The 144,179-nt window shown below is 41.4% G+C and overlaps 1 protein-coding gene across 1 annotated transcript; it reads left to right on the forward strand.

The window, feature by feature from the left end:
• The first annotated feature begins 125,022 nt into the window (after positions 1–125,022).
• SMIM36 (small integral membrane protein 36) lies at positions 125,023–125,304 on the forward strand. The gene has a single exon (XM_073232957.1). It carries the CDS (start codon positions 125,023–125,025, stop codon positions 125,302–125,304), a length of 282 nt encoding a protein of 93 aa, XP_073089058.1.
• The last annotated feature ends 18,875 nt before the right edge of the window (positions 125,305–144,179 follow it).

Below are 144,179 nucleotides of genomic sequence, written 5' to 3' on the forward strand. Positions count from 1 at the left end.
TGCTAATGAAAACATTTCTCATTCTAGCATTACCCCTTTTCTTGTTTCTCACAGCAGTAAGAGACTCCCAAGGATAAGCTGCCAATATAATCATCCTTGAATCCTATTTCAACACGATCACACATAGTGGCCCCCGTTACTGCTTACATCACCTGGCAAAAGAGCATGTCCATTGGGCATTGAAATTATTATTAATTTCAGTGATTTTTAATACTATTAAGAAAAATATTTTTTTACTAGGATCAGGACTTTCTTCAAACTGGTCTCTGCTCCATTTCAAACCTCTGTTTCATTATATGAAGTTTATTCCACAATATTTTGAAAGAAATAATTGTAGCCAATTTTTGTACATGGATAAACTCTCCCAGAATGTGTCTTAAGTCTGATTTTGTAGATAACCAGCCAGCTTGAAACAAAAAACATCTGAGTGTTTCTTTTATAATGTTCTGAGTAGCTTCAAAAGCTTACTACTTAATATTACCATGATAAATATTTTTATAAACAATTTTTAGCTCTCCTTTTCTGATCCAGGACAAGTTAATAAGGTATGGTCAAAACAAAGTATACTTTGGACTTGACCTAATTGTCCATCTTTCTCATTTCTCTCTCTTCTGGGTAATAGGGCTGTTTTCCAACAATGTTTTATTTGTTGGCTCAAAAGTAAACAACATTAAGCTTCTTACCATTTTAATCTGTTCCAGATATTAGACCCTATTTGAAATGAAGAAACAAATTTTCTTCAACCAAATTAAGGTTTGGTTCATTCTGTCGTGAGTTTAGGGGGAAAAAAAAGTGTGCACTCTCTTATTCCCAATATTCAGTGAAATATACATACCCATTGCTTAATTTGTAAATTCTTAACTGGAGCATAAACTATTCTAGAACAAAAGTCCAATAGGTTTCAGGAGAACTTTCAGCTGATTTAGGACAACAGAACTGGGCTTCCCATAACCAGCCCATGCTATACCTTATATTAAATAGTTAATACAATCGAGAACCTGCTCCTCAGCTACAGAGACAACCTAGGCTAGCACAGCACAAAAGTATCAGAGGTAAAATTTCTGGATCTACAGTTTAAAGCTATTTCTCAGTGAACCAGAAATTGAAACACCCACAAAACCGTAATCTAAACAATCCACACGCTTGGTCAAGCTTCAGAATAATTAGACCTGTTGTGGCTGCACAGAAGTCTGCTGTTAAATGTCAATCTTTCCATCACCAACAGGAAAGTCTATTTCCATGGTGTTTACAAGTTCAGCTTTGGAAAATCTGGTCCTAATCCCAGACTAACTTCCTCTGTGATAATTGCTAACGTAACAGTACAACACAGTGACCTTATTAATGGAACCCTTATTTCAGAAATCCATCGTATACCCAGCTGCCTCCCTGAGACAGTCTTCTATTTTTGCTTCTTGGGACTCCCAGTCAGACAATGTGGCTTCCCTTCCCAGATGAAGTGGTAAATTATGCTTTGGGCCCCAATTTCTTGTTCCCCATTCTATATTATACCTGGAAATTGTTAAAATAATTTTGTTCTGAATAAACCACTGTAGGAAAACTGAACTCTAGAGTTAGAGAATTTATGATGGAGTAACTAAAGAAGGTTAAGCAAGTCAGCCAGAGGGACCCTTGACTCTCTATCTTGGAAGCAAGAGTTTACAGTAAACATAACGAGGGAATGAATTCTGATAGAGAAATTATCTTTGAGAATGTGTTTCCTTAACATACTGCAAACCTTTTTCAGAGCATTAACTGGAGAAAAAGTGGGGAGGGATTTTCCTTGTCTACTCTTCTCATTAAACTCTAAGTTTTTTGACATAAGAACAGTTACAATTCCCCAATTGCTAACACAATTCCTAGCCAATAGTAAGTGCCCAATACATATTTACCTAAAGAAGTAATGGCTCTTAAAGTACAGGCGTTTGCTGAAATTCTGGACACTTCCAAGAAACCAAGTAAATTTTCAAATTTAGTATCATTTGGGAATAAAATTGCTGGTTTCAGTATAATTTTGCTACAACCTACATACAGTTCATTAGTGAGTTGTTGGTATCAGAAATTATGTATTTCTGATTTTATGATGAAAGGGTAATAAAAATGCATCTTCTTATTTCAGGAATGCTCTTTTAGGTTCAAATGCTTCCCAGTGGATTGTGGCCTGTTTGAGGAAGCACAAGATTGACTGTGGTGGTTAATTTTGTGTGTCAAGTTGGAGGGTGTTTTTTGGAATGAAATTAGCATTTAATTTGGTGGACTTTGAATAAAGCAGATTACTCTCCTTCTGGAGATTGGATGGGTGGGCCTCGTCCAATCAACTGAAGGCCTTCATATAATGAAGACTGATCCCAAAGCAAGAAGGAATTCTGTAGCAGAGGGCTCTGAACTGTAACACTGCTTCTTCTTCGGATCTCTAGGCTGCTGGCCCATCCTGAGATTCTGGATTTGCTAGACTCCATAACAGCATAAGCCAATTCCTTGAAATAAATACTTCTATGCACACACATCCTATTGATTCTGGTTCTTTGGAGATCCCTGATGAAGACACTGACCAACAGGCATACTAGACAATCTATCATCCAATAACTCTGTGGTCCGTGCTCTCCTACGGTATAATTCAGGAAGATTCACCACACTGCTCATTTGCACAATGATCTCACTTCTTTTTTGGGTGCAGAGTAAGATTTAAATAAAGGGTGTCCTCATGGCCATGCCACCTACATCAAGCACTGGACTAGGTGTCAGGAGCCTTTGGTGCCAACTACACCTCTGTCTCATGCTGTGATGTGTGCCTACCTGGGCCCCAGTTTCCTCTCTGTACAATTAAGGGTGAGAGAAGGAAAGAGACTGGGCAGGATCAGATGTTCTTAACTCGGAGCTCATGGTTGGGCTTTGGGACATCTGTGAACCTCCTGTAGTTATAGGCAAACACATATATGCTTATTTTTCAAAAGTTTCTTCAGGAGTAGCTTTCAATAGTTTCAACCAGGTCAGTAACCTGCAGAAAGTTAGAGACTTCTGGACTTGTAATGGACATGCTCTTTCCCGCTTTAAGCTATCATAATTCTCTTCTATCAACTGCAGGTGGAATGCAGTTTTCCCTGAGACATGTCTGACTTCTATTCAGTGCCCTGTGATGTCATGAAGACCCCGAGCATTTATAAGGCAAAAAGTTTTTGTTTTTCTAACCTATGAGTATGAAGGAAGGGGGAAAGAAGTAGACATTTATTTGAGAGAGATCTGTTATTACAAATTTTGGGAGCAAGCCATGAGAGAGGTGCTCAAAGTTGTGGATTCTGAGAAAGGGAAACTTGGGGTCTGAGGAAAGATAAGATACTTTCAGTTATATGCTCATTTCCTGTTGTTTACATTTTTGACTATGTACATTTATTACTTTAACTCTTCATCTTTTTACTCTTAAGAACTAGTTCATTAAAAAAAATAGAAAAATTGGAGACATTTGTATATTAATAAAGAAAAATAGGTATGGTATATCAAATAAAAAAGAGTTAAAGACTAACAGTATGTAGAGTGTGTGATAACATTTGAATAAAGACATTACACACGTCCAGATATATATTAGTGTATGCCATGCTACTGGCACCTCTTACTGCAAAACTGGAGGGTGGGAATATTAATTTGGCTTTAGACCCTTTTATATTTTTTGAATTGTTACAACATGTACATCTTACTTTTATGAAACAAATAACTAAAAATGCAAAAAGTAGATGCTCCTCATTTGACCTTTACACAATGCAGGGGTTAGGGGCACCAATCCCTGTGCCATTGAAAATCTGCATATAACTTTTGACTCCCCCTGAAAGTTAACTTTTAATAGCCTACTGTTTCCCAAAAGCCTTACCAATCACATAGTCGATTAATACATATTTTGTTTGTTATATGTATTATATACTATATTCTTACAATAAAAAGAGAAAATATTTTTTCAAGTTGTCACAAATCTCCAAATATTTTTCAACATACTTATTGACTTATAAGTGAACCCATGCAGTTCAAACTCATGTTGTTCAAGGGTCCCATGTATGTGGCTATGTCTATTTTAATTTAACTGGAATTAGGTTTTATATATACTCATGTTGGTATTGCATAACAAATGGAAATACAAACTCTGACATTCAAATAGGCTGGTGATGTATGGTGGGTACAATAATTGTGAATATCTGGAGATACTGTGAGCAAAAATTTATAAATGTCTCTGATGAAAGGTATAATAGCTGAAAGAAAAAACAGCTTGGAGGTATATTTTTAGACTTTCTCCCTTAGGAGACATGCCTAGAAAGGAACTCTGGGTTGGGGTATTTTGTGGGGAGCATAACCCAGAGAGTCTGCCAAGTCAAGAATGATTACATCTGGGGGGGAACTGTCTTGCATGCACATGGCATTATGAAGTTGAGGTACATCTGGAAAGACTCCTGTTTGTCTGTGACAGTTGGGGGTCAGGGGAGAGACCTCTAGCTTACGAAGAGAGAAGGTTATGAGAGAGGGTGACAGACAGAGTGAAAGAGGAAGTTGAAATGGAGATGATGGTGCAACTATTGCTGTGGCAACTGGAGCTGAGGTGAGCAATAAGCCCAGGCATGTCATTACTCACGAGGGTAGTTATAGCCTGATATTTCCACACACCACAGTAAAGAGGCAATCTGGCCATCTGGTCTAGGACATGCTGGGGAGGAGTCACTCAGGAGCAGGGCAATGTTCCCAGAAGCATCATCTTTGAAGAATAAACCCTAAATGGGCTGGGGCAGTAATGGCAGGAAGTTACTCAAAGAGCAGTGAAAGTGATCAAAGATTGTGACTTTAGGGGAACTCCTCACATCCCAAGTGTTCCCAGCATTGGTTTCCTAATAATTGATATTCCTGAACACATTAGTGCCCAAGGAGATTATCTACAGTCACTTCACTTTCTGTTTTATGCTAGAAATTACGCACCTTTGAATCACTCAGTGGAGTTCACAGAAGACCCAGACTAGAACATCTTTGTCTAACATCCTTCCACATCCCTGAGGTTCAAAGAAAGGCAAATAAACACATGCCAGAAAGTTGCAGTTTTGATGGTCCAAAATGGGTCCAAAGCACCCAATCACCAGAAGTCACCTGGCCTTGCTTTCCACCTGTGGAAGGAAGGGAGGGCTCACTGACACCCCAAGGGCTGGGGAGCCGTCACTTGTTACAAAGCATTCTCAAGAGGAATGGCAAGATGATCGCGTTCTATCCCAAACATTTCCAGGTATAATGACAAAGAGAAAGGCCATCTCGGTTAATCTTGTGTAACAACTTATGAAGAGTATCATTTATAAAGGGCTACATGGTATGAATGTCAGAGGTGTCTATTGCTAATGTTGCTAATGCTCTCCCCGGATCGTCAGCCAAAGAATTTGGAAGTGAAGAACTTTAGAAAGAAGAGGCCAGGCTGTCTCATTTTACCACTGAGTATCAGGAGTGGCATCTGTTTTCTATCCTCTTTCACACCTTCAAAACCTTCTTCACTGAAACAATGCATTTTCTAGTACAAGTCATTTGCCCTAACTTTTTATTCTATTTTCCCTAAAAAGGAATCACCTCTGAGTCACACCCCTTTCCCCGCAGCTCTTAGCAGCCCCTCGCGTAGAAGCCCAGCAAAGGCCAAGGCTGTAACGGACACCCTCACGGAGCTCTGGCTCTGGCCAGATCTGGGAACAATCTGTAGTGAACAGGGACCTAAACCAAGTCTAATGGCAAGGAAACAAATTAATCAACCAGTGATTCTTTCTTCCAAATGAATTCCTGAGTTCGGTTTTCCATTCTCAGAGGCTTAACTGGCCAAAGAACAGAGAGGCTGATGTTCTTCATTTATGGCCTGTGAGGAGGTGGTCAGGACGGGAGCTGTGGTCTGGGGGGAGCAGAGGAGGCGGTGCGTCTTCTTCACAGAACGAAGACTATCTTTGATCTGCCCCCATGGCTGCTCCCTGACTAGATGACTCCACTTTTAGTCATATTCCCATCACACAGGGACTATCAGAACTCTTGTTCACTGGAACTTTATTTCTGTAAAAACTGGAGTTTTCCAAGAGTCTGAAGACCTCATTAGATCCTGAAATTCTGCCCTCAAAACAACCTAGGTCATGAGTTTAGCTTATCTGAGTGTGGTTCCCAAATATTCAGAAGACTGTACTTAGAACTGCTAGGGGTGGTTTTTTTTTTTTTCTTGTTTTCCAGCAAACCTTCAGTTTTTACCTTCCTAATCTTCTCCCAAGTTTTTAAAAATGAAGTTTTTTTTTTTTTTTCCCGAAACACACACTGGAGAAAAAGGAGCTCAGCGTTTCCTGGAGCCAGTGAGTGGTGTCAGTGAGAAATAAGCTACCGGGAGCCAGAGACCGTGGGTGGCAGGGAAGAGGTCAGGGTGGGACCAGCCATCCCTAGTCCCAGGGTCAGATCTGAATAGGAATTGCTGCCCTTGCTCTGCCTGGAAATGTTTCTACTTGCATCATGAAACCTGTAGTTTCATGGCAATACCATAACAAAGGGGACCCAAAATTAAAAAATTATAAAAGCCCTTTGAGTCCAACATCTTCATTTTTGTGGACAGAAATCTGAGGAACAGAGAGGGGAGGTACCCTGCCCGAGGACCCCTAACGGGGAGGGAGGATTTAACCACAGGCCCACTGACTCTCCTGGGCTGCCCGCCTCCGCTTCCTCAAGCCCACTCCAGTGACCCCTCGCAGGTCTCCCCAGCGGTTTCTGCCCCGCGTCGCCCTCTGGAAATCCGCCCAGCTTCTCTGCGGGGAGATGCGTTGCTAGCAGGGCTGCCGAAGGTTCCGTCTCAGGGGTCCCCTAGCTCATGAAGCCTGGAGGAAGGCACCCTTTCCTCTCGGTCCTGACAGACCATCGAACCCTGCCCAAGTTGGAGGCAAGAGTCTAGATTAAATTTTCTATGTCAACCTCTGCTGAAGTTCAGCTCTAAGAGGCTCCACAGCAAGAGCTGGGGGAAGGAGAAAGAGGAAAGGAGGAAGGAAGGAACAGACAGGAAGGAGAGCAGGTAGAATGGTGAGAGGAGGTGAGAAAATGGAGCATAGAAGAGAAAAAATAAAACAAGGCCAAAATGGAAGGCGGATTACTAAAAGGGAAATAATATCGAGTGTAACACTGTTACTGGTTCAGGAACTCCAGAGCTGAGCATTGCATAAACTCGGCTGTGTACTGCAAGGAGCGAAAACAGACTGGGTTTATTGCAGCCAGGGATCCCATTTGCATTCTAAGTGGTCAGGAGGCTCAAGACTTTGCCAACTGAATGCTGAGAAGAGGGTGGCCTCATTTCCTGACCATCAACAGACCCCTTTCTGTACACTCCATAAATTGTATTAAGGGTGCTTCTCAGTCCTGATCCAAATCCAAACGGGATGGGCTTGGAGAAAATGTTGCAGGCATTGGTTGTCTTTAGTGACTTCCAGCCAGAAACTCAACCAAGAAGTCTCTTAGCCTCTTAAACAGATGTGTATGTTAGTGTCCTTTGTACAGCCAGAAGCTGCCTGCAGCTTTGTTTTGCTGAAGTCTGTGGATGCCTTTGAACTCCAAATGGCTTCCAGATTTTGTGTGAGTGCTGTGAGCGGCAGCATTCAACTAGAAATGCCGGGGGCTACATGAACAAAAATAACTCCCTAGGCTAAGAAGCTGCTACTCTCTCTGATTCTTGCCACAGTTTACCCTGTGGCTCTTGAATACAGTGCTAGTGGGCAGCGAAGCCAGTTTGAGACTCTGACCACTTCTGAGTTCTGGTACGTCTGTGAATGTTGCACAGACTCCTGGATGGGGCCCTCCGTGGAGCCATTTGCTTGAGGGCCTGAGCAAACCCCTGGGAAAGGACAGAGGGAGACAGATGATGGACTTTACCAGAGACCAAGTCCCAGCGTCTGGAGGGGCCTGGGGTTATGAGGACAGCTCCATGTCTGTGATTTGGATACTTTCCCTGAGAGGGGGGTTTTTATGGGTAGTAAAACAAAACAAAACTGAAAGAACTGTTGATACTAAAAGTTGCTTTGGTAAACCTCTAACAAACTGTAAAGTGCAAGGGGAGGGAGGCATTTTTCCCTCAGTGAGAACACAGATGGGCTTGGCTCCTAATATTAAGGTCCTAAATAATGGACCTAGAATTAAAGTCCAGTCTAATGTCCTTTCTTGACATCTGGTGAAACTGGGAGCAGTTGCTTCCTGTGTCTTGGGTCTGTTTTTGATTTATTTACTTGGGTAATTGTAAAGTCCCTGGTAGTTCCAAGGAGGTCTGAAGTGACACTATATATATATCATTAACTAGATATTTCATCTGATTAGTCATAAAAAATAGTATTTGTCCTCAGAAATAAAATTTCTGTCAGGGATAGGAGATTTCGAACACAAAAATTAATGAAAATGACTAAAAATAATATTTAACGAGCCCTTAGATAATATTTATAACCACCAGAGGCAGGATAAAGGTTCATTTCAGAAGAACCAGCCACTAGTAAACTTCCAGATGAAACCTACCCACCTAAAAAATAAAACATAGTTCAGCGTTCAAGTAATGGTCATTCTTTTTAATGCAATGAGTCTAAACCCAATTATCCTTAAAAAAGTCTTAAAATTTAGTAAGCTGAATTAAAAATAATTTGATTATTTTAAAAGTAGAATGATTTATAAAAACAAAATCATAAAAATTAAAAATTAAATGAAACCATTTTTGTTGAAGGAACTAATTGACCATAAGAAATGGATAACTTAGTAGGCAAATAAACAAGAAAAAATAAAACTGACCAAAAAACATGAAAAAAAAGGGATGTGAATTTAAACAACGAAGCACCATTTTTCCACAAGCAAATTAGCAAAGTTTATGTGGGAGACTATGACATTTGGAAATAAAAATTCAGAGATGAACAAATTCTAGATGATGACTAGGACTCACAGGGTGTGGCCATGAGAACTAGTGGTTATACTGAAGCACTCAAGGAAATAAGAATCTAGGGCAGGATTGACAAGTGCCCCAGTGCCTTCCTAATCCCTGAGGATGGGTAAGGATAAAGGGCAAGGATATTTATTTGCTTAGGTAAAACAGTTGAAAACTTGGGCTCCTTTTGACATATTCTTTCAATTCCATGTCTTGGAATGCATTCTTGATCATCTTTAGAAATCTGGTAAATCACGTCTCTTTCTTGATGCATGCACGAGGCTGCCATGTCAGCTGGCAGTGGAAATCCCTCTTCAAGAGGGCAACAGGGTGAGGCGCAGAGGATAAGAGGCCACTTAGATCCAGGTTACTAAGGCAAAAATACTCGCACAGCTTAGAACATCTAAAATTATGTATACATAAAAGCAATGTAAAATCCTTACTGTGCAAGATAAGAAAGAGATACAAGACATCACCATTTTACATAGAAATAATATAAGACATCACAAGACTCTTTTTGCTGAAAACCTTGAATCTTTCAGTATTTTCATTACACATATTTGTGTCATGTTCAACAATCGATGAGTTAATTGCAAAATAATTGGCATGTGTTGGACTTAGGAATACTCTGGGGATCCTGAGATGAACTGGGAGAGTAAACCAGAAACAGTCATTGACCAGCAGGGAGAAGCACCAAAGGTAGGAGAATCTGGAATCTCCCTGGGAAGGGGCCTCCCTAATCCTTCTGCATTAGGAGGAATGTCCTATTGACATCAGGGTCTGAGCAGAATCAGAGGCCACAGCTGGGAGAGGTGATGGGGGAAGAACTGATGTTTATTGAGTATCATCTTTGTCCCAGGCACTTCTACATACGTTCAGCTTCGATTTTCATAACACGTGACTGGTTATGAACTACTATTACCTCTATTTTTACAGGTGGAGATGTGGGCACAGAAAGGTAAAGACTCTTATCTAAGATTACACAGTTGGTAAGTGGCGTAAGTGGGACTCAAACACCTCAATCCCTCCTCCTTTACTTGCTCAAATTTTCTCTCCCTTCAGGGAAACATGGGACCCACCCAGCCTGTGAGTGTATCTCGGAGTGGAAGCTACCTTGTGTGTGTACGTGTGTGTGGGAAGGAGGGAGTCTTTATTTGAAGCCACAGGTAACACTGCTGTCAAGAAGACAGAAAGGAGGAAGAGTAAAGGTGGACACAAAGGTCTCCAAACCTGAGAGGGGCCACAAGCAGAGACAGAAGCCAGAGTAAACATAGGAGTTAGAGAACAAGCCAAGAAGGTACAGGGGCTCATGGGCCAAGGGTGGGAGCAGCAGAGTGTTCTGAGGTGAATATTCTGGAGGTTCCTTTAGCCACATTGGCTAAATAAGCCCCGGCCCCCTACAACCATTCCTCAGCATGATATGAGACCAAGTCAGCCTTGTTTCAAGCCCCAGAGGTGGGTTTCCTTTGATCATTCACTCATTTCTTTAAGTTGCTCCCTCGTTCAGGATCATGCAAAGATTTACATTCTCAGGAGTGTGATTCCAAGGGACTTTATCGCTCAGCTAGCAGCTTGGCTAACAGTATGCAGAGTCAGATACCAAGCAGTAACTATTCAGCTACAGATACCAGCTTCCTGTGTTCAGAAAAGTAAGGAAATTGTTCATTCATTCTACAAATACTTCTGGAGGGTGCAAAAATGGAAAAGGGCAATCACAAAAGTTCAGAGAAAATGCTGGGGAAATGCAGTGGAGGAAACTGGCATTTGAATGGGGACTAAAAGCCACCTAGCACCTGTGTGTGTGTGTGCATAGGTGTGTGTTTTCAATTCTTTATAGGACCGACATTTGTACTGATCACACTGTATTAAATAATCCAGTTCCTTGACTGCTTCCCTCAACTGAACTAGAAGTTCCTAAAGAGCAAGGACTGAATTTTGTGTATCATTGATCGTCCATGGCAAGTAATAGGACACATTTAATAAAAATTCATTTAATTGTAATTGATCTTAAATTAATCATCAGATGCAGAGTTTGGGAATCATGATTCCTATTAGAAAACCCAGCCCTACAATTTGTAATCTACAGTTTAAGATTCTGTATGTAAAAGGACAGTTTGTGAAAGGGGTTATATTACATTCTTCTGAGTAGAGTTTATACCATAGCTTTCTTGAACTTATCATAGAACTGAAAACACACATGGGAAGAGTTAAAAAGTATTTGCTAAGAACAATCAAATGATTAACTTAGAGCAAAACAAAAACATGACTTCAGGAAGGATTCTCATACTCTTGTCATTTTTTTCATCATATTCTCTAATCCCTAACAAAGAAAACAGGATAAGCAGACTGTGTCTACACAAGGCTTCACATTAGCTTTATTTGACAAAGATGTAAATAATGCACGGGCCATCGGTACATGAGGCCATCTCATTTGCATTTGGATTTTTCCAGTAGAAATGAGCCCTGAAGGCTTGAGAAATGCATTGACATAGACTTAAATGTTGAGATAAATCACTTGCCAGACATCAAATGCAAAGGTCAGCATGTCCACTTGAAGGGATATAAATGAAAATAGAGAAGAGTTAGGCAACTAAGGCTAGGACTAGAATGCTCTGGAGAATATGGAAGCTATAAGGAGTCAGATATCAGAAGAAGAGATATGCATTCAATTTCAATTAATATTGCTTGAGATCATTTCATGTACCAGTTCTTGGAAAAGCAAATTCTGTACTCATTATCGCATTTAATTTTCATAAGCATCCATACGAGGAAACTAATGAAACCCCATTCTTCAGATAAGGAAATGGAAGCTCTAAGAGGCTAAGCTGACTTGCCCATTCACCCACAGCTAACAAACTGCTGCCTCAGGATTCAAGCCCAGGCCTCGGGGCTCCCTGACCCGTGCCCTAAAGTAGACGGGGCAGGAAGGGGCAGGCATTTTCTCTGCTGTCAGTGGGAGACTCTAGAGTCAGAGTCAACCTAACTGACAAGAAGCACCAAGTGGAGCTTGCTAAAGGGCCCACTGAAGAGAGTAGTCTAGGACTCGCAGTCACTAAGTGTGCAAGGACTTTAAGTAAACCCCAAACCTGAACACTACCAGGGCAGGGATGCCACAGTTCTGGGAAAGTATTGACATGGGTTTTCCTTATGGAGTTCCTTTTGGTCCAGTGCAGATGGTGAGCCCACAGAGGATTTGATTTGAGAGTGAAGAAGATGGAGCCGACATCCAAGGAAAACTCAGATGCGTTGTTCTATTCTGCTGTGTTTGCAGATTGAGAAGGAGCATAGCTCTGCTAGCTCAGAGCAGTGTGTGCCACTTTGAGCAGAGAGAGTTAATCCTTTGGGAATGCTATGGGAAGCTGAGTTGGTTAGGCTGTGAAAAAAACAGCATCTAGCTCACTGAGATGGAGAAGGAGCCTGTGGGTCTGTTGTTCAGCACAAGGACTAGGAAATGGTTTATTGTACAACATTCAATAAGCATTTTCTTTGAAGGAAGTGTGCTGTAAATGTGTTAAATGACAGGTAGTGGCTGGTCTCTGGGGAGAGATGTGTTGTGCTTATATTGTTACTTGAAAATGGAGGAATTGAAGGCAAGCTTCTACTTTGAATCATATGGACCTAGGGCAGTCCTGATTCCACTCCACGAGGGACCTACCAAGAAGAGTATTTCCTTGTTTTTCTGTGATTCTTTATATGTCTTCAAAGTACATTCATACTCATTCTTATTCTTGATCATTCTTGTTACTTACAAAGGCAACGTATTTTATTATTCTCATTCCCCCTGTTTTAAATAAAAGAACAGAACAGTGGTTTTTATAGGTAAAGGAATAAAGAGGACAGTGACTTACCAACAGAGTTAAGTGGCTGCTCATCACCTCTTATGGATCACTTCACACTTAGTGCCAAGCGTTTTGCTAAACACTTGATCAATATTATCTCATGTAATTGTCATCTCAGGTCTATGGGATAGGTACTTTTACGGTGTCCATTTGGAAAAGAAAAACTGAGGCCTACAGAGCTGAAGTATCAACGCCCCAAGAGCAGCAAATGACAGAGCTGGGATTTGAAACCCCACAGATCCACCCTCCGCATCACTGTGCTCTGTACTCCTGCTCTCCCTTTGTCCCTAGGAGGTAGGTGCTGTGATCCTCCCTATTTCAACCAGAAGAAAACTGAAGCACAGAAAGATCAATAATTTGGCCACGGTTACACAGTGAGTAAATGGTGGCGCCTGGCACTCAGAGTCTCTGCTTTGGAGGAATGTTCTGGAGGTACAGCTAAAACACCAAGAAGGATTAGTAATCACGGCAATAAAATGTACACATTGTACCCAGGCTGGAGGTACCACTTAGAAGTGGCTGAGGAAAGACAGGATAACAGCAGGCAGGCAATCAGGGATGAATGAGTCCCTTTATACAGGCCATCATAAACCTTTCTGTGGCTGGAGAGGAGGGAGTGACAAACCAATGAACAGTAGCTGAAAGAAACATGACTCATCAGAGGTGTGTCATGACTTGAGAGAATTTCAAGGGAAAGGATGAGAGACTGCAGCTGTAGCATGGCTGGAACACAAATTCAAAACCCTCTTAGAACTACCCAGAGCAGGCCAATCCAGTGATGGCTGTTGTTTCCAGGAAACCCATTCCCTAACCCTCAAAGGTACGTATATGATGTTCTCTTTTAAACTTGAGTGGCACAAGAAAGCAGCTGACAGTCTTTCCCCAGAACCTGTCCTATCCCTTCCAGCTACACCATCTACCCAGCAGAGATGCAATGCTCCAGAGTAGAGGCCCCTAGTCCAGGTTGCAAGGTAACCGTTACAGAGTACAAAAATATGTATTTGTTGGCAATGTACTGAGCTCATGCTGATAGACTTGCTTAATCTTCCTTTTCCTCCTCCAAGGCTTTATTTGTCCTGGGAGAATATGACATCTTTATTCTGACAAAATGTCCTGAGTGGGAAGTGAAGACAGAATACAGCTCTCTAGCTGCCGTCTTTTGGAAAATGACTGTCAGTATATTGGAACAAGTACAGTTCTTTTCCCCTTGAACCAATGAGGCAAAGGTTTTTGTAATTTGAACATTTTGTTTAATAGACAAAAAGGCTTATATCTCTCCTGATTTATGCCTGATGATCAAGATCATTTAAAGATATGTAGAAAAGAATATATCTTTATATGTGATCCAAGTTGGAACTCAGAGTAATAACAAAAAATGAAATGGTAGAGAAATGGCAATGATGCCATCATCTTTTGGCTAATGTGCTTCTATACTAATTGACCGAACTGAATATGGATTAAACAGAGTTCAGTCCAAAAGGAGATCTGGCCATCCTATCTGAGCTGTTAGCTGTGGGACCTTGGGCAAGTCACTTAACTTCTCTGTATCAGTTTCCTCATCTATAAAACTGAAGATGCCGAGTTTACAGTACTATTCTAATTACTACTTTTACAATGGAATCATATTCAAGGCATCTTATCTAAGCTTCTCTTGCTATCATAATTTTATTTTCATAATTATTAGTGTTATGATATGTCTCTTCTCCTATTTAGGCCAAAATAACTTAATTGTTTAATAGTTTACACGGGGATTCACACACATTAAATCAACTGATTCTCAGAGCAACCCTGGTAGACAGGTAGATAGGACAGGTAGGTATTATCCCATTTTAGAAACAAGGAAGTGAGGCCCAAGGAGATTTCAACAAACTCCCTAAGCTCACACAACTAGAATGTAGTAGAAGGGAATGCAAACCTGGTGCTTCTGATTCATTAACACCATGTTGCCAGATCAAACGCTAGTTAAATAGAAGGGCATAGACTTGTATATTAACTCAGGACTATCACATCACCCTTGAATCCACTTCCCTTTCCACTCTCCAGGGCTTAGCACCATCCTTTATGCATAGTAGGCTCTCCACACATATTTGCTGAACTCATTCACTCATTCATTCATTCATTCATTCATTCAATCATTCAATGTTTATATGCTAGGCACTCTGCTAGATGCTAAGATGTGATGAAAAGTACAGACTTGATGGTACCTATAAGGAATTTACAGTAGGGGAAGGAAGGAAGGAAGGAAGGAAGGAAGAACAGAAGGATGAGGAAGGGAAGGAAGCAAGGGAAAGCAAACTGGTCACACATAAATGTTCCTTATAATTTGATCTGGATAAAATACAAAGAATTAGGTCTAGCCCAGGTCATTCTCTATAATGGTGCCCAGAAAGTTCTTGGCCTCAGCCTCAGAGTAATATTTTTATCAATACTGTAAAAATTTCCTAAAGGTGACTTGTTGCAGGATTTCTGGATTGCTGGGGAGGAAATGTGAAGGTGTGTCTGACCCAGCTACAGAAGGTCACGTAATGGACGGCAGTGAAGTCATGGGAAGCTTTTGAGCTTCATTTTCTGTTACTTCTCTTCATCTAGATGAGAGAAGTGTTTATTTAGGAATGTTCTCCCCGTTCTTGGCTTAGAAACAAGCCATAAATTTTACAATTCTCATAGAAGCCTTCAGTTTTTGTGCCTTTTCTCTTTGGTATAAACGCATGGACACTTTCTCTGAAAATCAGCCCTGAGTTATGCATCAGTGTTTCCAATTACATCCCAGTTACATAAAGTTTAACAACAACTCTGAATAATAATTTTTTTTGGCATGGTGATTCTATCCAATAGCACGGAAAGGGAAATAACATTTTGAGTTCCTACCTTGCAGCAGGTTCTCTACCTTCCTCTGTTTTGTTCATTGCTTTACCCTCAGTCCAGGAGGACATAGCAACCCTTAGGAATAAATGCTGAATGTGTGAACAAATGACATTAGAGTAATACTGTGATTATTTATTTTACTTAAATACCTAGATTACCAAAGAGGAAATTTATTTCTTCCATTTCAGGAAAATATTTATACAAGAATAAAATTGAGAATCAAGCTTTCCTTTATGCAGTGTATGTTTAAAAACTAGAATTCTATTCTTTTAAAAAGTTTTCCTGCTTTTCAAGTCGGCATTGACGATAATTCATTTCTTCCAGGCATATTCACCATATCATACTTGTAAATATTATGTGCATAACCACTAGAAAAATTTCAAAGTAAATATCTAGGAATTTAGTGCTTGAGTATCATGAATAACTTAACACAAATCATGTTATAGATAAATAACTCATGCTGTTAATGTTTTCTACTGATGGTGTATAAACATAAAATAATGATCATAGGCAGGGAAAATTGCCAGGCCTGTCTTCTGCTATGTCGTATTTCTATTTTCTACTGCATCCTTCAGAAAAAATTACATTCATCACTACTGGAAATTACTCTTATTAATATAAATTGCATGATCAAATCCTTAAATAATTTTGATGAATAAAGGACATAATGGCAAACCAACACCAAAAGATTCATGGGCTATAATTCATTTTGTTTCTTAAATAGGTTTGTAAGAAAACATCTACAGAAGAGAAATTTTTGAACAGATCATTGAATTCCAGGAGCCTTCTGTCTTGACTTATTCTCTCAGTGGTTAATATTTTGAGGAATCAAAGACTCATTTTGAGTTAGAAACCCTCTCTTCAGAAGGATGCACATCAGATAGGAATTTGTATACAGTCTCACAGGATTAAATCTAGCATGAATCTCAGGTGTCCAAGTTCAAGCCTTTCTCTCAGTACAACTGAAACAACAAAACTGGCAGGACATTCAAATAAGAGAACATATGTGATAGTTAGAATAATGCTCTCCCCCAACCCAATATGTCCATGTCTTTATCACAAAACATACGTTATATGGCAAAGGAAAATTAAGAGTGCAGGTGGAATTAAGGTTGCTAATCAGTTGGCCTTCAGATGGGAGATCATTTAGAATTATCTGGGTGGACCCAGTATAGTCACAAAGTCCTTATAAGTGGAAGAGGGGTACACACGACTCAGTATCAGAATGATGTGATGTGAGACAGACAGGACCAAACATTACTGGCTTTGAAGACAGAAGGGGGCCACAAACCAAGGACAGCAGAAGCCTCTAGAAGATGGAAAAGGCAAGAAAACAGATTCTCCCCTAGAGCCTCTAAAAAGGAATGCATTTCTGCCAACATCTTCATTTTAACCCATTTTGGACTTCTGACCTCCAGAATTATAAGATAATAAATTTGTATTGTTTAAGCCACTAATTCTGTGATAATATGTTATGGTAGCAATTGGAAACTGTTAAAATATATATCCCCTTTCTATTTAAATATCACTCTTAACCTTCCTTGTTACATCAAACTTGGCAAACTCTTCCCCCTTAGACCATTGAATTCTGCAATCAGAAATCTGCCCTGACTGTCCTCTGAAGTGCACCACTCCCAAGGAGGTCAGCAGACCCAGGGACAGGCCTCTCTGTTGATAATCAGGTCCTGGTTTTCACATCTGGAACCATGGGCTCTGCCCTTAATCAAGTTTAGCCTTTGATGACTCCATCCTTGTCCTTCTCTTTGGTCCCTTTGTTGTCTCAGACAAGTTCTGGAAGGAACAAAGACTCTTAATTATCAGCAGATTATCTCTTGGCACAATTTTTATCCATTCTTTGTGAGAAGATCTTCACCCTTTCTCCTTGTCACCTCCTGGACACTCTGGCATGCGTCTGTAGGGCAGAGCCTTTGTCCTACTTAATCTCTTTCTTCCCTCATCACCTTGAACGTGTTAACAGATATGTTTCTCGCATTTGATTTTTCATATTTAGCCTCACAGTCCTTCACTTTCTTCCCTTTTCTTTTCTCCTGTTTATCATGCATATCTTTGTTCTACAAAAAATTCAGCTTTCTTTATACTTGCTTGAGAATTTTCTTTATACCACCAGAAAATTCTCACTTCTATCAAGAGACTATACTTTTGTGTTTTCCCTTTGGTATCCTATTCCCAAAAGAATTTTGTTGGATTTCATAGTCCTCCACAAAATGTGTTGGATTTCGAGAAATTAAATCATTGTGTAAACAGAGATTGTAATGGATTTCACTTTGTACATCACAACCTTATTTAACCACAAACAATGAAAATTCTACTGGCTGCTTTGTCAGCAAACAAATACAAATTAGTATTACGTAATTCCTTTTTATTATGAAGAAATTAAAAAAAGATTTCAGAGTATAAACCTTAACAGATATTTCACATCCAACTTTATTTTGACAGGCACTTGAAATTTACTCCATGCACCAATCTTCTTTCTGCTTACATTGAAGTTCTTTGGACCATTAAATCAATTTTTCATCTTTATATATTTATACATGTTTAATACATTTAATTTTATACATACTTAACCTTAATTTTTTTCCTTTCCATATATAACGCTTTAACAATACTTCCAAACAGCTTATATTCTAACCTGAGGATTTGTGTCCATATTCAAACAGTTCCTCAGTGTGAACCATAAAACTCTCCTCCACTTGACAAGTATTAGTCCCAGTGACTTCATAAGCAAAAACTTTCCTAAAAAATTCCTTTTTATTGTAATTACTTTCAGATTTTGAAGGACTAAAAAATACTTATAATCAAATAGACTACACTCATCAATACTGACTTCTTGATCACCTTCTCCGGGCCAAGCAAAGTGCTGGCGATAAAGGCAAACAGAGTCACTGTCCCCACAGAGCTTCTAATTTAATGATGCAAAACCCAAATTCATTTCTTTCAGCCTGTTTCCTCATCTGTAAAACAGGGATCAAGGAAAGCAAAAATAAAATGCTTAGCACATAATTCTTGGCACAAATTAGATGCTTAATTAATATTTACCATGATGACAATGATTATGAGCATTTTTACAAATGCGATGAAAAAAGTGGTCTTGGGCTTTAGACTCTATGACTATAGCGCCAGGGTACTTTGATTACTGGCTCCCTGATGTTTTATAGAATAGTTACAAAGGCTTGTAAGGGCTTTCCATGAAAGCTTACCTCCCAGAGTCAGATGGACATGGAGTCAAACCCTGACTAGCAGCATGACTATGCAAGTTACTCTTTTTCAAACCTTATTTTTTTCTCATCTACAAAACATGTATAATAAGACTTTCCATCCCATATGGTTTTGTGGAAGATTGTGCATGAAAATAACTACAATGCATTCAGCACAAAGCTTAGGGATCTATTCAATGCTTAATAAATGTTGGCTATAAATTACATAATTATATATATATAAATTCTGGATTAAATTCTGAAGTCTGAGTCTTCCAGAGTGGGAAACATCACACAGTGATCCATCAAAGAGGTGAATGCTTTTATTTGTCGTGTGAGTTGAAAGCAATTTCATCGCTAACAAGTATTTTAGTAGGTTAATTTAGAGACGACATTCAGAATTGACTAGAAGGAATGTACAAGGCAGGAGAACAGTAAGAAAACCATTGACATCAAGGAGATCTAAAGTTATAAAGGTCTGTGTTGATAGCTCAATATTCCTTTATTCAAATTTTTTTATTGCATTTAATATTTCAGGACATTCTTTGAATTTTTCTTGTCATGGCCTTCTTAATTCCATGCCTCATATAGCCAGCCAAAAGCTAATAAAAAAGGGCTAATGACTTCTGAATTCGGAATTTTTACTTTAATTTTTGTTTTAGTCTGTTTTTACTGTTATAACAAACTACAATCACGTTGGTGCTTATAACAACACACTTTTATTTCTCATAGTTCTAAAGGCTGGCAAGTCCAAGAGATAGCCCTGGTAGATTCAGTATCTGGTGAAAACCAGTTTCTTGGTTCATACAAGGCCACATTTTTCAGTGGTCATCTCCTCAAGAAAGAGGCTAGAAAGTTCTTTGGGGTCCCCTTTACAAGGGCACGAATACCATTCATAAGGGTCCTACCCTCATGACCTAATTACCAACTAAAGACACCACTTTCTAATTTCTTCGTTGTGGGGGTTAGGGCTTCATTATTTGAATCTGGGGGGGACACAGACTTTCAGTCTATAGTGCTTTTGCATCAATTGTCCTGCCCTTTCCACTCACTCTTCAAGTGCTTTGTCCTTTTGTAATTTGTGTGGTTTCTGTGCCTACTATTACCAAATTTATTAGATACAGACCCCAAATCAATCTCCAGGGTAAAAAATGAAATCAAAGTCAAGCAAAATACCAACCAAATCATCAATGTGAAAAGGCCAAGCAAACCAAGAGATTCTGGTTACTAGGTAACAGGATAAGAATCTGAGAAACCGGACATGCTTTCTCTGATGTATTATCCACTGAACTGATGAGACTAAGAACCTACACAGTTCCACAGACTGAAATAGGATCTGGGAGTACAATGATCTGTAACAGGTGTGGCCTTGTGGTGCTTACAGTCTGTGTGGAAGGCAGGCACCAACCGAAAACTGTAAGATTGCATCTATGGTAAGTTCTAGAGAGGGGCAGTCCCCAGAGCTATATGAGGACTTGACATGGTCAGGGAAGTCATGACACATTTCCGTAAAAAAGGGACAACTGAACCCAAACTTGAAGAGGGGTCCTTGACTTTGGCTGAAATAAAGAGCATGCAAGCAGCTCCTGGGGCAGTTTTCTAAGTCTCAGGTACTTCTTATAGGGCCTGGTTGAAGGTATGACTGAAGTTGTCTAGGGCCCTAAGATACTCAGCATCCTTAAATTTGAACCCTTTTGGCTTTCTCTGCTATTCTTCCCTTGGACTTCTTTCTGAGTACAGCAGGTCAAATCTTGTCCAGCGTCCCTTCCAAATCTTGTGGCTTTGAGTACCAGGACAAGAAACCAAGGCCCATGATCCCACCACAGCAATGACTGGATGCCCGGATATTCTCTGGACCTGGCTTAGCCTTCCCTGGGTGGGACTGTACACATCTTACCTTTGACTTTGCTCTTGTGTCTATTCCACTTACTTTATATTCTCCCCTATATGGTTCCCACTTTAAGACATGGCTTAGGTCTGTACTTCACTAATATCTCTTAGATATTGTCTCTTCTAATATTCCCTTTACTTTAAGCACACCCCATACTTTCTGGACCATGTATTCTAAACAGTGGTCAGCAAACAGAGACAGAGTCCATTTGAAACAAATGGTCATTGAGATGCATCATCACTGATGTGCTTTCTGGCAACTAGGCAGGAACAGCAAGCAACCACCAAATGAAAATAATTAGTTTTCCTTGTACTCAGGAATAAACAGAGCCTCTCTGTGTCCTTCAGTGCGCACATCTGCAGCTGTCAGCGGACATCCCTCAATGCCTTGCCGAACATGGGAGGAGGCGAGAGTCTCTGGGCTTTGCTTATTCTCAGAATTTTCCTCCTCCTGCTCTTAATGTTTCTCTATTAGATTCCAAGGGATCTGAGTTACCCCTTACCCCATCTCTATCCTTCTCCCTCTAAAGTTACAGCATCTATGGCTGCTCCCTCTCCAGCTGTCTTCTCACCTTCCCCACACACCTGTGCTGATAACCTCATTCATCCCAGGCAACAACCCTGGAAGGACTAACACGCATGAGGCGACAGGACCTACCCAAGACTTTCAGCGAGTGAGCGGCAGAGCTGGGATTAGAACTCTAGGCTCCTCACTAGCGACACCATGCTCTTTCCACTAAGTTATGTTTGTTTTTGTTTGAATGTTTTGTTTTAAAACAGGGTAGTTTAGCCAAGAAAAGTGTGCTGGATATCTCCCATTTTCCCGTCTGAGAAGATTCTCCACCCTCTGGGAGGCTACGGGCAGCCTCTACACTTGTCCTCGTCCTTAGACCTCTGCCAGTAGGGAGCCCTGGCTGCAGGCAAAGGGTGAGAAAACACTGAGATCAGAGTAGGGGCATTCCTGCTCCCTCACTGCTGGGCCAGGGGGTTGGGTCCTGTGCCTCCACCTAAGGCCTGGCTCTGTTCACTGTCTCTCCTACGGCCCTGTGAGCTCAGATGACCACTCTCCCCCCAGCTCCCAGCAGCTCTCGGGACCGTGCGGCTCCCAGCTGTCATGGGCTCTGCCGTGCTTCCCCAGCCCCTGCTGACTTCCCTTAACTGCCCCACTCTTCTGTACATAGTCATTTCATTAGATTTCTCTCAGTTGCCCGCTTGAGGGTGCCGGCTGTTTCCTGTGAGAACCAGTGTTAACGGAGAAGGCTCAGGGGTCTGTCTATTCCTTTCAGCCATAATGGACCTTCCCCTTGAACTCTTTGGCTCTCAGATTTGCCCGTGGACATACTCCACACCTTATGAAGGATGTTTGCTGTGTTTGCTTCCGGGAGACCAGCAGAACCCACAGATCCCACCCTCTCCCGCCTCGAGGCATCCCACGGAGGGGATTGCCACTAACCTGAAGGAGGAAACACCTTCCCCACACACACGTAAAGGATGGGCATTCACGGAAGGGTCCTCCTCCCTTCAGGGTGACAGAGCATGGGTGGGTTAGTAAAGGAAGCCCTCCCTGGACCTGTCTTGGGAAAGCTGCAGGTGGTCCCGTACCCACACAAGCCCTTCAAAGTCCCTTTAGCAGAAACGCCTCTTGGCACTGCTTGTTTTCTGTGGCTGCCTTGGTGCCCTCAACTATGGGGTCTCCTCTGGGGAGGTCCCTCTGGTATGAGAATCCCAGGGTCCATCCCACTGCCAGAGTGAACACCTTGGAGAGACCCTAAAGGAATATTTCCAGGGACCAACCAGCAGTCTCACGAAATCTGCAGGAGGCTCCCAGGCGTAGAGTTTCAACATCTCGTGCGCAGCCACGCGACGTCATATCGTGCTCCTCCCCACACTGTGTCTGAGCCACCGAGGAACTCTGTCAGTGAACATGTCTCTATGCAACCTAAGGCCCGTCAAAGCACAAAGCCTGGACAATGTCAGTCTGTCATGCTTATGACGTACTCCTTGGGAAAAAAAACTCTGCCACAAGACAATTACCTGGGTTAATCCAGATAACTCCAATGTTATTGTTATTCTCCGCAAAACTGTCTTAACTTCCCAGAGCTTTTCCAAGTCCTCTATTTCCTTAGATCCACCTTACACATCTATACTGTTGGCAGGACAACGACTATTATCCTGTTTTCACAGAGAGATGAGGAAACTGAGATCATGATTTAAGTTCTCAGAGCTCACTGCTGGCAAGACGGGGGTCAGAAATTAGGTCTTCTTATGCCCCCTGCCTTCCTGTTCCCTCATTTCCACTATATTAAGTCTCATCTCATGATGTTTCTACGTATGTAGTTTATCAGTGTTCTTTTTTTTAAATTAAGATATGATTGATATACATTCTTATGAAGGTTTCACATGAAAAAGCAATGTGGTTACTACATCTACCCATATTATCAAGTCCCCACCCATACCCCAGTGCAGTCACTGTCCATCAGTGCAGCAATTTGCCAGAGATCCACTATGTCTCTTCTCTGTGCTACACTGTTCTCCCCGTGACCCCCACACCATGTGGACTAAACATAATACCCCTCAGTCCCCTTCTCCCTCCTTCCCCACCCTCCCTCCCACACCCCTCCCCTTTGGTAACCACTAGTTCATTCTTGGAGTCTCTGAGTCTGCTGCCATTTTGTTCCTTCAGTTTCCCTTCATTGTTATACTCCACAAATGAGGTAAATCATTTGGTACTTGTCTTTCTCCACCTGGCTTATTTCACTGAGCATAATGTCCTCCAGCTCCATCCATGTTGTCACAAATGGTAGGATTTGTTTCTTTCTTATGGCTGAATAGCATTCCATTGTGTATATGTACCACATCTTTATCCATTCATCTACTAATGGATACTTAGGTTGCTTCCATATCTTGGCTATTGTAAAAAGTGCTGCGCTTATCAGTGTTCTTAATCAGAGTGCCCCTAACAATATTTAATGGTGTTTGTAGTCTTACTATTACAGGGAATTCCAAATCAATTGTGTATTCAAAAGGTTTATATTCTCTAAGTTAAAATTTTATTTATAAGGCATTTCACCATTGGAAGTGCAAAAAGATTGTGGCTGCACTTTCAAAGTGGCCCACAAACCCTGCCATAGAGGAAGCAGTGCCAGCGGGAGCACTGAGCCCTGCTCTATTTTCCTCACCTGGAGCAGGAACCCCTGCACCACCTGCAGCGAGCTCAGAGCTTCCTGGGGGTACTGCAGGGCCACTGAGGACTAAGTGCCTGCATGCCACCCTCCAGGAGAGGGACCTGACAGCACCCTCTCTGCAGAGGGATTTCCATTAAGTTGACTATCCTAAGTAGATAACCAGCTGTCCTAAGTCAGGCCCAAGCTTCTTCCTTTGAAACCCTCCCACCCACAAAGCTGTGCATGTCATGTGTCCTGCACTAAAGGAGCATGAAGGAAGCCTCATCACCATCGACGGTACCCTCCTGCCATGGAGCAAAGGGGATTAAATGTTGAGCAAGCCGGCCCCTCCTCTAGAGTTGCTTGCTGAATGTGAGATATGCATGCAGAGCTGTGAGAGGAAAGAAAAAAGTTGCTCCCACTTAGCGACCCTTAATTTTCCATTTCACAATGTTCATCACTAGACAGGTGACATCCACAGGGGCTCCATGTGGTCCCTGGCTTCCACACCCCACTTAGAATCCCAACTAACCCTCTGCCCACAACACCACCAAAATGAACAGCTCTGACCATCAGCAATGCACCCAGCACTGTCCCAGGCCCTGAAGTGTACATGAATAAGGTCAAATTCTGTCCTTGAGATGGGGAAGAGAAACCCTATTTTTTGGCCAAACCATCTTCCAAGCTTAATATTTGGAAACCCATTTCATTTTTCCCCTTTCTTCTGAGTCCTTTGATTGATATGCTTGAGCAAAGATGGACACAGATTTGAGTCAGGGAAAGGGAAGCAGCAGAACCAAACACAAGAAGGTGGAAATAAGTCACATATCAAGGCTAATCCCAGGGGGCAGAGGTAGGGAGCAGACAAGGGAGGCAGGGCAGAGCACAGCGCTCGTGAGGCTGGCTCTGTGACACACCATCGGGAGCTGCTACTAGAAGCCTCTCCAGCATGAAGAGCCTGAGGCTTCTAGAACTGGGGTGTCTAAAGTTCACTTTGAAATTGTTTACATTGCTGCAATGTAAATTCCCTCACAATTCCTTCCAGTAAAATCTACCCGGCACAAATTGACTCCTGTGAGTGGGGGTTTTTGTAAATACAGAGGAAAGGCCTGAATTTCCCGTCTGAGCTAAGGGGAGGTGGCACAGAACCCACACGTACTGTGGGCACACACGGGATGGTGACAGGCCACCAGTCAAGGCTGCTGTCTGTGAGCCCACTGGGACCATCATTTGCAAACACCCCGGGGGCAGGATGTGTGGTCTGGACTTCTACCAGGCATGGAATTGGAAATTCAAGAAGTTGTTTAAATTCTTAAGGGGAAAGTGACTTTTCTAAATATGTGCTGCTTTGAAAAAAAAATTAAGTTAAATGTTAAAAGAATTTTAGTAAAGGTTAGGAAATAATCTTATAGGATTGGACAAAGAAACTAAAGAGAAGGAACAGGGTTGAGAGGGCTTTATAGAGAAGGAAAAATTTAAGCAGGGTTTGAAAGAAGAGCATTTCAGCAGATTCAGAAGGAAGAGCGCTGTAGGTAGAGCTAATAGCTTATGCCAGGGTTTCCTTACAATTTGGACTGGATGTTTCCTTATTATAGGGAACAGTGCTGCATGCTGTCGCCTGTTTAGAATGTATTCCTGGCCTCTACTCCCCAAATACCAGTGGTACACCCCCCGTCCCCAGCTCCCACTGTGATAAACAAAAATGTCTTCAGATATTGCCAAATGTCCCCTTGGGAACAAGGCACATGGCATGTTTGAGGGAATGAAGTTCCATGAGGCTGAAGCCTAGTGACCACAGCCATCAGTGGAGAAGATGAGACGAAGATAAGGTTGGCCAATAATTTGTGGCAAGGAGGTGGAAGGGGGCTCAGTGTTCGCTATGGATTTGACATTGCTCTCCATGCCCTGGCAGTTCAGATGGGAACTTCAAGCATAAATGGCACAGTCCAATCTAAGTTTCAAAAAGATAACCAGAAGCAACATTGGTAACTTGGAGGCGCAAGTCCTGGGATCAGAGAATTCAATTAGACAGTTGATATGTCCAGGAAGAAAATGAATAATCTACCCTACTTCCTTGTTGCTTCTGTCTGCAGACTAGACCATGACTCTTAGCCTAAGGACTTTCACCTAAGCCCAGCCAAACATGCCAGGCCTTGACTCCGGGCTAGTAGCTTGCTCTTCTGAAGACTGAGAACACCTGCAGCTTTGCCTCCCCTTATTTTAGCAACAATTCTTGAAGCAGCCAGAAGCTTACACTCAAAAGCCCTTTAAACTGTTTGTTGTGTTGTTGCTAACGGAGCCTGAGGTCTAAAAGGGGTTCCCAGGGAGTGTTGACTAGTTATCAGCTACCCAGGGAGCCAGGGACACCGTGTGCGTGCACAGGGCTGCTCAGCTTAAAAGCCACAGTCAGACCCGGTGGTTATTTAAAGCCTTCAGCAGTAGTGTCAATGTCCCTTTGGCCTGTTTTTTTTAAAAGATGCTTTAAGGGGCCAGAGTAATGGCTAGCTGATTCTTCCACTTAGCCTTGCTAATTTAGGATTTGGGCTGCAATTATAAACAGCTGTTGTAACGTCAACAGATTCCTAGGCAAAAAAGGGGTGACTTAGGGAATCTGCTTTTGGCCTGTTTAGGATTTGGGGAGTTTTCTCCTTTGGGAATGAGACCCCATGGGAAGTAGTTTCAGGGTTTCTATCACATTTGGGACAAACAAAATGTCCTTGTTCACAAAGAACATACGTATTCAACAAACATGAACTGGATGTCGACTGTAGTCCAAGCCATGAAGAGAGCTGTGGGTAAAATTGTAATAATCCAGACTCTCTCGCCTGGCTTTAGTGCATATCCATATGAACAGGCATTCCTAAGGGGTGGAGAGAAGTAGGTCATCTCCATATCAATGGGTGATTACCTAGGCCACCCAGAGCTTATCTGAACCTGAGAGGTTGGGCTTACTTCCACCGGAGCTTGAAAGATACAGCCCTGGAATGAAGTCTGTAAGCAATAAACAGGCTTTAAACTTTATTTCTCCTTTTGACTGATTTTGGTTTCAGAGGTATTTTGTCCTGGGATTTCCTCTTTCCTGAGTCACATCTGCCAGTAGTCGACAGGACCTCTGAACCCGAAATCTGTCAAAATGGGTGCGACCTATCAGAGGGCTGTCCCTAGAGATGGTGGGGAGATGCCCGGAACCCACCCTGTGGATGGTGGGGAGGCCTCAATGGATGCAGCAGCGCAGGGTGCAGCTTCACCCTCTTTGGGAGCCCCTAGTGGGGAAATGGTCTAGGTAAGGTACCTCCTAGTGGGGTGGGGCCTTCCCCAGAACTGGGGAAGGGTGGAAACACCAGAAGCTGCAGAATTAGTCCTCTGTGAGTTGGAAGACTGCTTAGAGACCCTAGGTGGCCGTGTAGTGGCTGGCATTGTAGGGTCTCTTTTCATCGAGATAGTGGAGAATGTTATGGAGGAGAAAGAGGATTATTAAGAGGGTTAGCAAGGAAAAAGAGGGACTTAGGTGAGAGAGAGACACACTTCAGCATTGCTTGGAGGAGCTGGGTGATAACCTATGGGATTCCGTTAAGGAAGAGAGACAGTTATTGAAAAGACAGGTCACGCCCCTGGAAGATTCCTTAGCAGGGGTGAGGGGGGTAGGCAGCAGGAAAAGCTGCATTGTAGGAGGCCATGGGGGAGGGGGAGGAAAGAGAGTCTCCTTCAGCCCCAGAGATGGTGGAGGAGCTGGGGGAGAAGAGGAGGAGGCGGGGCCATGGGCCACTCTGCTGTTGAGGCCACCGCCAGAGGTACCAGCCTCTCCTGTATTAAAGGCCCACCCAGCTTTAATTAAAAAAATAAAAACAAAACAACCACGGGCTCCTCAGGGAGGAGAGGCCCCCTCCCCAGGTTGTGGTGCACTCCATGCTCCGCCCCTATATCCAGGATGAGCAGGTGGACATGAGCATCGGGTATAGGCAGAAGCCATCAGAACCTCTGCCTACATGGCGTTTACATCTCGGATATAGGGGTGGAAAACATTGCTGTGCTGGGCACTGAGATGAGTAGACTGGTTTCCCTGATGACTCACCCTTCCCTCCAGCAGCAGTTGCAAAGTGCCTGTCACTCCTCAGGACAGTTCTGGAATGGCTGACAGCTGCCTTCAGGGAAGTTTGGCCTGATGAGAGTGATTTACCATATTTACCCAATAGCTGGAAAACATATGCAGAGCTCCAACAGGTACTGAGGTAATTGGGTATGAAAAGTATCATCTATAATATGGACCCCCAGGACCCTGATGAGGAAGTGTTTACCATAGGAATGAGAAATCTGGTGCTGCATACAGCTCCCCTGTCTCTCTGTGGGTCCCTAGTGACTATTCTTGCCCCCAACATAAGGCAACTCATAAGTGAGGCCACTCTTACTTTAGCGGATCTGGGCGAGGTTGAAACAATAAGGGCCTTGAGGGAAGTACAGGCCACGACTGAAAGGAGAGGTGGAAAAGGCCCCATGAAGGTCTTGAGGACCCAGATGTGGGTTGATTTGATAAAGGCCAGGTTAGTGAAAGAAACACTCGATGGGCAGCCCAATAGGATCTTGTTAGAACTGTGGCACCAATTAAAGCCAGAGCAGCAGTTCCAGCCATTGAGGTCCAGGACACGGAAACCAGAGTCAAGGTCTCATGCCTGGCCTGTGTCCCGGCAAAACTTCCTGGAAGACAGTACTCAGGATTTGCCTGGGCCCTCACCCCCACAGGAGGATGATTGGGCGTCATGGTTTGACTGAGGGAGGGTCAAGGTCCCCATCTTGGGAGACATGGTGGGGACTGGAGGCCACATGTAGAATTAGCAATTTATTGGTCCCCTGTGAGTGTTCAATGTGTCCTGGAGCTGGTGGACACAGGAGCTGAGTGTTCTCTGATTTATGGCAACCCTGAGCATTTTCGTGGAACCCCTGCTGTGACAGATGGCTATGGGGGTAAGGAAATTAGAGTGAAGAGAGCCCAAATCCCACTGAGGATAGGGCGTTTACCCCCAAAGGAATATACTGTGTACATTTCTCCCATCCCTGAATATATTTTGGGGGTAGATATCCTGTAGGGCCTGTGGTTACAGACCACTGCAGGTGAGTTCAGACTGAGGGTACATGTGGTGAAGGCAGTTCTGAGGGGACATGCTAGGCACCCACCTGTAGCTCGCCTGTACCTTGGTGGGTCACAAATACTAAGCTGTATAAATTGCCTGGGGGTACAAGGAAATTAGAGAAACTCTACAGGAGTTGGAGAAGGTGGGCATTAGAAAGCCCACTCTTAGTCCTTTTAATTCCCCAGTGTGGCCAGTGAGAAAGCCAGACAGCTCCTGGGGTATGACTGTGGACTACAGGGGATTGAATAAAGTCACATCCCCTTTGCATGCCACTGTCCCCTCTATAGCAGACATTCTGGACACCCTCAGCCATGAACTGGGAACATATCATTATGTAGTAGACCTTGCTAATGCTTTCTTTTCTATTGACATAGCACAGGAAATTCAGGAACAGTTTGCCTGTATGTGGGAAGGCCGGCAGTGGACATTCACTGTCCTTCCACAGGGATACCTCCACAGTCCCACCATCTATCATGGACTTGTAGCCCAGGACTTGGCCACATGGAAGAAACAGTGCGGTTGTATCACTACATTGATGATATTATGCTCACGTCTGATTTTCTTTCAGATTTAGAAAGGGCAGTTCCTAGACTGCTTCAATATCTACAGGAGAAAGGATGGGCTGTGAATAGCACCAAGGTTCAGAGACCTGGTTTGTCTGTAAAATTCTTGGGGGTTGTCTGGTTGGGTAAAACTAAAGTTGTTCCTGAAGCAGTTATGGACAAGGTCCAGACATTCCCCACCCCTACCACTGTGGCAGTATTACAAGAGTTTTTGGGTCTTTTGGGCTGCTGGAGAGTGTTTATCCCACACTTGGCACAATCTGAAGCCCTTATACAAGTTGGTACAAAAGGGCATCATTTGGGACTGGGATGAGGCATGTGCAGCTGCCAAGCAGGCAATCAAGGCTGTACAGGCCTTGAGTGTAATGGACTCATCAAGACCCTGTGAGCTAGATGCTCCTGTAACCAAAGATGGTTATGGATGGGGTCTTTGGCAGCACCCTGAACTGACACGCTAACCTATTGGAGTCTGGTCACAAATACGGAAAGGAGCAGAGGTCCCGTACACCCTGATAGAGAAGCAATTGGCTGCTGTGTATCACGCCTTGCTGGCTACAGAGCCCATCACTGGAACAGCTCCGACCAAGATAATAAACCACCTATCCCATTGTGGGGTGGGTGCTAGACTGGACCCAAAGGCCATGGAGTGACATGGCACAGACACCTACACTGGCCAAATGGGGCACATATTTACGTAGCGTTCTCTCTACTAGCCCTTTAAGTGGACAACTCCAACTCTTATTGGGGCCAGTGACTTATACCAGTGGAAAGCAGAGAGAACTTGCTTTTGAGCCATTGGTAGTCAAGAGTTCTTATCAGAAAGGAAAAGCCCCTGTACCTGAAGATGCTTGGTACACAGAAAGCTCCAGTCATGGGCAGCCCCTGAAGTGGAAGGCTGTGGCTTTCCATCCTAAGACTGAGACAATATGGATGGAGTATGGAGAGGAGAAGAACAGTCAAAGGACTGAGTTGCAGGCAATATGGCTCATGATCACCCAGGAGCCTTCCCCTATAGTTGTCTGCAGTGACAGCTGGGCCATCTATCGGGGCTTGACCCTGTGGCTACCGACATGATATTATGCCAACTGGATGGGTGGTCACGGGCCCCTTTGGGGGCAAGAGTTGTGGCAAGACCTATGGGCCTCAGCTCAGACCTAGACTGTTACTGTATATCATGTGACTGACCATTTGCCTTTGGCATCCCTAGGAATTAAGAAGCAGATACATTGGCCCAGGTGCACTGGCCCACATCCCTGCCTCTGATGTGACCCAATGGTTACATCAGCGTTGGTTGCATGCAGGGCAAAAGACAGTGTGTTCTGTAGCCCATAGGTGGGGCTTGCCATTGACCTTTGAAGAAGTCAGCAGAACCGGAAAGGAGTGCCTCATGTGCTCTAAGAGGGGCTTACACTGAGTCCCACAGCAAGATGGGACAATAGTAAAGAGGACAATACCTCTTGTCAGGTGGAAGATAGACTATACTGGGCCTCTGCCCATATCAGAAGGATATCGATATGCCATGACTTGTGTGGACACAGCTACTGGACTATTGTTGCTTTTCCTGCACATTGTGCAGATCAGCAAACCACCAAGAGGGGCCTGAAGCGTCTCTTTGCAGCCTATGGCCACCCGCAGGTGAGTGAGAGCGATAAAGGCACCCACTTTACTGGACATGCAGTACAAGAATGGGTGTAGCAATTAGGAATAAAGTGGAAGTTTCATGTACCATATAACCCTACTGGGACAGGCATGATAGAAAGGTACAACAGTTTGTTGAAATCTGGCCTGAAGTCGGACACCAATAATCTACAGGGCTGGTCAGTTCGCCTATGGACAGTGCTGTGGCATTTGAATGAGAAGCCCCATAAAGAAGCTTTGAGCCTGTGGATATGCTCACACACCTTGCTGCCTCTCCTATATGAATGTACATCCAAACCAAAGAGGAGTCATTGAAGCCAGCATATGGCCAGCAGAGCAACATCCTGCTGCCAGCCCCAACTGCATTAAGCCCTGGAGACACTGTTGAATAGACCTGGCCCTGGACATTTGGACACATGGACCAGCAATGGCTGGCCCTTCTGGCACCTAGGGGGAAAGGCCTGGAAGCTGGCCTCCTATGTATTCCTGGAGTAACAGCTGAATGTCCCCCAAAGGTCATGGTAGTGTACCCAAAACGTCCAGGAGGTAAGAGCATCTTACGGGGAAGTTTTGTTTTATTTTTATGGCCAGTGCATGTACCTCCCGTAGTCCTATATATTGACCCATCTGTAACTCCCACAGGGAGTGGGGTGAGAGTCTGGTGTACTAGACCAGGATGAGATCCCATTCCTGCCACTGTTTCATCACAAGACCACTCTCTTGCACATGTCCTACCTGATGATGGACAATATTTGCCTATGCTGGTGTCATTGAAACATACATCTTATCACCCTTAAGGTTATTTTCTTCTACAGTCCTTGTGGCCTGGATGCACCCCCTGGCTGCAGCTGCTGTGTGATGATTGCTCTGAACTCTCTACCTCTTCAGCTATTGCCTGCTGGAATGCATGAACTATGGACTTAATCTGCATAAGACTTTGAACCTAGCTGAATCCTCTGGCTTGAGGATTATCATAATTTTATTGCTGTTGCTATTGTTATGTCATTAGTCTGGTCACAATGCTCCAGCTTTCTCCCCCAGGAACCACAGCAGAAGAGAGAAAATGAGATTGCAAGGCGATATTTCTGGAGGGGTGGCCTGTGGGTAAAATTGTAATTTTACAGGATCTCTAGCCTGGCTTTAGTGCATATCCATATGAACAGGCATTCCTAAGGGGTGGAGAGAAGTAGGTCATCTCCACATCAGTGGGTAATTACCTGGGTAACCGAGGGTTTATCTGAACCTGAGAGGTTGGGGGAGGTCTTGCTTCTTCTCCTGGAACAGGAAAGATACTGCCCTGGACTGCGTTTTGTAAGCAATAAACGGGTTTTAAACTTTATTTCTCCTTTTGACTGATTTCGGTTTTAGAGGTATTTTGCCCTGGGATTTCCTTTCCCCAGAGTTCCAAGAGCTTACTCCAACTCCTATCCTGATAGAGTTTACAAAGACCATCACCCCCAAATACGGTATCCAAAGGAAGCCATTTCTTCATTATTCATGAGATTATTTAATTAGCGTATATGGGGCACATGCTCTGTGCAGGTGCAAAAGTCCTAGGTAGACAATGAAGGAAGAGTATGTTCCCTGATTTAGAGATGCTTACAGGTTGGATTGGTAAACTAAGGGCACAGAAGAACTATCATGCTCTGAGACACCGATTATAATTAATCTCTCTCATATGCACAGTAAATAAGAGTATAAAGTAAAAGTTCCTAAAATCTCCCCAGGAATCAAAGACAGTTTCCCAAAACATGACATGCTCACTGAGAGCCAGGACTAGGTCTGTTTTTGTACAGACACTACACTGCTGGTGCTAAGCATGGTGCCTCTCACACAGTAAGCTCTCAAATATTTGTTAAAGGAATGAATTAATGAGACAGTGATTATGCTGACACTGGGAGGCTCCAAAAAACATATGATCTTGGCACCAAAAAACACAAGATGTCCAAGGTAGAGTCGTGAATCCTCTGCAACTGTGACTACTGGTAGGGTCACTTCAAAAAATGCCAAGACCCCTGATTTTTCTAAAAAGCTCAGGATACAGTGAGCTGCCAAGATACTTGAGTTGTTGCCTTTGAAATAAGTCCATAAGGCAATATGTTTCTCATTTTGATGTTACTACACAGCAAAAGAACATTTTCCTTGATTGACTTGTCCTTCAGAAAAAGAGCATGAAAAACAAGCGTGTAACTCCTCAAAGCTCTGGAAAATATGAGGTGGGGCTCTGGGCCTTTTTCCCTTTGGCTGGCTCCACCAGAGCCCTCAAGGTCCTTTGCAGGAAAGCTCTGCTCCAAGTATAAGATACTTCGTATCCTAATCCTTGTCATGGGGAAAACTTTAAGGTAGTGAAACTACATGGGACTCAGACTTACAAAGGTATGGGAATTTTTTTTCCTTTTAACCCCAGGCTAATTTTCTTTGAGCTTCAGCTCTGTTCTCTGTTCTGCCTCAGTATCCCAGTTGCAGGTAGTATCAGATGAGGGCAGGGCTGTGAATGCTTCATAGATCAAATGCTGTACAGATGCTCTACCCAACAGATGTTTATGAAGTGCTGCACTGAATGATCTGAGGAAGACCAATGACAAGAACTATACTGTCAATGAGCTTCCTAGCTATTTGGAAAGACATGAATGAAAACAGAAATTGACAATATCTGGCAGAGTGGAGTAAGTTCCATAATTCTGAAAAACCCTTTAAAAATATTGAATGAGACTAATGAGAAATGACTGAAACAGAATCGATTTAAAATACTTTCTGTTAGTGTCCTATTACTCCATAGCAAATCACCATAAATGTAGTGACTTAACCCAATAGCCATTACTTATTTGACAGTTCCTGTAGGTCAAGCAATCCAGGCACACTTTGTTTAGGTTTTCCGCTCAGGGCCGTACAGACTGAATTGAAAGTATTCATTAGGCTATGTTCTTATCTGGAGCTCATGGTTCTCTGGCTCACGTGGCTGTTGGCAGAATTCAGTTTCTTACTCCTTGCTCACTGTCAACAGGGGTTTCTCTCAATTCTCCAAGGCTGCTGTTAGGTCCTAAAAGTCACTCTCAGGTCCTTGCCTCTTGGTCCTCTCCATCTACCAAGCAGGCATCAACAATAGAAACACTCCCCATGGTGGATCTCCTTCAGGAAAAGCGCAGTCTTTTTTAGGGCTTACTCAATTAGGTCAGCTCCACTGAGGATAATCCCCCTTGCTTAAAGGGAGATGACATGTGCCATGTAACAATCACAGGGTGGCTCTCCTAGCTTATTCACCAGTGCCGTTCACACTCGAGGAGAGGGGATGATACAGTAAGTGGACACAGGGAGAAGAATCTGGGGGACCATCTTAGAATTCTGCCTCCCGCATATCACTAGCTACTCAACCAAGTCTGCCAAAGCCTTTCCGTCATTAATCCTGCAGCAGCATGTGTCTGCCAGGATTCGAGGGTCCTAACCCTGATACCCATCCAAGCCTCTGTTCTGTCTGGTGGTCTGGTTCACCCTGGGTCATGATGGCGACCCAGCAGGTATACTGAGGGTCTAATTGTGCCAGGCCTTTATATGCAATGTCTCACTAGCCCACACAGCAACCTGTAGAGTATGTACTGTTCAGGTGTTTTTATGATTGGAAACTGAGGCTTAACCATCAAAACCATACTGCTAGGGAGACTTGGAACCAGGATTTGAGCCCAGCTTTGTCTGTCTCCATGCTCAATCTCACTCCATCACAGGACACTGGAAACTTGCCATTGCTAAAACACCTAGGTGTCCTGTGACATCTGCCTCCCCATTCACTTACCCTCCAAGACTACCCGTATTTTCTTTCCATGATGCTACCCACATTGTGAAAATACATCATTCAGAACATATGTATCCATTAGAAGAATGGGAGCTACATACTCTGGAGTTTCCAATAGATGGTCTCGATGTCAGCTCATGTCTTTGATGTTGGTTCTGAACGTTTCTTTACCACATTTAGAATTCAGAGAGCATGACCAGAAAGTACAAGGTCTCATTTATCTTTCGAGACTTATACTATTTACCTTCTACAAAAAGTATTTATATCCATTGCATATAAAAGGGTTGTTAATATGGTCTAGTCAGCACATGTAGAATGTCTGGGCTACCACTTCTGAGAGATGAGAGACTCCTGCGGGCTGCAGTAACTCTCGACGGTGCTGCTGGGCTCTCGCACACAAAAGGATTTGATTGTGATAGTTCTTTTCTCAGTTTACTGACATTTTTTCTGCTTGTGATTATCTGAGATCTTAAGGAATTGAAAGACTTCATAAAGTAATAACTGATTTATCTAAATAACCTGATAGAAGTGTGAGTTACTTAATCTTCACGTTACCCAGGGAGGGTTATCTAACCTAGTCCTTTCCATCCTTTTCATGTCATGGGAAGCACAGAAAATGGTAAGATGTGGGGGCGGTGGGGGGGCACTGGGGTAATTAGAGGACACTGCTCACAGCAGGAAGCTACTGCCTTGGGGGTTCTGACTACTCTTGGACCATTTTAGGCCCTGAGAACTGAAGGAGACAGGACTCTATCTGTCCACCTGCCTGTGGCCTGTTTGTCACACAGACATGCCAGTCAGGAAGCTCTTCTTGACTCAACAGAGTGCTTAATCAATAATTGAGTATTTTCAGGTGTTCAGTAGCTATTTACTACATGATTATTACATGTCAAGTACTGAGTCTAGAAGCTAGAAATATAGAGGTGAATAAAAGACTGCCATACTCAAGTAACTCACAATCTAGTATATGAAAACACCCTCTACGGTGAAGACAGAAAATCATTTTAATCTTTGTGCAAATCCATTTGGTTGACAATGGCTGCCTGAAGCCCTAGCTGAGAGGGAATCTTAGGCTTCCAGGTGCAGAAGGGAAAAAAATGATCACTTAACAATACTTGCCATATGGGGAAACAGGGAAAGTAACATAAGCATGCAAGCCACATATTTGCCAACCGTGTTCTTTTAACTGCAGTATATGCCATTAAAAGGCCATTAGGAGTTCTACTTTCCATTGTGACATATTCATATGACTATATTGTGTTCTCATTATCCTCCCTAGTAATTACCATTGTGTTTAGTAATCAACAGCACTGATTTACGCAAGTTACTTTCAAGTCAATCACTCCAGCACTTAAAAACAATAGCTTTGAATGGAGCTGTTTCCTGGGAGAATGTTAAATGTTTCCGAGTTCAGATACCCAAGGAAAGGCGGCTCCCTGCATGTAAGGGAAGAGAATGAAAAGTTTTCTGGCAGCTGGACCAAGATAAAGTATTCAAATAAGTGCCATAGTGGCTCGGGATTGAATGGGAGTAACTCTCTGTTTCCTGCCTAAAATTGTACTGTTGGATGCATTCAGCTGCCTCACGCAGTGCGCTTTTAATTACTGATATAAATGCCGAAGAGTCCTCAAGGGATCAGAAATAACCTTTAGCCATTCTGTCTGCAAACAATAGGACTGAGAAGGAAAGGTTGGTGCAAGGGATTGCAAGGAAGCTCCTTTACGTCCATTTACTTAAGCCTCACAGCCCTCAGCTAGTTGACCAGTGATCTGGGTTCCAGCCCAAGATTTTTAATTTACAAGGACTCTAAAGCCCCATGTTTCAGTAGTCTAAAGGCTGGACCCAGGGCCTGGGAAGGGATGGGGGGAAGGGCTGGACCTGTGACAGAGAGTGTGTAGGTTTCATATTGTAATTGAAGGGGATGAAGTGGGAGAAAACTGCCCCTTACTTAGGGCATACTCTGCACCAGGTGCTTCAGATCTTATTCTACATGTAAAGGAAGTAACTTTTAAATATGGATAAATGGCTTTGAATGCACTCCCAAACATGGACCAGGAAAGGGGAACAGTACCTCCTCCTGCCCATGGTTGTGGGGTAAGAACCCTAAAGAGCAGTTCTCAGACACACCATGCAAAGTACAACTCAAGGCAGGAACAAATAGTTCACCTAAAATCTAGACACCAACCCAAGAAGGTTAGGTGGAAAAGAAGGAAGCTCAGAGTTGCAGATAAAAATAGCAGGGACCCATAACGTCCATGCCACCTGACCCCTAGAATCCCAGCCACAACCAGAGGCAGCCTACCCATCCCCATGTGCCCGTGAGAGAAATTCAATGGGAATTGGGTCCTGTTAATTTAAAAGCTTCTCAATGAGACTGTAACTTTAAGGGGAAAGAGGAAATGAATGAGTAAATATACTTGTTTCATAAGCAAGATCAAACTCACTTTCCCTTTGCATTTGGCATGGGGTGGTTAAATTTTGTTCAATTGAAAACACTGGTGAGACTGAAATTTCTTCCCAAGGGACCAATTCTTAAAAAATAAAAACCACCATCACCAATAAAAAAAGGCAAACCAATCTTATAGGAAAAACAGTGTATAAGAGGAAGACCCTGAAAGCTATAGCATTTCTTTGGGGATGACTCTCCTCCGCTTTAGCCAAGACTTTGATTTTAAGTAGAATAGCAGGGCAAGCTCAGACTCTGCCCCGTGCCCCAATCTCTCATCAATTCTAGGGAGTCATCTGTTTATGAAGAGAGTCTGTTAACTAGATATAATTGGGTTCTCTTGAGAAATAGTAGCCTCGGTTTAGGAACTCTGTCCATTTACGTAATCTGTGATATGAATTATAATAAACTCTACATTGTCAATGGACAAAGATATGAACTATTTCCCCACTTTTGAAAATAAAAACATCCTCTTCCTTAGGCACAGAAATTTGCAGGGTACAAATGCTTTATACATTCCATCACATGTAATCCTCAGCATGATTCTCATGATATAAACAAATTAACCTGGGGCTCAATTAAGCTAAATGACTATTTGAGGTCACTCAAAGCTAGGACTTTTATCCAGTCCTTTGGACTCCAAATCTGGAGCATTTTCTACCACACCAGAGATATCTGCAGAAATGTCCACCATTTCCCTCCATTTCCACCTGCCCTCCATTTCCCTGGGAACACAAGCAATGAATGAAGTTGCCATTTGTTACTTAAGGTAAACAGAGTGGAAATCTGTCCTTCCACTGAAAATTAAACATAGATTGGAGAGCTGGTCTCTATTTAATCACAGAGAGAAAATATTGTTTTATTTACAGTTGCAGGGATTTGCAAACCATAAAGCAGAGGTCTGAGCACAGAGTGCTAAGAACATGAAGCTTTGAAGGATGGAGGGTGGTTGAATTCACAGAATAGGACATCTTGCAAAATAGAACACCTTTGCTCTTAGGTCTGGAGGACTTAGATATCAGCCTCCCACCACCCAGACATTAGCAGGGAGAACTTATATCCTTGCAGGTACTACAGTAATTCTGGTGCATATTGGGAGCTAACTTGGGTGGGTAAAGGACCAATTGCACGTCCACCCCTCCTCATGGGCTCTGGAGGGATAAGTCCAGATACTTTTAAGAACTACAGGACCTCATTCCCAGTCTCCTCAGAGGATGGAAGCCTAATACCCAGGCCTTGGAAGGGAAGTGGGAACAGGGAGGCAGACCTGATAGCTAGCTGGGTTGGGACATGACTCAGAAGTCTTTACCTCACCACAGGTTTAATAGATACAGGTCTCTACACCATGAAGACCTATAGGAGCTCTTCTCATGAGAGCCCAAGTCTCATTCCTACACCTAAGAACCAAGGCCTGGAGGTGCCTAGGTGATGGCAGGACTCTCAGCTTGTTGGAAGGGAATACAGGCTGTCCTAAGTCCCTTGTCCCTGGACTGAGTAGGGACAGACCCAAATGATCACTTGTATCTCTGATACTTTGCCTAGGACTTATCTCCTTCCAAGTGGTGACAGATCTGGGAACTAGGCCTTAGATCCAAATACCAAACCTCCTCTTCCCATAACTTCAAATATTACGTAGATGCTCATAACTCCAAAATCTTTATCTTCAGTCCAGACCCTCTCCAGTGCTCCAAGCCAGAGGTCAGCAAATTTTTTCTGTAAAGGGTCACATAAATTCTCTATCACACAGTTGTATTTTTTTAAATAACAATAAAAATATATAAAAAGCATTCTTAAACTGGCTCTAGGCCAGATTTGGCTCTCAAGCCATAGTTCGCTACCTGCTACCCCAAACTTCCCTCCACTCCATGCCCCCCTCCTCTTCTCCCTAGTTCTCTTCTACCTCCTGCCACTGTTTTTTTCTTTTCAATAGCAGCAAATCTTCAAATCCGAGAGCAGCATGGTTTCTAGGTGTGCCAGATATCATGCAGGGGACATGCTAAGCAGAGAGGGGCAGTTGTATTGGTTGTCTATTGCTGCAATGCAAACTACTCAAAAGTGTGTGACTTAGCGCAAGAACATTTATCACTGTTGTCCCCAACAGTTTCTATGGGTCAGGGATTCAGAAGTGGATTAGCTGGGCAGTTCTGGCTCAGAATCTCCCAGGAGATTGCTGTCAAAATGCTGATCAGAATGACAAACAGGTACTAAAATTTACATGGAAATATAAAACATCTAGACTAGACAAACCGATTTGATAAAGAGCAAAGTTGTAGGAATTTCATGTCCCAATTTCAAAACATATTCTAAATATATAGTTATCAATATCAGTGTGGTATTATACCAGAAAGAAGAACTTAGATTTATAGCCCATTGACCTTTGCCAAAGGTGCAGAGCAATCTACTGGGGAAAGGGTAGTTTGCTCAAGAAATGATGTTAGAAAAATTGAACTTAGACCCTCACCTCACACAATACAAAGGTTAACTCAAAATAGATCATAGACTTAAAGAGCAAACAATAAAACATTAGGAAAATATGTAAGAAAATCTTCAAGACCTTGAGTTAAACAGGTATTTTTTATAGATGACAGTAAGTGTATAGTCATTAAAAGGGAAAAAGGATAAAATTGGACCTCATCAAAATGAAAACCTTGGTACTCCAAAAGACAATGAAAATGAAAAAACAAGCACAGACTGAGAAAATATTTGCAAAACGCTTATCTAATAAGAGACTTGCACCAAGAATGTACAAAGGACACTTAGAACTCAGTAAGACAAACAATCATAAATGGATCAAAAGACATGAATACACATTTGACCAAAGAAGACATACAAATAGCTACTAAGCACAGGAAAAGATATTCCACATCAATAGTCATTAAAGAAATGCAGATTAGCCACAATAAAATACCATTTCACACACACTAAAATATCTATAATAAATAAGACAGAATAATAAATGGTGGCAAGAATGTGGAGAAATGGGGACACTCATAGTGGGAATGACAATGTAAAATGGTGCAGCTGCTATGGAAAACAGTTTGGCAGTTCTTCAAAAGGATAAAGAGTTACTATATACATTCCACTCCTAAGAGTATACTCAAAGAGAACTGAAAACATGAATATACAAAGACTTGCACATAAATGTGAATAAAAGCTGTTTTCATAAAAGCCCCAAACTGGAAACAACACAAACACCCATCAACTAATGAAATAAAATGTGGCATAACCATATAATGGAGTACTATTCAGCAAGAAAAAAGGGGAAACAAACTACTAATACATGCTGCAACATGCATGAACTTGAAAAAACATTATGCTAAATGAAAGAGACCACATATTAAGATTCCATTTATATGAAATACCCAGAAAAGGCAAATTTGCAGAGGCAGAAAATAGATTAATATGGTAGTGGGAAGGAAGATTAATTATAAATGAGCATGAGATATTATTTCAGGGGATAAAAATGTTCCTAAAGTGATTTGATGGTTGCATCATTTAAAGTTACTAAAAATAACCAATGGTGCACCTGAAATGGCTCAATTTCCTGATACGTAAAATATACTCGGATGATGTTACGACTAGGTTGGGCTTCAGTCATTAGAAACTCAAATGAGGCTGGGGGATTCACTTTCAAGGAGGCTTGCACACACGGCTGGCAAACCGGTGAGGATGTTGGTGCGAGGCTTCAGTTTCTCCACACAAAACCCTTTTAAAAGTCTGCTTGAGAATTACTTACAATAGCCAGGGCATGGAAACAGCCTAAGCATCCATCAATGGATGAATGGATGAAGAAGTTGTGCTATACAGTTGTCCCCCCTTATCCACAGTTTTGTTTTCCATAGTTTCAGTGATCTGTAGTCAACCACAGTCCAAAAATACTGAATTAAAAAATCCAGAAATAAACTTTAAATTGCCTGCTGTTCTGAGAAGCATGATGAAATCTCATGCCATTCCAATCCATCCTGCCTGTCAATCACCCCTTTGTCCAGCATCCTCACTGTAGATGCTACCCACTCATTAGTCACTTAGCAGCCATCTTAGTTCAGATCAACTGGAGTGATATCACAATGCCTGCCTGTCAAGTTCAAGTAACCCTTGTTTTACCTAATAATGTCCCCAAAGTGCAAGTAACACTGGCAATTCAGATATGCCGAAGAAAAACCGTGAAGTGCTTCCTCCAAAAAGATCAAAGTTCTCAACTTAATAAGAAAAAAATTGTATGCTGAAAAGATCTACAGTAACCTTGATTATAGCACATTGTTATAATTGTTCTATTTTATTATTAGTTATTAATCTCTTACTGTGCCTAATTTGTAAGTTAAACTTAATCATGGGTATGTAGGTATATATAGGAAAAAATATACATAGGGTTTGGTACTATCTGTGGTTTCAGACCTCCAGCTGGGGTCTCCCATGGATAAGAGGGGAACTACTGTATATATTATAATGGAGTATTATTCAGCCATTAAAAATAAAGGAAATCCTTCCATTTGGGACAACATGAATAGATCTTGAGGGCATTATGCTAATTGAATAAGCCAGACAGAAAGACAAATACTGTCTGTCACTTATATGTGCAATCTACACACACACACACACATACACACTCCCTCACAGACTCATAGAAAAAGAGATCAGACTTGTGGTTAGAGGCAGAGGGTGGGGGAGGGGAGGAATAGAGGCAGGTGATCAAAAGGTACAAACGTCCAGTTATAAGATAAATAAGTACTAGGAATGTAATTACAGCATGATGCCTATAGCTAACACTGCTGTATACTATGCAAGAAAGCTGAGAGTCAATCCTAAGACTTCTCATCACAGGAGAACATTTTCTCGTTTTCTTTCTTTTCTTTCTTGAATCTTTACAAGAAGATGGATATTAGCTGAACTTATCATGGTGATCATTTCACATATGTATGTAAATCGAACCATCATGCTATACCCCTTAAATGTACACAGTGATATCCACGAATTACTTTTCAATAAAATTGGAAAAAAATATGGAGAGAAGAGAAAAAAAAGCTGCTTGGTATCTTTATAACATGGCAGTTGTCTTCTAGGGCAAGTGAGCCATAAGAGAAAGAATTAGATATTATCTGTATTTCCTATGACCTTTCCCCAGAAGTCAGCGCATCACACCTGCCACATTCTATTCACTAGAAGTAAGTCATCAAGTTTAGCATAAATTCAAGGGGAAGAGAATTAGCACACACCTTTTGAAGAGAAGCATGTCAGATAATTCATAGGCACGTTTTAAACCCTCTCCCCAGTCTCCGCTCAGCTCACAAGCCATTTATTACTTATCCCACAGGCAAAATATATTCATCCCCTCTCAAGGCCCCTAAAATTTTCATCCCATTACATCATGAAGCCTAGGATCCTGTCCTGTAAATCATTTCCCAGTGCAGATGAGGCTCCTCAGGTACGGTTCCTTGAAGAGGGTTCCCCTTGATCTGTAAAATGAACTGTAGACACACATCCCCTTCTCTCCTCTGCCCTGGTCTCACACCCACATGCAGCAGTGGCGTGATACAGGATGGTTGTAATAGACCCAAAGACCCTCCCACTCAAAAAGGAGAGGTAAGGGAGGCTCACAGAAGTGTCTGATCCACAACAATTCTGAAATTGATCAGGGTACCAGTAGCAATTCCTTGACTGTACTCCAGGCCTGGGAATATTACTCATTGGCTCTTCGCTCTGCCTTTCAAACTCTTGGTTCTAACCGCTGAGTTATTCTCTCCCCTTGAAAAACAGCTCAAGTTGGCAGTTCACTAGCTTTCTCAGCCTGTTTCCTGCTTGTTGAAGTTTGGGAGTCCAAAGGGCATTTTTAAATTTTGTGTTATCTATGGCTCTTTCATCTAAGCTGGCACTGTTTCTGACAACAAAATTCTCCTAAGAATGTTGTGGGTCTTGTACGAATGTATTGGAGTTGGGCAAAAGCCATACTCACAAATCACTTCCAGATAAGTGCCTGTCTTAGTTCATTCAGGCTGCTTTACCAAAACACCACAGAGTGGGTGGCTCATTTCTCATAAGACTGGAGGCTGAAGTCCAAGATCAGCATGCCAGCATGGTTGGGCTCTCAGGAGAACCTCCTACTAGCTTGCAGAAGGCTGACTTCTTGCTGTCTCCTCACATGGTAGGGGAGCTAAGAAGCTCTGTGGGGTCTCTTTCTAGGAGCACTAATCCTATTCATGAGGGCTCTGCTTTCCTGACCTAATCATTTCCTAAAGGCTACCACCTCCTATTACCCCCTTAGGAGGTTAGGATTTTAACATCTGAATCTGGGGGGGTTGGGGGGGGTGGGGGGTGGAGGGACACATGCATTCAGACCATAGCTGGGTATTTGGCTTCTGATGAAGGTGCTGAGGGAAAACCACCTTAGAAACGCTAATGTTCGACCAAAATGTTTTCTGATCTTTGAGACTTTAAAGGATTTCATGGTTCCATCCTCAGCTTCATATTGAGACAATATTTTTCTGACAGTGCCAGAGGTTTGACCTATGCCAGAATACATATCTTGATTTTAGATTAAATACCATCTGAAGGGCTGTGAATTTCAAAACCAGCAAGTTCTGCCCCTTTTTTATCACTCTTTTCTTTTTCTCTTGATGATTATAAATAATTATAGTGGCTCCTGATGCATTTGACTTAAAGCACGAACCAAAACCAGGCAGCACCTTCAACACTTGCTCCCAACTCTCCTTAGCTGGATCACCCAGTTCATAAAGTATGTTTTCTACTTCTCACATTAACACAGGTGACGGAGTGGCTTAACTTTCTGCCCTTGCAGGACAAGCATCCCTTTCCTCCAGTTTCCATTAACGTTTCTTCACTTTCCGTCCCCCTAGCAGCCTCCTGTCCTGGAAGGCTGTCGCCTTGTAGTGACAGTCTCATCAAAGCTCCTTAGGCATTCCCTGACCCTTTCTGGAAGGAAGGTCTTTCCAGCTTCCTTTACTGTCTGGTTCCATAGCCAGGTTTAGGGCTTTGTGTTGGTGATATCTTATTTCCAAATACCAAATCTTTATGAGTTATCACTAACTGCATAACTCCAAAAGTTTATGGGTTAAAACAATGGGAAAAAAAGCCCACTCTCAGTTTTTGTGGGCCAGGAATTTGTGAGCAGTGTAACTGGGTAGTTTGGACTCAGGCTCTCTGATGAAGCCAAGATGATAGCAGGGACTGCAGTCATCTGAAGGTTTGTCCAGGCTGCAGAACCCATTTCCGAGGTGACTCTTTCAGTGAGCAGCACACCAGTCACAGCTGTTGGTGGGAGGCATCAGTTCCTCCCCAGAGAGGCCTCTCCCAGGGACTACGTGAGTGCCCTCAAGTAGAGTGAACTAAGATAGAAAACCAGACAGAAGCTATCCTGTTATTTATTTACTTTATTTTGATATCATTAATCTACAATCACATAAGGAACATTATGTTCACTAGACTCCCCCCATCACCAAGTCTCCCCCACATATCCCAAGCTATCCTTTTTTATGACCTATCTTTGAAAGTCAGAGAACATGACCTCTACAAATTCTATTCATTGAATAAGAGTTTGGATTTCACCTTTCAAGAGAGAGATGTTGAATTTGAGGCATATGTTAAAACCACTACAGTGGCCAACTGGGAAATACAGAATTATCAAAAATAAGATCCAGATAGACTGATTTTCTTGATTGACTCATACTTTCTCTGAACACATTTACCAAAATAATATCCCTATTCTGATCAATGATAGAGTCATTGAAATGATGCCTCTCCCAACCCCCACCCAAGGGACTACAGTAAAAGAGACAAAAACTCTTCTGTTTGTGTTTCTTAAAAACAAATTATTTGTTCCAGACATTATCATTTTGTTGTCTCATCTATAGAAATGAATAATGAAAACTAAATGTTTTAAAGTGAATAAACTAGAGCAGGGTCCATGGCCACATTTTGAGTAATAAGGCTCTACACTGTCTCTCCCCCAGCCCACCCCCATTCTCTGCCCCTTGGATCCCACATAAACCTTTCTCCTGTGAATTCATTCTTAAAAATAGACCTCTTGAGAAAGCCTTGCTCACCAAGTCATCTACAGGCCCAAATATGGCTCAAGTGAGCCATGACCAACTTTGCAGACCAAACAAGTACCTGACGACCAGGCTGCTGAGATACATATTTGCAGCTTCAGAAATGCTGAGATGAAACTGGAGTGTCAGGGAACACTCAAGGCGGCTCAGTAGCCCTTCATGGCTGTGTGGTCTATGGCCCCTTCATAAGGTAAATCATGCAAACTTCAGAGAAGGACGATGTAAATAGGACAGAGAGACAGGAGTAAACAGGCTGCTATCAGTCATCAGTAATTCACAAATATTTACAGAGTGCACCCAGCCATCATTTTGGCAATATCAGCAGGGCCAGCAATAAGAACAGCAGCAGGAAACATAGGACTAACTAATCCTTATCTCATTTAAGCCTTACAACAGTTCTACAGTTAGGTGCTATTGTTTTGTGGATGAAGAGACTGAATCGCAGAAAACCTACCCAGGTGGTCAGTGTCAGGACTGATTGAGTGCCAGGATTCTTCCTGAGGGGCACCAGTTAGTAAATCACAGGTGCCACAAATCCCACCAGGGCCAGCAGGCTCAAGACCTCATAAGGGTCCCTAAGTGCCTCATCTGCACCAGAAGTAGGGTGTACTGACTCCCCAGCATGTCCTGGGAAAACCTCTCCAGTAGTTGTTTACTGAGATAGTCACTCTAGGGGTTTCAGTCCATATTTGTGTATTTGTGCTTCTTTGGAGTTTAAAAACCACATTGGACATCTATGGGTTTTGTGAAATTGTTGACATCTCCACTGATTGTTGTGTGGGGTTTTCCACAGGAGAGAAGTCATGTAGGGAGGTGCCAAAAACCATTATCTTCCCATTGAGTGGTTTAAACTGGGCTTTGAATCACAGAACTCTTACAATCCCCTGATCTAGGTATTCTCTGCTCTTGTCTGTGGGTAGGGAGAGCAGGGCTGAGTGGGGACAGTTCACTTCTGCACTCATGGCAGACGCACAGGCTGGCTCTGCTAATTCATTTCTCCAACCCACTGATTCTCAATGTGTTTTTATTAGCCTTCTCCCTTTAGCTCTCTTAACTTTTCCTAATGACTTCTCCCCGTGAAATTTTAATGCCACAAATATACTGTGTATCTGCTTAAGTACTGTATGGGTACCCATGCTTTACACAAGCAAAGACTTTTTTTTGTCTCCCTCTCCCCAACCAGTTTTTACCCCCTTGGAGAGATCTCTCTCCTGTTGAGAATGCATGCATGATATAAGGCTTTGCTGCTCCAAGTATGGTCAACCCTCCATCTCCATCGATGGGCCCAGCATCAGTATCAGCTGGGTGCTTCTTAGCAATGAAGAATCTCAGCCCCCTCCCCAGGTCCAGCTGAATCATATCTACATTGTAAAAACTCCCCAGGAGATTCACAGGCACATTAAAGTTGGAGAAGCACTGACTTAAGAATGAGCAGGCACAGTGATCAAGAACTCAGAACATCTGAATGCAGCTCGTACTTCTGAGTAGCCATGATGCAGAGATTGTTCTCCATGATCATGAGCCCAAACTGGTCTTCCTGAAAGTCTATCTCTTGTGGCCAAGCAAAATAAGATTAAATCCTTTAAGCACTTGAGGACCCGCAGCATGCCCATGTTGAGGCTTCTCTAAACTACAAGGCTTTTTATTTTCAATGTATTGTTTTCACCTTCTGTCTTCTAATATGCTTGAGTTGACAGTCATCATCCTTTAACAATATGGCAACCTTAATAATTTATTGAGAACTTCGTCTGTCTTTGCTTTTATCTAATCCTTACCATTCATCTAATAGTCACACAAGCCTAAACAGGGTATTATTACCCCATCTTACAGACAACTAAGGTTCCCAGAAGCTGTGATTTTCCTTAGTCACACAGTAGCATCTGACACCAAATTCAAAACCTAATCTGCCACATTCAAAAAGCAACACACTTTCCATTAGTCTTTTTCCATTTGAAGATTGTGGCAAAAACTTGAGTCCCTTTGTCCCAAGGGAGTTTTAGCTTACCAGGCACCTATTTGGATTCTGCAAAGGAATTCCCTCACTGGCAAGTTGGACCTGTTTTTCAAAGGGTATAGCCAAAACCCACTGATCATCAGTGAAAAAAAGACTATTAAGATCATGGTGGTACATAACATATTTAAACACAATTCAGCCAGCCCTTCATTTTACTGATGAGAAAACTGAGGCCAGAAAGTAGAAGTGATTTGAGCAAGATCACAAGGCTAATTAATAGCAGAATCTAAGCTAGACCCTAGATGAATTAACTCTAAGTCCAGATTGCCTCTTCCTCACCTCACTATACCATACTTCATTCTCTGGGGAAAAGCCAGTCTATAAAAAAGGTCCAAACAAAAAGCCAGTCTATAAAAAAGGTCCAAACAAAGAAGAGACTAGCAGTACATAACTACTAAAAACAGTCTTGGCCATATGCAACTAAAAATACTTTCCTACCTTCTCTTGAGTGTTTGGCTAAGCAAAGATGAGATTCCTATGCAGGGGATGCAATTGCTGGAGAGAAGAGGGTTCCTTTTTCCTTTGGTGGCAAGGAGTGAGTGACAAAACGGCTCAGAGCCAGCTAGTGTGAGAGACCACTGAGAGCATTCTTCTCAACCACGTATTCAGCAACATGCACTTTGTTAGCCCCAAATTTGACATGGTGGGAGCAAGCGCACCATGAAAATCATCAAATGCTACAAATTAGGTCTCCCTCCCCAGCTCCCCACCCCAACCCACTACTGGAAGTGAGTTTAACAAAGTATAACCCTGATACTTTGGTGCTGAGGGTATCAGTCTCCTTAACCATCTGAGCAGAGGCTGCAGCATCGGGCTGCCATGCAGTTCCCCTTTCTCTTACCTCTTTCTTTCTCTTCTTCTCCTCCTGATTTAGGGCTGTGCTGAGGGAGAAAGTTGCTAAAATGACTCTGGCTCCAGGGGAAGACTTCAGCCTGCCGTAGTCTGGTTTTCCTGTGCATCTGACTCACCCTGGGGGTGAGGAGGGGCAAGTTAAATGGAGAGTACTGGGTGCCTCCTCCAGAACTCTGATTCAGTAGACCTGGGTTAGAGTCCCAAAATGTGCATTTCTAATGAGATTGCAGGTAATGCGGATGTTGTTCATCCAGGGACCATGCTTCGAGAACCACTGGCCTGGGGCTTCTGGACAGGTCGCAGATGAGTGGCACTCACAGCCCTAGGACTTCAGTGCAGTATAGTCTCATCAATTTCATTCCAGCACAATCACAGGGATTCCTTACCTGTCTCCCAGAAAGGTGAAGGGACATTGCTAGATTGTTACCATTTGTTCCCCAGATGCAAAGTCAGTCATCCATCCCCACCTTTGGCTTCATTATGGTGAGAGGCTGGGAAGCTGGAGAAACTGAATACTGTATTTACAGGTGTCTTGCCAATGGGTCACAACCCCAGGCAAGCTCACTAGGGTTTCAGTGAGACTGAGGAATGACAATAGAACATTCTTGGGGTAAAAGGGTTTATTACCTAACTTGTTCTCCCGGCAATAGGTTAAGCATTAGAATTACGTCTGCATCCAACAGTCGCAGGTCTGTAATCCTTCCTCTTTGCCTCCACCCAGAGCACTGGGCAGAGCTCTTTGTATAATGGCTCAGTCAGTAATAGCTTATTTCTTATGGGTGTGGAAGCAGTAGCCTAGCAGCAGGCCCCTTACATCATCAAGTAGTTAAGAGTCAGGTGAGGATCCTGGCCGTAGGCACTTCCATTTTTCCCACAACAGGTATAGGAGTGATTAGGTGCCCAAAGCAACCCAGAGACTTCTGGTCAAAGCCAGTGGTGTAAGAGGACCCAAGCACCTTCTTTTCCTATGGGATAGGATGGCCTGCAATGGAAGGCTCTCCACTTTCAGAAGCCTTTCTGGAAAGGCAGGAGAGAGCTATTTTCACAAGAAGCCCCACATCTGTTTTCAATAAGAAGTGGGGTCTATAAATTGAATTACTGTAGGTTGCTTTATAATCATTGCTATTGTTATTGTTACATTAAATTAACTGAAAGTTCAGAGCGGAAAGAATTATGCCAATTGATTTGATCAGTATAAATTATATACTGAGTTCTGACACCAGATATTTTTCTGAATTTTATCATCTTGATAGTCATGTATGAGACACAGTGCTTCAGAATTTACAAAGCTTTTCAAAATTATTTTTTTATAAAGGATGTAATATTTTTTAGTTTTATTTGTTCATTTCCTACCTTGTAACATTTGGTAATTGCTATAGGTTTTTCTTAAATTTTTCTCACAGCCCTCTCATCTCCACTTTTCAGTGACCATAAATCGAAGCCATTTGAGCCCTATTAAACGTGGATGAAGGTTTTGCAATGTCAATTCCAATGGATTCTGAGTCATCAAATAATTTCCATTATGTAAAATCAGAAGAATGTTTAATTAAGAAGATGCAAACTTTTAAAGCACTATACCCTTTAAATGTCTCTTCTTCAAAGCTTTATTTCTCCATTTTAAAGTTCAGGAATCTGAGGATTAGAGAGGTAACTGGCTTGTCCATGATGGAACAATTAGAACTCAGGCTGCATCTTCTGACTTTTCCAGAAACTTCTCTGCTCAGAGCGTGGTCCAAGGACCAGCAGCATGCAACCCCTGGAACCTTATTAACTAGGCAGAGTCTTAGATTCCACCACAGACGTTACAAATCAGAATCTGCTTTTAATGTGATCCCCAAGAGATCCATGTGCACACCAAACACTGAGAAGGTCGCTCCAAATCCCACTCTGTTCCACTCTGGTTAGAAGCCAGGCAGCCACAGCTTTTCTCAGCCTCATGGAAAGAAGCATCAAGCCTCCACCTCTAACAAGGCACAGTCTGAAAGCTTCCTTCACTCCAGCCCAGGGATACCATGACATCTCCGACCCCACAGTCCCTCTCTGCTGACTCATCAGCATGTAGATCTTAACCAGATACTGGAAATCACTGTGTAGTGTAATCCCTACAGGGGGACCAAAGAGGGGAGGAGGGAAGGCACTGCTCCTAGAGCTGGGTAGACAATGATGAAGACCCAACAATTCTGTACAATGGCTCTCATCATCCATCTTCCTCTGCATGCAAAGATCTGTGGTCAAAGCCACAGAGTAGTGAGTTATACAGTGTAAGGGAGAGGCCTGGACCTTGCCTTTAGGGTAGATGCAGTTTTCAGCCCAAAAATATAGCCTGACTACAGGGCCGTTGTAAGAATATTCATCATTTTTTGAAATTTACAGTGTATGTGCCACCGTGCAGGGTATTTTCTCTTTGTTATCTATGTGTTGGAGGTGTTGTTGCCTGAACCTAATAAATTAAACACCTAGAGGAAGTCGTTTGCCCAAGATCAATAGCTAATGTCAACATTTAATAGAAGCCTGATTAAATTAATTTTACCTCTCACACCTTTCTAAGGCTCGATACATAGCAAACCATGTGATAAAAGATTTCCGTAGTAGATTTTTATTTTTCCTGTAAACAACAATATCTTCCCTTGGAAAGGAAACCAAGGTTAATTAAAGACAGAAGTCTGGGCGTGAATCCCACCTCTGTACTTTTCTACCTGTGCAACCTTCATAGGTATCTTAACCAATCTGATCATGAGCTGCTTCATCTGAAAAGTAGATACGTATCATCTCACCTTAGGCTGTTTTAAAGCTTAAACAAAGCAATAAGTCTGTGCATCTAATGATGCTTGGTACATAAAAGGCACTTATTCATTAAAGCCTAATCCATATAGTTTATACATTTATTGGAATACACCTGTTATTCACTCCTATGTTTCCTTTTCCATCTTCCTCAGCCAATTTAACATAACATCTACCCTTGTATGCTGGTTTTATATTTGAAAAGTTGACAGTTTCTCCTCCTCTCATTACTCAAACCAGAGACAAAAATCCGTGGCAGATGTGATGGCCCCCAGACAAGAGAAGCAATCAGATCCCCACATCACATAGGTGGTATGTAATTGGGAGGCAAAGAGGAGTGGGAACACAGTCTCAAAAGGACACCTCCTGGGTTAGCTGTGGCATGTACTGGCTGTATGGCCTTGGAAAGATGTTAAAACTCTCTGGCTCAGATGTTTTGTCTCTAAGATGGAGGTAATAACAATACGAGAGGTTGTTATAAGAATTAAATGCGACATACCACATGTTGGTGCTTAGCCAGTGAGTGATAAATCCAATAAATGTGGTTTTTCTTTGGTTCCTGAATGTGAAAGCAGGCAAGGGATTTGGACTGTGGTTGGCTCTGTCTCTGTGACATGAGCCATAGCTGCTAGTTGCTCCTTCATCCTCTGGATCAGCCCTACTAAGCATGATTTTGTCCAGGAGGCCAGAAATGGGAGTCTTTGGTGAGCCCAGTAGATCTCCTCAGGGTCATCTGTAAGGAAGTTGTTCTTATGTAAAAAGAAACATTTGACTGTTCCCCAGTGGGGGAAAAAATACAGGCAGATTTCTAGTTAAACATGTCAGACTTAACACATCCTTCTCAAAACTCCAACAAAATGATAGTAAAGGGGGAAAAAAGTGGAAACTTACAAAGAGAATAGAAGAAAAGATGATAATAGATTTTAAAATGTTAATAGTTTTGGAGATGTAAAAGGATATCCTTACCAAACAGGAAATGCCAAAGCCAAAAACTACTAAAGGAAATCAAAATGAAGCAAGCTGACATGGCATCATGAAGTTCCAAAAAGGCTCAGCTAGTTGAGATACCAGATGCCTCTGAGAGCAGAGTTGAGGAGTAAGACTAAGAACAGGATGGGGAAAAGGGGAGTTTGCATGGAACAGAGAAAACTGGAACACACTACTATAATTTCCATCCTCAGAAGAAAAAAGATTATATCTACAGAGTGAGAATTGAATAAATTAAAGAAGAATTCATGGAAATAGACCAACATGATTTTTAAAAAATTGTTTTTGTTAAAGGTCAGTTGAAAGGCTGGAAAATTAAATTTGAAGAAATCTTCTAAGATCTAGAAGAAAATCCAGAAATTAAAAATAAGGGAGAAATACCTGAAAATTAGAGCAGTGGGTGTTATGGCAGATTGAGGATGGCTAAAAATTCTTTGCTCTTCTTCCCACTGAGAAGAGGAGTCTAAATCCCCTCCTAAGAGAGCCGGTCTTGGTGACTTGCTTGACCAATAGAATGCGGTAGACCTGATGTTCTTGCATGTCCAAGGCTCGGTCCTAAGGAGCCTTGCAACTTCTGGCCAGGCCTCCTAGAACACCACTCCAGAACCCAGCCACCATACTCTGAGGAAGCTCAAGCAGCCCTGTGGCGAGTCCCAGTGGAGAGATACCAAGGCCCCCACCAACTTGCCAGCCCTGATGGTGACTGAGCCATCTTAGAAGTGAGTCCTCTAGTCCCATGGAGGTGCCATAGTGATGCCACACAAAGCAGGGATGAGACCATCCCTCACAAGCCCTCATCACATTACAGATCTGTGAGTGAAATAAATGACTGCTATTGTTTTTAGTCACTTGGTTCTGAGATGGCTTGTTAGGTATCAATAGATAACCAGAACAAGGGCCAACATTTGACTGATAAGAATTTTAGAAAGAGAGATAAAGAAAAAAAAAACAGAAGGAAACTCTCAAAATAATAAGAAAATGTCCCAGCATTCAGTGTCCAGATTTAAACCAAAAGAAAAACAAAATACTGAATGCCCAACAAAGTGCATTAAAAGACACCTATTGCAAGGTCATCATAAAATTCCAGAATACTAAGGATAAAGAGGAAATCCTAAAAGGTGGGGCTGGGGCAAAACCGCATATAAACCTAAATATAAACCACATAGGAATCTAACTGCTCTTCCATTACTAGTGGTGCTGAAAGCTAGAAGACAATGAAGCTATGCTTCAAAGCTTTTGGAAAAAAATGTTTTCAACCCAGAATTCTATCCTTGGTCAAATTATGAGTCAAGTGTGAGAAGAGAATAAAGACATATTTTTTTTTTACACACAAGTTCTCCAAGATTTGTTCTGCCTAAGAGAATAAAACAAGGATTAAGGAAGTCCTGGGCTCTAAGACACCGGGATCCCACACAGAGAGGTGGTGGAATTCCCAGGTGGAAGATGAAGGGAAATCCCCCGTGCTAGTGAGCGGCAGGCCTGGAGAGCACGGCGTAGTCCATGGAGATAGGAGATGCAATCAGTAAGTTCCCTGGTGTTCTAACCATATAGAAAGGAGTTTTGCAGTTTTGGAAATGATTTAGGGTTCACTGACTGATAGGCAAATGAATAATGATGCAAATAAAATGTGAAAGAAACCATCATTTCTAAGGAAAGCAAAAAGTTTATAAGGAAAGGAAATGTAAATACTGTATTTTACAAACTCAGCTATGATAATGATTTCATGGTCATGATGATGTGCACAGACTATTTTACTCAACATTATATTGCAAGAATGTGGGAAGGAAAGTGTGTGTGTCCAGATGTGGGGAGAAGGGGTGCATTTAAGAGAGCTGATCATCTTCTGCCATGGTAAGAAATCATTAGCTAATATCTTAAATTGAAAAATCAAGAGAAAGCAGCCATAGCATATTATTGAATAGAAGGCAGATCACTTACCTTCAGGCCTATATGACTCACACCAGTCTTTCTTGAGGGAGGATTTGTACAGAGAAGGCAGGGCCAGGACCAGGGTGGAGCAAGTGAGATGCACAGAGCTCATAATTTAAGTGCACAGCCCTGAGACTGAGCATCTTCTTACATTTCGTGCGCTTGCCTCACCCTAGTCCCACCCTAGGGAAGAACACTGGATATAATATAGGTTGTGGTAGAAAGAACACAGAGTAGAAATAACGAGGAAATGTAGAGAGAGGGAAAGAGGCTCTGGGCTGTGTATGTCACCTCCTAATGGATGGATTGAATGGAGGACCTTTAAATGATGAGTAGTAGGCTTTTGCAAGACAGAGAAAAGAATGGTATTCTAGGTTCAATAAAGAAATGCAAAGGAATGAAGGCAAATGTGTCAAGGTGCAGGAAATAAACATAACTGTATGAAGGAGAGAGAACAAAGAGAATTTAATGGGACCTTATTATAGATCATAAATCCTAAAACAGTGGGTTGGACTCTTAATACATGGTTGGATTTTTAAAAAGGAATTAGCTTCTAAAGCACAACAAATTAATTTAAGAACACCCTGCAGTTGATTGCCTTTCTCTCCAGGGTCTCACAACAAGATTTAGAGGCTTCAATCTGTCAGCATCAGATCATTGATAACATTGGCCCAAAGGGGACTTGAGAAACTGGCATAAAGGGTATTTGACAGGCATAGGAGATGCCTCCACTCCCAAATGCTTTAACAGAAGCTTTAGGAGTTTGCACAGTGGGACTGAATGGATGGAGGCCTGATGAAGAGAGCTTTGTCCCCTGAAACAAGAAGAGCATAAGCTGTTAGGTTCCATGTGGCTCCCCCAGCTCCAAAGCCAGGTTCCCTGAAGTCCCTGGGAAATAGATCAGGAAGTTTAAGCAGGAGAGGCCCAGTATTTGTAGTTATCACATTGGAAGCACACAAACATTTAGAGCAAGATCCTCTAAAGAGATGGTAGACAATGTTTTGTTTGCCTATTGACTGGCTTAGCATAATATTTTCTCAATCTTGGTCCCATATCAATTTCTGACAGTACAATTGAAGGCTGATGCAGGAGCACATTGTCTACAGCCCTGCCGAGGAAATTGGAAGCTCGCTCAGTGGCTGTAAATATCCTCTTGGTATGTCGACGTGTTTACTCTGAAGTGCTCTCTCAGGGGCTGAGAGGGTTCTGGGACACACTGGCACCAGGTTTGCAGTGGGAAAGATCAGCAGCTGAGATAAGGGTTGGGGTCCGCCTTGAGACGTGCCATGAAAAAAAAGATCTGATTTAGCCATTAAATCCCTCAAAAGGGTGGTGAGTATGACTCTAACAATGGGGTATTCAGAAGAACACTTGGTGGGCAGGAAAGGGATGTTCAAACACAAATCCAGCAGAGGCTTATGGGACTGAGTGTAACTCTTCTTCCAGGGATACTGACTGAACTTCAGTAAGAAGGCTGCAGAAGCAGAGCCCCGCCTTCCGTGACCCAAGAGACGGTGGAGACTAAACACTAAAGCCTAGGGACAGCAAAATCTGAAGATATGTCCCCAGTGAAAATTTAGTTCTGGCCCCATGATTCACTGTGGGTGGTCCTGGCTGAATTCAGGGGGAATGTGCTCTTTGATATTTCTTACTTTTAAGTGTCCTAATGGACTTGGCTACACCAGGAACAAGGGTCATTGAAAAAAAAAAGGGAAAGACATCAGCATATAAAGAAAGAAGAAACAGCATATGTGCAAAAAAGACATGTAGAAGGAGGTAGAATCCTGAAGAAACAGTCACCAAATTTACACAGGTTCCCAGGCGTCACACATATCCCTAGTAGGTGGTCCACTAAAAGTCAAGTGATACTCTGAAACTAACACACACACACACACACACACACACACACACACACACACAGAACTAAATTAAAGGGATTCTTCAGTGTCTGGGATTCTTCAGTCTGAAATCCCTTGTTTGTATTTAGTGTGGAGTGTTTTCCCTAAAGGATATCCTGTTTGAGATTACTATTGGCTGGTTTCTTTAAACATCTTTAAAGAAACATCCAGAAAAACTAAATAAACCCCCACGCCTCCAATAGCATGCCAAGTGATTCGTCTAGAGAAGGTCCGGAAGTGAGTTACATGAACCAAGACATATTCTCAACTCCTCCTGCAGGTTCCTGTTGTACCCCAGAGTCCCTGACAGTTTCCCCAAAAGAGAAGGAATTCTGATTCCACTATTGGCATCATAGAGGGAGGCACCATGACATTGGAATTGTACCAAATCTGAGACCTATTCCTCACTTGCCTACTGGATGACCTCAAGTAAATGCATGCCTCAGTTTCCCTGTCTGTAAAATGAGGGTTCATGTTTATCTCACAGGGCCGTTTGAGAAGCAAATGTGCAAATGTATATAAAATCACCCTATACTTTATAATGAACTTTAACACACATTGTTATTATGCTTATTTCTCCCATCAACCTGAAGATAGCATATTGACTTCATAGAATTAATTAATAATTGAAAAGATAGAATGATTGAAAGCATTAACTTTCATCATCCAGTAACAGCATATTCTTCGTATGGTAAAAAAAAACCAGCACCTGACCTTAGTTCATCTCCATATCAATAGGTATTTCCAAGGGTGGAGAGAAGTAGCCATCTCCGTATCAATAGGCGAAAAAAGTGGGTGGGGAGCCAGCGAGCACTGGGATGGAGAGGTGTGATGGGGTCCTTTTGCAGCCAGGTGGTGAGAGATGCGGGAGACCCAAAGTAGATGATAGCTTCTAAGCAATAAATGGGTTTCTCCACTTTATTTTCCCCTTTGACTGATTTTGGCTTCAAAGGTTATTTGCCCCGGGCTGGGGACATATTTTCCCCTGAAGTTACAATGTATTATTATTGTTTTTCTTGGCATTGTCAGATTCAAAACGTCAAATTTCTCAACCAATGTTTCTACTGCCTCTTCTTTTAGCAACTACTCTAAAGTGATATAATACCAAGCTCCCTGAACACTCTATGAGAAGTGGAAATTAAGAATGAGAGATGCAGATTCTATGTGATCCAGCAAACTGCACATCACTATTTTGAAAGCTCTGCCTCCTTCATGTATCTTAATCCTGACTTTTCATTCTGCCCTGGACATTAGCTTGAACTTTCAACATAACTTGAATGGATTACTATTGTAATCTTTGTGTTTCCTCTGTCTTCATATTTATGTATTTCATTTTTACAAAAGTAAAGTTGCATAATATATTTATTGTCTGCCACCCCATTCTCTTCACCATTCCTCCTAATTAATATCTGTGCTGCATCTTATTTAACAACTTTCACTTTCCTGAATCATGCTCTCTACCTCTGAGAGTTTGCCTGAAATGAACCTTCTAAACCTTTCTCACCTTTGCTTGTCAGGTCTTAACTAGGTCAGGTATCCCATCCTTTGGGAAGCATTTCCAATACTTCTGTGCCATCAATGTGCTCCCAACTCCTGAGGGATGCCCATGCTTTGTGATCTATAAGAGTCTGTGGATATCTTTTTATCATAGCACTGATTACTTGGCACTGCAACTGTTTATTTGCAGATTTCATCTACTATATCATAAGCATCTTAAGGAATTACAACAAATATCTTGTTCTAGTGTGGTAGGAAGCCAAGTTAAGAAAAGGGACAATGTTTCCTGAAGGCTTTAAGAATACACAGGAATACCAGGGTGCTTAAATTTGAAGCAATGTAACAATGTATCCCCCACTGGGGCCCAATGATATGGAACAGCTTGTTGACCAGAGTCATGTAGGTCCATTAGTTTACAATAGAGTATCCTGGTATGCTTTATTGAGATAGGTTAAAATATAACTAGCATTCTGGCTAAACGTATAGTACACTAACAGCCCCCACTACAACATTCCTGGAGGCTCTCTCCTTCACCCTTGCAGTGAATGTATAAAAGGCATGGCCCTGCTGTGCTCAGGGCTCAGCCTTTGGAGATGAATCCACTGAGCCAGTGCTACCACTAGTAAACTGCTTCTCACCAAAGGTTTTGGTGTCCCAACTCCTTGTTTATAGTTCCTGCTGTTCCTGCAGCACTAGTTCTGTGGATAAAATTGCAATATTTTCAGAATCTCTGGCCTGGCCTTAGTCCATCTCCATATCAAGAGGTGTTTACAGGGTGTGGAGAGGAGCTGTTCTCTCCTTAGTCTATTGCCATATTAATAAGTGTTTACAAGTTTGGTGGGGAGGAGGGAGGAGAGGCAAGCAGCCTGGGACAGGAGAGGTTTTTGGACCTCCCCAGCCAAAACAGGAGAGAAACGGGCGAGTGAGAGTGGTGGTCAGAGAGCAAAGGGAGCCAGGCCTCTTGAAGCAATAAACAGGCTTCTCCCACTTTATTTTTTCCCCTTGGTTGATTTCAGCTAAGCAGGTTTATTTTGCCCCAGGGCTGGGAACACACATTCCCCTGAGAGTTATAAGTTCTGAGACCTAGCACAGTACCTGGCAAAGATAGGTCTGATGTATTTTTATTGTGAATAGACAACTGGGCAAAAGAACAAATTCTGTAAGCTGAAATTAGTTGTCAAATGATAGCAGTTTGCCTGTCTGGGGATTTTTAAGATGAGGTCAGACACCTCTCCCTTATTGCACTCTGAAATTGTAGCCTGTGGGTAAAATTGTAATATATCCAGAATCCCTCACCTGGCTTTAGTGCATCTGCATACAAACAGGTGTTTCCAAGGGGTGGAGACAGTAGTCCATCTTCATATTAATAGGTAATTACATGGCCAAGCAAGGGTTTTTCTGGACCAGAGAGTTTGGGTGGAGCTCTCTTCTGCTGCAGCCCAATCAAGAGAGAGACAGGACGACTGCTTGTAAGAAATAAACAGGTTTCTTAACTTTATTTCTCCCTTTGATTGATTTCAGTTTCAAAGGTATTTGGCCCTGGGATTCTCCCCCCAGTTACACAGCCTTGGCGGAGCCAGGGGGATGGGCTGGTGGTGCCTGTACTCCACCCAGTCCTTTCTCTAGGCTTGGGGCTGGAGGAGTGGGAGAAGCCATTTCTTTAAAAAAGGAGGAAACAGAGTGAAAGGAACATTGTTTCATTTCTAACTGTTGTTGAGTACTTACCAAGTCACCAAGACTGTGACAATCTAAATATATGGGTTTCTCCTCATGATAATCCTGTGAGTTTGGTGTTACTAGTCCACCTTTAACAGATGAAGAAACGGAAAATTGGAGTGCAATTAACTTTCCAAGATTACATAATTCTTAAATGACAAAGCCAGAATTTGAACCCAGATTCTCCTGGGTTGCTTTATCCATGCTTCTCCCAGTGGAGGATGAATTAAGTGGTGTGTGGTTGATACAAAACCAGAAGGTATACATACATATGGCCTTAGTCCATCTCTGCATCAAGAGGTGTTTTGACATTTTGCTGGGGCCATTTTATTTAAAGATTTTGGGGAAAATACTATATTCACATTGAAAAGCCATAAATTAAATACTTAATTTATAAAAATGCTCAGGATAAATAGAGATATGTTTTCAGATTTCGGGCTGGTTGCTTTGCACTGGACTCCCCACCAAGCTTCCAGGTTCTGTACTCTTGTGTTTTGGGTTATCAGAGCTGCTGTGGGGAAACACTTGTAAAGCTCTGGACTACTGTCAAGAAAGCAGCAGATGCATGCCAAGAGTGAGAAGGAGGCTAATGACGCATCGCCCTCCAGACTGTGGGGCCGCTGTGGAGGGCGCTCCAGCTGTGATACACATGGTCTAGAGAGGGAGAATCAGAACAGCAGGAGCTCATATGCACGCTTACTGTCTTAGACTTGTCCAAGAAGACATTTCCAAGCCTGGAACAGAGGACATTTCCCCTTCCCAGCTGAGCAGCAGACTCCAGCTCAGAGATGCACAGACATGCTAAGGAGACTGGTGTCTATACCATTCGGAACAAGAACCCTGAGGAGAAAAGATTGCAATATTACTTTTCAAGCTGTGCTCAGATGCTCAGTTAGCAAATGATCTTCAGGTGTTCCTCCTCAATTTCTATTTCATTCGTCATTTAGCCTTTGGACAGAGTCACCAAACTGTCAAGCAAACCCAAGACTTTAATTCTAATTCACATCTAAAAAGCATATGCCATATTTACTCTACATTAAGATACATAATTTTTTCAAATTTTAGCATCTCTGATATTTCTATGTCTTTAAAATCAATGATGCATCATAGTCTACTGGGCCGTGTTTTTTTTTTTATTTCCTAGTGTCACATTAAATAACAATGTGTTTTGTCATTAATGGTTTCTTGGAGTCGAATAGTGTATTGAGCTCTTACCAGTGGGTTTCCATATAAACACTGTACATGTATGTAAGTTTAGTGAGTTTTAAACATAATAAGCTGTTGAAATTTGCTTTCTCATTAAATTGTCAAATGAAGCCCTATATACAAAAGAAATAAAAGGAACTGTTCTGGTTGAGGCAGGAATAAAACCCTGTCCACAGACAAAGGTCAATTGAGCATGCCCTGGTGTCCCCTGAGACAGCTCCATAACATGTGGCAGATCAAGTAGATGAAGGTATAAATGTAAGGTACAATGTAAATATCAAAGTGGATCTTATTGTCTATTTCCATATCTACATCCAACTAAATGTTAAGAACAAGAAGTTCCCGTGTCACTAATAAAGCCTTATGTAACTATCTGACCTTATAAATAATAGAAAAGTATAACTTTGATAAAGTTTAAAGATACAAATATGAAAAAACAGGAAAACATCTGCATAATCTAAATGAAGCTGTATTTACAACTAAATCAAAAATAATAACTATATGAATAAATATGTGTTAATTAGGCTTTCAACACAAAGAAGTAGAAAATGAAGAATAAAAAGTTCTAAGCAAAGTAAAATATAAGACTCAACAAAAGTAAAGGCAGAAATTATTTAATTACCAAAGGGAATAAGATTCAAGTATTATCTGGGTCTTTGAAAAAGAACAGTAACTAAAATGAAAATAGAATAGGTAAATTACTCCCTAGACTAATTAAGAGAAAAAGTGAGAAGGACAAAGAATAGAAAAACAACCACAGGGAAAGAAGAAATGGAAATAATTAAAAGAAACATTTGCAAAGGTCTACACACAGTTTAAAACCTGGAAGAAAGTGACTCTTCCCATGAAAAATCAAAACTGCCAAAATTGACTTAAAAGAGAAAAAATTAAAACAATCGTGAAGTTGTCAAACAGTACCAGTGTTTTTTAAGCCATTCTGGAGAACGGAATAAGAACTAAGATTCCATATTATTATTATAGCCATCATCATAATAATACAAATATCTGACAAAGTTAGCACTTAAGGACCAATCGAACTAATGTGTATCAATGTGAAGTTATAAATTAGATACTGCAAAGAGAATTTAGTAGTATATTGTGTAATAATATATCAAGACCATTTGAAGTGTGTTCAGAAATCCAAAGATACTTCAGTGATTAGGAATACATTCTTACACGTCACCACATTAATAGATGAAAGGGCCAAAAAGCATACACTCACTTCAATAGATGCTGAAAAGTCATAATGGATACTTCTTTAACATGAAAAAAAGTGTGTCAAACTATGCTACCTGCTTGATGGTAAACTATTATAAATATTCCCATCAAAGGGAAAAAACAAAGCTGGAAAGGCCATTATCACCTTTATGTAACTTCTATCTGGAAATACTTTCCAGGTAGGCTGACATGAGAAAGAATTTAGAAGTTAAAAAAAAAAATTAGAGGAAGAAGAAGAGATAATAATAGAAGTCCAGTTCATCAAAGGAACATAGAAGACAGGAAAACCCTATGCTAAAAAGAAATCAATTTCCCTAAAGTAATCTATAAATAAATCCACTGTAATCTAATCAGATCCAAGCATGTTACGAAAATGATTTCTCATAACATAAAAATGTGGGAAAAGTCAGAGAGATTCTGAAATAGAAGAACAATGAGTGAGCATCAGTAAGATGATATATATTTTTTAATTTTGATATTGTTAATGTTCAATTACTTGAGCAACATTATGGTTACTAGACTCCCCCTGTTATCAAGTCCCCCACCACATACCCCATTACAGTCACTGTCCATCATTGTAGTAAGATGCTATAGAATCATTACTTGTCTTCTCTGTATATACTGCCTTTCCCATGTCCCCCCGCCCCACTACATTATGTTTGGTAATCGTAATACCCCTTTTTCCCGCTTATCCCTCCCTTCCCATGCTCCTCCCCAGTCCCTTTCCCTTTTGGTAACTGTTAGTCCATTCTTGGGTTCTGTGAGTCTGCTGCTGTTTTGTTCCTTCAGTTTTTTCTTTGTTCGTATATTCCACAGATGAGTGAAATCATTTGGTACTTGTCTTTCTCCACCTGGCTTATTTCACTGAGCATAATACACTCTAGCTTCATCCATGTTGTTGCAAATGGTAGGATTTATTTTCTTCTTATGGCTGAACAGTATTCCATTGTGTATATGTACCACCTCTTCTTTATCCATTCATTTACTGATGGACACTTAGGTTGCTTCCATTTCTTGGCTATTGTAAATAGTGTTGTGATAAACATAGGGGTGCATCTGTCTTTTTCAAATTGGGCTCCTACATTCTAAGGGTAAATTCCTAGAAGTGGAATTCCTGGGTCAAATGATATTTCTATTTTGAGTTTTTTGAGGAACCTCCATACTGCTTTCCACAATGGTTGAACTAGTTTACATTCCCACCAGCAGTGTAGGACGGTTCTCCTTTCTCCACATTCTTGCCAACATTTGTTGTTTGTCTTTTGGATGTTGGCCATCTAACTGGTGTGAGGTGATATCTCACTGTGGTTTTAATTTACATTTCTCTGATGATTAGAGATGTGAAGCAAGTAAGACAATATTTTTAAATTTATAAAGCCATGCTAATTTAAACTTTTATAGAGTTGGTGCTAAAAAATCAGATTTAAAAAATGGGAATAGTATAGCGACTCCAAAAATATACCAAAATATATATGGACATATAGTGGGAAACATGTATAAATGAATATAGTGTGAAAATACATCCAACATTCATTATGCAATATTAGCATAACTACCCAACCTATGTAGAAAAACTGATAAAGTTAGATGCTTACCCTAATCCTTATTTGAAAATAAATTCCTGGTGTCAGAAATACTCAGAGATTTTTTTTTAATATCCTAAATGTACTAAGAGAAACATACATACTTTTTCAAATTAACCTTATAGTAAGAGAGTTCCTCCTAATGGTGGTACAAAATCCAGAGAATATACATTTAAAAGAATAATAAATTTGGCAATAAAAAATACTTTTGAATAGAAAAATACCATGAGCAAAAATTTAAAATAATAATAGCACATTGGAAAATACTTACAATTCATCTGACACCAAAATGGTAGTATTCTTAAAATATGAACTCTTAAAAACTGTATTAAAAAGAGAAGCAATCCTATATGTGTATAAAAAATGGCAAAGGACATAGATCTGAGAAAAAAGGGAAATTAAAATGGTGATAAACATGAAAAGATGTTCAACCTTTCTAGTCACTAAAGAAATGCATATTGAGCAACAAAAGATATCATTTTCATCTCAAAAGTAATTTAATGATGAATATGGTAAGGTGTGCGAAACACTCTCACAAACTGGTTGGTGGGAATAAAGATTGGTAGACCCATTTGGAAAGTAATTGGGAAAGCTCTATCAAAATGTAAAATGCGCATAACTCTTGTGTCAGTTGCTGAATTTCTAGGAACTCATCCTACAGGTACATTCTCTTACATCTGTAAATACAAATATACAAATATACCCAGGTGTTTGTGGCAACATTATAGCCATAGCAAAACTCAGAAAATAAACCAAATATCCATGAGTAGGGCACACTTAGACCATGATATACACACATACTGTGAAGCATTGTGCAGCTAGTAAAAAGAGTAAGATAGGTCTGTATCTAGTGATATGGAGACATAACCAAGGTATGTTCTGTGATAAAGCAAGAATCAAAACACTGCTGAGCAGAAGTCTATTTGTAATTTTTAAGGCATATATGTTATGTGCAGATACTTGCCTACACAGAGAAAAGTTCTGAAAGGATAGGTAAGAATAGCAAACGTGACGACCTAAGAGGAGTAGGACTACAAGCAAAGGAGGGGCACTTCCATGTTTCCCTTTATACCCTTTTATACTTTATAGATGTTAATGGTGATCCCGAATTTTTTTAATTTTAGGAACTTAATTTTTATATTAAAAATGCATGGGACCTAATTTTCTTGTAGTCACAGGTTTCTAAGACCTAGGAACCTTTGTGCTGCATGCATTATTTATTGATTATTTAATTCTAACAAGCTAATAATGTGGGATAATATAATTTTTCGATGAGGTAGCTGTGCTTTGAGGAGGTTAAAAAACTGACAAGGTTGCAGAGTGGTTCTGTCATGGCCAGGATTTGAATTTAAATTGGGATCTGTCTGGCTCCAAGCCCGTTTTACAATACTGGACACTGGCCTCCAATTCTCCACGGTTGACATGTGTATCAGGACCCCTCTAGATCCATGAGGGCAAGGATCTTGCTCTCCCTTATCAAGCTCCGGCAGAGAGAAAACTCACAAGAACTATCTGTTGAATAAGTGAAAGGCCCAAAAGATTTCATAGGCCAGATCACGGATCTGACTCCTTTTATCACAAGAATTAGGTAAAAATCAGAAAACACCATGAGAATAAGTAATTATAAGGCCTTTACCTCTGTCCTCTCTTTAGCACAATCTTGTTCGGTGGAATAAGTCAGCCAGCTCACGTTCCCAGGCTATCCCATTCTGTTGCATAAGGAGCCAATGGCTGAGTTTTAAGCAATGGAATATTGAGGGAAGTGATGAGGGCTACTTCAAAGACCTGAATATCAGCAAATATTTTTTTTGTGCCTTAGCAAGTAATAAAGTTTATATTGTTTTAAACAGTGTTCTTACATAGCTACCTTTCTCTCTTTTGCAGTAGCCTGCAAATGCAATTCCATTAACTTTTAGCCCTTAATGTTATAGATGAGAAGATTGATTTACAAAAATATTTTTCCATCTGGAAGACTGTAATATATCCACATCATCTTACAAGTTCAGGAGTTTTACCAGAATATCACCTGGAGAATGCCATTTGTCATCAGCCCTGCCTTGAACTTAATGGACCCTTTCAGATCTGCAAGTTCAGATTTGTCTTCAATTCGGGTTATCCCCTCTCCCTATTATCTGTTAAGGAATTAATTATTTTCTCAATTCCTTTTTGAACTTCTGTATTTCACATGCTGAGTCTTTGGAATATCTCTCCCAAAAGTTCTTCCTTCTCGTTGCTTCCTTCTTTATATCCTTGCTCTGGGCTTTGAAGTACAGAGTCCACTTGCCTCCACAGTGACTATCTTCTCCTTCAACCAGTTGGGAAATCACTTGGTTTAGCACCAGGTGTGTGATGCCCTTGAGTCTCCTTCAGTGTTCTTGCCAGTTTTGTTTCAGACAATTACCTGTTATGCTCTAGCAAGTCATCTTCATGGAAAGGAGTCCATTAGTTCTAACTAGTCTCCTCTTGTAGCCACTGGGGACACTCACTTGAGTTTTTGTTCATAGGTTCAGGACTGCATGTTGGAGTCTCATAACTGGTGTCAGTCACACAAAGAAGAGTGGCAGTTTAGAAGCCAACAGATTGCCAGGGGTGCCTCAGCAGGCGGTGCCTCCACACTCCAGCACAAGGTGAAAAATGAACAGGTTTAAGCTGCCCAGTCTAAGATATTTTTGTTATAGCAGCCCTAAGTGACTGAGACAGACATAGTCATTCCCAAGGCTCAATCCACCATTCAAACCCTCCAAGTTGGTTAATTCCATGAAATAACTTGTGGTCAAGGAAAGCATCGTTAGGAAGGAAGGAAGGGAGGGGAGGATGGAGCATAGGAAGGAGGAAGGGAGGGAGGGAGGGAGGGAGGGAGAGAGGAGGGAAGAAGAAAGAACTTCTTGGAGGAAGTTATAACATGGGTTCAAAGAGCAGTTCTATTTTGTGAGCCTTGTAAATCACTTCCAAAGAAGCTTAAGTCTTTCATTGCTTCCTGATGCTGCAGCCGTGCCAAAGGATTACAGGATGTCAGCTACCCAGCAGGAGTCATGTGTTGAGCATATTGGCCAAATCTGGGAAGAAGAGAATATGCCATCTCATTTAGCCAATTTGTTAGATTTAGAGTCATAAAGTGTCAGAGATGGAAGTCCTTATACACCCCAAGCCAAGCTCGGTCCCCTGATTCATGCTCAGCCTGGATTCCAACTGATTGAGAAACTAGAAGTGCAAGAGAGCAAGAGTCAAGACAAACGGGATCCGACATTCTCAAACAGAGTGAAAGCTCAGTTCTTCCACCTGCCCAGCTGCTCAGGAAACCACAACAGCAAAGAACCGCAAGTACAAGTTACCACTTAGACTTGTCAGTGCCTTAGAGCCCTCAGAGTAAACCTGCAGGAAAAAGAACAGAGTCACAAGGATTATGTCACTGGGCTCTGTGGTCCATGCAGCCTTTTCTGATGACCAGAGGGACTTGTGGAGACGGACACAGAATGCACTTCTCAGCCTGCCCTACTGACATGAAGCCACAGCTCCTAATATATGCATAGATTCATCATACTCATCTAGTTCAAGCATTGGGGCCTCATATTTCACCAACTTTTCATCCTATTTCCAGACCCGACCTGATCTCCTCGGTTCCAAAGCTTCCGTCTCCATACATGGAGCCAAATTCATCCTTCAAGCTTCGTGCTTGACTTAGGTTCTCTAGAACTAGCCCCCCAAATCCCTCCTTACACCCATGCCTGAGTAAGGCCTGCTCCAAGGAACTCTCAACAAACCTTCCACTTAACTGAGCCTAGTCTCCAGGACCGTACGTACCCTGGAACAAGCCCGACACAGCCTGCAGCATCCCTCAGATCCTTCCTTAGACCTGTTTTAGCAAGGGCTGCACAGCAAGGGTGATTAGCGTAGCGTGTAGTGGGCTCTTGGAAAAGCAGTTGAGGACAACCTGTAAATGCTTTGAATGCTAACATGTTGTTTTATCCTAAAGGTAACTGGGAGCTTTTAAAGGTTTTTGAGAAGAACCCTTGATCAGATTCCTGTAGGCAATGTGGAGAATGGATATGAGTGAGACCAGGGCAAAAACAAAATCTTAGTCACACAGATGCAAGTTGCTGTAGGTCATAGCAGCAAGGGAGGAGAAAAGCGATCAAGATCTGAATACAATAGAAGTGAATTTGACAGATACAAATCTTGAGACAACTTGAAAAAAAAGAGGCGCCTAGGTTGGTAGGTGTAGTATGTTTTATAACATCCCCAGAATATCCACTCGCAACCCCAGAATGTGACCTTGTTTGGAAATAGGGTCTTTGCAAATGTAATTGGTTAAGGATGTCAAAACATTTTACTGGATTTTGGGTGGACACTGAACCTAGTGACTGGGGTCCTCCTAAGAGGAAGAGAGGACGCAGAGATAGAGAAGAAGGCCACGTGAAGATGAGGTGGGCAGAGACTGGAGTCTCTGTGTGGCAGCCACAAGCCAAGCCATGCCAGGAGCCAGGAACAGGCAAAGGATTCTTCTCTAGAGCCTTCAGAAGGAGCGTGGCCTTTCTGACACCTTAAGTTCGAACTTCTAGACTCAAAAACTGTGAGAAAATACATTTCTGTTGTATTCAGCCATCCAGTTGTGGTGCTTGGCTGTGGCAGCCCGAGGAAACCAACACAGTAGGGAAGGTAGAGGGAGGCACAGGAGTGGGGGAATTGGCACCACCAGCTGCTGGGAGCAGGGAGGGAAAATAAAAACAGCCAACGGAGCACTTACTGTTGTGAAGTGTCATGTCAAGACTTTTACGAGGTTAATTTAATCTGTCCAATATCCCTGTTAGATAGGTGTCATTATTATCCCTTTTTCCTAGATGAACTGAGAATTAAATAACTAATTCAAGGTTGCATGATTAGTAACCCAATTCAAGGACGGAGACTGTCGGACCTTATCTCATGTGTACTTTCAGACATACACGGGAGACAGAGATTGGGTTAATGTGATCGTGTCAGTGAATCCTTGAAGAAGAATCATGAGATATTAGATCTCAGAGAGGTTTTCAGAACATGATGTTAAACAGAGAAGGTTTTGGAACAAACACAGGCCCGTGGGTTTGATTTAAAAAGCAGTGCAAAGCCACTTTCATTCCCCACTTACTATGCTGTGTTCACTAAATAGGGTTAATAGGCTGGCTCAAGTCACTGTTCCTCCCTGGAGCACACCTCCTAATCAAGGCTGGGCAGGTGGGGAGGGTGGGCAGGGCTCATGGCATCCACAGGGGACAGGGGACAGCCTCTCTTACCATAGAGGCCCTGGAAACTGGGCTCCAGGAAGAAGATGTTCACTAAACCAAAAGGAACTGATCACATCTGCAAACAATCCTCTTTGCCAAAATTCTGGTCAGTTTTTTGGCTGCTCACATACACACAAGGACAGATAAAATAAAGCAAATAAAATAAGTTATAAGAGGTTATACCCTGGGGTTTGGGAGAGCAGGTTGTGGGTTGTGGACAGGCAATGACAGGAAAAGCGACTGAAGTTCTCTCACTGTCAGTGTACCACACACATGACACACGTGTACACAAAACTTACACGTGCCCATTAAATGCACATGAGAACCCTATACTCACACAGGAGCATGGTGCACACACACACGCACACACACATCTGTCTCTTTCTTCCTTGACAACTCCCTTATTTGGGGGAGGGGGCAGTTCCTGATTGGTTTTACTTTGAAGGAAGAAATGGTTCTTAGTTCAGCGTCCAACTGCTGGGATGGTTTAGGAGGAGGGTGGGAAGGGTGGAGGCTCAAGCTGAGTCCCTGAAGCCTGACAAGTTTATGTCCTCAAGCTCAGAATCTTGTGGATCATCCCTGGGAAAGTTCTCAGAGTACCCTTTCGGGGTCAGCATGCACATTTTGGGATGGAGTGAAAAGTTCGTTATTATTGAGAAACTGGAGGAGGCAGGAGGTTGCTTCTTTCCACTAAGGGCTGACTAACAGCTGTCATTTTTAATGGCAGTAACTGACAGTAACAGCTTGGTGGCATCATATTTAACGGGAAGGGACCAGCTCCCTTATGCCCTGGTTGCTATGTACAGAGCTCTGAGGGGGCCATAACAAAGGCTGTGAGCATCACTGCTTTGGGTAGGAGGAAACAGAGCCTGCTCCCAAAGAAGGGGGGCTTTTGTCCAGCCTTGCTGGAATTTATGAGGCCTGCAGAGTCAAGTTTATGGAAGTAGCCCAGCAGGGAGTCAAAGCCCCTCTGAATTGCTCAGATACCCTTCACTCCAAGAAGCTTCTCTAGGAACCACTGAACTTGGAAGAATGTAATCAAAGAACCCAGGTCTCCTCTAGCCATACTTAGACATAGTGGAAGATTCTCTGGCGTTTTAAAAAGTAGCAGAAGCTTCCATTTTGTGTCCCTGGGAGTTCACAGGCCCACTAGCAATGGGCTATTCCTGGGAGGAGGACAGGAAGTGAGCCACATCATTTTGGATGTGGAAATGAAAGCTCAAGTAGGTTTCATTAGCCCTGGGGCAGAAAAGAAACATATATGTTTCAAGAATAAATTATGCATGAGTTGAAGAACTCAGCAGACATATTTTCTTTGCTTCCCACCCCATACACACTCTGGGAAAAGATACACTGAGGTCACGTGTTACTGATGCCTTGCAGTAGGTGTGGCTGACTACGAGATTGCCAGGTCTGCTTCAGAAGTCAGTGGTACTGACTGGAGTGGTGGCCAAATGCCATGGCATGGGGCTAACCAATCAAGTGGCTTAAGGTCAAGAGATCTTCTGTAAGGTTCCCTCCAAGCAAGAGAGGAGGCAGCAGATGTTTGTTCTGATACTAGCAGGTATACAGAGTCCTAGAGTATGGGGATATTAACATAGAGCATTCAGAAGGAACAGTGCAGTGTGAAGGTCCTGGTCAGCCATCCTATAATGGGTCACAATTTCCTTCAATGTCAAATCATTATTTGTCTATCTCCTACCCTGCTGTTAAGAAATATTTGTAGGTTCCTTACCCCGGGTATTTCTGAGAATCCCTGGGGCACTTGGGCTTTTCCACAGGTCCATCCTTCTTGTCCCATGCCATCCCAGTCAACCATCTGAGACTGGACATGCTCTATGTAGAAGAGTTTTCTTAACGCCTCATGATCAGCGTCTCAACTCTCATCACTTCAAGAATGGACACAGTGGAACCCTTTGTTACCCAAGCACAAGCAAGACAACTCTGTGATGTATAATACCACTTTACTGCAGGCACTGGGCTCTAACAGAAGGGAACTGCAACATGCAAAAAGGAGCATAAATGCTAGATCAGGGATGTAGCTGTTTCCAGTATCCAAAATGGCCATCCACCTGCTCCCTTCTGGTTCTTGAGCATATTGCAAGGGTCAGTTGCTTCTTCTCAATGAGACTTCCATGGGCACCTCTCCCATTCTTGGAGTCCAGGCCCTCAAATCTTCTGAGGAACTGCACGTGTATGAGCCCAAAGGAAGAGGAAACATAATCTCAGTGATGTGATTCCAAATACAATAAAGGCAACTTTTCACATTATGAGTATAGCAATATTATGAGTAAAGCACCCTCATTATCCAGAACATCCCATTGCAGAACAGAAGGTAGGCTCAAGGCTTGCTCTCAGTTACAATAACAGTAACAACAGCAATAATCATAGCAGCAGCTACAGAGCGGCGTCCCCTCAGTGCTGACAATTATACTAACCACAGTGGGGCGATACCGAGATAATGAGTCAGAGACAAAGTAAGAAATGTTTAAAAAGAAAGCTGAAGAGTGGGGTAAACTGAAATAAAAAAATTTGATGGTAAGAACTGGGCCAAGTTATTCATGACTGCATCAAATAGATTATTCCAACTAAAAGACAGAGTGGATGAAAAATAGTACAAATATATGCTATTTACAAGAGACATAAGTAAGAACATGGTAATGTTGAAAGTGAAATGTTGAACAGGGGAAGATTAACCATGCAAACACTCACAAAAAGCAAGCAGGGGTGACTAGACCAACATCACCCTCATAACACTGAAGGACTATTAGAGATAAAGACAGGCATTTCTTAATGATAAAAGGTCCAGTTCATCAGGAAGATACAATAATTCTTCATCTGTACACACCTAATAATTTAGGCTCAACCTATAGAAAGCCAAAATTCACAAGACTTATATGCAATGCCTACAAATGCAAAAATACACTGGAAATTTGGCAAAACTTTGCCATATGTTGGTTTATAAAGCAACTCTCAAAAGATTTCAAAGGACTGTAATCATCTAAAGTATGTTCTCTGAGCGTAGTAGAATTAAGTTACAACTATGTAACAAAATCTCTATATGTCAGGAAATATTAAAAATCATTTCTAAATAATCTGTGAATCACAGTAGAAACTGCAATGGAAATTAGAAAATGTTTTGAAATGAATACTAATGAAAATATGATATCAGAATGTATGTGATAAAAATAAGGCTATATTAGTAAGAAATGCAGAGCATTAAATGCATGTGTTAGAAAACAAAAGGCTGAAAATCAATTAGCTAAGAATCTAATCCAAGAAGTTGGTTTTTAAGAAAACTTAAAGCCTCCCCCAAATTTAAAAGGCAATAATTTTTAAAACAATACAAATTAATGAATAGAAAACAAACAATAAAGAGCTTCAACAAAGCTACAAATAGATTCATTGAAAAGAGGTAGTAAGATGTGATAAATCTTTAGACCAATTTTTAAAAGGCGAATATCAATAGCAGGAATCAATAGCAATACCAGGAATGTGAGAGTGGATACATTACAAATAACACAGACATTAAGAGGGCAATATAAAAAGTAAGAATAACTTTATGCCAATACTCCTGAAACTTTAGGTAAAATGGGCAAATTCCTTTTAAAAAAATCTTAAACCATGCAAACTAGTACAATTTATAGTTTCCAAAACTTCTACAAGCAGATAGAAAATATGAAGTCCTATACTCAGTAAAGAAGTTGGATCCTAATTAAGGGATAAAAGAAAAACTTAAGGTTCAGGTAATTTTACCAGAGAATTCTTCCAAACATTTAAGGAAGAAATAAAACTCATTTTAGCCAAATGCTTCCAAAGAATAGGAAAAATGAAACAATTTAAAAGTCATTATTTTTGAAGCCAAAATAATCTTGATACCAAGTTAAGTGTGCCAAGGTTTCACAAAAAAGGAAATGTGTAGGCCAGTTTCTTACTCACGAACATGCATGTAGGCATCCAAAACAGAAATGAGTAAGCCAGATGCAGCGATTTCAAAGAAAGAACAACCAGGCTGTGTTTATTCCAGGTGTACAAGGTTGGTTCATTCTAGAGTCAACCACCACCATGATTCCCCAAGTTCAGAGAACAAAGAAAAATAAAACAATATAATCACCTTTATAGATGGGGAAAATTTTCATAAAATGTAACGATATTTCCAAAAACATTTTTAATCCTTAGCAAACTTCCTTAGTCTGATAATAATGGCAAGAATGAAAGAGAGAGGGAAATGGAAAAGGGTGGAGGTGGGGGGAGAAGGAAAAAAAAGAATTTAGGAACTTAGGAAGGAAGGAAGGACAGTAAGCCTTCCTCCCAAGAGCACAGAATAAAAAAGGTTCGCAAAGCTAATCATTCAGCAGTTTGGAACCTTGAGGCAGGAGGGACCCATGTAAGAAAAAATTAGTTCTACCGGCCTCCCTTCTCATCTCTGGACACCCCTCCGGAGAACTCAGGGCCAAGCAGAGGCCTCTTCATCTTTATCTCTACATCTTTGCACATAGTAGACATATCCTAAGTGTGATTAGGGACAGATATTCAGGAGCCATAGTCCCTAAAACAGCACTAATGCACTTGGTTATTCTCCCCCACCTCCTGGTCACTGGAGTGGAATGTTTTTTTGCAAATGTTGAGATGATAAATTAAATCTCTCATCAGAACCATAGTATGTTGACTGTACTCTTCCCAGTACCCGTTAAATTAACTTAGCAATAATTTCCTGACTGGGGAAGTAATAGGAGAGCTTCACTTTCCCAGGTTTCCTCCCTCTTTGTTATGTTGGTGTGTGTTTTCTTCTTCCCTTTCTCCTCCTCCCCTCGCAGCTCTATCTGATTTGGCTGCGGGATTACTTTTACTTTTTCCCAGCATTCTCTTGCCTTTATCTCCTTGGAAATATCAGTTAATGAAAGTTTAAATGAGTGCAAAGTTTGTTCCATCATTTTAAAACGTTCATGGGCCTAAGTTCTACGCCTAGCCTTGATATCAGATTTAAAGAAAAAGAACGAAGAGCTTCAAATTAAAAATGAAAGAATGTAATCTTAACATCCCTATCCATCCCAACTCCTGGAAAAACACACGTCTTTTGTTTCTGACTCAAAATATTAATTTCCTGCATGGCTCCCAGCTTTACACATTCATGCTTCCTTGGGAAAATCCCTAAAACCCTGGGGAGCCATTTTATCCTATTTTAGTGGAGGCAGTTCCTAAGGAGACTGCATAGCGAAATAGAACAACAGAATATGGTCTGGTTTTTACATTATTTACATAATTTACAAATAATTTTACTACATGTATATTCATGTATAATATGCCACATATAATTATATAACTATTTCTATGGAATTATGAATCCTGAGCAACTCTGAAGGGCCTAATCAACTTGGCCCTGAGCTCTGCTAAAACTGAATGTCATCTTAACCTTGCGGAAATTTCTTTTTCCAGTGGGAAGCCAGAAAGATCGCTGGATCAGAGGAAGACATCACCACTTCTGGTTCCCCTCCCAGAGGACAGTCCGGCAGGGGACTTCTTGCTAGCCCTCCAGCCTGTGGCTGCTCTAAGTCCTGAAATCATCCTTTTGATTGTATACTGTGGGGAAAGACATAGTTGCTTCCTGGTTGTTTAAAATAACATCATGATGACATCCATCCCTGCCTTCTTTGAGCTCTGTAAGTCGGAAGACAAATTCCTGAGGAGGAGGGTATGCAATGGATAGATGGGCCCAAGTCAGATCTTAGGAAGACAAGTTGTTACAAATGCTTCCTCAGCCCACTTTTCATTTCTTCCTCCTGTGCGGATTTTTGCTACAATTTCCAATTGTCTTTCTCACAAATGGAAGTCTAGTGTGGAATAGGTTTTTCAAGATATAAGTAGCTCTTTCTTAAGTATACATTCTTGTGTCTGGGGAAATGGCATATAATTAAGCCCAACTGATCATCCTTGTTACCCCTTCACGGGCCTGGGAGTCTTAGGTTTGGGGAAAGGAGGGCTGGTAGCTCTGAGTGCAGAGGGGAAGGGAAGTTTGGTTTTCACATAATAAGCACAGAGAGAATTTTGAAGCCGTGATCCTTTGTTCAGCTGCCTTGTAACAGATAGTACATTTGCTTTGCAACAAAGGGATTTCGGACTTTCCAAGGGTTGAGAGGTCTCGGAACATGTCTCCACTGCAGGCTACAGAATTATGTTGTCTAGAAACTTGAAATAATACAAACAATGATTATAGACTCCCCTTGCCACTTGGAAAAAGGATGTGGTAAGGAGAAAATGAGATAACAGTGGTGAAGCACTTACAAGTGACAGGGTTAAGGACCCGTCATAGCAACAGCAATTGTCCCTATTGAACAAACTGGATATGTATTTTCCTATGCCCTGCTATTTTGTCAGTACTAACTTGTCCAAAATCATCAAGATACCCGACTTCTGTTACATCATCCCTGTTCCAATGTCCTTGGACATATTCATTAATTCAGTCAACAAACAGTTATTGAATATCTGTTATCAGGCTAAGTACTAACTGGGAGATTCAAAGATTGGTAAGCTAGGGTCCCTGTTCTTAAAGGGCTTACCGTCTAGTTGGAGAAATAAATACTTGAACAACCAATTCAAACATCAAGCAGAGAGAAGAGTGGACACGCCAGTGTAATGAAGCATGAGGTTAGGAGTTCTTTCAATGCAGGGCAGGGAACTATGAAAGAAGCAGCCAATTGTGCAGAGAGGGAGCAGGGAAGCGAGTTAGAAAAAGCTTCCAAGAGCCGCGCATGCGTGCACTGCCTTTAGAACTGAATGAGGACACACTGTCCACCAAGTGAAAAATTGAAAAGGCCAGAGGCCAAGCCAGCAGCCTGAATAAGTGGGCAAAGCCACAGGGACAAGAGCCAGGCAGGCAGGGAGTTCAGGAGGAGGGGAGGAGGAGGCTGGAGCCAATCATAAAGGGCCTTGCTAGTCTTGTCCTACTCCCACCTCTCCACAGCCAGACAAAGGCAGGCAGGCAGCCAGACGCGAAGGAGCAGCTCCAGGCGTGAGAAAGCAAGCACAGTAAAGGCAGAAACCCCAATGTGCAAGCCTCCAGCGGGGAACCCTAGACAGCCCAGAGAAACCCCAGCGCCCAAGTCCAGTTCTAAACCTCAGGAGCTTGGACTTCTGTTTTTGCCGCAGGACGAGATTCAGAGAGCACACAATGCCAGTGTTGAAACTCCCTGTTTGGAAGGAAGAACAGCTGCACATCTGGGAAAGGTTAGGGTCAAACATATAAATGCGGGGAGCGGAGCACATTCCCCTGAGGCACTGCGTCTGTGACGTCAATCGCTGCTGGGTTTGGACGGAGGCCGCTCTCTTGTGCAGTAGTCAGGGACCCATTAATTTTGCCCAGCGCCCCAGTGTTTATGTGGAAAATGTGAGGCCAGGAAGTTGCTCCTAATTATGATTTGGAGGTTGTCAAGTAACTATTCTTTAGCAGTTGGTTTCTATCTTTCCCACCTTACCAACTCCACTCATTTCCTATTTTCTCTTCTGTAACCCAATTTCTCTTTCTCTCTCCCTCTCTCATCCATACTTACAAGCTCACTCCCTCATCCACTCTTACAGAAAAGAACTATGTTTACTTCTACGCCTTCTCTGAGTCACTTATGCCCTCTACTTTTATAGATCTTGCTGCTGCTTTCCGTTCCCTCCTTCCCGTGGTTGGGGACCCAGCTGGGAAATGAACTCTCAGTGAACGTGGTCATTTATAGTGTTTTGACCATCAGCTTTCTTCTCTTCCGCAAACTTTGGGGAGCAAGCTGCTCTGCGCAAGTACCATGGTGGCCACTCCCCAAAGCCAAGTCAGAAAGAGACAGGAAACAGGGCCAGCACCATCCCTTACCCCCTGGGGTGTCACGCAAATCTGAAGATAAGAATGGAGGATGCCAAAACTGCATGTAGGGAAGTGCCCAAGGACCGGAATGTCCCTCCCTCCACCCACCTTGCTATCCCCAGCCCATCCCCAAGTCCCCAACACTTCCAAGGCCAGTATCATCCACCCAAAATAATAACTTGGAAAGCTAGAGACCTGCTTGTATCCTATTTAATTCTGGGCCAAGGCGAGGCACCCCAGCACTCCATTGACAGAGTCAGAAAAAAAAATCATAATGGCTTCATATACTGAGCAATTACCCACATACAGATGATTTACTTTAAGCCCAAGACTACTTTTGCATTTGCTCCTCTACTTTTCCCCACCACCTGCTTGTCAGCCTGTTTCCCCATAAATACTGTTGAGGAAGGAAGAGCCAAGAATACACTTGAAAAACACGAACTCATTTTATTACCATCCTCAACCATGCATGAACTGATATCTAGCATCTATCTATCTATCTATCTATCTATCTATCTATCTATCTATCTATCTATCATCTATCTATCCATATATATATATATCTAAATTTTTACTCTGTATTGATAAAACAATTGTAACATTTGTTTTTACAATTAATATTAAACGTTACATACTAATTGTAATATACTTAATGTACAGACATCTTCAGTTAACAGCTTCATATATTTTTATATATGTAAAATGTGTCAGACTGCTGAGAGGGAAAGAGATCCTTTTATCTGTATAATCATCACCCAGATCAAGATAGGACATTTCCATCACCTAGAAGTTTCCTGCATGTCCCTTCCAGTCAATACCTACCCCCTTCCAGTCAATACCTACCACTATTCCCACTGCTATCACCATAGGTAAGTTGGTCTATCTTGCTTGTCATATAAATTGAATCATACGGCATCTGTTCTTTTGTGCCTGGCTTCTTTTGCTCATCATAGTGTTTGTGAGATTTCCATTTCCATTTAACAACATGTGATTGATACTTTTTCATTGCTGTGCAAATATTCCACTGTATGAATATGCTACAATCTATCCATTCTACTGTCCAATCACTTGATTTTGCAAATAATCTTTGGTCTTCAGGGTTATCCAGACTACTCTCTCCTTTCAGTCAGGTACTGACTACACAACAGTAGTCTACCTCAATGATTTGCGACCTCAGATGTATGTTAGAATTACTTGAATTACTTTTTACATAACTTATGGCTTTTACTAAAGCATTACACATACTCAAGCGGACTGTCCTCTGTGAGAGGACAGATGTCCCCAGAATTCCTAAGAATATTCAAGGAATTATTTGATTGACACCAGAGGATTTAAAATGTAATTTAATTATTCTGTGCTTAAATAGCAAAATACACAGATACAATGATGATGTAACTGATACACTGACACAGTGATGATGGCCATGGAGCTGATGGTGCTGATGGCATCACTACATGCTGAGGCTCCCTGTATATCCGACACTATGCCAAGTACCATACAAATGCACTATCTAGCTGGCCCACTTTTGCAATCACAGTACCTAGCATGATAGCTGGCACATAGTAGGTCCTCAAAATATTCTGAGGAAGTAAGTCTAATTGGATCCCCACAATAACCTTTTGAACTAGATATCATTATTTCTATTTTAAAGAAGAGGAAAATAGAATATTGGAAACTTTAAAATTTGCCCAAAGTTACCCAGCATAAATGGGGGAAAAGTTGGAATCAAATCCAGGCTTTAAACACCCAACTCAACTCTCCTTGGATGAGACCTAAAGATAGGGCTTTTCTGCTGAGGGAGAGGTGGAAGGAGGGGAATGTTGATCCCAGATGGGATTTTGGGTGACCTGGGGACTGAAATCTTAAAAGAAATTTAGATACAAGGAAAGAGTGTGGTGCTTCCTTTCACTGATCAGTTTGCTATGGGCAGAACATCCTGATAATTGGTATCAGAGGGATGAGGACAGCCACTCATCTTCACAACAAGATTGTTAAGCTGGTTTTATTACTTCTCCTTTAAAAGTGAGAAACTGAGGCTTTGGGATATTAAGAACTCTAAGTAGCCAAGGAGTCCCACAGCAAGTTGTGCAACCAGATCTCTCCAACTTCAAAGTCCATGCTCTTTTTACTGCATCCTACTGAAAAGAGGTGCAGGTGTGGAAACAGATGGAGATTTGGTAGGCTCTCTTCTCAGCCCTGTAGAATATCATGGCAGGTAGAAGCAAAAGAGAAATTGGGATTAATTTTTTTAAATAACAGTTTATATTTATTGAGCACTCATGATGTGCTAAAAAGTCTACTAAGGATCTTTCGTGCATCATCTAATTAATCCTCAGAACAACCTCTGAAAAGGAACTATTTTATTTGCACATTATAGATGAGTCACTCGGTCTTAGAGAGGTCAAGTCGCTTACACAAGATCACACTATTATTAAATGACCAAGCCAAGATTAGAAGTCAACCATTTGGTTCTCAATTGAATGCTCTTAACCTCTGCACTTCAACTCTTGAGGAAGAGATAGGAGGAAAGAAACCATGTGGACAGAAGCGAAATAAGGGAAAAGCCCTAGGATGCTGTGTGGTACACCAGAGCTAGGAGAACCCTGGTGGTACAAGCCTAAACCTAAGGCAGAGATGTTATATTTGTGTACCGTGGTCATGACCTAAAGCTGAGAAATGCACCTAGGGACCAAACAGAAAAAGCTCATTTTTCCAGAGATCAAAGTGTCAAAGTGGTTGAAAGTAAAACCGAGATAGTATGAATACATTTTCAAAGAAGGATAATGAAAAATTAGCATTTTGTTCAAACCATTTTGTTGTTTGAACTCACCTTCTCCTAGTGGCTTATAAAGGTATTTTACTGAACAAACACAATACTCCTTTTTAAAAGGAAATTCAGTGTCTACTGGCAGGATTTTTTGGAACCTCTTTTATCACCATGCCAATAGATAACAGATGTGCACTGTTCATGTCTAAGAAAGGAATCACATGAGGCTATTTGCATATATTTTTGACCTCTTATTCCCCAGAGCACCTTTCAGGCCCCATGTGCCATGGAACACATCTTAGAAAATATTGGATAAGTTTTATTAGAAAAAATAAAAGTACAGAAGGAAGCAAACAGCATTGTGACAATGGCATGCTATACCTCACAACCAATCTCTTACACAATAGGTTTGTTCACATTCAGTATTGTGGCTGAGTGAAAAAGGCATTGAGAAAGATTAAAGGTGCTATTTCCCCCCAAAGTGGGATATTTACAAAGGAAATGTAGTCATTCACAGTAACAAAAAAATGAAATCTTCAAAGGCCCATTACTATGAGAATGATCTAGATTAAATATCCTTTTATTGCTGGTTATACCTATTTATTCTTAAAAGTCTGGAAGAATGAAGTCATCATAGAATTCTCCACTTTAGAAATATTAGAGGTCACCATTCCTCACACTATACACTCATAATTTGTTGCACAAGCAGTTGGCATGGCCTTGAATGCATTGCAGCATCACTATTTGTGATGGTTAATTTTATGTGTCAACTTGGTTGGATCACAGGGCCCAGATATTTGGTTAATTATTCTGGATGTTTCTGTGAAGGTGTTTTGGGGTGACATTAACATTTAATTCAGTGGACTCTGAGTAAAGCAGGTTATCCTCCATAATGTGGGTAGGCCTCACCCAGTCAGCTGGAGGCTTTAATAGAACAAACACTGACTTCCCTGAGTGAGAAGGAACTCTGCCAGCAGACTGCCTTGGCACTTGGACTGCAGTTCTTCCCTAGGTCTCCAGCCCGTTGCCTACCCTGCAAATTTTGGATTGCCAAGCTTCTATATAACCAGAGCTAATTTCTCAAAACAAATCTCTCTCTCTCTCTCAATGTATACATATGTAATATGTATGTCCTAAGTAGAAGTATATACTGTTGGGTCTGTTTCTCTGGAGAACCCTGCCTAACACTCTTTGTCCCTTGTCTGCTTCCCTCACTCCCTGCAGACTTCCTCGAGGGGAAGGAGCACGACTGTGCACCTATCTTACCCAGGGTCTAGCTTTATACCCGTCGCAGAGTAAGTACTTGTTAAGTGACCTAAATGAAATTGAAATTATTAATATTAGGAATTATCCAGTTAAATGGAAGTTTAGAAATTATTTTTGCAATAAGTAAAATAAAAACTTTCAGCTGCCTGGAAATCTCTACTTTTTACTTTTCAAATTTCCTGAAATTCCAATAAGCTTTCTTAAGGAATTAAAAAATTCAGCAACAAATTTTTTTTAGGCTTACAAATGACAAGATAAAAAGAAAATTCCAAGTAGAAATAAAAAGATTAACTTTCTAGCATTCAACTATGAGTGAAAGAAATAACTTTAGCAATAGATCAGGTAAAAACAAGAACAAGTGATAGAAATTGGATAAGTTTTAATTATTCCAAGGATTAATTTTGTTAAATGCATATAAATGACATAAGGTATAAATTTAATAAACTAATAGGAGGAGTTGCAAGACATTTTGAGGAAAAGATTAATAATTAACATGGAACAAAAATAACCAATAGTAAATATATTTGGGGAACTCTTTAGAGAAGATAAGTTTCTTTGCATATTTCCAGGAAATATCTTTAGATTGTACAAGCTAAAATATTTAAGTCTACAAGGAAAATTATGAGGCAATTGTTAAAAGAATAAATGGATGGAGTGATAATATTTTAAGAAGGATTTCTCATAAAAATTAGTACAGTCAGATATCAAGAATCAAATACAAGCCTCCTCATTAAAATGCACACATTAAAAAGGGAAAAAGGAAAGACCTATAGCATTCACAATAAAAGTAAAGATCATTTACAAGATGGAAAAATCTCAGCTCTCCATACTTATTGGAGATGCAAGTCAAATTTGTAAAAATATATCACTAATTTGCCGTCAGAAGTTTCCAAATTGATGGGTGAAGCTGTGAAACAGCAGTTAACATGGCTTTTGTACTGGGACAGAGTAGCAGGAAACAGAATACTTTTCTGTTTTTCCTCTCTTCCAGAGCTTCCTGGCTGTCATCTTACGTGTGCATGGTTCTCTACATAACCATGTAGATAGAACCATATTATGAAAATCTCTAAATGCCATAGGAAGGGGTTTGGACTTCATTCTCCGGTAGGTCATGCAGGTTCATTCAGAGACTGTGAAGCAGAAGAACAGCGTGATCGACTCTGTGTGGTTAGTGGGTTGAGACAGAGCAAACATGATGTGTGAAGGTATATTAACGAGATTCAATAAATACTTTTTCTACAATCCATGCTGAGAAATAAATGTTAAGAAAATAATCCCAACCCTCATGGATCCTGTCCTCCAGTGGGGATATTTCTACAGTCCATGAAAAAACCAAATGAAATCAGAGGAGAAACCCCAGAATCTGAGAATATTTGACCTAATCAGAGCATTAGGATTACATGGTGCAGCCCTCTCCTAGAAATAAAGAATGAAGCTAAGAAAGGATCAGGGTTCTAACTTGAGTTCAGCAGTTCATATTCTGATATGGACTATATTATTTAGATTTGGAATCTATGTTTCAAAACTTTAAGCACGAACTTTAAGAAAAGTATCTATGATGGATTATAGAAGTTCAGTTTATATTGACCTTAACAGAATTTCTCATCATTGAGGAATAATATGCAAGACAGAACGAAGAATGATTTAGAAAAGGTTTGCAACTATGCTATTTTTTTACCTTAAACATATAGATATAGGTGTAGATGTAGACATTTGATTTGGATGGTAGCATGAAGATGCAGAAGACCATGCACAGATAAGATGTCAGCCAGGAAGCTCAGAAAGAGAAAAAACAAAACGAATGCACAGGAACATCAATAATACACAGCCCTGCTCCATAAATTGGCACAGGCGGTGTCCCAGTGCCAGTCAACATGTACTCTGAGGTCCAAAAGTCCCATGTGAATTTTTAAATTGTGTCTAAATAATGTAAATGGGTTTCAATGACCCATCACTGCAAATTAATGCAAGTACATTCTGCATGTTCTAGGTGACCACTTTATCACTGACTTCTTTCACACAATGTCAGGGCCACTTTTGCATTTGTGATAACTGCACTGGTGCTAAGTGAATGCCAAATGAGCCCACAGAGCACTGTTTAAATGGAAGTTTCCAGTTGTGCAAACAGAACAAGTGATGAGAGAATTGAGTCATCACTTGGAAACTGTGGAGGAAGGTAACAAGCATCCTGAATGTAAGACTCCTATGCTGTGTCTGTCAGGACCATGTTCAGGCTGTGAGTGAATGAACTCTGACACTTCAGGAGAGGTAAAGCGGGAAATATACACAAAGATATGTCATTCATTATTTTGGGCTGCAATGCCTAACAAAGAATGATTATTAAAAATCATTTCATTATTGAAAAGAAAGGTGGGAATTCACCCAAAACAGCATGAGTCCCTAAATGTCCCCTTAATCATCCAGTTTTGTGACATTTGTCCTTTTGTAATGATTTTCACTCTGTAGAGTGATTTTCTCCATTCGACAGTAAACCCCTATAAAACAAGAATAGTGCCTTATTTTATTAATAGCTTTATCAAGATATAAAGTGCATACTATACAATTAACCCATTTGAAGTATACAATGCAATGGTATTTGGGTATAAAACCTGAACTTTTAAAAATTGCGGTTAAATATATAGAAATAAAACTTGCCATTTTATCCATTGTTAAGCTTATAACCCAGTGGCATTAATTACACTCACAGGATTGTGTAACCATCACCACTGTGTATTTCCAAAACTTTTCATCACCCTAAACAAAAACTCTGTAACCATTAAGCAATAACTTCTCATTTCCCCATGCTCCCAATAATCTCTAATCTACTTTCTATCTCTACAAATTTGCCTAGAAAACTGTCTCATTGATCTTTGTTCCCCATCACCCTGAACAGATGCTGAGCACATAATAAATGGTCAATAAATGTTTGCTGGACAAATTAATAAAAGAATTAAGACAGGTTATCCTTATGCCTTTGCCTAGAGTATAATTCTCTAAAATGCCTCCTCCTCCTTTTTCACCAGCATTCCTCCTTATGTCTTATTTATTAATTATTATTTTTTTATTAAGTTATCATTGATATACACTCTTATGAAGGTTTCACATAGAAAACAATGTGGTTACTACATTCACCCATATCATCAAGTCCCCCCATACCCCATTGAAGTCACTGTCCATCAGTGTAGTAAGATGCCACAGAGTCACTACTTGTCTTCTCTGTGCTATACTGTCTTCCCCATGATCCCCCACACACCATGTGTACTAATCATGATACCCTTCAATCCCCTTCTCTCTTTCCCACCCCTCCCTTTTGATAACCCCTAGTCCCTTCTTGGAGTTTGTGAGTCTGCTGCTGTTTTGTTCCTTCAGTTTTGCTTCATTGTTATACTCCACAAATGAGTGAAATCATTTGATACCTGTCTTTTTCTGCCTGGCTTATTTCACTGAGCATAATACCCTCTAGCTCCATCCATGCTGTTGCAAATGGTAGGATCTGTTTTCTTCTTATGGCTGAATAGTACTCTATTGTGTATATGTACCACATCTTCTTTATCCATTCATCTACTGATGGACACCTAGGTTGCTTCCATACCTTGGCTATTGTAAATAGTGCTGCAATAAACATAGGGATGCATATGTCTTTTTGAGTCTGAGAACTTGTTTACATTGGGTAAATTCCTAGGAGTGCAATTCCCAGGGAAAATAGTTCTAAAATTCGTATGGAACCACAAAAGACCCCGAATAGCCAAAGCAATCCTGAGAAGGAAGAATAAAGCTGGAGGTATTATACTCCCTGACTTCAAGCTCTACTACAAAGCCACAGTAATCAAGACCATTTGGTACTGGCACAAGAACAGACCCATAGATCAATGGAACAGAATAGAGAGCCCAGATATAAACCTAAGCATATATGTCAATTAATATACAATAAAGGAGTCTTCTTTATTTCAAACCCAGTTCATAAGCTCTTCTTCTCTAGACAATTATTCTCTCATCTATGCCCTTATGCTCTATCACCCAAAAATATGTGACACCATGCTTTAGTTGCATAGAAGTCAATGAGCTGGTAAAACAGCCAAGGATACTGAAATGAATGCAAAAGGCTTCCTTCCCACACAATCAAAAGAAGGAGTCCAAGGATAACTCATATAGACATTGATGATAAAGTAGCAAGTCCCTAGGTTATTTATCACCTGTAGAAACATTTGTTTTCAGTAAGAGAAAACACCATGAGAGACATTTTCAAGGCAGACATCCTGAATGCCACTCTCTCCAAACAAATGCCATGGAAGTACCCACAACCCCTTCTTTCTAAAGCACAGAACAGAGAGCAAGATGGAGAGGGTACAGGATCAGCAGAAATGAAAGCCAAGGAGAGACACATTGTTTCTGAAGTAACTTCTGGTGAAAAACAGACATGGACAAACACAAAAAGAAGATAGGAGGGGCATATCTTCCAGCTGTTAAAAAAAAAAGCAACAACTGCAGCTGGCATTTTGCTGAGTATTTTGAAGTTCGTTCTCTAGGATTGCAGATGTTACCATCAGAATAGTAGTTGAAACTACAAAGTCTATACTTTTAGAAACTGAACACAGATACACTGACAATTTTCTGCATTTTGTATAAAGTCATTGATAGGAGGAAATAGTAGCATACGGATCAATAATTAAGACAAAGAACAAGATCAATGGGCTCCTCAAAACTTGAACAAGGCCAGTGAGAGAATTTAGAATAGACCAAAACAGAGGCATTTCCCTGATTTGCAACCAATAACAGTTTCACCAGTTCCTTAATGAGGGGAAATGGAAATTAATATTGAAACAACACTATATGTTCCTTTTATATTATACATATATATATTTATGCTTAGGTTAACAATTTAGTATAGTATATATTGTTTATTAGTATATACTGTATATATTATTATATAAAAAATATATATATTTTAGTATATATTGTTTATTCCATACCATGGGTTAAATCATTCTTAACATTTTGTGGTCTTTATAGTGTCCCAAATTAAGACCCCATTTGTTTGCAATTGGTATCCTAACAAAAAATTACATCAAAGAGTCTGGTGCTGAGTTACACAACCCCCTAGAAGATTATTGTTTTGTCAAGGATAATGGCTCTTGAGATGTGCTACACTGCAAATGTACTGGATTGGTGCACCCCTGGGACCTCACTCAGAGCCTGGTTACCACATATGTTCCCAAACACTTGGTAGAGATGGTAGTCTCAGCAACCTCCAGTTTCACTGGGCTCTAGGGCAACTTATTCCTTCATTTAACAAATATGTTTTGAGCATATACTCTGAAACCAGGGCTCTGTTGGGTGTTTGGGAGACTCTGTGAGATGGTTGTCAATGTACAATTTTTTGAACGTTAAAAATGAATTCTCTTGAAAATAGATAGTGAGCACATGTCAAAGTTATATTTGACTCACTAATAAGGGATCCATCAAGATCATAATACTGGTTCAAGGAAATATACAAGATAAAGATATATATATGCTATATATATACCCACATATAAATTATTATACACATGTGTATACATATTACATATATATATGGAGAGAGAGAGGGAGAGAGAGAGAGAGGCTGTTGGAGGAGAGAGTCAGTTTAACAGAAACAATACTTAGAAGAACAACAATGATAAGGAGATTTAAACAATACAATATACCGACTAGGTCTAACAGCCTTATAAAGCACACTCTACCCAACAGACAGCACACACATTCTTTAACTACACACAGGGCATTTTTTAGGATAGACCATATGTTAAGGCACAATTTAAGCCTCAGTAGATTTAAAAAGATAGAAATCATGCAAAGTATCTTTTCCAGTCACAACAGGATGAAGTTAGAAATCAATAACAAAAAACTAGAAAATTCCAAATTTGGTGGAAATTAAGAAACCCTACTCCTAACCAACCCATGATCAAATAAATCACAAGGGATATTAGAAAAAATTTAGAGACAAATAAAAACAAAAATACAACATACCAAAACTCATGGGATGCAGCAAAAATTGTGCTTAGAGGGAAATTCATGGCTGTAAATGCTTAAATTAAAAAACAAGAAGGATCTCAAATCAACAACCTAACTTAACATCAAAAAGAATAAAATACTTGAGAATTAACTTAACCAATAAGGTGAAAGACTTGTACAATGAAAACTATGAAACACTGTTAAAGAAACTAAAGAAGTCTCTCTCCCTCTCTCTCTCTCTCTCTCTCTCTCTCTCTCCCTCTGGGTATATACCCAAAAGAATTGAAAGCAGGTTCTCAGAGAGAGATTTGTACCCCCATGTTCATAGAAGTATTATTCATACCGCTAAAACATGGAAGCAACTTAGTGCCCACCAAGAGAAAAATGGACATAAATGTGCTACACATACATGATAGCATATTATTCAGCCCGAAAAAGAAGGAAATTCCAATGTGAGCTACAACATGGATGAACCCTGAAGACATCATGCTAAGTGAAATAAACCAGTCCCAAAAAGACAAATGCTATATGATTCTTCCACTTATATGAGGTACGTAGTCAAATTCATACAGACAGAAAGTAGAATGGGAGTTGCCCAGGGCTGGGGAAGGGGAGATGGAGAGGTAATGTTTCATGGATATAGAATTTCAGTTTTACAAGGAGAAATATTCCGAAGATGGATGGCGGTGATGGTTTTGCAACATTAGGAATATATTTAACATCACTGAACTATACACTTAAAGACGATAAATTTTATATTATGTGTACTTTCCCACAATAAAAAAAAACTGTCTTAAAGAATGCTGGAATAAGACTGCTAATATAAAACCAGTTAATCCCTGCAGTAGAATAAAACTAACTTTTGTGGTAATAATCCCCTCTCTTGGACAAAATCATTTGTGTAATATCAGTTTTCTACAAGTTTAGTCCTAATTTTACAAAGTGTTGGCCCAAATTAAGGGTAAATAGTATGTCAAATGACAGCCAGTTTCCAGTGAACAGGCTGATAACATAATTCTTGGTGTGTAATTAAAAGAACATGTGGTCATCCTTTCTGCCTTATTTCCAAGTGTTGGGTGATCTTTCTTAACATGATAAACAAAAGCAGGCACAGCGTCTACCCTCAGGGAGCCATCGCCTAATGACACAATCATCACATTATTAAACAATCAATCACCCAAGTAAATGTAGGTTTCTTGCATTTAGAAGAGCCCTTCCCTTCCCTAGCCACCCATCTTCCCAGGGCTTTGAGTATCATGTGTGTGGCTGTTTCTCCCAAATGAACACATGCAGCCCTTCCTCTCCTCAAAACTCCAGACCTGTGAGTCCACTTGGATGGCACTGAGGCTTCTCACGTCCACACATGCAAAGCAGTTCTCAGCCACGCCTCCGCCCCCACAGCAGCATCTGCTCCTCACCAAACCTTTGCCATTTTTGTGTCACCACCGTGCATCCAACCGATCAGATACAAATTTTCTCTCCATTTCACCTCCACTACCATTTTTCACCATTTTCCCTCCACTACCAGGGCCGAGGCATCACCCTCCTGTGTCTCAGGAATGATCTTAGTCTTGCCCCAGTGGTCCATTCTCCACACAGCAGCCACAGTGATCCACCCAAAAGGTAAACCCTAGCATGTCAATCTTCTGAAATCCTTCCAATGGCAATTAGAATAAAATCCGAACTTCCCCCATGGCTTCCACAGCCCTCTAAGACCTAACATTAGTATCTTCTGACTTCATTTAAAACTGTTTCTGCCCCATCCCTGATTTTACGCCAGTCACACACACCTTCCTGCAGTCCTTTAAACGTGCCCTGCTTATTCCTAACTTCTGCCCTTTGAGCAGTCTGGTTCCTTTTATCATTCGGTTTCTCCTTTAATATCATGCCTTTAGAGAGATCTTCCTCACCACCTGATCTAAGGTACATCCAGTTTCTCGCCATCAAATCCCTTGACTTTTATTCTCTGCATGGCTGTTAACATAAGCCGCTATTTCTTCTTGTTTACCGTCTTTATATCTGCTTCCCTAACCGCTACCCCTACACATACATCTCGAATTTTATTTCTAACTCCAGTGCTTAAACAGTACCTACACATAATAGGCACTGGACAATGATGCTGAGTACATGAACAAGACACAGAGGGGAAGGATAATTATTTAAGCAGCAGGAGATGGAAAGAGCATAAAGGAATGCAAAGGAAAGCACGGTGGGAAGTTGGGCATTCAGAGCGCAGGCGGGAACAGCTGGACAGCAAGAAGCAGCCAAATCTCACAGAGCCTGGCAGGATTTTAAGGAGTTTTTACCTTCATCCAAAGAATAATGAGAAGATATTGACAGATTTTTAAGCAGACAGAAGGAAATGGTGACATTCTAGCAATCTTGAGCTCAAACTGGAAGAAACAATAGAAAAAAATAGCGCCACCATTACAGTGATGGACCCACCCTAATAGAACCAGAGAGAAAGCTACTGATCCACATCAGTTCATCTCCTCCCAAGTAGCTGCTTCCCTTGATACACACAGACATCATCTGTTCCAATCTCGTAACCATAAAATGAACAACAGTCCATAATATGAACTTGCCTTTACTTCTTCAAAGGCTTTGTGCTGCTTTCCATGCTGCAGGCCCACCCCACATACTGTTTACTCTGCATGCAAAGCTCTTTGATTCCCAACCCATTCATCTAGTTAACTCCTTCTTTCCCTTTGCATCTCAGCGTAAACATAATTTCTTCAGGGAGGCCTTCTTTGACCCTCACTCCTCCACACTATGTCAGGGCCCCTGTTGTATGAGGTTATAGCTCCCTGAAATTCTCTTTCATAGCAATAATCACAGTATAGTTGACAATGGAGTCTGTTAGATTGCCTAGTCATCTCAGATTTTCTACTTAGTAGCTGTGGGAACTGAAACAAATCCTTGAATCTCTGTTGTATCATCTGTGAAATGGGAACAATGAGAGTCTAAGAAGTGCATTCTAAAGCATGTGCTCAGTCAGTGTGAGCCCCCATCACCACGATCACCGCCATGATTTGTCATTACACATTTATCTGTTTGATGAATCAATGCCTCTCCCCTCTACCAGAAAGAAATCTCCACTAGGGAAGGATCAATGAGGTACTGACTGATACACCAGCACACTCCCAGCAGAGTACAGTGCCTGGCTCATAGTAACCACTCACTTAATACAGCTGAATGAATGGCTTTAACACAGTTCTTGAATGCAAGATCAATTGCCCAATAATCTTCCCCTGCTGTGAAACCTGGCAACACTGGAGTCTGGCCTTTCATGCTGATGTTGCAGCCAAAGCTTAGAGAGAGATTTGGGATAACAGCTCCTTGGCCTCCTGTCGGATCCCTTACCTTATGTACAGTTCCCACTGTTATCGTTTGTCCTTTGGAGCTCTGCTCAGTCCAGATATCTTTTGCGTGGGAGCTGCTCTTCTTGTCTCATTCACAGTACTCTCCTTCCCTCCCAGTTGTGTCATAGTTTGAGTTTTGTAACTCAGATTAAAAAAATAAGTTTGATTCCATGCAGGAGGGTTTAAGGAGAGAGAAGACAGAATGGTGCCTGTTCCCACACTGCCCCACGACCTGGGTGAATGTTGCCAGAGCTGGGGGAGAAAGTGCCAGATAGGCACAGGGCTGTTTTTCCTGACAGACAGCAAGACTCTAGCAAGAAATGACGCCGAGAAGCTGTCTGAATCATTCAGAGGAACCACTGTGGACACTGAACACAGGTAGGGCTACTGGGTACCCCAGATACCGCAGCACCGCCCAGCTCCTTTCCTCTACACAGAACTGAGCAGTGCACCAGCCCACTGAGAACGCAGAATCACCTGGAAGCAACCTTTGGGAACTCAGACACATAGCAGGGGATTAACTAAGATATGCTAAGTTCTAGGGTGGGACACGGGAGAAATATGGTCATTAAAATTATATATTGTTTTCCTAAGCTTGTAAGTTCTTTGACATCTGACTTATACATGTTAATTTGTTGAGTTCTCACAATAACTGGTGAGGAATTTTTATTCCTGCTTTAAAGTTGAGGATACGGAGCCCCACAGGGGTTAATCAGCTTGCTCAATTAAGCATTTACAAAATTAAGAGGTGAAACAGAACTCAGACCTCAAGGCCTGGAGTTTTATCCCATTAGACTAGGATGTCCCGGGACACCAATTCAAAGCAGCAAATCAGAACTCAAGAAGGTTATAGGCAGATGCCCAAAGAATTTTTTTTTTTAATGTTAAAACCACATTACCCTTGAAGGAAAATAGAAGAAAACAGTGCAAACACAACAAAATAACTCAAAACATTCTGAGGCCACTTAGCAGAGGGGCAAATAGGAGCACACAGACACATGTCTCAATCATACCTGATGAGCTATCCTCTTCTTCTAATGTGTAATCACATTGAAATCAGGCCCTGAGTCACCAAACAAAATTTAAATTGAGTCTTTTATTTAGTAAAAATGATAAGGGATTTAAAAAAGATTTTTCACAGGTTCTTAATATAAAAGAAGATTTGGTGCTGGAGTAAGTATATCCACTCACCGGAATTATTCTGAGTATCAAATATAGGCAACATGCCCAGGTACTGTTCTTGGCCTTGGGGATGCAGGGGGAAATAAAACAGATCAAATCCCTGACCTAACAGAGCTTAAATTTTAGTGAATGTGCATCTGGTATAAAATGTCTAAGTGTCAGACCACTTTGTACCGTGCTTTCACTATTAATTTGCAGTCTTCGGTATACACCTTCTAAGTCTAAGCTGCACTACTTGTAAGTCAGTCAGTATGTCCTTCCTGCCCTGTGAGACTCCAAGTCATGTCTTCAATTCTTGCAACAGCCACCACAGCAACGCAGGCCAGCTTAGGGCCCCCACACAGTGTCTGAACTTAATCAGTGTTGTTGTGTTGGGCTCCAGGACAATGAAGAGGAGAGAGCGTGTTCCACTAAGTTGCACCCAGGACTGGAAACCCTGGAGCCCATTTGGATCAAGAGAGGAAAGCCCATGGAGGGATCAGTGCCCAGACTCAGTCTCCAGCTAGCATGTGGGAAAGTTACATAACGGTCCTGCTGTCTCCCCAGCTAGGCTCTAGTTGACGTGCCAGACGCTCATCCTGGCTGTTGCACAGCCATCTCTGCTCTGGAATGAAATGGCCCGGCTGCTGCTGCTCTCGGGGATCCAGGAGAACTGTGGTTAGCACCAGGCCCCCTTCCTCCAGGTCCACTGATCTCTCAGCTTGGAGCTGAGGTCCCACTTTCTTCTTCACAGACCTGCCTCTTCCCTTTTCCAGCTGCCAAAGAAACAGACTGCTCCTGCCAGGTTTCAGAAACTGCAGTCTTTTGATGGTGCAAGACTTCAGACTGTGTTTTGGTACAAGCTCCAGAGAGCCCTGGGGACCTTGCCTAGGAGGAGACGAGCCAAAACAAAGGGCTAGGAGGCAGTGCGGGGGAGAAGCTGTTTGATCCCACATCAAATCCCACCACTGGCTCCTTTGAACAAGAGCTATCCAACGAAGCGCTCTCATAGTGGGCGGTGTGAACTTGGAGATTCCGTGCCCCTTCTGCCTCTGAGGACTAAAGGAGGCCTCCGCATGGCAAGAGAATCAATGGCAGGCGTGTGGACAGTTCTGAGCAGGATGATTTAGTGAAGCAGCTGTGGGGAGTTGAGGCGGTGGTGACGGGGATTTGGAGGCTGGAATTTGTAGCACTGACAGGGGCAATCCTGGTTGTGGGGCGGAGGAAGGAGAAGGGCTCACTGTTTCCAAGGCTTTTCACTCTTTGCTGTGAAGTCAGTGGGGAGCCTTTGAAGAAAGAATCCCCCACCCAGAGCTTGGGGAGGACTTGGAAGGATACAAAGATCTGGAACCAGTCAAAATCTAGTTGCTGTTTGGCTCTCCACTTCCAGGGAAATGTGAGCTGTCTGTTTTTGATTAGTTTGCTCTTATCACATCAGACTGTTCTTTACTGAAAGCAATTTCATTTCCAAGAAACCTGTTTTGCTTCCCCTCCCCAGCAGTGTTCCGGGCCCTTGCCTTCTCCCCGTCTCCACCCCTCCCTCCCCAGCTCCCTCTAACCCTGTCTACTGCTGCACCAACTCCTCCCCCATCCGGGAAACAAGCTGCCCCACGACCCTAGCTAACACCAGACCTAGAATTTGCCTTTTCTGGGTGACTACTTCCTACTTCTCTTGTTAAAGGGACAGAGGACAGTAAGTCAACAACTTGGCAGCAGTGTCCACTGTGTTTGCAAGTAGGACCCCTTGTGAGATTCCTGGTGGCCCACAGTTGGGAACGCAGGATGAAGCAAGATACTGGATGAGTCCAGCCACCACACCCGACAGCCAGGTCCCTCACAACTCAGGGATATGTACCGCATGCATGAGCATCCTCTCCTGCTCCTCAGGTTCCATAAGGACTTTCCTGGGGCTGTTCTTGGCCAATGAGGATTGGCTGGGTGGCCTGTTTTTCCCACACTCAGTGAGACCTCAGGGATCCCCAGGTGCCTTTCTACAAGTTCCTATCACATGCACTTTCTTTTATTTTCACTTCTTTCTGTCTCCCTCACATTTCCTCTCCCCCCACATTTCCTTTTCTCAATTTTTCCGTGTTTTCCGAGAGGTTCATTCATAGGGACTGTGGTTGAAAAGCTTCCTTCAACCATTGGTGTGAGAAACAATTTCACCCAGAGTTCTCTGCGGTCTCCCTGCCTTGAGCTTTAGTGAGGATAGCCTCACCTCCACTGTCTCATAGGCCTGACTCTGTGGAGTTCCGAAGTCCTCCTCAAATTTTCTGTGAATTCCTCAAGAGGTAGATCCTGCAGTCAACCTTGGTGCTCAGCTCCTGCTTCCATTGAGCTAGCTCACCAATGGGGGCTGTTGATCCTGCACCTGTTGTTCTATTTCTTTCTATACCAGAGTCACCCAGATTAGAACTTGGCACCTTCCTCAGTGGAAAAGACAACAGCTCCCACCAAGTGCATGTGTGTGAGAGGGAGAGGTTTATATGAGAGCAACACACACAACTTCAAATTACATATAGCTATCCCTTTCTGGGATATAGTCCAACCACACGGAGATTTTCCATAGACTCTGACCCATGCGGCCTCAGCCTTGTCCCTGTTCATCATCCCCTCTTTCTCCTTCTACCTTTCTTCATCACCTCCTTGTCCATCAGTCTTTGTCATTGCAAAAGGGTCCCCATGGTAATGGACCCACTTTCTTGAGAAAGCAGTTGTAGAATTTTCTAAGTGTTTAATTATATTTCAAATGTTTAGAAAAATACTGATATCAGTGATACCATCTTAAGATTTAGATGTTGAAATGTTTGCCATTTTTGCTTCAGTTCTTGCTCTTTCTCTCTCTGAAATAAAATGCTTCTAGTCCAGCTTCCAATCCAGCAATCCAAACAGGCCCATCCCTCTCCATCCCTCCCACCCTCCCTAAAGCTAACTGATATCTAAGAGCTGTCTCACCATTCCCATGACATTTTGTATTTTTATTATATGTGAATGTTTCCACCAGTAATACACAGTATTGTTTGGGGTGTTTTAAAAAATATTTGCTTCAGTGGTGTGTTGTACTAGATGGTGAGAATGAGTCTTACAGACAGGAACATTATCTTTCTTTGGTTCCTCACAATCTCAGCCCTAATTAGGCCTGTGACTCAGCATCTTATAGGTCCCGAACAAATTTCTTCTGAATGAATTGCATACAAAAATAATATCCTCCCAATAATCAATAATCAAATTATACCAAGTTAAGAGGTAACCCAGGATAGTTTTTTATACTCTTTTAAATTTCTGGTAAGAAACCTCAATGACTAAGGGTAACTCTTCCAATATAGGTACATTCTTTCCTACACAGAGGGAGGCTTCATAACTGCCTCATTCAGGAGACTTCCCATCCCAGGGCATAGCCTGGGTCTCCCTTTGCATGACTCGCCACATGACTCTGATTTAGATGGGACCTTCTGAGTTCATAGCCCATATACTCCCACTCCCCAAACTACTAACTTAACGGGTAAGTACCGCCTCTCCTCTTCTACCACCCTGAGTCCATCCCCTCAAATGCCAAGAAGACCTGACCGTCATTGCCTCTGGAGCAGCAAGAACACCAGCAGTCATTTGCTTTAATGGTTGGAATGAACATCCCTAAGGTATTATTTATTCTGCCAGGTTGTGAAGAAGCAGAATTGGAGACTAGCAGTCTAGCCTCCTGGCTATAACTTCCTGTAAGGTAAGAATCTCACCCAAAGTGGTGGCAATGGGAGCTGTTCCAACCTCCCTGGCTACCCTGGCTTCAGTTGAGTAGCCATATAATTCATTATCCAAACTCTTACAAGCTGAGACTGACAGATGGCACTATGAGTAATTACAGCAGGTTAACAGGCACAAAGACCACACTCAGCAAACCAGGATGTATGGTGGCCCCAAACCATTAGCGCTGTGTAAAGCCAACACACTACCCCTCCGGCAAGGTGCTCCCAGCGATCTGCTCTCCAGAGCCTCAGGGATTGATCTCCTCCGTCCCTCCCCCAGTGTAAGCCGATGGTTGAGTGAGTCTCGTCTCTTACAGTAATGTGAAGAGCCAGCCTTTATATAGTTAAGTCTGGAAAGAAGAGACAACTTCCCAGCAGAGGGTAATTTGGTTCACTTTCCATTTCTTTCTCCTTTTTCTACTGGGGTAAAATCAGAACCAACTCATCCCGATAGCCATTTGAAAGTTTGCAGGGAAATGACAATATACATCAGACTAGTATAAATTAAGAGAAGAAAGCGTATGTCACAGTATTCAAAACTGTGGCTCTGAAGCAGGGCCTATTTGGTGTTGATAATAGTGTTTGCTGGGTGACCATAAACTTTCATGAACAAGAACATGGGTTTAATATTAGACTAACTTGGGTTTGAATCTCAACATTATAACCACTCTCCATGTGACCTGAGATAAATTACTTCTAGAATCCTCAGTCTATCCATCTGTAAAATGGGGGAGGGGGAGATACAGATCATCTCATCTCACAGGTTAGTTAGAAGTTTTCAGTGATGTAATGAATTTAAAGCCCCCAAAGACATTGCTTGACACATATTAAGAGCCTGGCAAATATTAGCTATAATTACTACTCATACTATTGAAATCTTCACTGTATTTTTCAGCATTATCTTTCTACTTCAACACATACTCGCTGTCCAATCCAACTTGCTACCTAATTTTCTCCCAAAAATGCCTTGCCTTTGTTACCTCTATAGTTTTGTTCCTACTCTGCCAGCTACCTGGAATGCTCACTTCTTTCTTCTCTATTCTCATCTTCTTGGCTTGGCATGGACATATCTTACCTCTTTTCCAAGGCCCACTTCAACTGCTCCGTCCTCCAGGCAGTCTTCTTAAAGGTGAATTCTCCATTCCCAAGCCCACTGTCTACCATGCATTATAATGGATTAGTATTTTCCTAGTAAACTAGGAAGTCTTCAAGAGCACATATTATGATCTGATTAGAATTCCTCCCCAACAGTGTTTAGCAAACTACCTTGCAAGATGTATGAGAAATCCTTCTTGGCTAGAGTGAAGGTTAGAACACAGTGGTTAACAGCTGCAGCCATGGGTCTTAGTCATAACTTATCAACAGGGTGATCTAAAGCAAATTACTCACCCTCTGCAAATCTTGGTGTTCTTCTCTACAAAATGGGCAAAATGCTGCACAGGCAGGCTTAAGGATCCTAGCAGTAGATTTGAGTCACTGGGGAACTTTCAAGAGCCTTCTGCTAGATTTATTCAGTCACTGCGGCAGTCAAGTTTAGTTACCTTTAGTAACACACTTTCAGAATGATGCATCTCTTCCCATTTTATTTGTAAATCTTCTATTTTATGTTATTCAAATCAATTTCCAGTAAATGTATGTAAAAAGGTCTATCCTTTATCCTACACTCAGGGTCAAGTTTAACCTCTCACAAGCTCTTCACTGCAGTAACTCCAATACTCATGTATTTTGTGTTTTTTATTAAGGGGCAGTATGGTCCATTAATCTCACCATTGTGGCAGTTCTTAAAGCCAAGAATCTGTACAGATTGTCTTTTATCTGTCACGGTGCATATGAAAACTAAAATCTGATCTTAGCCATTCACAGATATTTGCCTTCTAGATCCGTATATAAAGTTACCCTTTTTATTCTCTCACTTGGTTTGTCTTTTCCTCCCGATTGCTGCCTCCCATGCATAACTTGCTCATTTCCACCTTTGAGTCTTGGCCCAGGCCATCCATCCACCCCTCCCACCTGAATATAACAGTGTGATGTAGTGAAGAGGACGGGCTTTGAAGTCTAAGAGAACCAGATTCTCTTTCTGGCTCTATCAGATGACCCTTCGTGAGCTTTAATTTCCTCATTTGTAAAATGCAACTAGGTAAGAGTGGCCCCTGATAATATGATGGACTGAACTCTCAGTCCTAACACCATAGAAACACTGGAGAAAATATAACCAAAAGAAAAAATTTCTACTATATATCTAAACATAAATAATAAGAGGAAGATTTCAGGTTCCAGAAACACAGTGGGAACTCAAAGCCAGGAGTAGACATAGGGTGGTGGACAAAGAATTCCCCACAAGGATCAGAAATTCATCAAAACCTTGGAAAAAGGAGGCAATGCCTCAAATCTCTGCAAGACAAGGTGAAGAACTAGAATTCCATACTTAAAGCTGCTGTAATATATATGGGACAGACAATGGATAAGTATCTGAAATGCATAAATAACCATGATACTTGTTTGAATGGGGAGTCTCAATTCACAAGGTAGAAATATTAAGCTGTTTTATTGTTCTGGTAATGGCAGACTATGTTCTCTCTGAGCAGTGGGCTTCCTTCGTAAGTTCTCAGTGTGATGAGTAGGATTCATGATCAGGCAGCTATTTGGTGTGGGGGATGTGGCAGACTGGGTGACCATGTCCCCACGGACGCCTCCCCCACTGAGGGTGTGTGCGTGGGCAAAGCAGTGCCTTCTAAAGTGCAGGACCTCTGGGCTCTGGCAGCCCAGATAAAAGGGCAATAGTGCTCAAGCTAAGCAATGACTCCTTTCTTTCTCTTTTCATTTCTTCAGAAACACAGTACTTATGTTATAAGTGTTGTAACTGCAGAAAATAGAACGGCAGTTACCAGGGCCCAGAGAGAGGAGAATGGAGAGTTACTGTTTAATGGATACAGAAGCTCAGTTTGAGAAGATGAAGTTCTGGAGATGGATGGTGGTGATGGTTGCATAACAATGTGAATGTACGGAATGCCCTGAACTGTACCGTTAAAAGTGGTTAAAATGGTAACTTTCTTTGACCATATGTTATGTATATTTGACCACAATAACAAAAGAAAGAAAAGGAAAATTATCTTTCTGAAATTCACACCAAAAGAGCATTTGCATATAGGAAACTTGATCAAAAGAGATTTTCCTCAAAGCAAAATCATCTTAATATTATAAATAATATAATAAAATATATATATTTAAATTTGATTTTTTTAAAGGTGTTGCCTCTTGCAGTTGAATTGTAAAGGAAAAGGTGTCATAAGAAAACAGAAAAAAATAGTTCAATGTAACATGATTACTACATTTGTTAACCTCACTTTAAGTATCTATGAGACGGCATGTGGCCCATAAAGATGAGGAAGGAGACTGAGATCCAGAAAGACTCAGTGCCACAGGTCTGATGCTGGGTGTGGTAGGCAGGGAAATATACCACCCAGATGTCCCTTTGAGGAAGTACTCGCTGCCCAGCTGTGGGTAGCGGAGGCAGCAGACAGACCCCAGCTGTTGGCACTTTACGGTCAAAGGAGTATGGAGGTTGAGAAGTCCCACAGTCTGCTGTCTGCAAGCTGAAGGCCCTGGAGGGCCAGTGGTATAGTTACAGTCCAGCCTAAAAGCCTAAGAAACAGGGGAGCCAATGGTGTAAATCCTAGACAAAGGCCCAGTGACCAGGAGCCCCAATATCCAAGGACAGGAGGAAATGGATGTCCCAGCTCAAGCACAGAGCAAATTCTCCATTCCTCTGCCTTTTTGTTCTGTTCAGGCCCTCCGTGGATTGAATAATGCCCCCCATTAGTGAGGGCGACCTTCTTTACTCTTGTAATTCAAATGCTAATCTCTTCTGGGAACACCCTCATAGATACATCCAGAAGTAATGTTTTACAAGCTGTCTGGGCAACCCTTAACCCAGTTAAGTTGACACATAAAATCAATCATCATAATCTCTAAGAAACATCTTACATCTCAAATTCCATCTCAGCCTCTCATCCTAGAGGCTCTAACCAGCAGCCCTGGGATTCTGCCGTGAATAGCGCTGTTCTTCACAAGCTCTCACCTTAGAACACCAAGTCTGCATTAGATTTCAGCCCTTCTTGCTTTTGCCAGACTTCTTTTTCAGAAATGGGGGCAGAGAGGAGACTTGCTTTCACTCAGGCCAGAAAAGAAGTGAATCTAGAGCTGGCTTTTGGATATATTTTCTGTACACACTGTTGGCTGCTTCACTTTGGAATACTAAATCCATTGCTATTGTATCCATGCAACCAGGGAGGCTGATTTCATTCTGGACACACAATCTCAAATATCCAATAGACTCAACACTGTCCAATAGTCATACTACTTTCATGCCTGCCCTCAAGTCTCATCTCTGTGCCATCCTCTGCACACCCCCACACAATGCCACAGCAGTTCTGTGACCCTGCCACCCTCAGCCCAGGAGCATATCTCCAACTGAGACAGGGACCGTGGGGGTAGTCAGAGTAGGGTGAGGGACTCCAGAAAAAGTAAGGCAGGATATTTACAGCCAAGAGCAATGTAACTACATGCAGGGAAACCCCGTACAAAACTCTGTGTTAAACATTAAGCTCTAGAGTCATCCTTCAGTAAGATCAGTTAGTATTCCCTAGATAAAGGAAAGTAGCCCATTTTTTATTATGTTAATCATTTATAATCATGTGTAAGATTCACTTTAGCATGCTAAAAGGCCCAGGCCTATGTGCTGTCTTTCTTCCTTCAGATCTGATTTGCAATCTGGGTAATTAATAATGGCAAGCAAGCCCGGCCATAAACAACATAGTAAAAGGCAGGAAGGATTCCATCTTAAAAATAAGATTACATTTTAATACCCAGGAAGTTAAGAAGTAAGAATCTTAACTTATTCTTTAGCAAACAGACAATACCTCAGCCCACCTTGGAGGCTGGGCAGGAAGTCTTGTTTGATATGCTCCCAGACCAAGATGCCAATATCTCAGGGAAAAATTAGGGCAGTAAATTTCTTGTGTTAAGTTAATTTTAAATATTCAGGGACCACTTAACAAGTCCACACCCCTAAGCCCTTTATCACATCCCCAACTGCCTATAAAACACCTAGGCAGTGCACAACTATGGGCTCTTTCATCCCCTCCAGGCGTGAGCCAGGAGCTCTTTCCTCTTACTTTCTCTCTAAGTAAAAGCCTCTCCCTGGCTCTCCTACTGTGAGTGTTTGCGAAGTTCGTTCTTCGGCTCCATGAACAAGAACCCTGGCATCACAACTTCACTGAACATGCCCATCCTATAGGAATCCCCAAAGACTCCCACCAGCAAATCTACACATCTAACTTTAGCCTCCATCCCTTTCTGTCAGGTATCCCTTTTCATCTCAAAAGCCAGTTTCTCAGTAAGTGCACTGCGTTTCATCTCCTCAAAGACTTGCATTGTTTGGTCTTTTCCTCTCTCTCCTGGATCATAAGTCACTCTCTTGAGATCAGATTATTTTCTTCAGTTCATACAAACAAGCTCTAGTATCCCCCATTAAACAACAAAGAACCAAGAGAACTCCCTGAACTCTTAGCTGCTGCTCTATTTTTCTGTACTTTTTCATTTGTTTACCTGTACAACTTCATCTTGAGTCACTCTTTCTCTTTATGCTCCACGCCCAGTCAACACTGGTCTCCTTTCAATTCCTCACACAAAAAAGTTCTTTCCTGTGTCAGGACTTTCACTCATGCTGTCGACACCCTCTGCCTTGAGGGCATGTCTCTCTGCTCTTGGCTGACCTGTCTCATCTTGCAAACTCATATCTTCAGAGATGTTTCCAGCATCATGCTAAATGAGTTTATTCTCCCCCTTGTTATGGTCTGCTCATGTGCCTTGTTTATTTATAGAATTTATCACCATGTATTATTATTATACATGAACTTGTATATATGATTTTGTTTATCTCCCCCATGAGTGCAGGGATTCTGATTGCTTTACTCACTGAAATGTACCCATGATCAATATTGCCAGATACATAATAGGCACTCAAGACTATGTGAGTGCGAGTGTAGTGTGTGTATGTGCATTGCTTATTTATATTTGATTGAATAAAAAAATGTCTCAACAAGCCAAGGTTTACCCTGGATCTCTCCACATTGACTCTAGCCAGGTGAAAACAGGTTACAGTGAAGATTAAGGAAAGCCTCAAAAGGGAACAAAGTTGCACTCCAAGAATGTGACACCTGATGAGAGGTGACTGGGCACAGTGGATGGTGTGTGGGAGGGAGGAACATGATGCTGGCGAGCATGGATCTCTGCTCAAACCATCACTCAATTCTAGTAATAGGAAAATGTAGAGCAGGTCCAACTCTTGGAGACTAATGGTTTAAGATGTATGTTGGGAAGAAAGAAAAAAGGAGAAGGAAGGAAGGAAGATAGGATGGAGGGAGGAAGGAAAGAAAGGCAAGGGAAAACAAGGCAGAAAATGTTTTTGATATTTTTATTCCTATGCAATCAAAAGCAATGTATCAGAGGGAAGAGAGAAATCTAATGAAATACTTGGAAAACTCTATTACTGGAACTAAAGTGATTTGAGCTGGTTTTGAGAAAGATCTTGTTGAGTGGTTGGCCGCCAGTCTCAGTCCCTAATGACAGGCTGTCGGTGTGGAAATTATTCATGTCTTTTTCAGAACAAACTGGACACACCACTTTCTTCTCTTCCTGACACTGCCTCTAATAGTCGTTGCCTACCCACAGCTTCACTCAACATTCTGCAGGACCTCTCAGACCTGCAACTGGCTTCACAATTTGCCAATATTAGCCCTGAGTATGCCCATGTTTGATGTGTTTCCCTGACTTTTTCCAAAGGGCAGAGGCACCTTGAGGATAAGGGTCGTAAGAAACCAACACTATTCCCAGGTCCATATGTACCAGGTATTTTACATTAATCAAGCCAGCAAATCACATGTAAAAGGAGGATAAGAAAAGCATTCTTATCCTCCTTTTACATGTAAGGAAAGTAAGGCTAAGAGAAATCATAGCCTTTTTCTTTGTCACACAGCTAATAAGAAGTTGTGTCTGGTCTATATGATTCCAAAGCACATGATTTCTATGTATAAGACCTCTCAGCTACACTGCTAGAGAATTTTTGAGCTAAACAAACTACCCTGCTATATTCAGAATGATCTTTTTAAAGACACAGACCTAAGCATGTCACTGTCCTGCTAAAAACACTTGCTAAAATACCTCCTTCCTGCTTAGAGGTTGTACACACACACACACACACACACACACACACCATTTAGTGTTTCATTTACATGACCACTTCTCTTCAACCTTCCCTACACCCCAACCAGGGGTTCTCCAAATTCAGGGTGTATACAGATTATCTGGGAAAGCTGTTAAAATTTGTAATTACCAAGCCTCACCCTCAGAAATTCAGTACCAGTCTGGGGAGGGGGTCAAAAAACAAGCATGTTAATCAATCACCTGAAATTATTCTGATGGAGGTGATTCCAAGGCCTATATCCCAGAGAGGTGTTCCAGAATATCCTTACACCTTTGTCTTCCTCTTTGTAGCACTTTTCAGTCAACATTCTTTTATTTGACAAACATTTGCTAAGTACTCACTACATTCCACACATTTTTCTAGGGCATAGAGCAGTGAAAAAAAAAAAAAGTTTCTGATGTCATAAGAGTTTATAACCTCCCTGGAACAAAAACAAAATCTAAACCAATGGACATATGGTATATGAGGTGGCAAAGAGTATTATAAAGAAAAATAGAATAAGGAGATAGTGGTAGGAATCTACTTGTATTATCATCATTTATTTAATGTTTTCTCCTTAAAAGAAAGGGCCTCAACTGTCTTCTTCACTTCTACATCCTAGGCAGTAGGGACCTGGCACTCAGTAAAATGTCTGGTGAGGTAAGAATAGGATGACTTTACAGATGCCAGGAATAAAGACCCTTCTAGTGGCTTTTACAAAACTAAGAATAACAACATGATGCCTAATGCTGCCACCTAGAGTGGCCTAGGTAAACATTCTAAAGTTGAACTGAGTAGTTTAGAACCAAGAAACTGAAGTTTTATCACAAAAAAATAGAATAACAGGATTTCCACTTCTAACCAAGACAGAATAACAAGGGGACTGAATTTATGCTTCCACTAAACAACTAAAAAAAAAAGGTGGCAAATATATATGAAACTGTGTTTTTCAGGCACTAGACACTGGGCAGTGCAGGATGGAGATCCCTGAAGATAACTACCAAATAAATTAAGTGCAACTGTCCCAGATTACTACCTGGGAAGGTCTTGCAGGTGGCCATGCAGGAAGGCGGAACCCAGCTTGAGTTCAGTCACCTTCCTCAGTTGAGGAGAAAGAGCTGCTTGTACAAGGAGATAAAGGTGCCTAGAGTTTGCAAGACAAATCCCTTCGAGAAAATACTGCCCAGATAGACCAAGTTGCAGAAATATTCAAAAGAGCCCTCCCAAATTTTCAAGGGAGTACTGATCAGTACATGTATATGAAGAAATCACATGAAACTGTGGAAAGAAGAACCCAAAGGAAGTAATAATCACTGGCTTCACACATCCTAGAATAGTTTTGTACTCACCAGCTGGCATGGAAGACCTTGTAATTCCTGGCCCACCAGATAGAGCATTCAGAAAGATACTTACTACTGTAATGGAGAAAAATTAGCCCTAGATCAAAGGTTGCTCCAGTCCTACCTAAAAAAGCTTAAAAACAAGGCTCATAAAGATCAGACTCCTCGCAAATACTGTAACTGCATTGCAGAACAAAGCTAAACCCCTCCACTCTTCAAACTAGTTAATTACCCCTCCTGCACACTAGTAAAAGACAGGAAGTTCACTGTCTGGAGAAGTTTAACCAGAGAAGTTCTGCTCCTTTCTCTCTTCTTTACTTGGATCCACAAAATTAGCAGCCAGGCTTAGAAGGCCCAGGCAGGAGACTGGAGGCTCTCTCTCTCTGGAGAAACTGAGAGGCTCAGAACTTTTGGGAATTCCTCTATAAATCCAACAGGTCCACTCTCAAGTCTCCTTCAAATGTAGTCCACAAGGCATATACCCCCAATCCATAGAGGTCTAAATCATCTTGGAGGACAGAAGTTTATCAGAGAAATAACTCTAGAAAAAAATGCCTGACCCTGAAGGATATCAACTTTCTGTTTAAAATATCCCACTGAGTATTCAGCACAATAAATTTTGTAAAGACCTACGTTAACACACATCACTGTGAAATTCAAATCCACACTTTAGAAAATCGAGTATGTATAAAAGATTGTGAATCATATTGCTAGATTTCTGTTCAGAAACATTCGCAGCCAGAAGAAACAATGTCTTCAAAATTCAAATGAGTTTCCACATAGAATTCTACACACACATAAATTCACACACAATACTAATGTAAGAAAGCAGAATAAAAAGGTTTTTCAGACATGAAATACTGTCTCAAGAGATTCAACTGTCAAGCACCCTTTCTCAACAAGTGACTGGAAAATGTGTCCTACAAAATGGGAAAGTAGCCCAGGAAAAGGTTCCAGGAAACCTTTCCAGGAAACAGAAGATCTCACATAAGAGAGGGAAGACGTTTCCAGAATGAAGATAAAGGAAAGTCCCGGGAGGTCAGCTGGTCATCAAGCCCAGAAACCTGTCCAGATTGGCACAAGTTAGAAAGTTCCAACCAGGGTGACTCCAAGGGAAAACAGGACTGATAGACCATCTGAAATGTTTGGCCTGAGAGTTGATATGCAACTCCAACAAAGCATGTTAGAATGAATTAGTGAGAGATATGCGGGGAGACAGGCAAATCAAAAATTAAGGCAACGATTAACGCTGGGAAAAACAAAAGCTTATTTAAAAGGGAAACATGTAAAATGTGTACTTCTTTGATTATGTTTTTTAAATATACATTTTCATTAAAAACAAACATATTCACCAAGCAGCAGATTCTGCCTAGCAACCCTGTTCTTTTTCTTTTTCTTAGATATTTGATCTTCATTTTTTAAATTGTATATAGAATTTCATGTACTGATGATGGAAAAAAAGGATTTAGATCTTTGTATACTAATATCCTCATTTACATCTAAATGCACACTTCTACCCCCAACTTCCCAATATTATAATTTTTGGTTAAACCAAAATTCAGTGTTAATAGTATTATGACAATGTAAATATCAGCACAGCTGTAGCTCAAGAGGCTGGGAGTTGGGAAAGCTGTGAACAGAAAACCAACCAGTAAAATAATGCCTAAAATTGAAAAACAACTCAAAAATTTTTCAGCATATTTAGAAATATGAAGATAAAATTCAGAGGAGTCAGCTAAGAATTTAAGTTTCCACTCCTGCTGAACATGACTCAATGTTAAGAAATAGGACTCTTGTAGTCCTATTTGAGTTTTTACAATATGACTCTGCTTTTCTTTGACAGTAATTTTAATTAAATTTTTTAAACATTATAATCACTCAGGAGCTTAACCTTCCCAGAAAGCCTTTTATTTTTTTTTTTTAGAAACATGATCATGAAATTAAAAATAAAGGACCATTTGAGAATCAAATAAGTTAATCTATCAAATCGAAAACACAAATTAATGCAGTCTATATTTAAAACTTGGACAAATTACAACCCAGGAATTCAGAACTCTAACCCCACACTCTCTGGCGAAGGGAGGTTGGCACATTGCACTTACTTTTTTTTTTTTCAATTTCCTGTTTATCATCACACTCCATTTCCCAAATCATTTGGAATTGAGAATGCCTATTGGAATTTAGCATGGCCATCTTTGGGTGAATAAAATCTCTGTAGTCACATTTCTTCTTTGTTTATTGTGAGCAATAAAAGGAGAAAGATTGAAAGAATATTGTACACATATAATCCATGAGCCAGTTTTTAAACTAATACAAAGCTCATTTCTCAGAGCTTACCTTCATGGACTGGAAAAATAAAAAATAAAAGACATTGTGGGTCATGTGTTCTCATGGTTCCAAAACATAAAATTACAGTTACTGAAATTTGTCCTTATAGTTTTCTTAATAATAAGGAGTGAAAAACAAATTTACTCCAAATTATAAAGCATATGTTTTCTGTTTTTCCTTCTGCAATTAAGAAAATGTAAAACTAGTTATCTACCAAAATAAGAAAGAAAAAAGAAAAACAAAAAACATTCTCTACTATTTAGTCATCTGTACTGCTGCCTTATTATTACAGGTTAGTTGATTTAGCCAGAAAATTATCCACAGCATTTATACTTATGGCCTAAAAAATATTAGACTGAATAACTGAAGTACAGATGTTGGAAAAAGTAATTTAAAAAGTAGTGAAAATATTAACTACCTAAGAGTGCTGTCATTTGTTTTGTGACTCCTAATTAATAATAGGACATAATGTAAAGAAGACAAGAATCTAGGATTTTAATCCTGGATCTGACACTCAAATGTTATATGACAATGGACTAGTCAACTCTTTCTGTTCTCACTTCCCATCTGTAAAATGAAGGGATCTAAATGGATGATCTCTCAAGTTTCTTTCAGGTCTTAAGAGAATACAAAAGACACAATAGGAACATGACGAGAATTTCCTTTTTCTCTTCTCATGCCCCAGATTATTTATATAATAATATGCAGATATTTGAAAACCCTACACTCTCCAAGGATGTGGCCATCAATTATAGCAGGAAATGTGGTAGTCTAATTTAAGCTAAATCTTAAACATCACCAGGAGGACTAAAAGCTTAATTATCCCCACAAATTAAGGGTGTGGTATCAGGAATAATCCAAAACACTTTCACTTAGCTCTGGAATCTGTTATATTTTTATGTTACAGCAAACTCAAGTTAACATTTTGGTTTATTCAGGTTGATTTTTAAATTTGTTGCCCTAATTCCATGCTCAATGATCTAGTCTAAAAATACACCTACCTGGATAGAAGGGGTACTGTCCTTGATTTCACGACAGTTCTTGACTTTCTAAAGGCTGGTTTACACAGAGACCTAGTTTACATGGTAATAGAAGAGCTCCTTGTAGGGTCTGCTCTGCTCACAAGTTCCTCTTCTCTGAGAACAGCGCTCCACTCTCATCCCCTGGGTCACAGGGATGGGAGCCTGGAAACCATGTATTGTTACCTAATACTACCACTTAGAACTCATTGATTGGCAGTGGTTGAACACCAGAACCAAAGTGAGCCAATCAGAGCCCCTCCATGCAGCTGTGACCCTCAGGGGGATATCTCAGTGGAGGTTCACTTATATGAAAATGATATAAACTTGGTAACTGGGATACAGGCATTATCTTCCAAATGTAGCAGAGAGAACTGACTTGCAAAGACAGCAAAATGAAAAGCATTTGTAGAGAGAAGTGGAAACCATCTACAGAGCAATCCTGTTTTCTGGGCTCCTTATGGCATCTAGCCCCTTTTGAGAAAATTTAATGGGGAATTATCTTGATTGCTTTTTTTTTTTTCCCTGAATTAACTTGTCATTTGCTCTGACAGAGAAATGGCTTGGTATCACAGAACACCAGATAATTAAAAGATGATTGCACATTTAGACATTGTACCTTATTTTCTGTGCTGGTCTCTATTCAATAAAGTTTAAGCTTTATTGTGCAGCTAGAATGATGTACTGCACTTGTAAGGTTAATAGAGGGTCACAACAGTGGGACGTTTCATTGTAATGGACAAGTGCATTCCTGAATCAGACACTGATTAATACATAATAACTAATTCTTTTCTGAAAACAATGGCAACATGTTCCTAGTAACAGATGAACCAAACAGCCACTGGAGCCCCTTGACTGCCATTTGTTGACTTCCTCCAGATAGCTGAAAAATACACATCCCTTTCCTCAAAACTTTGAAACTCCATTGCCTTTTGGGAAGAGGGGAAGAGGTACAATAATGCAAAGAGCACCCACATGGGTGTTGGCTGATGTGAGTCCACGTCTTCGCAACTGTCTTCACTTCTGTGGATATTTAAGTCTCTCCATCTCATTTGGCAGAGAGAAAATCCAACATGAGACTGATAGACCGATTGCAGCCCAACAGACCACATGCTAAATCTTCCCTTCCTTGGACATGCTGTTCAATTCTTGTGCCCCTATTTCCTCATCTGTAAAATAAGGGGTGCTAACTGAACCTACCTCACAAGGTTGGGGTGAAGCAGCTATTATACATAAAATGCTTAGAAGAGTACTTGGCACAGAGGAATACTTAATTGATTATAGCTGGTATTGCTGTCATTATTTTTATTATTTCTGAGGATTTTTTTTAACAGAGTAGCTAGTTACAGGTTTCTCATTGCTACTATGTCTGACCACTACCAAGTATAAATTTCACAAGGTTTGTTGGACAAGTTTGAAATTATAATCAAAGCTAAATACATCTAATGGTAATATTTTGAGATAGTCAGGTCCACTAAAAGTAAATCCTTAAACCAGAGTGACTTGAAGTATTATTGAATAAGGAAGAATAGGACTGACTCAACCCTGCAGGTACCACTCAATTTTGGCTTGTGACCAATATCTGTGCTATGAGAACAGCTTAGCATTTAGCCTTTGCACATCTGGATTTCAAATCATGAGGGTGAAGTGTTGAAAATATATGGACAAAAGAGAGACAAGAAAAGAAAACACATAGGAATATTCTATTTGATTGAATTCTGATACGTTTTCAAATCAGACATTCTAGGGCTTCCATGTTTTTGGCTCTAGAAAATTCTGAGCCTAGAAAGCAACTTTTTCTATGGTTATCCAGAAGAAAATGACTATTTAGAACAAAAGCAGATTATGGTCACATCTGCACTCTTGCAGTGTGGCATCCAACCAGAGGACATGTGGTTCATTTGGAAAACAAATATTAGCTATGGTGAACGCCCACCCCACCCCACCTTTGGACATAGTCTGAAAGGCTACGGAAAATTAGAAATGAATCACTTCATACAATTAAGCGAGAAGAACTTTGAATCTCACCAGGTTCCACACCGTGAAGAGACAAGCAGAAGATAAGAGTTACGAGAATAAAGGCCAGTCCTGCACAGAACCTCCTTAAAACACATCAGCAGCAAGGAATTTTAGGAGGATGACATCTCATGTTCAGTTTTAAGCTGCTGTCTATATGGGGCTCTGCTGCAATCCCAACAGTTCCCACAAAGATTCAATGGAAGAGGAAAAGAAAGGAACAGCAAAAACTAGGAGCCATAGTCGGAGAGTCCTCTGCAGCCTGGACAAAGACAAGCACAAGAAACCACAAAAATCCACTGGCGGGATTTTTCCGCAGCCTTATCTTATTGGGGTTTTAAAATAAAGGTTGACACCAGAAGGGAAGGGGACTGAGCTGTACCCACGACTGACACTTGGGTTACAGATGAATGATCTACTCCAACACAATGGAGAAATACTTATTCCACATGACGGCAAACATCCCTGAATGTTATCTCGTCGTCTTGAACTTTATCTTAACCATTGTCTGGTTTGTTTAGCTCCTGCTTGGGTTCCACTTAGCAGTATTGTGTTCTCTCGGTTTGTTATTAAGGTCACATTCCACATCTTAAACAATTATGTCTACCACAGGTCCATGTTTATGTAAAACAGTGACTGAGCACTGATGTGCCATCGGAATAATAGTAGTCTATGCAAAATAGAGTTGGATTTCAAAGGAAAAAGTAACTGAAGAGTTTTTTTCCTTTGGGATGTATTTCTCTTAGTATGTAGCCAATTTAAATAGCATTCCCTCTTCATCAAGACCAAGAGTTAAATAACAAAAGAATAATTTATTCCACAGATATTTTTTGTCCATCAGGACTGACACTATTAGGCGGCAGAGCCACAAAAATAAATGCTAAACAGTTACAAGTGGTCACAGTTTAGTTAGAGAAAGAGAAACGAAAACAAAAATGGTGGACTGTGTATACAACACAAAGTTAAGGAGGTAAAGGTGTTTTACATTCTCGCTCTTCTTTCTGCTTGCTTGCATTTTTAACTGCCTCCTGGAACTCTGCATTAACTAGCTCTACAACTTCTATTCCCAACCCAATTCCTAAGCAGAAAACCGACTGCCTCCACTAAGGCTTCAACTGCCAAGGAAGGATCCCAGGGCTTGGTCCATGAAGGGCAGTGAAGGGATAAAGTCAGCTCTGATCTAAGGTTCTGAGATCAGACAGCAACACTGCTTTCAGACCCCTGAGCTGCACTGATTAGCAATCCCCATCTCCTCCTCCCCTCCACTGACCTTTACAGCCCCAGGCAATCTCTGAGAAGCCAAGTTGTATTCCTGTCATTTTTACATGCAGTCCATCCAAATGATCTTTTGCCAAATCCCAGTGGATTTTAGAGATCCTCATGGGGGATTTGTAAAGCTTTGTTGTTTTTAGATGGAACTTTCTTGTTTTGTTTCTCTTCCTTCACTTGGGCTTTGCAGGAGAGCTCAGCTTGCAGTTGGATGGTGAATTATCAGTTAAACACCTCGTCCACAAAGGGCTCTCTTGGAGTCTTTTATGAATGGTGTTGGAAACAGTCTCAGCTGACTCAACAAGATAGCCAAGAACGTACTCAGTGAAGACTCACTTGCTGTAGCTGGGCTGTATCTACATAGACTAACTGACTTAGGAAGAAAATTTGGGCTTAAATATTGTGTAAAATATTTTTAACCAATAATTACTTATCAGATGAATGAAATTCAGCTGATTATTTTCAAAACGAACTAGCTTATAAAAAAATTAACCATATTCTGGTTTTTAATGTCTGTGCATGGATTTCTCTTGTGTACCACAATTAGAGGAAACTTGCAAAGCATAGTTCTGACTAATACTTTCTTTTTTTCTTTGAATAAATATCAATGTCTTTGAGGTCTTCACGCAATGTTAAGTAATTAGTGCTAGAAAGATCTAGAACAATCATCTGAAAGAATCTCCTTAAATCACACGTGAGGCTACTAAAACCCAGAGAAGTTCAGTGATCTAAGGTCACATAGGAAGTATACAACAGAGCTTGAATTCTACCCAGATGTCCTAGTTCTTTATCCAATACTCTTTAGCCACACTTCTCTCTCTCTCTTTTTTTTAGGAAACAATAAAAAAACTTTATTTCCAGGGGTCTTAGGTTTACAACAAAATTGAGCATGAGATTTTCCATATGCCCCTGACCCTACACATGTGCAGCCACACATGCACTATCAACGCCACTCGCCAGAATGGTACATTTTTTTATGGAAGATGAACCAACAGTGACACATCATAATCTCTGAGTCCACAGTTTGCCTCAGGCTCGCTCTTAGTGTTATACATGCTATGGATTTAGACAAATGTACACTGACATGCAGTTATCATTGTAAGTTCATATGGAGTATTTTCACTGCCACAAAAATCCTCTGTGTTCTGCCTATTCATCTCTCCCTTGACCCCCCACCCCTGGTAACCACTGATCTTTTTATTGTTTTTTCCATAATTTTGCTTTTTCCAGAATGTCCTATGCAGTAGTTCCCCAACCCGCTTACCTGTGGTTTCGCTTTTCAGTTAGTTGCGGTTAACTGCAAACCAGAAGCAGATGATCAACAGTAGCCGAATGCCATGTCCCCATGCCTACGTCATTCACCTCACTTCCTCTTGTCACATAGGCATCCCATCATCTCACATCCTCAAGAGCAAGGTGAGTGCAGTATAAGATATTTCGAGAGAAACCACATCCACATAACTTTCACTACAGTATATTGTTACAACTGTTCTATTTTACTGTTATTGACATTTATCTTTATTGGGCTTCAGTCTCGCCTAATGTATAAATTAAATTTTATCATAGATATGTATGTATAGGAAAAAAAACATACATATAGGGTTTGGTACTATCCACAGGTTCAGGCATCCGCTGGGGGTCTTGGCATGCATCTCCTGTGAATAAGGGGGGGCCACTGCAGTTGGAATCATGGTGTATGTAGTCTTTCAGATTGGCGTCTTCCATTTAGTAGTAAGCATTTAAGATTCCTCCATGTCTTCCCATGGTTTGCTGGCTCATCTCACCTTAGCACTGAGTAACATTCGGGGGCTACACTCAGCAGGGAGCCAGATAGAGCTCCGTCGTGTTGCTCCACCAACGTGGTTCTACAGGTAGACAAAGCCGTGGGGACTACTACCTGGCTCTGCAGGTAGGAACTGGTCAGCCAGTATCCCACAGCTGGTTGCGGCCAGCCCTTCCCAGCTTCACCCCCACGGTCAGATTCCCAGGGGGCGAGCCCCACAGATTGCACTGCAATTCTCATGGGGCCAGACTGTAGCTGGGGGGCGCCCAGGGAGTGACCCACAATGCCGGGGGCGCTGGGTGTCCCCTCTGGGCTCTCTTTTCCCCCTGGAGGAACTGGAGGCCTAGGGGAGACCTGCAGGCGCTGCGCCACCCTGGGGGAGGTGCCAAGTGGTCAGCGTTTAGCCGCTCCTCTTGCCCTTCAGCTGCAGCCTGTCCTGTCTATGTGGGGCAGCGGGTGCTTCGGTCTCAGCGTATTCTAGGATTCTCTCAGCAGTGTCTCCTCCATGAGTTGTGAGCTGTTCCTCATGTGAGGGAGATCGAAGTCAGAAACCACCCCTGTGGCCACCTTGATGGCGTCATACTGCAACCGCACCTCAGCTCACTACCCCCTTGGCCAATGAAGGGCATCCTGGGTGCCTCCAAGTTTAGGCGACTGGGAATAAAGCTGCTACAAACATCCATGTGCAAATCTTAGTGTGGACATAAGTTTTCAACTCCTTGGGGTAAATACGAAGGAACACAATGTTATCATATGGTAAGAGTATGTTATGTTTTGGAAGAAACCACCAAACCATCTTCCACAGGGGCTGTGCCATTTTGCATTCCCACAGGCAATGAATGTGAGTTCCTGCCCTCTACATCCTGGTCAGCATTTGGTGTTGTCAGGTTTCCAGATTTTGGCCATTCTAATTAGTGTATAGCAGTATCTTGTTGTTTTAATTTTTGCATTTCCCTGGTGATATATGAGGTGGAGCACCTTCTCATATGCTTATTTACCATCTGTATGTCTTCCTGGGTGAGGTGTCTGTTAAGGTCTTTGACCCACTTTTTGATTGGGTTGTTTGTTTTCTTAGTGTTAAGTTTTAAGAGCTCTTTGTGCATGTTGGGTAACAGTCTTTAATCAGATGTGTCTTTTGCCTACATTTCTGTACATGCAAAGTACATTTTTGAAGCACCTTAGCAGAAAAGGCAAAAAACACTAAGCTATAGGTTTAAAACTTCCACAAATAATGCCATTCATCTGTAATGACATTCTTGGTAGCAACCAATTATGAGTAATCAGATTGATTTGTGTGTCCATATATGCAACCAATACTTCTGGGGCATTTATTACAGCTTCACATGGGGCTAGGCACTGGGATAATAAGATAACACAATCCAGGCTGTTACGGTTCTGCAGCCTAGTCAGAAAGACACAGTAAAATAATGTATAATATGTGCTGTAATCCTGGGATGTAAATAGTTCTGGGATACTGAGGAGAGAAAGCTAAAAAGCTAAGGGCACAATTTAAGGCTCTGACCTATGGTTGGATGTTTTCCAGAGGAGGAAAAAAGGAAAAGGCATTTCAGGCAGGGGCCAGCATGAGCACATACATGAAGCTGTGCTCCTGGGGCAGAGTAGGCAGAGCTGGTTTCTGCCACCCTTCCTAAGCTTTCTGAGGGTAGGTACAGGGCTTTCAATGCTAAATTGGTAGTTCCCATCACCAGGAATCTACTACGGTGGGCCTATTTTTTTCTGAAGGTAAAATGATCCAGAAGGGAAAATTCCTGCTCAGAGAGTGCCCTCTGTTGGTAAGACGTCACAAAAGCACTTCTCTCCAAGGAAAAGAGCTTACGTAGCCCTGATTAGAACTGGCTGCCTTCATTTTCAGGCAAACCTCATAAAATGTGATTTCCGGGATAGGTTACTTTAGTTAACAATAAGAGTAGATATGGGAGAAGGAGCCCCAGACGGCGGAGAATTAAGCCGCAGCAGGCTGAGTGACAGCCTTACTCTCCTCTTAGCTTCTGATTGCACTTTTTCTGACATTCCTTGACTTCCAGAAAATATGGCTCATTGTATCTTGGCTGAATATAAGATGTTTGGTACTTAGACCATATTCACAGAGGTTAACAGATCTGAATAAACTGGAGAATCTATCCCTACCAGGAGAGAAATGTTTCTGGCTGTGGCAGCTCTGGTCTCTGAATTTTCCATTGCAGCCAGAAATAATTGGCCCAATTTTCCCTTTCTCTTCTTCTCATGTTTTTGGCAGTAAAAAAGCCTATTTGAGATGGTAAATAATATAAATACAGCAGAATCACAAACCATTCCACAACACACCCCCAGCACCATTTTAAACTACAAATCTGCCCAAAACACATCAACCAAAAGCCATTTTCTGAGGGCATTATGGGATTCTGAGGATAGCTTCTTCCTAAATGATTTTCTCAGGCTTTCAATAAAATGAGCTTAAATGTGCTGAGAGCCAGACAACTTAGGTGAGCAGAGAGGAGATCGTTGACACTTGTGGTATCTTAGGATTTGGACATTTCCTCAGATGATTCTAGCAAATGCATTATAGGGAAAAATAGCTCCTGTAAATGGAGAAGGAGATGGGTGTGGAGAGGGGGGAGAAGTGAGGTTGATGCAAACTGAGTGGTCATGTGGAAAAAAATTAGTTTATTTTTTTCAGTTGTTGCCAAAAGAATGTCACTGGTGATATAAAGAAGTGGAAAATGAGAAAACTCCATTATCATCCAAAAACCACTTGTCCATTTCCTGCTCTGCATGGGAAGGAAAATTGGACCAAAAACCATAGACATTGTCAGGGTAGTGGTCTTCTGGTGCCCTCTACTGTCAGGGAAGGGGGCTGCAGCAGTTCATTGATCAGGTTTCCTCCACCTTGTGACTCCGCCCTCCTGCAGGGCCATATCACCATCTACATCCAGCTGATAGACCAGATGAGCCCATAAATGACAGCCATCATTTGTGCCCACTTTCCATTGGCCAGTGCTCAGCCTTAAAACCACACCTACCTGCAGGGGATATGGTCTAGCTGTGTGCCAAAGAAGATGTTGGTGAATGACCAAATTCTACTTTATGGTTACCAGAACTTTTGAGGTCAATAAATGTTCTCCTGTCTGGCAAGCTGCCCTATTTCAGTCCTTCATTATTATAATCCCTCGTATTAGCCCATCACACTTCTAAATGCTAGCCCTAACATTTATAATTGTGTCACTTGGAACAAAATCCATAATACCTCTAAGCTTCATCTCCCTCACCTATAAAATAATGATAGTAGTACTTATAGTAATCTTGTAAGGAACAAATGAGCTACTGTATATAATGCATTCATCATGGTGCTGGCTACAAATAAGAATGACCACATTTATTGTTTCTTTCTCCTACCTTGACTGGTACTTTTTCAAATAAAAGCAGATCAATAAATCTCCATCGTATTTTAATTATGTTAAAGTATCATTTTTATCCCTGCACTCAATGAATTCAATCTGTTTTGAAGATGAGACATAAAACTGGTGAAAAGTTGAGTCCTAAGAATATTAAGCCATCAAAGAAGAGTTTGAATTAGTAACTACTTGATTAATTCCCAAATTATTTGTGTGTGTGGTACAATGACATTTTCAGAGAGCATTAATGACTTTATGGGGGAACATAGGATTTGGATTTGGTCTTTAAGAGTGGATTTTAGAAAAGGATGGTAGGTAAGAATGAGCACAGAAGGCATTACAGGAAACTACAATGACCTTTAAAAAAGCAGACCAAAGAAAAACAAAAAATCAAGGCCATAGGGGAGGGGAGCAAGGAAATGTTGAAAGACAAGGTGTGATACAGTTTTACTAGATGTAAGTGAATAATGAAAAATAAAACTGTAAAGGTAGGTTGGTGCTAATAGAAGGCTGAGCTAAGACCTTGTCCTTCCAGGCCAGTGACTAGCAAATCTAAATGTGCAGAAAAGCCTTCTACAGACAAGGGATGTGTAAAAGGAGGCAGACGGCAGAAATTAAAAACACAGGCTCCAGGGCCACTGCCTAGATTCCGACCTTGGCTCTGCCTCTTAAAACATAAGGCCTTGGGCAACCTCCTCAACCTCTCTGTGCCTCCGTTTTCTCATCAATAGATGAGAAATTGCGCAGTAGAGCAATTGCGCAGACTGGGTGGCTTAGTGCACGTAAAGCCGTTGAAGCCGTTGGAAGAGAACCTGGTTCCTGGTCTGCCCTCGGTCCACACGATGATGATTTGTGTGTCAGCTAGGGGCTGTCTGCCTCCGAGGACATCCATCACGATTTCACGGTTAAGTTCATCTAGCTTTATACAATTGCCACTAGTGACAGAACACCTTTCTCTCTGAGGAATGATGAACTCGCTGGGACCTCTGGACCCTTGTAAACTCTTTATGAGCCCGTGTTTCCTGTTTGGCTTCGTATAAGTAGATCCAGGCATCTGAAATACCAACTCAAAATATTACTTTTCCCTGAAGCTAGGAGTACTACTCTGATAGGGCTGCCATAACAGAATCCCACAGACTGGGTGATTTATTTTCTCATAATTCTGAAGCCTATAAGTTCAAGGTCAAGGTGTCATCCAGCTGGGTTTCCGCTGAGGCCCCTCTCCTCGGCCCACGGACGGCCCCCGTCTCCCGGGCCCTCATCCGGCCCTTCTGTGTGCGTGTGACCCTGGTGTCACTCTGTGTCCACGCTTCCTCCTCACCTGGGGGCACCAGTCAGATTGGGTCAGGGCCCAGCTTGATGGCCTCACTTTAATCACCTCTCTAAGGGTCCTGCGTCTACATACAGCCACGCTCTCAGGTCCTGGTGGTGAGGGTTTCAGTTTATGAATTTTGGAGGGACATAATTCAACTCAGAGCATGAAGATAGACCTCTCTCCTCATTATAATATTTTCTCTAATGCCCTGTGAAGGGAGTCTCTTTTCATTACCACCACCCAGTGATGAAATGGTTTAATACGTTATCAAGAAAGGCAAGAGGTGTGTTATCAATGGCCCACTCGTTCATCCATTCCCCAGCTTCATATTTATTGCTTCCAATGTGCCATGTTCTGGGCTATTGTGCCAGAACACAGCAGTGCGTGAAACAAACCCCTGCCCTCGTGAAGCTTGCCATTGGTGGGCAATATCACACATCTAACAAGTTACATGACTGCAGAGAGTGTGACAGGTGGGAAAGAAAATCCCTCTGCTAAGGTCACATTTTAGCAAAGACCTGAGGAAGTTAAGGAACAAGCTGTGCAGATAATTGAAGGAGGAACATTCCAGGCAGACAGAACCACAAGGCTAAGATCCTGAGGTGGGGGTGACTTGGAGAGGATACAGGAGAGGGAAAAGTGCTGCAAATGAGCAGAGAGGTAAGTCAGGGCACTTCCTGCCATTGTAAGCACGTTGGCTTTTACTGAAGTAAAATGGGAAGTCATTAGAAGATTTTGAGCAAAGGAATGATTTAGTCTGACTTACGTTTCAAAAGGTTCCCTCAAATTATTGTGCGGAGAATAGACTGGGTGGGGGCACAGTGAGGACAGGTGAGCAGGTAGACAAATCGCGGTAGAAAAGTTAGGACATAACAGTGACTTGACACAAAGTGGAGGCAGTGAAGACAGTAGGAGAGGCTTAGATTCTCAATATAGTTTGAATGTAGAGCCACCAGGAGTTTCTGGTATTCCATCTGGTGCTCCTTCTCCCTCCGGGTTGCTTTTGGTATCCTGACAATTAGCACTGTCAAAGTCTCTGTGCATCTGAGCTTTCTCTGTATCTTGGAGCCAAGTATACATCTTAAGTCCCTGCATGTCCTCTCAAGTCCAAACTACATATTAAAATAAATGAACACTAACAATCCATAAATCCTACATAGGGAATTGGATAAAGTAGGCATCTTCAACCATCTTTACCCTAATCTCAGGTTATAAAAAGTCCAAAGGCAAAAGGAATGCAGAAGGCTTCCAGATGGTACAATATTCAGATAAGGATATATAGAATGTCATCCTGGGTGTGAAACATTTCTAACCAGAAAAGGAAGAGAAAGCAGAAAGGAAGGCAGACCAGGAAAGTGATATAATTTGCTATCTCTGCAACGGGGTGACTAGCATGGTATAATTATTTTTTCATAATGGCTCCTGTCAGTACTTTCAAAAGCAAGTTCCAAAATTATTTTCTAACTGCTGAAATTTCAAGTGCTATCTTTTGAGTTTTTCTTATTTAAGATGGAGAATTTAGCATAGGTCTGTTCATCTGTTCCTTCCTTGGTTTTTTGTTCAGATAGTCTGAAATTTTAGATCAAGATCCTTTTTGTTAAGTAAAATTATTAATACAGTCACTATTACTACTATTATTTGTATTGAAAGCTGAAGACCCTCCCTGAATATACTGGTTCCCCAATAGCCCTCTCAAAAAAAAAAAAGCAATTTTTTTAACCCTCAACTTCATGTGGTAGACTGAAAAAAAATGGCCTTCCAGGAAGATATCCACATTCTGATCCTAAGAAACCATGAATCTTACTTTATGAGGCAATCTTTGCAGATGTCATTAAGCTCAGGATCCTGAGATGGGGAAATTATCCTGCATTACTGGGTGGGCTCAAAAAATGCAATCATATGTAAGCTTGTAAGACTCAGGCAAAAAGAGATTTTACACACACAGAGGAGAAGGAACATCAAGATGGAGCAGAGAAAGATTTGAAGATGCTAGCTTTGAAACATTGGAGCGACATGACTACCTGCTAAGGAATGCCAATAGCCTCCAAATGGGGAAGGGGACAAGGAATGGACTCTCCCTAGCATCTCTGGAGGGAACTCAGCTTGCCAGCACCTTGACTGTGGCCCAGGAGGAGTGCCTTTGGACTTCTGGCCTCTAGAACTGTGAGAGAACAAACTTCTGCTCTTTCAGGCCACAGAGTTATGCTAGTTTGCTGCAGCAGCCACAGGAAACTGATACACCCACATACTTCAGGGCTTGCAGCGTGAGTTGTTAACCCTGAAGGGCTACTTCTAAACATGTTTTTCCCCTTTCTCCATCGAAATCCTGAGCCAGTGTGCTCATACTTGTGAAGGACATGTCATCAGACTCGACTACCAGAGACGTCTCTTTACTGTCACAGAGCAACCTCCTCACCACTCCTCTCTCACAAAGCCTTTGGTGATCAGCTCCGTTTCAGCCACACACACACGCACACTCACGGTTCTCCCTGAACCTAACACCCTAACTGGTCCCACCCTCTGTTTTGCTCACCCGATTAAACCTACAATCTGTTTAAGCCAGTCACCGACTTTGAGCCAAACATCTCACTTTAAACTCCTGACAGCAAATCTCAAATGAGAACTCAACGCTGCCCAGCAATCCTCCCTTATTTCTCTACATTATTTCTTTCCCCAAAATTAGAATTTCAAAACTTCTTATTTTTCACATACCACACATTCCCCTCATTCAGCCTCCGATAGCGATAATGACTTTGACTCATTCCTAAGTGGGAAAATGAAGAAAGAAAGAAAACACCTCAGGAGTCAGAGGAAGCAAACCTCATCTTCCCTGTATTAAAGCCACTCGCAGCCCACGCACATTTTCTCTTCTCTCCTGATGCAGTGGGAGAATCGGCTCTGCCCCTCGCTAGGACCCAGCCTCCCCTGTTTCCCCGGACCTCACCCCCGCTCCCGAGACCTGCTCCTTTCATTGTCCTTTTCTCTTGTGCTGTCCCTTCCCCTTCAGGACTGCCGTTTCCGTGGCTCACACATGCTTTAACATCGCTCATCCAAAACCAAAAACAAAGACCCTTGTCTGTCGCTCCCACACGGCCCTCCAGCTACTCCCCATTTCTCTGCGATCTTCCACAGCCACGCTCCTTGAAATTATCTTTGCCCACTGTCTCTACTTACCTACCTTCTATTCTTTGCTGTATTCTTTGTTTCTGGGGGTACGGGAGGTTCATTCCTTACCACACCCCCCGCATGAAAAACTCCTTCAGTTTTTATCAAGGTCTCAAAACTAATGGTCAGTTCTCTGCTCTCATGTCACCCAATCACTTAGCAGCTTTTAGCCCAGCTGTCCCCTTCCTTTTATAAACCCCCTCTCCCCTAGAGACACACCCCTTCCTATGCCCCTCTGACCTCACTGACACTCCTTTTCTGTCTCATTTGTTGGCTCCTTTCTTCTCTGCTCAACCTTTGGATGTGGGAATAGTCTGGACCTTGTCCTTAGCCCTCTTTTCTACCCTGTCTACACTTTCTCCCAATATAGGAAATTTGCTCACCTTCTTCACTTTTTCTTTACTATATTTTGACCTGTGGTATATATTCTGTGCTTGTGGTCTCTTGATACACAAACCCAATATTTTACAATTTTAGAAGGATGTCCTTTGTTCTTCCCACAATGCCTGTCTCTAAGTCTATATTTACAGGAGTCGGCAAAGGAGTTCAAGAATGATGAACTTGACTCTCAAGGGTTGTATCTCTCCTGAGAGACACCACCTTTAGAGATTCTGGATGATGAAGGAGAAGAGAAATGGGTTCAAATAATTCTTGGGAAGGAGAGAGGGGAGAAGCAGTGCAGTAACATAAAAATCGTATCCTCTGCTATATTGGTTTTCATTTCCCTCGCAAGTTTTTATATTTTTCTGTGTCTTCCAAGGAATTTTACTGGGAAGATATAAAAGGCTACATCAAGGACTGCCAGCCAGTTGCTATTATAAACTGAAGGTGTTGTGTTTATTTCTAATGGAAGCCAATTTCACATACAGGAAATCTCCTTCAGCTGAGGCATTTTCTTCATGAAGCCATACCTGAGAAGAGGAAACCAGGAGGTAAACAAACCTAGGGCAGAAAAGGGCAGATGCCAGAAGAAAAGCGGGGGAAAAAGTGCTAAAAGAGCTTTGTGCACCTCACATTTTGCTCCACGTTACACCTGGCTTTATCTAAGCATTGGCTAGATAGTATATTAATTTCCTAGGACTGTCATAACAAAACACCACAAACTGGGTCACCTAAAGCAACAGAAATTTATTCCCTCACAGTTGTAGATTAGAGTCTAGAAGTCTGAAGTCAAGGTGTTGGCAGGTTGGTTCTTCCTAGAGGCTCTGAGGGAGAATCTGCCCCACATCTCTCTCCTAGCCTGTGGTGGTTGCCAGAAACCCTTAGCGTTCTTTGGCTTGTAGATGCCTCACTCCAATCTGTTGACACTTGAAACAGCATTCTCCTCCCTGTGTTCCTCTGTGTCTCCACATGGCCTCCTAATAAGGACACCAGTCATTGGATGTAAGGTCCATGCTTATTCAGTATGACCTCATCCTAAGTAATTATATTTGCAAAGATCCTGTTTTCCAGGAAGGTCACAATCTGAATTTCCATGTGGATATAAATTTGGAGGGAGACTCTATTCAACCCTGTGCAGGTGGAAAGATAAATCGTGAAGTCGCTCTATGAATGCAGCAGTATTTCTCCAGTCTCCCAGATGAGCCGCCCTCCAGATTTGAGAAGGGCAGTGGGTGGGGAGTGGAGTTGTGGTCTTTTAGTGTGAATTCTTAGGTCAAGTGGACTTTTAAAAATATAGATGGCTGGCATTTGGTCTTTATTATTGCCACCATTTCACTTTTCGAGCATATGCAGCCCCCACCTCTCTTTCATTTTTTACTTTATCTAGTCAATAGCTTCAGTGAAAAAGCACAAGCTTAGAATTCAAAAACTTGTCTTCAAGTCCTATTTCTGTCATTTACCATCTGCTTGGCCCTAAGCAAGTCATTTGCCTGAGCTTCAACATCTCCAACTGTAACATAATTAAACATTCAATGACTTTTGGTAGCTTTGTGACATTTTTACCTCTAAAGTTATTAAAAGTTAAAACTGCACTAAGACTTTTGGGATGTTGCATTTTATCGAGGAAACAAGGCACTGGGTAATATCAGAGATAAATTCCTGTTTAGAATGGTTAAAATCCAAACATATTGTGGTTTTTTAAGGAATGCACCCTAGTTGCCTGGAAATGCATTTACATGGAGCACCTATTTATGCGGTATTACTAAGTGACATTCCAGGTCAGCAGACAAAAAGGGACGGTTGTGTAACTAAGTGAGTATACAACTGAGAACTCATAGAACACCTGTCTGATTGGGTTTTGAATGCCCCATGGCATGTAGCATAGGGTATCCTATGCACAGAGTTTACTTACATTTCAGGCAGTAGAAACAAGAGATGGAAGGGTGTGAGGGAGAAAAGGGAATGAGAACGAGCTAATCAGAGTTCCACCGCTTCTCTGAGCTCCAGCTTTGTCATTCCTAAAATGGAGTTGATCATTCCCGTTTTCATCAGTGCTAACATTGAGCACGTGGCACCGTTGCACTATTCATCACATTATCAAGCTCCAAAGCTCCTAGCACCTGCCAACATATGTAAGTGCACAATACATGTTTGTGAATGAATGAAGGAACGAGTGTCCTGACTGCTTCAAGGTCTTGTTCTGAAATGTGGTTGTTACTTTTTCCTACGTCACCCTCTCCTGCTGATGGGAAATCGCTGTCCCAGTTTGACTTTTGCCAAGTGTTTTTCTTTATTTAGTAATCTTTGCTTTGGCCACTAGATGGCAGAAGAGGAAAGTTCCTTACAGACTGAACGGAAAGACACTGGACATGTTGGCTGCCTGTGAATAGAGCAGCCATCCCTGGGGTTAATTAAGCAAAACAAGCAGCCATCATATCATTTCACCAAACATTGGAGGGAAGCAAAGCTTCCACAAGGATGGACTTGAAGTGAACTGTGAACACTAGCAGATACAAAGACAAAAAACTCTCTGCAGATAGTGATAAGATAGCGAACCAAAAACAATTGCTTTGAACAAAATATTCTGGAACGCCGTAGAGGGAATCAGCAGAATTGGGACAACACAAGAAGAGAGGAGGCCAGACTGGACAGCCACCATGATTAAGGGCTGTTACAGCTGCATAGGGAAACCTGCAGCCATGTGAAAACTGCACTCGACACAACAGAGTGGCTGTATTTCAGTTGAATTTAATGTAGGCTAAAATGCATATAGTTCTCATTTCAAGGCCAATTTTAGCAAATCCTGGCTCATCTAAAGTCCCCAAAGAATGCCCTTAAGCATGGTAAAATGGAGGAACGGACATCAGTTTACTACAGGAGTCAAGAGTTTGGAGTGGGCAAAAGAAAGTAATTAACTGGTACATAAAGCTTCTTTTTAAAGCCTTTCTGTGATCTGGGAGTACTACAGGTGATATACAGGAGCACCAAACTCCATCAGCTGAGATTCTCTGCTCACCAAATATATTAATGCACTTTGTCTACAGATCTGCCTCCAGGGAGAAAAATCTGTAGTTGTTCCAGCACAAGCCCTCCCAACCTTGTGACAGTTGTATTTTTCATTGCAACTGAATAATTTGGCGTTCTGTTTTTAGCATCAGTCTCCTATGAGCTTGGTAAATGTGAACTGTCACCAAGAGGACTTCATCTTAACAAAATGAACTGTCTGAGCCTGTTGGACTCACAACTTCAGTGTTGAAGTCTGTATTGTGAGTGCCTCCTGTGGCATTTCTTGGGGGACCAGCCAAGGCTGTAGGCAACCCTTCTTTCACACTTTTGTGGCCATGATTCTCCATCCTGGTTGCATATAAAAAATATCCATGACGATTTTTACTAATGCAAATTCCCAACCACCAGTGCAAAAGATTTTAATTCAAGAGATCTGGGGTTCATCTGGGAATCTGTATTCCTAAGAAGTCCAGTTGATTCCAATAAGGCTGGCCTTAAACCTGCAGTGTTTGAGAATCATTCATCTTCTCAAGTATAATTCCACAAGTTAGTCCAGGACCATAGAATCATGGAATATTTTATTTGAAAAAGGTCTCCAGGTCAATAAGAACTTTCTCAGCATCCCTGAACCCTCAGGTTCCCATGGAAGCTGGGCATAAAGGAGCCAAATGGGAGGCTGCTAGGACATTAAAGCTTAACAATGGTCGTAAACCAGCAGACCTCTGAGCTTTAGCCTTAAACTAAGATTATCAAAAGTGTCCCATTAGCTCTTGGAGAAATGGCCCCCTTTGGCCAAAAATGTTCATATGTTTATATAACTATGTTTATATAAACAAATGTTTATATGTTTATATAACTAGTCCAGTCCATAATAAAAAATTATTAAGACTTTCAAGATGGTGACAGCAGAGCAATGAACAAGTGTGGGGACCCTCTGTGTATAGCACCCTGTGCAGCCATCCAGGTTCCACAGCCATGAAGGTGGCCATCTATGGGACTATAGGGACAGGGCTACACCTGAGGCAGGATGATGGTTTATGAGTCAAGGGATACCTGCACTCTTATCTGATCATTCAGTGTGCTTGTCTTTCTGCATCCACACAGCAGCCAAGGTGATTGCTTTCAAGTGCAAATTTGATGGCGTCACTCCCTTGCATAAGACACTCAATGGCATCCCATTGCTCTAAGGTCAAGTCCAAAGTCTCCCTGACAAGTGCCTTTGCCATCTGACACCCACCTGCCTCTCTCCCCTCAAACTTCCCCTTCTCTCTCTCTACACCAGTCATGCTGCTCGTGTTTCAGTTCCTCCAATTTTCCAGGCTTCTCTCTGCTCAGGTATTTCACAAATGCTATTCTCTGGCTAGAAAAATCTTCCCTACCTGTCCTAACCTAGCTAAATTCTGCATATCCCTTAGGTCATAGGTTAAGTGTCTCTTCCTCCTGGAAGCTGTCTCTGACCCACCTTGGGACACACTCATCTGTCACCCTCTCCTTATCCTTTATATACTTCTTACCCCTGTTCTTAAATGGTGACTTGCATAATCATTTATTTAACATCCATCTCCCCTTCTAAACTAAATGCTTCTCTTTTTACGGCTGAGCACAGTGCCTGGACCAAAGGAGGTGCTCAAAAAGTATTTCTGAATGAATGAATGGGAAAAAACAAAAATGAACAGAGAGTAAAAATGTCAGGTGCTGAGTGTGCTCTTCTTATTAGAGAAACCCACGCCCACTGACCTGATCAACCAGATCACCTCCCTTACGTAAAAGGTGACCATACTTCGCAATTTTTCCAAGACAGTTCAATTTTGTAATGGGCTGCTTATTAACAGCACTGACTTTTGCTCACCAAACTGCCTGTTTGGGTGATGAATTATACGGACACCCTGCTTATACACAACACATTGGTAAAACTTGAAGCATCTCTCCCTCTCTTTCTCTTTCTCTCTCTGTGTAGGTGAAGTGATGAGAGGCAGCTCTCTGTGTTTTGGTGGCTGTGGTATTAACAGCAGGAGCTTAAGTTATTAAGCCGAGCAGCTCTAATCTGTGAGGTCTCCTGGAGCAGTGGGGATTAATGTATTTTTACTCTAGAGCCAATGAACTATTGCCCCACGCTAGGGTTTGCTCCCTGCCATCCCCAAGCCTGTCCTGCTGCCTTTCTGGAGACCCAGTTCCTGACCCTGAGAGGTATGATGGAGTTTTACTTGGAGATTGACCCTGTCACCTTGAACCTGATCATCCTGGTCGTGAGCTACGTCATTTTGCTCTTGGTTTTCCTCGTCTCCTGTGTGCTGTATGACTGCCGAGGCAAGGACCCCAGTAAAGAGTGTGCTCCTGAGGCCACCCTCGATGCCCAGCCCTCCATCCGCTTGGTGGTGATGCAGCCAAGTGCTCCAGGGGGCACCTGGGAAAGGGGGCCTGGCCTTCATTTGGGGGAGCCTGCTCCACTAGGGAAGAAAAGCACGATGGTGTGAGGCTGGCTGAGCCATCCCAGGGAGGAGCCCTCGACAGTGTGGACAAACCGCTCTCCCCGGGCTGCCATCTCCCAGCACAGAGGTCTGGCTTGGCTGTCTAAGTGGGAACTCTGCCTTACTGCCTGCTTTTTCATCACCCTCTTTGTGGGTAAAGCAACTGCTTAAGGTAAGAAGCCTAAAGTGGCCTTTGGTCAGCTTCTCCAGATGCAAAATCTCAGCAATACTCTTGCATAGTGAAGTTGGTTGCTGGTACATTCCTGAGGATGCCGTCTCTGCCACTTCGAGGAGAGACTGGCATTTGAGTAAGGTATCAAGATGGAAAACATACATTTCCCATCTTCCCCTCTAGGTTCTTTTGCTGGTCTAATAATCAAAGTGACATAGGATTGGTTAACAGGAGAAAAACAAATTTAATTTTGCACATACAGGAGGCCCATAAAAAGTTTGAGACTCACAGTGACCAAAGCAGGCAGCGTTTACACCTTTTAAACAACAAAACAATCCGTCTGTGAAAAAATGACATGAGAATAAGTTTGCGTGCAGGGCCATAAATTACTGAGGCCGTAATAAGTTCTGTTTATACAGCCTTCTGGACCTTCCATTCCCTACCTCTGGCAACAAGGCTGCCTCCTACTCTCCTGTGGCACAGGGCTGGTGCCTTCACGTGGTAGACGCATTTCCCACTTTCAGGGGGGCAAGGAGGGGCAGAGTGTCCTTTCTTGCATTGTTGTCTCAAGTAGCTTTAATTCAAAATAATCAATGTGCCAAAGTGACATATTTTGGGGTGGTATGTTTTGCTCCCCTTCAAAAGGTTTTAAAAAAAGTACAATAGTGTGTGTGTGTGTGTGTGTAATAAGGAATGAAACTAGATCAAATCTATCCTCTACTTGGCAAATCTTTCTTTACAAGGTAACCAATGGACTTGTCCAGATTTAAGATTATTATTTCTATGCCTGCCAGCCCCTCACATTCTATTCCCCGCTGTGAGTCAGCACGGGGAACAGCATCACCGTAGAGCACAGTGGTTAACCAGCAAGGCTAGGAGCCCGCCTTCTCCATGTAGTAGCTGCATGACTAGATCTGACTCTGGTGGTAGGACCTCCAGGCCTTTTGGGGTATTTAAAAGAGTTAATTCACTGAATGCGCTTGGGACAGGACTTGGCACATGGGGTTAGCTGTTCTGATGATTATTAATCATATTCCCTTTCATACTTCTCATCAAGAAGTATGATCTCCTGTCCTCAGATCTGACCTGGCTCCAATACAAAGTAACTGAAGACCCCGTTGCAAACTGCTGAGGCCCCATAGCTTTCTGGCATTTTAGTCTCCTCAGCACTGCTTGCTCTCATCTTGCTCCCTTTCTTTGTTTTAACTAATAAATTTGTATCCCAGCACATTCATCTGTTTCCACAATTTTGAATTATTAACGTGTGTGTTTTTATTAATCCATCTTTCCCTGAGCTCAGAGCAACTTTTATGTTCACTGGGTGATTTATTAAACCCTTTCTTCCAATGAAGCCCTGTGTGGAAATACAAAGAAATGCGTGTATCATGACCCCTGCTCTCTCCAGTCTTTGCTGCCTAACAGGAAGAGAAAGAGTCCGGCACGACTTAGCTGATGAGGGACAGGCAAACATTGCAGACGCTAGGCTAGAAGCCTACACAGAGCGCAGAAGTCCGTGGAGACAGGAGCACCGCCATGCAGAAGGGGCTAGAGAAACATTTGAATACTGCTCAACGGCCAATTTCATCTTAGACTCTGGCACCAAAGATAAGATTGCCTTGAAAGATAAATGGCTAGTTTCTAGAAGGACAAAACTGTCATGGGGCTTAGAGGGTAAAACAGGAAGAGATAGCATTTTGGATAGAAGGAATAACATACACAAAGCTTGGAAGCAGAATTGTAGAGCTCACTGGGAAAGTCTCATGGCTTCGAACACTGTCAAGAAACAGTGGAAAATTAATATCCAGTTTCTCATACAGAAAACCGCAGAGGTGGGGTTGGCCTGTGGTTGCCTGGCTGACTCCCAGGATGAGTACTGCTTTGCCTTCGGGTTGTTAAGTAGCTGTAATGAAAATAATAATAATTCTAGTTATTTTGTTTCCAGGATTTTAATATTTGTTTAAAATTTTTTTCATAGTTTATCAGAAAATTACATTTTCTCTTAAATTTGTGATTGTAAAGTTGTATTGACAATCCTTTAGAGGGATTTTTTTTTTTTATGGTCGAGATGCCAGTTCTAATACTGAAAATATAAACTGAATGGGAAAACACAGTAAATTCACAAGCAGCTTGTAAGAACTGCTGTTTCCCTGGCGTGAGCACTACCTCCGGGCCGACCTTCTCATTCCTTCCCCCTACCCGTGGGATGATCATGGAGACCAAAAAGTCAATGGGCCACAAAAAAGGGACCATAACAATAATAATAATTAGTTTAGCTTTCTGAGAGAGATACCAATAAAATATTTGTCACCTAATTTTAAAGCTAAGACTATATAAATTAAACATTCATTCAACATTTTTAGAAATGCAAGTATTTTCCATTCTGTTTCAATTCCATATTCGGGTCAATTGAAAAGGAAAGATTAACAGAGATGGAAGGTACAAAAGTAAATTCTAAGAGAAAGAGAAGAACAGCAACAAAAAAATCAAATGATAAAAAAACAACAACAGGTAAGGGGAATGGAAATAAAGTAAGGGAGAGAAAAAAGCTGGTAGGAAGGAAAGTAAGAAGACTGAAAGGCAAAGCTGGAATAAAAGGTATTAAGCATTTCCAAGTCTCTGGTTCATTTGCTTTATGGGCCATTCAATTCGTATTCTTCAAGCAGGAACCAGTTTCTCAGCATTCGAAAATAATCTTTTCTGTGCAACTCGCCTGCTCAGAATCTTATTAGAACTACAAATGCCTTGAAGAATTTTACCCAATGAGAAAAGCAGCCCAGAAGGAAGGGTGGTTTTCCCAAGAGTATTTGGCTTCAGAGCTGACACTAAGATCCTGTTATTCCCTTGTTCTTATTCACCCCTAATGCTCCTTCCGCAGCACTATCTCTCACCTGCTTGTATTTGAAACCTTCATGATTTATTTCTCATTTTGCAAATAAAGCTTTGTTTCCCAATGGCATTATTACACAGTGGTGAAGCTCTAATGTTTTAAAACTGGTGGAGGGGATTGCTAAATAGAACCAAAAAGTTCCCTTAACATTCAAACACTGCCTTGTTTTTGTTTCCTTAAGAGATTAGGATCCCTTATTCCAGCTTCTTTTAATTCATTATTCTCCTGCCATGAATGCCTTCTTAAAGGAAATGCAGTATTTTGGCATAATCTGGATGATGGCTGTGGGATGGAGACAAATGCAGCACTTCCAAGGCAAGGCAATGGAGGGAGAATCTGCTACATGCCAGATACTTTTTATTCATATCCCATTTAATCCTCACCCTCCATTCTGAGGTGGACACAGTTTAACCTAGTTAAAGATAAGGAAATGGAAGCTCAGGGGAGCCCTAGAGCTTATTCAAGGCCACATAGCTAATCCACGTGGGAGGGAGTCAGGATGTGAACCCGGCTCTAATGTGTCACCTTCTGTTGTCTATTTTTCTGCAGCTACAAAGAACAGTAGCAAACCCATGTATGTCCCACCCTGTCTCTCTTCCATGCTAGAATTAATTGCGTGCCTGCAAAGTTGCTCAATAAAAGCCTGCAAAATAATCTGATGGTTTTGTAGATTTTCTCCTCTAAATAAGATGCCCATAGTTTCCATCAGAGGAAGAATAAGTTATTTTAATTTAGCCAGAACATGATCTTCCCGTGTTCCAGAAGAAGTCAGGGTGGAGGGAATGACATGGGGCTTTGTGTAGAAATGCCAACCTTCAGGCCTGCTCTGTTACTACCTGTTGTTGAACCTTCTGTGTATCACTTAACTTCCGAAGCCCTTTTCCTCGCCTTCAAAATGGGTCTAATGTTAATGTTGGTGAAGTTTAGAATAATATACATAAAACTATAAATAAATAATATACATAAAGTAATATACAAGAACTCCATGTCCTTTTCAGACAGGGGAAATCTGGACACAGACATGTCTGGCCTATGGTAGATTTCAACAAAATGAAAGCCACTGTTCTTATATCAGCAGATATGGTGAAAATAAGCAGGGGCCTCATTACTTGGAAGCCAGAGATGGTTCAGGCAGGCTCATTGATGGGAGTGTTGAGAAGGAATGTGAGTTTGGAGAGCTGCCACATGCAGAAATTTGGAAATGAGGGAAAGTGTCTCTGATGGGTTGTACTGGGTTCCCCTCCCCCCAACAAATTCATATGGTGATGTCTATACCCCCAGCATGTCAGAGTACAATCTTATTTTAAAATAGGACCATAATTTGTTAACAGGAAGGCTAATAGGAGATCATACTTGAGTAATGTTGGCCCCTAATCCACTATGGCTGGTGTCCTTATAAAAAGGGGAAGAGACACAGACATACATACAAGAACTGTGTGAAGACTGGAGCCATGTGACCACTTCCCATGGAACCAACAGACGGTAAGAGAGAGGCATGGTAAAAATCCTTCCCTCCTGCTTTGGAGGGAGCACTGCCCTACCAGTTCCTTGATCTCAGACTTTCAGCCTCTGAACTGTGAGACAATAAATTTCTGCCATTTAAACCACTCAGTTCGTGATACTTTGCTAGGACAGACCTAGCTAACTCATACAGTGTCTAAAGGGAACGTTTAGTGTATGTGATGGGATGCTTAAAATTCAAGGTCCTTGGCAGTGAGTGACATGACTTGGATGTGACGCCATGCTGAGTCGGGCAGAAGCAAGAAGGTCAAGTTTTATTAGAATTGTCTAGGAAACAGACCCTTGCACAAGCAGAGTAACCATTTGTTGTGTTTTTAAGAAGGGCAGAATATAGGAAAAAATTTCTTTAGGAAGGAATCATGTTTGTGGTTTTGCTAGATAGAATGTAAAGGATAACCGAGAGGAATAGAAGTGAGAAGCTCAGTTCTGCAAAGAGGAGCAAGGGACCAGCCACAAGGAAAAGATGCTACGGAGTCCAAGCGCAATCCTATTGGGTTGAAGCAAAAGAAAAAAGCTCAAAACTAGCCCTACAGGATCCAGGTCCCTCCAGAAACAGCACAGACACTTCCAAAGCCATTTAATAAGTGCCACGCACATCATTTAATCTGCCTGAAAATTTGTAGGGGGAGGAATATCATTCTAATTTTAGAGACGATCTTATTTAGCACTGTCTTGCATAAATCTTTCGGTTGACAGAATGGAGTTAACAGAACCCAGGGCTTTTGATGCAGTCCTGAGTTTGGTCTATGATTCCATAGCTGCACAGAATCTAAGCCGAGGAACACAGTGATTCAGCAAGCTGGATGCAGAAAAGCCACATTTCGTGAGATATTTCTTTACAGCCTTCACTTTTGGGGAGCACCAAATAGCACAGTCCTCTTGATTAGCCAAAAGTCCCTGAGAACCAGTGGGCCAAAGCAGTCCAGTATTGCTCAAGAGTATTAAAGACAGCCTTTTTCTCATTACTTCATCTTCCCTGAGAACACCAGTGGTTGAAATATAGAAAGTAAGAGAGCATTTATTATCTACCTCTGTTGTAACAGTTCATTTTGACTTTGACCTTTTTGGGTTGTCAGTGTTCCAAATGAGGGCTTTGTGACACCAGGGTTAAGAAAGATCTTAGAAATTTCACATCCTCCCAAGCAGTGGGAAGTTGTCTGCACATATTTATTCTTTGTTCGAGACTTCTCTGTCCTCAACTGTTATTTAATTAAACACTAGCCATATGCTGGGATCTGCTGGTTCTCTTTCACATGAATAGCCTGGTGGCCTCAGCTGCAAACTAAAGTTGACAGGTGTGCAAGGCTCAGAAAATACTAGAAAGATGAGGACTTGGTTTGGAAAGATGAAGGAGACTAGGGGAAAGAAAAGTGTGTTGCTCCAAGGGAGGGCTTAAAATTTCCTAAGAGTGACTCAATGGAAATGTGGCAATGGAATTTGGAATCTGAACTGTTTGTCAGAATTGATAAAGACATTCTTATCATGGAAATTTATTAGTGAAAAGTTGCTTGCCATTAGGGGAGGGAGAAAAACTAATATCATGATAGGATTTTGGAGAAAAACTTATGTGTAACGGTCATTATACGCATGCTCAGGAGGAAAACCAGAAGATCCAGATAAGGTAATAACTTGTTTCTTACAGAGTAGCAGCAAGACTGAATTTCACAGCTCTCACCATCCAGAACACCTCCCCACATTTAACTTAAATCTCTTCTACTCTTAAACTTTACATTCATGTTCTCTCATTTACATGTTTTGGGTTTTATAAAGAAGCACTGTTTATACAGTGATTTGTACACACATGTCCTGTGAAAGGATCGAATCAGATCAGGCCATGAGATGTAGTAAGTTTGGTAATAACGTTGGTTCATGCCCACTGATGGAGTCACAGCATAGTGGTCAATCACCCTCAGTTGTGAGGTGTGCTGCAAATTATTTGCTGCTAAACATAAGATGTACAAGTTTGTGCACGATTTTCCTATTTTTATACAAGGGTGAACTGACAGCTATCCCAATTATAAGGCCATTCTCACTCCAGTGGTGCTTTCTCTGCAGCACCGGTCCAGGCGGAGTTACAGTTAATGTGGAAGCAAATCCATGTATCTGTTAACAAATATTTATAAAGCACCTCCTTTGTGCAGGCCTCCTGCCAGACCCACATGACAGATGTGAGTTCTGGCCTCAGGAAGTTTGCCAAGTAGCAAACAGGAAAAACTACTGAGCCCTTTGCATATATTTTTCTGGATCTTCACTACAACCCTAAGAGGTATAATCGTTTTCTCAATTTTATACATTCTTGACAGCTATGACTCTAAAACCTGTTCTCTAAACCAGTGCCCTCCAACTCCCTCAGAGCCCACATTCCTTTCAGTGAAGATTTTAGTACTCCCCTGTGGGAATTGTATTTCAATTACGTACACACATATATATTTAAATAAGTGTACATTTACATATATTTAAAGAATATGTATTTAAATAAGTATAGATTGTAGATAGTTGTACATTACATGTATACATATGTGTATAGTTATAAATTACATGGACATAACGTGGCTCTTCCTGCACACCTCATCCTGGCGCTCACTTCTCTGCACCACTGCACTATATTGCCTCCTGATTTTGTTTGTGTACAACGGAAATTATCTACTTCCACTCTCCCCCAACTTAATTCCAAATTTTGCTTTGTATGAGTGGGGATGGGAATCTCATCTAAGAACTTGATGTAGAAAAGTTATATTTTTAAACATAAAAAGCAGTCATTTTCAAGTTTGGACTAAATCTTTGTTTTGCTAAGGATGTTTTGGCAGAATTCCTTGATGAGTTTTCATATATGCAAAGTTAAGTTCTGCTAGTTTGTAAATCTTATTCATTTGCTTCGAATTCTCTTTTCTGGCTAGATCTTAAGTACCCCCAACAAAAGAATGAATGTCCTATACAATTATTTCCACTCCCCATGGCACCCACTGAAGGACTAAACACATGAGATAGGAAACACGTAACACATAGAGATCAGAAATTTCTATCCTTTGGATATCCTTTGTCGGTTAAAGGAAGGAGACTTTTTACTTCAGTTACAGAACAGGAATTACATGCCTGCGGAAACAAAATGCCCCAGGCACAGGAGGGAGGAAGCTGGGCTTCTCTAGTGTCCCTAAACTGGAGGGCTAGCAAAGTGCACCAAATTGTCTTGCAATGAATGAAGCAGCCAAGATGATTCCAGGGCTGCCACTTCTCTACCCATTCTGGTCCCAACCCACCCAATCACCCTAACTTCCTCTTTTCCTCTATGGAGGCACCTCTCCTGAACCTCCAGGAAGATGGCTGCTTGACGTGATGCAGCCAACCCCTCTGTGCTTTAGACTCTGTGCTTGGTTCTCAGCCATATTCCTTATTCAATGTGCACTTTGGATCTATGGCTCTGGGTTCTAATTCTAACCCAGTCTGCAACTTCCTGGGAGGCTTAGTCCTCCCCACATTTGCTCATTTGCAAAAAGAAAGCATTGGAGTTAATTAACAACCTTCCTTCCAGCTCTGGAATTTTGACCTTACATCTTTCTTACTTCCTGACCTTTCCTCTCCCTTCCCACCCTGGCCTTTAGAAAGAACCAATTGACAGAGGATTTGTCCTGAAAAACTGCGTGTGGTTCTGGCATTTTTGTTGATCAGGGAGCAGCAAAGGGAAACTTAGCAGAGGGCTGAGTCCTTTCCTTCCACAGAACACATGCACATACTCCATTTTCTAACATGTTTTCCATCTGACATTTCAAGTAACTATCCCCATGTTGGTCCTCTTCAAGTCAAGGTCTGTTTTATATTCTTTGGAAGGAGCATAAACCATGACAAATGGTCTCAGTTTAGGCATATGGCGATGCCTGGATTTCCTAGTTGCTGGGATATAGTAACAAACTTATTGTCCCCCAATGTAAAAATAATGAACTTACCGCCATGCATGGAACATTGATGATGTGAAGCAGATTAGATTTATTAGAGTCTTGGCGACAATCCTTAATTTTTGTAGAACATTGCCTTTTATTTCCATCCTGAGTGAATTTCAATTGCCTTCCTCCTAAAACCTTGTTTTAAGATGGTGGCAGTGGTTAGGAATTTTAAAGTTTTTTAAGTGAGTGTGTTAGTCAGAAATTGTACTCAGCTATGACTAACAAAGACACAAAATACAGTGGCTAAAACATGATGGGAACTTTGTTCTGTCTCCTGCAACTTGAAGTTGGTAGGGAGAAGGTTCAGTCTGGTACAAGGACTCCAAGATGCCCCCAGTGTTCCAGGTATGCCTTTATTTCTGTGCTACCAGCTTTACTTCATGCTTTCCATCCTTGAGGTTGTCTTCTCATTATAAAATGGCTACTACAGCTCCAGACCTTACATCTGAGTTTCAGGCAGGGAGAGGAAGAAGAGGGGAAGGACAAATGGGTACAAGCCAGAAAGATGTAGATTTTGGCTGGGTACATTGCCATTCCCCCAGAAAATCAGGGTTTCATTAGAAAGAAATAGGGAGAGAATGAATTTAGAGTAGGCAGCTCCCCTACTGGGGTTGTTTCTCCTTGTTAAATGAATACATGTCAGTTAAGGTAAACTTGAAAACTACAGAAAAGGAAAAGAAAGAGATTACGATGATGTTAACTACCCACAGTGATCTCCAGTAGCATTTAGTATAATTGTATGCTTATTTTTTATTAATATTTAAAAGCACTTGTCTGATTGTATTTTTCTGATTATACAAGGAATGCCTGCTCACTGGGGAAACTGTAAGCAAAGTATAGAGAAGAAAATAGGAAGTCACCCAAAATATTACCCAGAGATAATAACTACACTATTTTGTTGCATTTTCTGCCATTCTTATGGATATTTCACATGTTAACAATTACAGTGTATGTATAAGTTGCTACTTTTTCTACTCTCTAAATAAAACAAGTGAATTTACATATGATCCTACCTAGTATATCTCTGTATTCTCATTACAGGGCCTTCCAAATTATGGTTGCAAAGATGTTTGGAAGGTGCTTAAAGTAGGAGAGAAGGAATAGCATAGACTGGTTTTCCCCTGCTCTGCTTCTGGGAGACCACACGGCAGATCTGGCTTATTCTCACTCTCACTCTAAGACTCTGTCATATATTCTCCTTTCTGTATTTTTCCATCTGAAAAGATGGCAAGTGTACATGCCAGGAGCTAAAATGATTCTTTAGGGAATATGAGCTGTCATACCCATTCTTACCACATGGCCCACAGAGGTGGCTGCTCTGGCTTGTAAATTCGTAGGATTTCAAAGATAGATAGGCCTGCACGGCCCACCCGCCCAAACTCCTAATTCAACAGTGAAGAGAAGCAGAAAGGAAGAGGGCACAGCTGGCATGGTCAGTACCAGAACCCAGGCCTCCTGTGTACCTTTCCAGTGATTTTCCACTCTATTTGAGAGGCTTTGGAAGACAAACTAATTGGTAAACTTCACACATACACAACCAACTGCAGCCAGTTGCTAAAGGCATTAACTGAAGCTTAGAGATTCGATTCATGACTTGCTTAAGGTGCCATTTCTCCAGTTGGTGATTCTATGTGACATATCTAGATTTCCAGAAAAAATATGCATTCTACAGAAAGCATGTTTTTCCATCTAGTGTTCACTTGCTATGAGATCAGACCTTGCTAAGTGCCTCAGAGTCATGCTATTAATTTACAAAGCTTGCAGCTGGGTTGAGGAGAGGAGAGAGACACATGAACCAATATGGTGCATTCATACAATGGCATCTCATACCACTATTAACAAAGTGACCTCCTTAGAATGAGGTAAATCTGCATGAACTGCCATAGAAAGATGGCTGTGATATATTATTAGAAAAATGCTGATTGCAGAGGAGCTCAATGGTATGTGTAGTATGATCTCTTCTATATTTTTTTAAAGTACATTCACACACGTTTTATACTCATAGACAATACCTAGATAAATACACACAAACTTTTAACAGTGACTATTCAATAGAGTGGGATTTTAAGATATGGGAAATAACTTTTTTACTTCTTTCACTTACAAACTTCCGTTTTTTAAATGGAATCATGTCTAATCAGTTTCCCCATCATACACTTTTGAATAATCAGAGTATCTATCACAAGGGAGTTGTGATAATTAAATGAGTTGCTATGAACAAAATGCTTAGGACTTTGCCAGGCCCATCCTAAGAGCTTGATAAACATTAGCTGTGATGATGATGGTGATGGTGACAGCAATAACTCACATGATATTGCTGAGCATCTGCATTCATGCCAGTTATTTATAGGACAAATTGACTAGCTACAGATGCCACAAGCCTTGAGAATTTGAAAGTATTTTGACCCAGCAGTTCCAAACTTCAAAAATTTCCCCTTTGGAAAAAATTAAGTGTGGAAGACATATATATAAAGATGAATAAACAGCAAAATGTTGGCAATGAACTAAATGTTCAAAAGCGAGAATGGTTTAATAAATTGTGGTTTAAATAAGTGGAACAGTATGCATTTATTGTAGCAATGAATTTGTTAACATGGCATTATGTTAATGATACAATATTAAGTGAAAAAAGCAAATTTCTGAATGACATATACAATATGGTTCAATTATGGTATAAAAAAATATAGATGTATGTCTGAAAGCATATTCACTTAAAGTTAACAGCATTGAACTGTGGGCAATTGTGAAAATTTTCTTCTTTATACTTGGGTATAGTTCCCAGTTTTTCTATAATGAATATCTGTTATGTGGGCAAGTATTTAAAAGAATGGCAAAGGGCCTTTGGGGGAGCATTTGATCATACAGCCTCCACACCAACAGATGGGTGTTAGGAGGCCTCTGCCTGGGAGCCAGAGGAGGGTCAAGTGCTCCCAGCCTCCAAGGATCAAATGGGAAAGTCTTTTTTTGGTCTTTACTCAGACTCAGTAGACAGGACACTAGTGCCCTGGCCTAACTCAGGAGCAGACTTTTGATTGAAGGCCGAAACAAAGAAACGGTGGGCAAAACTGGGCTATGTCTTTAATGCACCAAACTCTTAGGATGAGCTTTCCTCCAGTTTTTCATGAAACATTCCCAGTTTATGTCTTTTAATCCCAGCATAATAATGGCAAATACCCCTTTCATTCTTGATCACCCTACCCATTTATTTCATCATTATTTGCTTTAATTTGTTCTTCTAGCTGCTGTGTTTCCTATACAATAAAGTTGGTTAAAGGCTTGATTCAGGGTAAACATTTTTGGCAAGAATTCTTCATAGATGGTTCTGTTTGCTGTATATTGCCTCATGTGAGGAGGTATACAACACCTGGTTGTTTCACTTTCAGCAATATGTAAATTGATGAGTGGATTCAGGTGGTGTCAGCATGATCCAGACACTTAAAGTTCTTCATCAACCATTCATCTCATGGCACCCACTGTTGCTCAGTGCCTGGATTAGTACAGTAGAGGTCAGAAAATAGTTCGAGCTCGAGGATTCCTTCTACATTTATTGGATGGAATTCTTTTGTAAAGAAGAATGACCTCATCAATTGGGGCTCAGTCACTCTCCAGTATTATTTAGACAGGAAGGAAGAATAAACGCTTACCTCGTTTCTGTTAAGGGTTAATTTTCAGAGTAAGGAATTGAAATCCTAGTTATTTTCAATGGTGTCCAAGGGAATGTTTTTGCTTGTTGAAGTTTTTTATTTGTTTGCATGTTTTTCAGTGAGATTTCTGTTTTTCTCTCTTTTTTTAAAAAAAAGTTTGGTATTATTGCAATCATCAAGTTTTTATATGTTAAATTGAAGTACACGTATAAAATAAATTACCCTCATAAATTACAAGCTATCTGTATTAGGATTCTCCAGAGAAACAGAACCAATAAAATGTGTGTGTGTGTGTGTGTGTATGTGTGTGTGTGCACATATACGTACATACATACATATGGAAAGAGAGAGAGAGAGAGAGGTTTAGTCTAAGGAATCCACTCTGACAATTATGGGAGCTTTTCGCAAATCCAAATCTGCACAGCAGGCAGGCTGACTGGAAACCCAGAGAATGCTGCAGCTTGAGTTGAAAGGCTTCCTGAGACAGGATTCCCTCTTCCTTAGAAGAAGTCAGTCTTCTACTCTTAAGACCATCAACTGATTGGATGAAGCCCACCCACAGCATGGAGGGTGATCTGCTTTACTCAAAGCCCACTGATTTCAGTGTTAATCTCATCTAAAAATCACCTACAACATGTAGACTGATGTTTGACCAAATATCTGGGTACCATGGCCTAGCCCAGGTGACACATAAAATTAAACCATCACATTATTTCTATATTAAAAACAACAACAACAATACAAGGTAGGAAATGCAAAATGAGTGGTAGAATCAATGCTGATCCTGAGTGTTCAAAAATGCAAAAGGAACACTTGCCTGGAACCAAATAGGAAAGGTTTAAATTTGTCTCTGTGTGTTGCACTGGCTCAGGTGCTAGACTGAATGTTGGCAAAAATGACTCTAGTTCTGCCATTTCTCATGTAACCTCATGTACTTTATATTAGTTCACTGAGTTCCAGAATTTTGTCTGAAAAGCAAAGATATTAACATCTGTCCTACCTGCTACTTTGTTTTGTCTAGACACCAAATGAAAGTGTGCATATCAAAGCATTTTGAAAACTCTGCATGTTACATAAATATAAGGTATCACTAGACTACTTTTTGTTAAGAGTCAACGAAGCCCAGAACGTCAGGCAAATGAGCTTTGAACCACAGCCCTGAGTGCAATGCCACATTATGATGGACACTGACTTCCTCCCCATTTGAAAAAGGCCCTCACTTTTAGGCCCCATATTTTAAGAAGGAGAGTTGTTACTCCTCTAAGAGAAAGAAAATCAGAGTGCTAAATTTCCATATGAATATTCCATCTGTAAATTCATGTTTTCCTTGGAATCCCTAATTCTCTATGTTGACAATGTAGCATTGACAAGTGCAAAGGATAGATAACTGGCTGACCTGATTGATTCATTTATCCACTCAATAAGCATTTATCAAACACCATTATATGAGCAACTCTATGCCAGGTACTGTTGGAGACACAGAAATCAACCGAATCCAGATTCTGTCCTCAAGCAATTTACAGATTAGTAAGAGGAAGAAGCCATAATTTTAAAGAAAGAAAAACCTATAATACAGTATAGAAACTGAAACATACCATGAAAGACATCACTAGCATCCCATGTAAATTATGAAGAGAGATCAGTTTTAACTGAAGGTTCCAGACAGCTTCTTGGAAGAGGTGGCTCTGAGCTCAGCTGAAGAGCGAGAATAGATTTGGACTTAGGAGGTGGAGCAGGGTGGAGCAGATGGAATGGGGAGGGGGTATGATAGGTGTGGGGAGATACAAGGTACTTGAAGGTAAAAAGGAACGATGTTGGGCCATGTGCTATTCATGGCAACTGATGAGTTCTCTACTTCACCTCTAACTTCTTTCTCTACAATTTCAGAAAGGATATTTCAGATCATCTAACACTGCAATGGCAAAAAGACTTCCCCTGTCTAGCTCACCAACCTCAATTAATGGGCAGCAGAAGGTCACACATGGTTGATCAGCTCAGTGGACAAGGTTATTGTCAAATGTTTATGCAACAAATTATAATTTTATTATGATTATGGTGCTTTCCAACTCTAAAACTATAATTGGAAGCCAAATATTGTCTGAAAGTTTTTAACATTTTAGATATGAATCTTTCTTAGCTAGAGTACCATGCCCATGCTTCCTAAGCAGAAAATACAAAACTTAATTTAGCTTCCTTGATGATTCAGAGTCATCCTCAAAAACAGAAAGGATCAGTCTGTACTGTATCACAGCATTGCCAGGATCTAAGGAGGCACAAAGGATTATTTATCCCTAAACCCAGTGGCTCCAGATAGCTCTATTTGCTACAATTTTTTTCCTTGTTTTGTTTTTCTGCCCTGTTGCTGGACATTTGACTCTCAGATTTTGATCCTCTCAGCCTATCTACCTATTTCATCCTATTTTTGTTCTGTCTGCTTCTGCTTCTAGTCTACATGAGGCTTGGAAGTTAGATAACCAAGTTCTATTTGAACTACACATAAAATAAAGGCTTATTTACTAAGTTCTGAGTAAGGTTCTAAGAGGATTGGGTACATGTAAAGTACCTTGAAACTGGTGCCATCTGGTGTGGCTGTTTAATTGAAGGTGTGTGTATGTGTGTGTGTGTGTGTGTGTGTGTGTGTGTGTGTGAGAGAGAGAGAGAGAGAGAGAGAGAGAGAGAGAGAGAGAGAGAGAGAAAGAGATGGAGAAAGAGAGAAAGGAAGGGAGAGAAAGACAATGTATGTCTGCATGTGTAAGCTTTTTTACTGGATTTTTTACTGTGGTTTTTCTTAAACTGATTTTTTATTGTGAGTATGTGACAGCTAAGTTTCAGATAAGTAAAATGTGACACTCTATAATTTGCCTAGAGAAAATGAGAAGCACAGAAAATCTAAGATAAGGAGAAATTTTGTAACATAACATATACAAGATAATTATGATTGCCCTGCTATTATACAGACCCTCTGATGGTTATAAGGTCATGTAAGGAGCACTGGAAATTACATGATTAGTCTAGATTCCTATGGGGAAATTCAAAGAAGATGATGATTAGACTTGAGGATACTTGATAACAAACCAGAGTTTCTTCAACTACTATGAACTGCTACCCACATGATAATAATTATTAGAAATCAAAAGAAACCCTGCACCTATGCACTTCCACACCACACTGGTGGGTGGGTGGGGAGTTACGTAAGCAAGGGGGTGTGGGTTTGAAGTAAGTCAATGCATTCCAAAAAATCAACCAATGAGCATGCTAAACAGAATCACCTGGAAAGATTGTTAAAAATACAGATGCTCATCAAAAAGAATAAAATACCTAGGAACAAACCTAACCAAGGAAGTGAAATGCCTATATTCTGAAAAATATAAGACACTCATGAGAGAAATTAAAGAAAACACAGATAAATGGAAATCTATCCCATGTTCATGGATAGGAAGAATTAATATTGTCAAAATCCTGCCCAAAGCAATTTACAGATTCAATGCAATCCCTGTCAAAATTCCAACAGCACTTTTCAATGAACTTGAGCAAATAATCCTAAGATTCATAGGGAAGCACAAAAGATCCCAAATAGCCAAAGCAATCCTGAGAAAGAAGAACAAAGCAGATCATATTACACATCCTGACTTCAAGCTATACTACAAAGCTACAGTAATCAAAACAATATGGTACTGGCACAAGAACAAATTTCTAGATCAATGGAACAGAAAAGAGAGCCCAGATGTAAACCCACACATATATGGTCAATTAGCATATGATAAGGGAGCCATAAATATACAATGGGGAAAAGACAACCTCTTCAATAACTGGTTTTGAGAAAACTGGACAGCTACATGCAAGGGAATGAAACCAGATTATTGTCTAATTCCATATACAAAAGTAAATTTGAAATGCGTCAAAGACATGAATGTTGGAAAATGAAACCATAAAACTCTTAGAAGAAAACATAGGCAAAAATCTCTTGAACATAAGTGAGCAACTTTTTCCTGGACACATCTTCTCAGGCAAGGGAAACAAAATAAAAAATAAACAAGTGGAACTACATCAAACTAAAAAGCTTCTGTACAGCAAAGGACACCATCAGCAAAACAAAAAGTCAACCTATGGTATGGGAAAATATATTTGTAAATGATTTATCCCATAAGGAGTTAATATCCAAAATACACAAAGAGCCTCAACACAAGAAAAACCAAACCAACTGGAAAATGGATGGAGGACTTGAACAGATAATTCTCCTAAGAAGAAATACAAATGGTCAACAGGCACATGAAAAGATGCTACACATCATTAATTATCAGGGAAATGCAAATCAAAACCACAATGAGATATTACTTCACACCAGTCAAAATGGCCATTATCTAAAGGCAAGAAATAACCAGAATATGGAGAGTTAACCAGAATATGGAGAAACAGGAGCCCTTGTACACTGTTGGTGGGAATGTCAATTAGTGCAGCCACTGTGGGGGTTCCTCAAAAAACTAAAAATAGAAATACCATTCAATCTAGTAATTCTACTTCTAGGAATTTACCTAAAGAAAACAAAATCTCTGATTCAAAAATATATAAGCACCCCTGTGTTTCCTGCTGCATTATTTACAATAGCCAAGATATGGAAGCAATCTAAGTGTCCATCAATAGATGAATGGATAAAGAAGATGTAGTACATATATATAATGACATATTATTCAGTCATAAAAAGAGAAGAAATCCTGCTATTTGCAACAACATGGATGGAGCTAGAGGGTATTATTTCAGTGAAATAAGCCAGGCAGAGAAAAACAAATACAATATGATTTCACTTATTTGTGGAATGTAAATAGAAAGGAAAACAGAAGGAACAGAACAGCGGTAGACTCATAGACACTGAGAAATGACTTGTGGTTACCATAGGGGAGGGGTTGGTGTGGGTAAGGAGGAAGTTTGAAGGGGGTAAAGGGGCACAAAAATTTTCAGTCATAATATAAGTTGGTCATAGGGTTAGTAGTACAGCATGGAGAATACAGCCATTGATTCTGTAACATCTTCCTATGTTGACAGACAGCAGCTGTACTAGTTGGGGGAAGGATTTAATAATATGGGTAACTGTTGAACTAATGTGTTATATACTTGAAACCAATATAAGATTGTATATCAATAAAAAAATTACAGATGCTCATCTTACTATGTTGATGGACAGTGACTGTGAACGGGTATGTGGGGGGGACTTGGTGAGAGGGGGAGCCTAGTGAACATAATGTCTTTCATGTAATTATAGATTAATGATACCAAAATAAAATTTTTTAAAAATTTACAGATGCTCAGTTGCCCTCATCAAGAATCTATTTTAGCAGATCCGGGACTGGGACCAGAAGTTTGGGAGAGATGTCCACCCTTAACATGTCAGCCTCCAATTCTATCAAAGCTATAATACCATCATCACATCAGGTTTTTCTTGCAAGAGAAACCCAAACTGTCTTTGTGCTCCCAACTATTTAGTATTCAGTCCTGAACAGATATTTCTCCTAAGAAGAAATACGGATGGCCCACCGATACTGCAAGGATCCTGACCCCTGCCTGTGGTCCTAAGCAAGACTACTGAGAAGGTCATTTCCTTTCCTATACCTTGGGGGCATTGTAGGGATACTCAGCCTTGTGGGAACTCGAACTAGAAGCTTTTTTTTAATGCACCAAAGGCCATTTAGTATTCAGTCCTGTTGCTTCAATCAGAAGGCCGTTGCTTTTTTTCAGAGCACATCCTGCTTCCTGCCCCTGCCTTTCTAGTTCAGCTCACTGTGTACTTTACAATCTCTTCCCCCGAAGCCTATGCCAAAATAACAGACTATCTAAGCATGCATGAGGGCCTGCCCAGTTTTTTTCTGTTCTCCCCCACTTGTGGTCCTCAATTGGAACTGGTGATGAGGTTACTACAGGACATTCTAATTAGCAGGCCCTGCCTCACAGGAGGGTTGAAGATTTTTCAGCAATGATCATGTTTCTGAAAGAAGAGTCAAATGGTTGAAGGTAATGTTAATAAAAGCAGTGACAGCGATCCAGCTAGGAGCTCAAAGTATTCTGCAGGGTTGAAATCACACATGGTAGATTCTACACCAGCAGCAACAGGGACACACAAGGACAAGTGTTTTTGTACACATCACCTTATTTAATACACTTGATAGTCCTAAAATAAAATACCATTATCCCCATTTAATCCAGAGTGAAACTGAGGCTGAGAAATAATTTGTCCAAATTTAAACAGCCAGAAATTGACAAAGCTGGGTTCAAAATCAAAGTGGCAGATGCCAAGTCTGACTTTCAGCCAGTGGGTTATATTGGCACACAATCAGATTTGAATACAAGTTCAGATGTTGCAAGGATCCTGACAACTGCCTCTGGTCCTAAGCAAGATTATTGAGAGGGTCATTTCCTTTCCTATACCTTGGGAGCATTGTAGGGATACTCAGCCTTGTGGGAACACTGGCTAGAAACTTTTTTTTTTTTAATGCACCAAAGGCCAAGAGATCCCACCCTCTGAAGTCGGTGTCAGATCTGTGGCTAACTCAATGCCCGAGCAAAACTTGGCAGTCCTGCTGTCCCACTGGGAACACAGAGAGCCCTCTTCATCAGGGAGGTGGAGTACTATAGAACTCAGGAGAAATCAGAGAAGGAGTCTGCCTGTAGGTCTGTGGACCCCTGGTTTAGCTTGTGGGCTCTCTGCTTTTGCAAAGAGTTTCCAAATC

This window comes from Manis javanica, chromosome 4 (genome assembly GCF_040802235.1).
Source record: "Manis javanica isolate MJ-LG chromosome 4, MJ_LKY, whole genome shotgun sequence".
Lineage (NCBI taxonomy): Eukaryota > Metazoa > Chordata > Mammalia > Pholidota > Manidae > Manis > Manis javanica.

Excerpts from the sequence above, each read along its gene's own strand:
- SMIM36 (XM_073232957.1), top strand. The coding sequence starts at position 125,023 with ATGGAGTTTTACTTGGAGATTGACCCTGTCACCTTGAACCTGATCATC.